The sequence below is a fragment of the Martes martes genome (genome assembly GCF_963455335.1).
Source record: "Martes martes genome assembly, chromosome: 4".
Lineage (NCBI taxonomy): Eukaryota > Metazoa > Chordata > Mammalia > Carnivora > Mustelidae > Martes > Martes martes.
Genome location: NC_137891.1, coordinates 115212564 through 115356742, shown reverse-complemented (window position 1 = coordinate 115356742; position 144179 = coordinate 115212564). Strand labels below are relative to the sequence as shown.

General features: G+C 35.8%; 1 protein-coding gene across 2 annotated transcripts; it reads right to left on the bottom strand.

The window, feature by feature from the left end:
• Positions 1-30859: 30859 nt before the first annotated feature.
• On the bottom strand, positions 30860-129306 carry ZNF644 (zinc finger protein 644). Of its 2 annotated transcripts, XM_080800544.1 has the most exons (7): positions 129006-129306; positions 95898-95958; positions 50935-53972; positions 50150-50755; positions 48103-48225; positions 33355-33457; positions 30860-32558 (listed from the first exon to the last, which is right to left on the bottom strand). In XM_080800544.1, exons 2-7 carry the CDS (start codon positions 95939-95941, stop codon positions 32366-32368), a joined length of 4107 nt encoding a protein of 1368 aa, XP_080656670.1. In that variant the 5' UTR covers positions 95942-95958; positions 129006-129306; the 3' UTR covers positions 30860-32365. The 2 variants fall into 2 exon arrangements, with proteins under 2 accessions (XP_080656670.1, XP_080656669.1); XM_080800543.1 differs by lacking the exons at positions 48103-48225; positions 95898-95958 and having other exon boundaries at positions 129006-129146.
• Between the last annotated feature and the right edge of the window lie 14873 nt (positions 129307-144179).

The window sequence follows — 144179 nt, the reverse complement described above, 5'->3', positions numbered from 1 at the left end:
TTCATTAGGAGTGTGTTAGAGGCATCACTGCATTTACAGTTCAACAAATTGAGTTAGCATGACTTCTTGAGCCCCAAACAGATGCTGAGCAGACTTAATGAACATTTCCTTCATGAAGGAAAAGAACAATTAAACAATTATTTTCACATTATTTACTATTTATTTTGTAAAGTATCTCCACAAATCACCAAATTGCCAAAATGTTCTTAAACCTGGAGGGAAGGGCTTGGAATTTTAAATAAGGTGGACAAGAAAGCCTTATAGAAAAGGTGACATTTGAGTAAAGACTTGAAGGAAGTGAGAAAGAGAGCCATGTAGGAATGCTGGGGGAAAGCACCCAAAGCAAAAGGAACAGTAATGTACAGGTCTGAGGTAGGAAGTGCCTGGGGGGTTCAAAAGGCAACAAAGTGGCCAGAATGCTGGAGTGGAAAAGGAGGCAGACAGATGTTGGGGATGGACCATAGAGGCAGATCACATAAAGGGTTATTGTAAATTAGTTTCCCCCTGACATTTGCTTAAAGTAAGACTGGAAGCCACTGCAGGATTTTAAACAGAAAAATGGTGTCACATGACTTGTGTTTTTGAGAATAGGCTGAAAGAGGGCAAGAGTAAAGTTAGAAGCCTGTTGTGATAAACTAGGTGAAAAATGATAGGGGTTTTGATCAGGATAGAAACAGTTAAGAGAAGGTTAGATTTTGGATGAACCTTTTGCCTAACTTTTTTGAGTTAATTTATATGAATGTAATTTATCCATTTCTATATATTTTGACCAATTCGTGTACCACTACCACAATCAAGATACAGAAATTTCATCACCCAAAAAGAATGTCCCTTTGAAGTCAAAGTGTCCCACCTCCCTTTTGTTTGAGAGAGCAACAGAGGGCATTTGTGTCCCTTTGCAGTCAAAGTGTCCCATCTCCACCCCAAGCAGCCTCCAACCTGCCTTCTGTAACTATAGGTTAGGTTTGTCTTTTCTATAGTTTCATGTAAATTGGAACAATACCTTATTTTCGTTTTTGTGTCAGGCTTCTTTCACTCAGCTTGTTTTTGAAGTTTACTTGTGTTTATGCCTGTATCAGTAGTTCATTCTTTTTCATTGCTGAGTAGTATTCCATTGTTTGGATAAACCCCAGTTTATTCAATACTGTTATTTCCAGCTTTGGTTTATAATGCATAAATCTGCTATGCATACTTGTGTAGAAGACTTTGTGTGGATATATTTTTATTTCTCTTGAATAAATACCCAGGGATGTGATTGTCATGTTAAGTATGTCATGGATCATGGTAAGCATATATTTAATTTTATTTAAAAAACTGCCAAAATGTTTTCCAAAGTGGTTGTATCATTTTATATTCTCACCAACAATGTATGAGAGTTTTGGTTGCTCTTGGCCAACATTTATTGCCAGTCTTCAATATTAGCCATTCAGATGAATGTATATAGTATGTGTGGTTTGGAAAAATTTGCTCAACAAATTCTTTGACATTCCTCCCATCAGAAGGTGGAGTCTTATTCCTGTCTCCTTGAATGTGGGCTGGATTTAGTGACTCCCTTTCCATTTTCATCTATTTTGTAATTTATTTATTGAAATATAGTTCATATTCATAAAACTCATCAGTTTCAAGTTTACAATTTAGTGGATTTTAGTATATTCACAGTAATTCCAGAAATTTCTATCACACTAAAAGGACCTCCACATCTGTTAGCAGTCATTCCCATTTCCCCTTCTTCCTTCTGCACATCCCCTCCCCTCAATTCCCTGGCAGCCACCAATCTACTTTCTGTCTCTTTGCCTATTCTGGAGATTTCATACATGCAATCATACAATATTTGAACTTTTACTGCTGGCTTCTTTCATTAGGATAATATTTTCAAGATACATCCACCTTTTAGTATGTGTTAGTATTTCCTTTGTTCTTATGGGCATTATTTTGCTGTACAGATATACCATATTTTGTTTATCCATTCATCAGTTGGTGGATACTTGGGCTGCTTCTACTTTTTGGCTATATGAATAGTGCTACTATGAAAATTAACGCACAAATTTTTGTGTGAACATGTTTTCAATTCTTCATTTTTGGGGAACTGCCAAACTGTTTTCCAAAGTGGCCATCCAATTTTACAATCCCACCAGTGATATAAAGGTTCCACTTTCTCCACATCCTTACCAACACATTTTGTCATCTTTTATTATAGCCATCTTAGTGGGTGTAAAGTGGTATCTCACTGTGGTTTTGGTCTGCATTTCTTTGATGACTGATGTTGAGCATCTTTTTATGTGCTTACTCGCCATTTAAAAATCTTTGGAGAATTGTCTACTCAAATTCTTTGCCTGTTTCTAAATTGGGTTATTACTTAAGTGTAAGGGATCTTTATATATTTTGGATATCAGATCCTTATGAGACACATGATTTGCAAACATTTTCTCCCACTCTGTATGTTGTCTTTTCGCTTTCTTAGTAGTGTCCTTTGACGCAAAAGCTTTTAATTCATTGAAGTTCAATTTGTTTTTTTTTTTTCTTTTGTTCCTTATGTTTTGTTATGTCTAAGAAACTGTTGCCTAATCCAATGTCATGGAGATTTATAGATTTATAGATCTTTTTCTAAGATTTTTTGTTATAGCTCTGATAACATTTAGGTTGTTGATCCATTTTGAGTTAATTTTTGCATATGGTGTGAGGCAGTAGCCCAAATTCATTCTTTTGCATGAAGATACCTAATTGTCCTACCACCATTTGTTGAAAAGACTATTTTTTCCCAATGGTCTCAGCATGCATGTCAAGGGTATAAGGTTTTCCAAATGTGTAACATCATGCCATCTGCAGAGATCATTTTACTTCTTTTTCCCCCCAATATGAATATCTTTATTTTTCTTCACTAATTACTCTGGCTAAAACCTCCAGTACAATGTTGAATAGAAGTTCTGAGAGCAAGTAAACATCCTTGTCTTGCTTCTGATCTTAAGAACAAAACTTTCAGTCTTTTCGGCATATATTCTGTATGATGCTAGCTGTGGATTTTTCATAGACATCTTTTATCAGATTGAGGAATTTTTTTATATTCCATTTGTTGAAATTTCCTTTTATCATGAAAGGATGTGGTTGGTTTTTTTTTTTTTTTTAGCTTTACTGAGGTATAATCATTACATAAAAATTGCATATAGTCTAAGTGTATAACTTGATGTTTTGATGTAGGTACATGCTGTTAAATGATTACCACAATCAAACTAATTAGCATATTCATCACCCCATCTAGTTGCCATTTGTGTGTGTGTGTGGTATATCTAAGATTTACTACATTAACAGATTTCAAGTATACAATATACATGTTGGCTTTAGTCACCATGCTGAACATTAGAACTTTAGAACTTATTCATCTTACATAACTGAAACTTTGTAACCAAGATCCCATTTCCCCCCCTTCCCCACTATTCTACCTTCTGGCAACCATGTTCTATTCTGTTTCTATGAGTTCAACAGTTTTAGATTTCACATATGAGAGTGAGATCATGCTGTATTTTCTTTCTGTGTCGGGCTCATTTGACACAATGTCCTCCAGGTTCATCTATGTTGTTGCAAAAGGCAGGATTTCCTCTTTTTATTTTGAGGCTGAATAATATTCTAGTGTGTGTGTGTGTGTGAGAGAGACAGACAGACGTGTGAGAGACACTTAGTTTCTATATCATAACTATTGTGAATAATGCTGCAATGAACATGGAATTCCAGATGCCTTTGTGATACTGATTTCATTTCCTTTGGATATAAATAGCCAGGGGATGAGTTGCTGAATCATATGGTAGCTCTATTTATAATTTTTAAAGGAACCTCCATACTGTTTTCCATATGGCTATACCAATTTACAATTTCTACCAACAGTATACAAAGATTCCCTTTTCTCCACATCTTCACCAACATTTGGTATCTCTTCTTTTTGATAACAGCCATTCTAATCTCAGTGTAGTTTTGCTTTGCCCTTCCTGCCAATTAGGGATATCGAGCATCTTTTCATGTACCTTTGGGCTATTTATATGTTCATATGTCTTCTTTTGAGACATGTCTATTCGGGTCCTTTGCCCATTAAGAAAATATTTTTGTTTTTATTTTCCATGAAATTACAGGAGTTCCTCACTGAACCCTTATTAAACCCTTCTCACATACATGGTTTGCATATACTTTCTCCCATTCTACAGGATACTTTTTCAGTCTGTTGTTTCCTTGGCTCTGTAGCATTTTAGATGCAATCCCACTTACCTATTTTTGCTTTTGTTGCCAATGTTTTTGGTGTTTTGTAGCCAAGACCAATGGCAAGAAGCATTTTACCTATGTTATCTTGCAACAGTTTTATAGTCTCAGGCCTTCCATTTAAGACTTTAATCCACTGAGTTCATTTCTGAATATGGTGTGAGATGTCCAGTTCCATTCTTATGCATGTGGATATTGTTTTTTTCAACACCACTTATTGAAGAGACCTTCCTTTCCCTATCGTTCGTACTTGGCACTCTTGTTGAAGACTAGTTGACCATAAATGTGTGGACTTATTTCTGGGCTCTCCATTCTCTTCAAGTGGCCTCTATGTCTGTCTTTATGCCCATACCAAACTGTTCTGATAACTATAGCTTTGCAATATATTATGAAATCAGGGGGTATGATACCTTCAACTTGTTTTTGCTTTTCCTGCATCTACTGAGATGATTTGGGCTTTATCTTTCATTCTGTTTACGTGTTCTATCACATTTATTGATTTGTTAAGTTGAACCATCCTCATATCCCAGGGATAAATCCCCCTTAATCATGGTGAGACTTCTGATGTGCTATTGAATTCAGTTGGCTAGATTTTGTTATTTTTGCATCTGTATTCATTAGAGATATTGACCTATAGTTTTCTCCTCTTGTGGTGCTTTTGTCTGGCTTTGATACCACTGTGATGCTGGCTTCATAAAACAAGCTTGAAGGTGTTCTCTCTTCTATTTTTTGGAAGAGTTTAAGAAGAATTGGTATTAATTCTTTGAATGTTTGTTAGAATTCGCCTGTAAAGCCATCTCTCTGCTCCTGGGGTTTTCTTCTATGGTAGGTTTTTGATTACTGATTCAATCTCCGTATTTGTTATTGGTCATTCAGGCTATTTTTTTCTCAACCCACACTTGATAGGTTGCATATTTCTATGAATTTATCCATTGCTTCTAGGATATCAAACTTACTGACATATAATTGTTTATAAGTCTCTTTTTACTTCTGAGACATCCAATGTGATGTCTCCTCCTTTCAATTCTGATTTTACTTGAGTCTTTTTTCTTACTCTAGTTAAGCTTTCTTTTTTCATCTCTTCACTTTAAGCTTATGTGTGTCCTAAAGTGAGTTTCTTGTAAACAACATATAGTCGCATCTAGCTTTTTTTTTTTTTTAATATCCTTTCAGTCACTCTGTCTTTTGGCTCTAAATTTAATCCATAATTATTGATACAGTAAGACTTACTTTTGCCATTTTGTGAACTGTTCTGTCTTGTAGTTCTTTTAGCCTTTTCTCTCTTGCTGTGGTGGTTTTTTTTGGTTGTTGTTGTTTTTTTTTTTTTTTTGAATTGATACTTTTTCTTTTGTGTAACTTCTATAGGTATCTTCTTCAGAGTTACCCTGGGATTTACATAAAATATATTTACAAGTCTATTTTAAGCTTACCACTTCACTTTCATATAAAAACTTTTACCTCTCCCCTCCCACACTATATATTCTTATTGTCACAATTTGTATGTATTTATATTATATAGAAGGATGCTGTATTTTGTCAAATGCTCTTTTCTGCATCTGTTGAAATGATGATGGGTCTTCGCACTTTATCCTAGTAATATGGTGTAATACACAGATCTTCAAATTTTGAAACAACTTTCCATTCCTGGGATAAATTCCAATTGGTCATGGAATAGAATACTTTTGTGCTGCTGGATTAGTTTTGCAAGTATTTTGTTGATTATTGCATCTCTATTCATAAGATATTTGGTCTATAATTTTCCTTTCCTATTACGTCTTTGGTCCTAGTTTCAGGGTTTCACTGGGCTCATATAATGAGTTATGACACATTCTCTCCTATTTTATTTTTTGGAAAGAGTTTTGAGGATTGATGCTAGTTGTTCTTTAAATGTTTGGAAGGATTCACAAGTGAAGCTATCTATCCTGGGCTTTTCTGTTCATTTGTTTTTTAAATAACTAACTCCATCTCTTTTCTTAGATAGTTCTATTCAAGTGTTCTATTTCTTTTGAATCTGTTTTGTGTTTCTAGGCTTATCTATTTCATCTAGTTATCTAATTTATCTATTTCATCTAGCTATCTAATTGGTTGGCATATAATTGCCCATAGTATCTCCCCTATATTTCTTTTTTATTTCTGTAAGGTCAGTAGTAATGTCTCTCTTTCATTTCTGACTTTAGTAATTTGAGGCTTTTTTCTTGATCTATGTAGACTTTTGTCAAGTTTGCTGACTTATCAAGGATCTTTTAGTTATGTTGATTTTCTCTATTGTATTTAATCTATTATCTTCATTATTTCCTTCTTTATGCCTTCTTAAAATTTTTATTTTTTAAATATTTTATTTATTTATTTGAGAGAGAGAGCATGAAATGGAGGAGGGTCAGAGGGAGAAGCAGACTCCCTGCCAAGCAGGGAGCCTGCTGTGGGACTCGATCCCAGGACTCCCGGATCACGACCTAAGCCGAAGGCAGTCACTTAACCAACTAAGCAACCCAGGGGCCCTGGCTTGTAATATTTTGACATCATCTTATTTTATCAGGGATATATGGTAAGTACAAAGTACAAAGGAGCCTGAAAATATCCAATATTGACATTTCTATTCTACAACTCAATAATTGGATTTCTCGGGGCGCCTGGGTGGCTCAGTGGGTTAAAGCCTCTGCCTTCGACTCAGGTCATGATCTTAGGGTCCTGGGATCGAGCCCCACATCGGGCTCTCTGCTCAGCAGGGAGCCTGCTTCTCCCTCTCTCTCTCTCTGCCTACTTGTGATCTCTGTCAAATAAATAAAATCTTTAAAAAAAAATTGGATTTCTCACATTGTTTACATTTACACTTTCAATTGTCTCTGTTAAAGACCTCCAGAACTTGGTTAGGAGGAGGGGGCAGTCCTTTTTTCCCCATTTAGTAATCAAGGTTTGGTACCATTGGTAAGGACAGAATAAAGACACATCATCTAAGAGAAGCTCATAGGATTTGGGGATCTCTAACCTGAAACCAAAAGGAAAAACAAAACAAAATCCTTATGCCTGTTTTGAGTTTAGTTTTCTTTTTCTAGTTTCTTAATTTTTAAGATTTTATTTACTTGACAGTGAGTACGCCAAGTGGTGTGGGTAGCAGAGGCATAAACAGACTCCCCACTGAGCAGGGAACCCACAGCAGAACTGGATCCCAGGACCCCAAGATCATGACCTGAGCTGAAGGCAGATGCTTAACTGAGTCACCCAGGTCCCCCTCCTTTGAACATACTTAAAGTAGTTGATTTGAGATTTTTTCCTACGAAGTCCAATACCTGGGCTTTTTCTGGACACTTTCTATTGGATTAAAAACATTTTTTTTGAGGAGTCATACTTTTGTTTCATAGCATGCCTCATTGTTTTTAGAAAACTGGATATATTGATTATTATAATGTGGCAAGTCTGGAAATTAGTTTTGTTCTCTCTCCTTAGGGTTTGCAGTTTAGTGACATTTCTGAACTAATCCTGTAAAACTACATCCCTTCCTGCAGTTTCTTCTTGGTTGGCTTAGTGGTCAGCTAATAATCGCACAGAGATTTCCTTAAAGGCCTGGAACCCACAGAATATTGGCTTTTGCCACGGGATTTTGAATGTGTGTTGAGGCATACCACAGCACACCATCAGGCTTACAACTGTGTTAGCTTTCTGATTGTGCAGAGCCTCAAGGTCAGCCAGAGGTGATAGCTTAGGGCCTTCTTGAGTATGCACCCAATGCTATACATGTGTGTGGCCTTCTAGATTTCCATGTAGAGAGCTTTTTCTAAGCCCTTAATGACACTGCATTCCCCAGTCTTTTCTCCCAAGCTTTTTCATTAAGATATTGTTTGCCCCGGGGTGCCTGGGTGGCTCAGTGGGTTAAGCCTCTCCCTTTGGCCCAGGTCACGATCCCAGGGTCCTGGGATCGAGCCCCGCGTCTGGCTCTCTGCTCGGCGGGGAGCCTGCTTCCTCCTCTCTCTCTGCCTGCCTCTCTGCCTACTTGTGATCTCTGTCTGTCAAATAAATAAGATATTGTTTGCCCCAACTGTTATTCCTCCTTGCAGCATCAACTAAAATGTCTTCCTGTAAATATATTTTTTTAAGATTTTATTTATTTATTTGAGAAAGAGAGAGTGAGAGAGCATGAGAGGGGAGAGGGTCAGAGGGAGAAGCAGACTCTTCATGGAGCAGGGAGCCCAAAGCAGGACTCGATCCCAACACTCTGGGATCATGACCTGAGCCGAAGGCAGTCGCTTAACCAACTGAGCCACCCCAGGCGCCCTCCTGTAAATATTTCAACAAACACCATCAAAACTGAGTTTTGAGTTAGGTAATATAGATAAAACCACTAGACAGTTCAAAGTATGACAATTCTTTGTGAACAGAGTCCACTCTGCTCCCCAAGGTACCTAGAATGTGGGCTGTTATTTTCAGGCTGCAGCTAAACTGCAGTTAGAAAAGGTGATACTATTTCCACCCAGCTTTTTCTTGAGACACTTATTCTTGGAATGAGTGATAGTGGGGACAGTCACCATTCTGGGAGAATGCCCAGAACATACAGAAGGGCTACATGATTATGTTTAAGACAAAAGCCCAGCTAAAGTCCAAGCTGACAGCTAGTAGTAACCACCAGTCATATGAATGAATGAGTTTTTGGCACATTTGCCATTGAGCAGTCCTAGTGAACAGTAACTAGGAGAGGGCTGAGTATTCCCATACTGAGCCCTGCTCAAACTGCAGTTTCAAGGCTAAAAACAATGTTACTGTTTTATCATTTATTCAATAAAAATTATACATATTTAAGGTGTACAACTTGGTGTTTTGACATACATATACATAGTGACATGATTATTAGAGTCAAGTGAATTAACATATCCATGTCTACATATAGTTACCTTTTTCTGTGGTCAGAGCACCTGAAATCTACATTCTGAGCAAATTTCCAGTATTCACTACAGTATTAAGGGCTATAATCATCACCTTGTACATTAGCTTCCCAGACTTACTGATCCTATGGGACTGCAATTTCATACCCTTTGACCAACATCTCCCCATTTTCCCCACTTGGTAAAAACCATTCTACTTTCTCCTTCTATGTATCCAACCTTTTTTAGGATCCACATATAATAAGGTTATGCAGTTTTCTTTCTGTGTCTGGCTTATTTCACTTGGCATAATGTCCTCCAGGTTCATCCATGTTGTTGCAGATGGCAGGATCTCCTTTTTAAGGTTAGATGATATTCCATTATATATACATATATACACAGTATTTTATAAACATATATAAATGTATATATTAATATATACACATACATATTAAGATCTGTTAAAAAACCAGAAAGCTGGTCTCAAATGACCCAGAAACAATGGATGAGAAGTGGCAAGATTAACACGCTGGTGGTTCTCTTCAGAGTCCACATCCTGCTTGTGGCCAGGGGTGGGCCAGGGCAAAGCTGGCACAACCAGGCCCGAATGCTTGCTTGAAGACCCTCATTCAGTCTCCTGCTACAGGATGGTGGAGGACCTGTGAACAGCAACACAGGTCAAAGTTACATTGTGGGTGGGAGACTCCAAAGCTGAGGAAGTTTTGCATGGTCACTGCAGAAAGACTGGCTAATACTCACCAGCATGTGACAGTTGTTGATCTTTTCTAAAGTTACTGTCCTCCAGATTCTTAAAAATGAAAAACACTGTTTGGTGTTACATTCCTTTGGAGCTAATAGAAAATGTCTGCTTAACTAGCTTGCAATCCTTGCAAACGTGTAGTTTTCTCAAATCTTTCCCCAAGTAAATGGAGAGTATTTTGGATTAAAAGTCCATATATTTGAGGCTAGAGTTGACTACAGCATTTAAAAACTTTTTTCTGGATTGTTTTTCTAGTTCCCTACTATTAGAAGCCATGGGATAGTTCAATGTGCTTTTTTATGTATTTTACAAATTTACCTTGTTTCCAATAGTTTATAGTTAATTATTAAGTTGAACCACACCCATGACCATTTCTGTAGGTCAAAAATGGCCGAATATCAGCAATTTCACATGGTTCCACCTAATTATACTGTGAATTAGATAAATGGATCAGCACTTGGTAGAAACACCCAATTTACTTCTGTATTTCTACTTACCTTCTGATGCTTTCATCCTGGTCCACCCCAACTTAATATTTAATTTATTAAGATTTCCCTCATCTTTTCTTTATCCCATGAAACTTATTTCAGTTTCTCCCAAAATACAACTTATAAATGATAGTTTCAGAAATGTCATGCTACTACTAATTTTTTTCTTAATATCAGAGGAGAATAAAAATGTAATGTTAAGGCAAATGATCAGGAGGACCTCTGTATGTTTTTTCATCTCTTCCTTGGGCAGATTGTGATGTTGTGTTAGTGTGTCTTCATATATTGACTAGAGTTTGCTTTCCTCTTCATCCTTCTTCCCATCCTCTTCTACTCTATCAGTGACATGTTATGTCAGCCCTTTCAGAACCAGCCAATGAATTGGATTCATTAGCCAACAGCAATGCAGAATAGCTCTGCTAACCCACAGTAATTAAGTAATTAATTGTTACTGTCGGGCAAGAATTCAGTGAAAAAGTAAATCTGGAGAATGACCTTAGGTGTGTGGTATATAAAACTCACTGACTTATTGAGGTATTCATCAACTATTCTTATTATTTACATTAAACAATTAGCCCAAAAAAGAAACAACCAAACAATCTAACAACAAAAAATTTATTAGGACCATGGTGATGACCTATTTGAGTTTAAATTCTCTTCCAGTGATAAGAGAAAATAAAAATTTCATGTAATATAAATATGTGTGAGCATTTCTACACCCTGCCCAGCTTAAGTCAAATACTAATGGACTGGTCGTAATTCAATTTGACAGATTCCACAATGGCTCACCACAGAAAGCACCTATCACCTACTTATTGAATAAATACATATTAATTATTGGCAGGGGCTCTGAAACTGGACAGTTGACATTTCATGTTACCAGTGTTATTCAGTATTGTGTAATGGGGAGGATATCCATGTGAAAGTTCACTGTAAATAGCAATATAAGTGTTATCCTGAACATTACCAGTTCAGAATGAATATTAACCATGCCATGATTGGAATGACTGTGTTCTAAGAATCCATTTGCTTTCTCTCTGAAGGTTCAGGAGGGTTTTTGCTAAATCGTTTTGTCTTTTAAATACAAAGAGCAGGAATTCTTAAGTAAATGTTAAAGCAACTAGATACTCCAATTCCTACCCAAGATTTGTTTTATGGTCAGGAACCCGAGGCATTTGGGAATTCTGGCACTGGGGAAGTTAATGCCATTCTGTCTTACAAAAAGTCTTTTACAGAGAGACTTAAAATATGAGATAAAATTTATGCTGGGGTTATAAAGATATATGAAGGTCTGGAAATGAAGGAAGGAGGTAGTGGCCACAAACTGTTATGTTAATGTAATGGCTCTACTGTTTCCAAAAATAAGCAAATTGAGAAATTCTTGAACTGCTATGAAGTATGTTTCCAGCCAGGCTTTTAATGAATGGTAAACACTGTTTCTCAGTGCATTAACAGTCTTTTTAACACCAAAAATACTAAAATCCACCAAAAATACTATCAACATGCCTCCAAATGATTTTTCTATTCTGAAGGTTGTGCTTACTGCTTCTAAGAACCAGTTCTGTTGACCTATAAGCATTTCGTTTGCTGTTTATAGCAGTGAGAACAGAATACAGGACTGGGTGATACTACTACAAAGACCAGTATCGTGGGGCAATCTTCTGTTACATAATATAGTCTTCAGTAGGATTTAAAAATCACAGCTCTCAGATGGAGAAGCCAGGTGTTTGTTAGGCATGCCTTTTATATTTCATTTGCCACAAGGTGGGAGTGAGAAGTTCTACTTCATAGTGACAATGGTGGCTGTCATTGAATGACACAAAGTGAGGTTTCTGAACTTTGGTGTTATATTGTATACCTGACGTAGGACCACTCATGCGCAAGAGGCAACTGTGCACCTCTTCCCAACTTTGCTTCAGTGATATCATTTTGGTAGCTTGCAACTGCATGGTGGGGGTATTGACATCATAGAAATTGGCAAATGCTACAAATCAGACACCTGCTTACCAACTCCACTTCCACTCCTCCACCCCCAAAACCACAAACTCCTTGCCTGGAAACCAGATAGTAAAACATTTACCAGCACACCACTGCACAGAACTAAATCTTTTTGAACATATTCTTACACAGACTCTATAATTTTACAGATACAAGAGAATGTGGCTTTTTTTTTGTGAAGATTTTATTTATTTATTTGACAGGCAGAGATCACAGGTAGGCAGAGAGGTAGCCAGAGAGAGAGAGGAAGGGAAGCAGGCTCCCTGCTGAGCAGAGAGCCCGATGCGGGGCTCGATCCCAGGACCCTGGGATCATGACCTGAGCCGAAGGCAGACGCTTTAACCCACTGAGCCACTCAGGCGCCCCGAGAATGTGGCTTTAACAGGCTGTTTGAATGAGGTTGAAAATTTTCAATCTAAAATGCTATCGATATCTTCCTGGGTCTATACCAGCAAAAACAGACAGTTCAGTCTTGGTCAGGCATCCTAGTTCTCAGAATTCCAGTTCCCCAGGTCCAAGCCCTCATTGTAATGTACCTGGCATTCATCTAATACCCTAGGGTTCTCAGAGCCTCTAGGAACAGCATGAATCTTCTGGAAGTCAAATGCCATTTGATGAAAAACACTGACAGTGTGATAAAAATATTCCATTGATGCCAAATGTTTGTTTGAAAATTTTATCCAGGAAACGGCTGTTCCATTTTATGTCTAACTATATACATAAATCATAGATGCCAATGAGAATCGGACTCAATTCAAAACTATGTCAACTGACAACGCTAAAAATGAAGACTTCTTTGCTTTCCAAAAGCAGTTAGAACATTTCCAAAGAGTTTAATAAGCTCAGTGCTGTCAATATGTTGATCTGTACATGTCTTTTTTTTAATTAAAAAAACTTTTAAAAAAGATTTTGACAGAGAGAGAGAGAGAGCAAGTGAGCGCATGAGCATGCACGCACAAGCAGGGGGAACAACAGACAGAGGGAGAGGGAGAAGCAGGCTCCCTGCTGAGCAGAGAGCCCAGATGTGGGACTTGATCCCAGAACCCTGGGATCATGACCTGAGCTGAAGGCAGTTGCTTAAACCAACTGAGTCACCCAGGCACTACCCCCCCTCATTTTTGTGGGTATGTATTTCCATGTTTCTCTCATGTTATTTTTAAAGATTTTATTTATTTATTTGACAGAGATCACAAGAAGGCAGAGAGGCAGGCAGAGAGACAGGGGGAAGCAGACTCCCTGCTGAGCAGGGAGCCCGATGCGATACGGGGCTTGATCCCAGGACCCTGGGACCATGATCAGAGCTGAAGGCAGAGGCTTTAACCCACTGAGCCCGAGAGACACCCCTCTCTTTTGTGTTATTAGGTGTTTGGGCTAATTACTCCCCAACTCAAAGACATTCTAATTCTTGTGTAATTATTCACATCTCTTATTGCAGTGCTACCTATGTCACAGACAGACTAAAGTATCTTGAGTGATAGTAATGACTTTTAAAAAGACTTCCATAGAATAAAATTCACTCAGGAATGCCCTTCAATTCACAATATTCTTTCTCATTCTTTGCCCAAATCCTTTACACTAAAGAGTATGCCCATTTCTTACTGTTTGAACTCAGGGGAGAAAGAATAGCTGGTCCACATCTTCCGTATAATGGCCTTTAATAATCAGATAGAGCATACATTCAAGACAGAAGCTTAGGATCTGGTATTAGACTGGCTGAATAGGTTCGATTCTTAAAAAATATTAAAACTCCTATTATCCAGCCTACTGCTTTTATTTTTTTTAAGCTTTTTTTTTTTTTTAAGATTTTATTTATTTGACAGAGATCACAAGTAGGCAGAGAGGCAGGCAGAGAGAGAGGAGGAGGAGGAAGCAGGCTCCCTGCTGAGCAGAGAGCCCGATGCGGGGCTCGATCCCAGGACTCTGGGATCATGACCTGAGCTGAAGGCAGAGGCTTTAACCCACTGAGCCACCCAGGTGCCCTACTGCTTTTATTATTTAAATGAGTTTATAAATTAAGATTTCTTCTCCCTATACTAATCTCAGCAGTTTTACAGGTTAGTTAGCAGGTCTACTTGACTGGACATCTGACAATCTCAACATTATGATGCTCTCTTGCAGTCTTCATTCACTTCACTACCCTTCATGATAGTAACTCCACTATCATTTGTCTCCATAATAATTTAGGTCAATTCTTGAAACTTGAGAAAATGTTATTGTGACCTGAGCCAAAGGCAGATGCTTAACCAACTGAACCAACCAGGTGCCCCAATTAACTGGAATTTAAAACAAAACAAAACAAAACACTTTTTAAAAAGTTTAAACTGATAAGAGATAGAAGAAGTATTCATAAATGCTAATGCTAATTTTCATATAAAGTGTTGATTAGAAAGTAGAGTGAAGGGTACCTGGGGGGGTGCAGTTAAACTACTGACTCTTGGTTTCAGCTCAGGTCATGATCTCAGGGTCATGGGTTCAGGCCCACATCAGACTCCACATGTACCAAAGATGTACTAAAAGGAAAAAATACTTTTCATTTAGACAAATCATACTGTTCCTTCTGAACTGTAAGATACTTCTAAAGTAATACAGAGTAAAAGAAGCCCAGCAGACCCTGTCTTAGAGACAGGAAATACTGGATATGATTGCTTTTACTCTGAAACATGCCTGAAATCACAGTTTAAGGTATAAACTAAAACATCAGCACTCCAGAGACATTTCTCTTGAGTAAAGCTCATCTGGCACACCTCCCTGAAGGATGTGATAGAGAACAGGAACTAATTTTTGGAACTCTGCTCACACTCTTGTTTGGAAAGTCAGACTGTCCAGTCACAGTTTAGTTCTTTGTCACTTCTGTATTTTAATCACATAAAGAATGAACTTTTAAATTTAAAGCACATCTATTTTGCTTCTCAACCAAAGCTAAACTTTATAATATTTCTTGAAATTGTGACTGTGACAATGAAAACAAGACCAGTAAATGTTTACAGGCCTTCCCAGAAGACTGTTATAATAATATCCACAACACAATTTACAGAATATAAAATTAGGGTCATAGTCAGCCTTTGTTATGAGAAGAGGATGTGCTCATGTTTAAGCAAATTTGGTGCATCCCACTGGGTTATGTCATTCAGTGAGATGTGCTCCCTGAGTCAGGGGCCAGATGGCGGATGCAGAAGTCTTTTGCTAGAATACATCTCTATAGAGGATGATGTCGCATTGGACTTGGTGACCAGGCTGACACTGAATGCAACTCAGTCACGGTATTTAAATCACATTAAGACTCTCTTTTATTTATGGCTCTCCTTGTGATTTTGTCTGGCTTTATGTCTAATTGTTAGCCTCCATGTGGCAATATGACAGGCTTATCAGTTCTGCCTTTTCTTTGCCAAAATGAACTGTGCAACTCTTTCTGAGGTACAGAGGTTCTGGAAAAAAATTTTTGTTATACAAACTTATTTTAATTAAGCATAAATTTAATTATAAAAGAAAAGGATACTTATTCAATGTGTTTTTTGCTAGTTCTACTCTCTGATTTCTACTTGCAGAAATTAGACTCTGACTTGCTCAGCCTTGTCAAACCTCTCATGTTCTCTACAGCTCCTGCTCAATACATAATCCCTCTGGAGTATGGCATACTATAAATATGATTTTGTCCTCATGGCACACTATTGGCATTAACCTGAAGGACTTGCTGTAAGGATTAGTGTTTACAGTGAACACACATAAAAGGCCTTTTCCAGCAGCAGGAAGTGGCAACATCCAACACAGGTACAACTGGATACATCACAGCAAAACCCTGGGTTTTTAGATTGTTAAACTTATATTCATCTTCACAAACCTTGATAATATTGCTTTTCTTTAAACCATCTATACGAATATAGTTTATTCACTAAAAGTAATTAGATCAAAGTCCTAAGGCAGATAGATGTCTAATAAAAGGGATCAACTCATCCAAAAGCATATAGGATTTCAAACTCTTAAGCCAAATCTCTATCAAATTAAATATATTTTTTTGAACTGAAGAGATAACTGGCTCAGATATCAGTCTTAAAGGGCCAATGGAGTTTGTTCATCAAGTTTAGGCTGGTTTGGCAAAATTATTCAGCTTTATGTTTTCTGAGAAATAAAACCTCCACAGTGAAAAGTAATCACTTGGGTAATGTTTAGAACTTCATTTTGCCATGGTTGTTTATAGGTCAACTCTTTTATATTCTCTTTCAGTGGTTTCATATTAGCAAAAAGATTAGACCATTCACTGTGAGTAAAATTTTAACATTTTTGCAAGCTGAATATAATTAAAACATGTGGCTACGGGAAGGCAGAATTATATACTATTCTATACACTACAATGGGGTAGACAGGGTGGGTGTGAGGGACAACAACATAGCTAGGAAAAGCATGCTTGCTCTTTACAGTGAGAGATTTAAACTATTATGAGGATAACTTCCAAAAAGGAACCAAAAAAACCAACCACTCTTCTTCAGGATGGCGGTTGACTCTACAACCTCTTTCAACCAGAAAACAAAAAAAGCCAATCATAGAAATCCCTTCTCTTTGCTAGCAATTGTTTAGGAAAAGGCACATGACCCCTGCCAATGAGAATGAGGTTAGTCAGCTAGAATGATGTTAGGCAGTTAGTCAGCTGATATTTTCTTGTTCTTAAAACTTAAAAACTGATTTTGAGGATTTACTACCTGAAATTTTCTATATCAGTAGTTACTTTAAAAATGTATTAAATGTTTAACTGAATTACTCTCTTCCTAAAGATGATATAAATAAAGAAGTGACAAATTAATAATGGATTGAGTAAGAAGTTCTCTAGGAATGTTAGATTAGGGTTTAAAGATAACTCTCCAATTGATGAGTTTAAAATCATGTTATTAGTTTTTTTCCCTACTCTTTGATAAATAGTGCAAAGTCCCTGATTTTTTTTTTTTTTTAATGCCATCTATTGACACCACAGATTCCAAAGCAGCAACTGCAGAGGGGCAATTCAGACAAAAAAACCTGTTTATTATTAATCTGATTCAGCTCAGGGATTTTTTTTCTTAACTAGAGATCAGGATTAGAAATGTCTTTCCTATAACTTCTTTTCCCTGGACCCCAATCTGGCCCCTGTTTGGCACACTATGAAATGAGCTTCTACCAAAAAGAGAGGCAGCCTTGAACCCCTAACCAATGAAGTGACAGGAGAAGTAAGAAGGAAATGCAAAGCACAAGGAAACCAAAAAGACTAAAAGTGAAACGGTTACATGGGAGAAAAAGAGTCCTTCGCTTAGAAGAAATTATTATTTTTTTTAAGATTTTATTTATTTATTTGACAGACAGAAATCACAAGTAGGCAGAGAGGCAGGCAGAGAGGGAGGAAGGGAAGCAGGCTCCCTGCCGAGCAGGGAGCCCGACGTGGGGCTTGATCCCAAGACCCTGGGATCATGACCCGAGCCGAAGGCAGAGGCTTTAACCCACTGAGCCACCCAGGCGCCCCAAGAAATCACTTTTTTTAATTAAAGATTTTTATTTGTTTGACAGAGAGAGTGAGAGAGCACAAGTAGGCAGAGTGGCAAAGGGAAAGAAGCAGACTCCCCACTGAGCAGAGAGCTGGATGTGGAAGTTCAATCCCAAGGATCCTGAGATCATGACCTGAGTTGTAGGCAGATGCTTAACTAACTGAGCCACCTGGGCGCCCCAGAAGAAATCACTTTTAACCTTCCGGTTACATGAAAAGCTCCACCTTACAACACCATGGCTTTGCAAACAGAACCTATTATACTACTGCTCCTGAGGAATGAGGCTTGGGGTAGGGTATACTCACTCTTGGAAACTGGAGTATGCTGCTAATGTGTCTGAGAAATGAGATTTAGAACACTTCGCTTTGGGCTAGTATAGGCTCTGATGACAGACTGCCTGGATTTTAATTCCAGCTTCACTATTTGCCAGTGAGTAGCCATGTCTTTTTCTCATTGTAAAAATTGGTATTTTTTTACTTCATTGGATTGTTATGAGAATAAAATAAGATTATTATATGTAAAGTATTTGGAACAATGCCTGGCAGGTCGCAAATGCTTAATAAATGTTATTTACTGTTATCATGATCATTATATACAAAGCTCTGACAAAAGTTTTGCTTTAAGAAGGAAAAATAGCAATGGATGGTAGTTGGAGAGGATAGTGGAGGCCAAAAGTCTTTACTAAAAACAATTTTTTTAATATGGGAGAAAAGCTAAGTGTGGAGAGCTGGGTTACCTGGGGTTGAGATTTTCTCAACAGAGTACACAAAGTGACAGAGGGACAAGGGATAAGTGATTACATCTTGATGAAAGACTAATGGATATAATTTCCATAAGGGAGCAAGGGAGAGTAAGGAGGCTTGAAGAGGCTAGGTCAATAAAAAATGATATTAAGGTCACCGGACTGTAGGCCCTGGTGGGGTTCAAGAATTACTGAAATCAGGGTATAAAATAGAGTAAAATTGGGATGCAAGAAATGGTAATTCAGAGTAGGAATACTAGAACTGAGAAAAAAGATGGTGCTGTAATTATAAATACACATAAGGTTCAGTCCATCATTATCAGAGAACTGAAACAGAGTGAAGGATAAATTTGCTAGAAAAATCTTATCATCGTGTATGCCTTACAATGGCATAGAGGCCCTATATGACCCAGCTCTGTTATTTCTCTGACTTTACCTCCTCCCTTGTCCCTGGCTTTTTGCTCCAGCCATTATGAAGGTCTTGCTGTTCCTTCAGCACACCAAACATGCTCTGCTTGCAGAATTTGCACTTGTTCCCTCAGCCCATTATACTTCTCCCCAAGATAATTATGTAACTAGTTCCCTCACCTTCTTTGACAACTTTCTCTAATGTTACTTTCTCATAGACACTGAAATCTTTAGAACATGGGTAGTGTTGCAGAGACAGACCAGGAGCTAAAAATCTTTGAGGCTGTGGTGTCCGGGGGAACCATTGGATGGCTACAATGGGCCTGAGGAGTGAGCGGTCTGATAGGACAAGCTTCAAAACTGATTGTTTTAGGGAGAACAGAGGGAGGAGTCTAGAAGAAGCAATGAAGAACAAACAGGATCAGACCTTTCTTTCCTTTGAAAAGTTAGCCCTAACTGAATCCATTTACCATTAACTGCACACACTACATTTTGCATGTGTTTTTAGGCAATTCAGAGGATCATCCAGAAAATGGGTCATGAAAATAAAGTAAAATTTACTGTTGTGCCCGTATTACTATTTAGAACCCTGTGATTATAGCAGTAATTATGTGAGGAATTAACTTCCTTTTAAACTGTGTGGGTCCCAAACCACACAGCAGACTACCTACTCCACTAGAGTTCCCAAAATCATCAATTCAAACAGCCACGTTAGCTTCAGATTTAAGGACATTTGCCTCCTATGTCAAAATAGGAAATAGAGCAGTAGCAGATATCTAATAGTGAAAATAAACCTTTAAAGTTATATATAAGAGAACATAAGTTTCTCCATCTTCTCAGTGAATGGCCTTAAGTCCTTATTGTATTGGCCTTCTGGGTGAGGTCTCATAAGCTATATCTATAATATTTGGAACTCAAAAGGCTTAAATATACTATGTAAAATGATAGCAGGGGTCTTGGTAAACCACATTCACACATTTTTCACTCTTGGTAAATGTTTTGGTTCTGAAATCACATCAAAATACATGTTTCAAATGAGTACCTTGGTTACTCTGAAGAGAGAAAAATGGGCAACAATAAATGTCACCTGAAAACAAAAAAACTGAAAAGCAGAATATAATATTTAAATCACAGGGTAAATAATTTACTCATTTTAATCATCTGTTGAGGCGACTGGCTGGTTTTAAATGGTAGAGCATGCAACTCTTGATCTTGGGGGGGCTTCTGGGTTCATGCTGTATGCTGGGTATAGAGATTACTTAAAAAAATAAAATCTTAAAAAAGAAATCTGTATTTTAGACTAATTTCTAAAAAAATAAAATACTTTCATTTCTTATCTTGTTCTATGCATCTTTATAAAATATGTATCTAGTGACTGCTGTGAGTAGGAAGCACTCTTCTGATACACTGAAAGGACTGACTTTTATGTAGAAAAAAAAGATTTGAGGCACCTAAAAAGAACACTGTTTTGAACATAAATACCATGTGCTGTAACATGATTTCATAATGGTTTAAGAAAATAATATACTACTCCAATTATATGAACTTTTCTCCTATTAATCAAAAAAGGGCTTTCATGTAAATTACATGTCGTATAGACTGTGCAACATACTGAAGTTTACCAGTGACTACAAAATCACTGGAGAAGTGATCTGGGTGAACTGGGAAAGTTATACATTCACAATAATTTATGGATTCGTTTCTGAAGTTTGGGTCAAGATCCCTAAAAACTGACACAAAGAAAAAATGTGAAAGTCTTTAACAGTGCTGGGAAAGAAGAGAGTGTATTTTGATTAATCAGAAACTATGAGTAACCCTGCAAAAAACAGATGATAAATGGAATCTGCCTCAAAAAGGAAATCCAAACCCACCCACTGTACTTCAATACACAGGGCTTTATGTATTCTTCACATAGACTGTAAAAAGATGTGTACGAAAGGACAGAGATTTGGGGCACCTTAGTGTCTCAGTCACTTGATCATCTGACTCTTGGTTTCGGCTAAAGTCAAGATCTCAAGGTCGTGGGCTCTGTGCTTAGCATGAAGTCTGCTTGGAATTCTCTCTCCCTCTCCCTATATCCCTCCCCTACCACTCATACCATCTCTCTAAATAAATAATTTAATAAATATGGAAGGCAAACTTGAGGATCGAAAAATACACATTGCTGAATAGGAAGGAAGTAAAGCATGCTAAGGTTCTTGTGGTGGTGGAGGAAGAGACACAGATACTGATTATAGTAGATGCTAATTAAAAATTAATAACTGTTAAAAGTTTTAAGGGTGAGGAAATTATGGGATAGGTGTGATTTTTTTTTAAATCTTTTTTTTTTTTAAGATTTTATTTATTTATTTGACAGGCAGAGATCACAAGTAGGCAGAGAGGCAGGCGGAGAGAGAGGAAGGGAAGCAGGCTCCCTGCTGAGCAGAGAGCCCGATGCGGGGCTCGATCCCAGGACCCTGGGATCATGACCTGAGCCGAAAGCAGACGCTTTAACCCACTGAGCCACCCAGGCGCCCCAGGATAGGTGTGATTTTAACAATTTCCTTTTCCTCTACTCTCAACACTATTAAACTTTAAGTTTTTTTCTAAGCCAAATGACTGTTGAGACTTAGAGGTAAACTGGTGTAAATGTGAGACATGGGGCTCTCTTGTGGTCCTATCTGTGAGAAAAGGGAACTGATACAGAACTTTCTTCTCCATGTGTTGAAGCTCAAGGGCTAGGACTAGAAGATGGTGAGTCCTAGAAAGAGCTTGATAATCAGAGCTATCTGGCCCCTATGTAAGCACATTATATCCTTTTCAAGCCCAAAAGGAACTGAATGGGTAGACTGAATCCTCCCTGCTCCAGAGATGGAGAGATTATAGAGTGCAGAGAGACATCGGGGATATCCTTCAGGTACCTCAGCAAGGGACTGCCACTTCACTTTTCATTACTTGGAAGTCTATTAATATAAAGGATATCCCCAATTCCCAACAAACAGATCTGAACCCACTGAGCTGAAAAAGAAAAATAACCCACTTAAGGCAGCCCAGCAACCAGAGAGGAAATCAGCAAAATAATCAAAACATATACTCAGTAAAACAGAAATACCAGAGAACATGAAAACATAAATGAAAAGAAATCACAGCACATAAGGAGATTCAAGTGCAGTGCGCACACACATACGTGTGCATGCATACACACATACGTTTCTGAAAGCTTAGTAACGTGATTTTTGAAACAAAATTTTATTTTATTTTGAAACAAAATTTAAATGAATTTAAGAGGAGCTCATTCACTGTAAGTGCAAAAAATATTTCAAGGTACAAGGCAAACATACATAAATGAAAATCATTAGAGTGTAGATTTGAAAAATAGATCAAGGAAATACAAAATGCAGATAATAGAAATTCTGGAAGGAGAAAAAAAAAAGCAAATGGAAAAGATAAAACTATTCAAAAGATAATAGCAGAAAATTTTACCTGAGTTACAGAAAGCTTGGATTCTGCTAAGTTCCAGGTTGCACTGGTGAGAAAAGCACACATTTAGGAATGCTTGGCAAAGTTCTAGAATTCTAAGGATAAAAAGACAATCTTATAAATATCCAAGTAGAAAAAGCAAGTTACTTAAAGGAAAAAACTCAGATTGGCAATGAAATAGCACATCTACGCACCCTGAGACAAATAGCATCTTCCTATCCTGAGAGAAGAGGACTGCCTCTGAAGAGCCTTTAGTCAGTGAACTTATTCACCGTTCAGAGCAAAAGTAAAAAACAAGCTAAAAAGAGACCTCAAGATGGAATAAAAGAAATGGAAACACTGGTTAGCCACATGAAATTAAACAGAAATGAATAAGGCCAGACATCTCACTGTTATGAAAATAGGGAATTAAAACTTTTGAAGCACAATAGAAAGGCAGTAATATCACTCTAAATATCTCACTCTGAGAGAACAGTAAAGTACATTCTAAAGAGGGACAGGGAATTTTGCTCTGCCAATTATCAGAATATAGCCTAAAAAACCCCCTATAATCAAACAAATACAAAATACAATGTTTGTTTAGTATAGACTTAGAAAAAAGACAAAAACAAAACAACACACACAAAAAACAGTTGAACAGAACAGGGATTCCAGATGCAGATCCCAGCTTACCTGAGATTTAATATGTGACAAAAGTAGTAGTTCAATTCTGTTGGACAAAGAACAGTATAAAAAATTGGTGTTGTACAGCTATCTTTCCATTATGGAAGGAGAGAGAAACAGACTCCTACACTACACCATAAGCAAAAACAAATTTCAAATGGATTAAAGACTTGGTTTGTTTTGTTTTGTTTAAAGATTTCATTTATTTATTTCACAGACAGAGACCACAAGTACGCAGAGTGGCAGGCAGAGAGGGAGGGGAGGAAGCAGGCTCCCCACCGAGCAGAGAGGCAGACGCAGGGCTCAACCCAAGGACCCTGGGATCATGACCCGAGCCACAGGCATGTGGGCTTTAACCCACCGAGCCACCCAGGTGTCCCAAAGACTTAGTTTATTTTTATTTATTTTTATTTTTTTTAAAGATTTTATTTATTTATTTGACAGAGATCACAAGTAGGCAGAGAGGCAGGCAGAGAGAGAAGGGGGAAGCAGGCTCCCCACCGAGCGGAGAGCCTGATGCGGGGCTCGATCCCAGAACCCCAGGATCATGACCTGAACCAAAGGCAGAGGCTTCACCCACTGAGCCACCCAGGTGCCCCCCAAAGACTCAGTTTAAATTAAAGTGTTAGTTCAGTCTGATTGCTATTAAAAAAAGAAAACACCGCAAACTGGGTAGCTTATAAACAAAAAAGAAACATTTATTGCTCATAGGTCTGGAGGCTAGAAGTCCAAGATCAGGATGCTAGCATGGTCAGACTGTAGTGAGCCCTCTTAAAAGTCACAAATATCTCCTGTGGTGGAAAGGGCTAGAAATCTTTTTATAAAAGTACTAATCTTATTCATGAGGGCTCTACTCTCATGACCTTATCAGACCCAAAGGCCCCATCTATTCTTACCATCACCATTGGTGGTTAGCATTTCAACATAAGAATTTGGCGGTGGGGATGGGTGGGGTGGGGAAAACAACACAAAATAGAGATCACAGTAAAGACTTAATTTGAAAAAATATATATATTCCAAGAGAATCTAGAAACTGTATTAAACGAAAGAGATATTTTTCTTTGTCCTATAAGATCTCAATACAAATATATATATATAATATACATACATATTATATATATATGTATTTAACAAAGAATACTCAAATTCAATAAAAGATAGGAAAAGAAACATTAAGAAAACACAATACATAGAAAGTACAAGATAATATGGATAGAATAAGCATAAACATACATAAGCACAAAAATATGAGTGGTTATATTAACCTACTCATCTCAAACTGGGCTATATGTCATTGACAAAAGGCAAACCTAAAATAAAATGACATTAGGAAGGAGATGCAAAAAAGCATATCAGGTAAATAATAAAAATTAAAAATAGGGCTTTTTGGGGGTGTTTCTATTGCATCCAAGGAGATTCAATAGTCATCATGAACCTTTATATATTCAAGAACAGTGACTAGAAATACAGAAAAAGCAAAATCTGAGGATGAAGAGAAATAGACATAGTAGCAATCATACTGGGATCCTAACATACCTTTCACAGAACCTGGCAGGTGAAGTACATGACAGAGGAGTATGATATAATTTAAATGGCATTTTTAAAATCCTGAATGTACACACATATATATACACATATACATACACACACACATCCTGTGTACCTATATATACACACACATAACATTTATGTACTTGGCATGTTTTTAATATATGACCTGTATCACAAATATATCTATATATATATAATTCTGTACCCCAAAACTCAGAGATTATACATTGTTTTCTTACATGAGATATTGCCAACAAGTAATTATATATCTTAGGCTACACAGAAAATTTTAACAAATTCCCCAAAGGTAAAAACTGGCTAAAAAAGAAATTGAAATGGAAACATATGGTGATAAATAATGATGATAGCTCTATATATCTAAATCCATGAGATATGATCAATTTTGATATGCTTCTGAAAACATACAGCCTTATGTATGGTTTTTAGAAACCAAAAGGTTGAACGAAAATGAGGCTTAAGTTGTGGAAGGTATAAAAATAGAGGTGATGAAAAAAATACCAAGGAGAAGTTCTTGAAAAGACTAACAAAAATAGATAAAAACTTCAGTAAGTTTAATTAAGGAAAAAAGCTAAGCTTGAAGTAAACACTAGTAATGTGAGGAAACAATGACAGATGTGGAGATTAAACAACTTGTAGGAGAATACTATGTATAAGTTATTCCAAAATTTTAGAAAATCTAGAAAAAACAGGTACTCTTCTAGGAAAATATAACTAAACTTGCTTCAGAGAGGGGAAAAAATTAACCAATGATTATAAAAGAAATAGTAAAAGTAATCAAAAGATTTCTCTTTCAAAGGTATTAGGCTCATGAGTTTATGGATGCGTACTATCAAATCTTTAAGAAAGCAAAACTGCCTATGTTAAGAGAATTCTTTCAGAGCAAAGGAACATACATTTAAACTTCCCAACTCATTTTATGAGGTCAGCATAACTTGGGTACCAAATCCAGACAAATACAGCAGAAGAAAAAAGTAAAGTCCAATATCAATAACAGACATCAAAAAATACTTTAATGAAATAGAAGCAAATTAAGTTCACAGTATGAAGCAAAGCAAAGATAAGGAGACATTTAAGGATGGTTCAATGTGGAAAAGTCTGTTAATTTTTTTTTGCTAACACCAACAGATTAAATAAGAAAAATCATATGCAAATCTCAATAGAGGCTGAAGAAACGTGTTAACACTGAGAGTCCATTTTTTTATTTAAAAGAAAGTAAAAAACTCTTATCCAGTAAGTATAAACCCTTTTTAACTCAATAAACTGTGTCTACAAGTAACTTCCAGCGAATTATATTTAATGATGAAACAAAAGTATCTCCATTACAATCAGAAGCAAGACAGGAATGTAATCTATCACCACTAATATTCAATATTGTACTGGAGATCCTTGATAATATAAGAACACAAGAAAAAGACTAAGGATAAATATTGGGAAGGAAGAGAAAATATCACAATTTGCAGATGATATGATTGTCTATAGAAATGTCAAAAGATAAAGTGAAAAAATATTAGAATAAAATTATGAGTTCAGCAATGTGAGAGTATATAAATGACTGCTACACAGAGAATCAGTACTTTCCCTTTACATCAGCAATATTCAACTAAAAATTCTGAGAAGAATCCACTCACAATAGCAGCAAAAGCTAAAATATATGGAAACAAATTTTAAATGTGCAATTCTTTATAAAGAAAACTGTAAGACTTTCCTGTAAGATATGAAGATAAATGAAAAGATTGGCCATATTCCTAAAAATACCAAATTCTTCAGAAAGACCCATATTTTCCTATTCTCCACAAATTACTTCATAAATTCAGTACAGTTCTAAGCAAAATCTCAGAGTTCAAATGGAATTTGACAAACTAATTCTTTTTTCAACAAACTAATTTTAAAAATACAGATCTGGAAGAGCAAAACAGTTAATACTATATGATTTCACTCCTATGTGGAATTTAAGAAACAGAACAAACAAGGAAAGGGGAAAAAACCCAGAGATATAAGTAAACCAAGAAATAGACTTGTAACTATAGAGAACTGATGGTTACCAGATGAGAGGGGAGTGGGTGGATGGATTACATAGGTGATAGGGATTAAGGAGAGCACTTGTCAAGAGTACTGAATCCTTATATTGTACACCTATAACTAATATAACACTGTATGTTAACTAACCAGAACTTAAATAAAAACTTTTTCAAAAAGCCAAAATTTATTTTTAAGAAGAAAAACAAGGGGAACGTATCCCATAAAGTATTAACATTTGCTTTGAAATAACAGCTTATTCACTTAATCATTAAGTGAATACTGACTGGATGTACACTATCAGAATTATTTTTTAAAAAGATTTTAGTTATTTATTTGAGAGAGAGGGAGAGAGAAAGAGTGCTCGCAAGCATGGGGAGAAGCAGAGGGAGAGGGACAATCAGACCCCATGCTGAGTACAGAGTACAGAGCCCAAGGCAGGGCTCCATCCCACCACCCTAAAATCATGACCTGAAACTGAAACTGAGCTGAAACTGAGAGTTGGACACTTTAACCCACTGAACCACCCAGGTGCCCCTAGAACTCTTATAGGAAAACAGAACTGAAAAACACACACAAAATCCCCTCTCCCAGAAATTTATATAAGGACTTCTGATTCTGATAATAGTAGACTACCTAATTTCAATAACTTCTCTCACTGAGGTCAACTAAAAAGGCTGGATTAATAAAAACAAAAACATCATATAAGTAACAAAAATATAACACAAGAGTAAAAAATTCACCAGTCACACTCTAAGGGAAGACAAGAAACCCTGTGGGACCACCTAATAGAGCCTTTTATTTTTGCCCAGGGGGCATATACTATCTGGAAGAAATAGCTATGAAACTAAGTTGCAATTTCAGTGGCTGCATGGAGCTCGTAGAACGAACTATATTCACAGCTTAAAAGGTGAACCAGAGGTATATGAACTTTCCCATGATCTAGCTCTTACAGAGCCTGATTTTGCGTCATCTAGTAGACTAGGAAAATACAAATCTGGAATTTGGTTTTAACATGTTCTAAACTGGTAGAACCCTTACTCATCTGTCAGAAGTAAATGAAAATCCTATGGGAAAAGATACTATCCTAGGCTTCAAAATAGTTCTATAATAGTTTTCAAATATAATGTCGAAAAATAATGTACTATTAAACATCTAGGCAAATAAAACAAGATACCATAAACAAGAAGTAGGAAAAGCAACTATCAATAAGCCCAGACCCACAATTATTTGGAATTATCAGAAGGAGGATATATAAATAACTATGTAGACCATATTTAAGGAAGTAACAGTCAAACAGGCTACGAGAAACAATAAAAAGCGTATCTGAAAAAGAACCAACAGAAATTCTAGATCTGAAAAATATAACAACCAAAATTAAGACTTCAGTAAATGGGGTTAGTAACTGAGAAAATGAGTAAATCAGAAGTTGGCTCAAAAGAAATTAACTGAAATGTAGCATCAACAGACAGAAAACTGAGAAGAAATGGTAAAAAAAAAAAAAAAAAAAAACCTAGAGGACACAGTGAGAAGGATTTAACATACATTTAGTTCCAAAAGAAAGAGAATGAGGCAGAAGAAATAGCTGTGAGACAACGGCTAAGAAACTTCCAACGCCCAGCAGAGATTCCAAACTTGACAATAGTAAAAAATAATTTCCCACCCATATAGCAAAACTTTAGAAAACTAGAGATAAAATTAAGTAAATATATTAAAAGTAATCAGGAAATACAGAACAGCTTATTTTAAAATGATCAACAGCTGAACTTACAAGAATAATGAGACAACTGGTGGCTGGGGGCCCTTAAATAGGTTCAGGATGGGAGCTGATCACCAGAAAAACCAACCATGATTAGAGGACTGCAACTTTTAGCATCACTCCCCACCATCCCTACTTTGGCCCCACTAAGACCACAGGGAGGGGGAAAAGAGCTTGAGTTAACCACCAATGTCCAGTGATTTAATCAATCATGCCTATGTAATAAAACTTCCATAATAACGTCTAAGCAATGGGGGTTCAAAGAGCTTCCAGGTTGGTAAACACATCAAGATGCTGGGAGGGTGGTGAACTCTGAGAGGGCAGGGAAGCTCCATGCCACCTTCTTCCCTGCACACCTTGCATCTCTTTCCATTTGTCTGTTCCTGAGTTATGTCCTTCATTTATTTTAAAGATTTTATTTATTTATCCATTTGAGAAAGGGAGGGGGAGCAAAAGGAGAGAGGGACAAGCAGACTCTGTGCTTAGCACAGAGCCTGGTGTGGGGCTTGATCATAGGACCCTGAGATTATGACCTGAGCCAAAATCAAGACTTGGACACTCAACTGACTAAGCCACCCAGGTTCCTTCTGAGTTATGTCCTTTATGATGAACTGTGAAAGTGAAATTTGTTTTCCCTGAGTTCTGTAGGCTTTCCTAAGAAATTATTGAGTTTGAAGAGGGTGTTGTAGGAAACCTCGATTTATAGCCAGTTGGTCAGAAGTACAAGTGACTCAATACTTGTAACTGGCATCTGAAGTGTGGGGACTGAGCTCTTTAGCCTAAGGAGTCTGCTACTAACTCTGGATAGTTAATGTTAGAATTGAATCCAATTCCTGGATACCCAGATGGCACCCGGAGAATGAGAAAATTTGCTATTGGTATTGGAAAAAGCTCCAGATCTAGTATTCAAAGGTTAGTCTATACATTGCACCACTCAAATTTAAACCTGGGAAAGCAGAATACATTATATTACATACAATCACAGGTACACTGAAACAATAAGACAAGAGAAAGAAATATGACAAGATAATACAAGTAAATGTCCTTGAGTGATTATACCAAGGTAATGTCGCCATTTTTTACTTTTTCGTTTTCATAATATTTCCAAAATGAGCATATATTAAACTTTCTTAGAAAAAAAAAATCAAAGCCATCTTTAAGACTAATAGGTTTTAACTATACAGTTCTTGAGAGTTTATATGCATGTCCATAAGAAAAATCTATTAAATTACTACTGAAAATCACTTCCTTAACCCATAATTAAATGTGAACTCCAAAACAGAGATATTTGCTACACCAACATTCTAATATAATCTAAAGAAGCATAGTAGAAAATATTACTTTTAGAGAAGTTAACCTTTTGTTTTGCTGCTTTAAATAAATCAATACTTTTAATCAGATTTTTTTAAAAAAAGAAAAAACTCTAATACAGTAAAAGCTCAAATATTTTAGATAACGATTAAAAAAATTAAAAGAAAATTAGGCAATAGTCAATATTGAATCATGCCATATTCTGATACCATGTAACTTGAGACAATATTTATTATTTCATTTCTAGTGCAAGCCAAACGAAAATAAGTCTTAATTCTCTAGTTGTCAACTAAAAGATAAACTTGGCTTCCAAAAGAATTTTTAAAATTTTGAAACCCAAATATCTTTACCATGAAAAGTGTTTTTTACTTTACTTTACTTTCCAGGAATCCCTCTAGTTTACTGTCTTTAATCTGAATTATTCCATTTAATTCTTTTCACATGTAGAAAAAGAAATTCTTGTTTTAAATAGCTTAACATAAAAAATTTAATACAGATTTGCTTTTAAAATCTCTGGTCAAACTACCTATTCTACCTGTATTCTTACATCTTGATCGTTTGCTTAATAAAAATCACAGAATTATAAAGATCAGAACTGAAAGGGGTTATAGTGATTGCTAGTCTTTCCCTCCCAAAACTGTAATTTTTAAAAAATTTCTGAACTCTACTTGCTATGTAAGTATTTCTTCCAATTTAAAAAATATATTCATTTATAACTATGAATGAAACATGCTCCGTAGGAGACAACTAGTATATACAGACTTTGTATAATTTTAGTTGGAAGTAAAGAAATTTTAAATTTTAATTAGTTTCATATTTATAGAGAAATACAGTTTGCATTAGGCATTTCAAAATATAAAAGTAACTTAGAAGTACTTTTCCCTTATCTAGTACCCCAGAGATCCGGAGACCCTTGGTTAATAAGAATGATCCATCTAATCCAACTTCCTAATTTCCTATATAAGGTATACAAATAAAGTAACCTGCTAAGTATAAACAATTTAAATAAAATAAAACACAACCTCAAGTGGACTATTTCCACCAGTGATAAAAATAAGAAATGCTTCACAATATAGACATTATAATTTTCTTTAAGTCTTTTTTATTTAGAGATTTTTCTGGTAAGGAGATATACCATAGGAAAGCAATTTCACTGGCAGTGAGGTATGTATATACTCTACCAAAATACTCCTTATTTTAACTGCTTTTAACTTTATTTACATATGAAGAAAATTATCAATGCATATCCTTATTTCAACTATAGTATTAGCCATACTACATGAAATAAAATGAAATGGTGCTTGCATACAAAAACTGTTATTTGTAAAGGAATCTGACTGCAGATTAAAAGAAATATTTTGTTTTTGGAAAGAGTTTAAAAGAATCACAATTTATCATGACCAAGACATCTGCACCATATTTTCCATTCCTCACAGCACATTTATTTCAGTAATTCCGTTATGTCGATTCTTAGCATGAGCATAGTGTTACACGATTTTCGTACATATAATCACATCCAAAACAAGTTCTAAAATTTAAATTGTAAACATTCTCATCATATGTAGAAATATTTCAATTGGTGTATTAAGTTTTGCTAACTGATCAAATTTGGAATATAAATGAGAAAGCCTACTCTAAGTTGTGTAGTGAGCATTGTTTATTAATTACATTTCTACAATGTTAAATAAAGTAAGAGGCAAACCTGTCCTGTAAGCATGTCAAAGTTTAGGTAAAACATTAAAAAGAAACAAATCTGTTAACAAAAGGATGTCTTGCAATAAAGAACATTAGATTTTTTAAATCTATTATGATACAAAAATGTAAAGGGTAAATAGCATCTTTGTTGACAAAGTAGGAGGTAGCATGGATGCACCACTTTATTGTCTGAGAAATGCAACTGGAGTAAAGAATATTTCCTTACCACAAATAATTTCCAGGACTATGTACATATTTCTTTTAGAAATACTTGTTTAAACAAATCTCCCTCCACTTTTTAGTATAAAAAAAACCGTTCCATGTGATTTTAAAAAAACACTTACACATCTAGATAGAATAGTACTCTGCCCTATTTGAGTGAACAGTCTCAAACTATGAAGTACATGATATTTAATGCCCTAAGTTGAGTAAATTTAGTTTAGCGGTTCCTGGTATTATACAAAACACTAAATACATACAAACAAAATATAATATCTTATTTTTCAATGCAAGTCTTGTGGGGAATAAACAAAAACCTTGATTCCGGTAACACTGAAGAAAATGTAATTTTCCAATTAAGTCTGTCTTTAAGTTATCCATGTGTAACAGTTTACTAATGACTGCTTACATGTACTGATCTTTCATTGAGTGAACACAGTTAACTGACAAAACTTAGTAAACCTTAAAAACACATCTTCCATCCTATATAAAATATATAGACTACTTACTGTTTGAAGTACTCAGTTTGCTCTGATGTCACTGTAATTCACTTTTCCCCATTTTCCTGCTTTAGTATTTATAAACGGATAATTTAACGTGGCTTTAAAAAAAAAGACAAAGAATTTCAAATTTACATCCAATTTAAATTTGCTATTTAAAAGGTTTCCTTGTTCTATGAAGCTGCTTCTGCCATTAGTAGAGAAAATGAAGTTTCTGTAATGGAGGCAGGCTTTTTAAGTAGTGACGTGACTTCCACCATGCCAGCTCCAGTCCGTGGAAGATTAGCGTTTACAATGTGTCGTTGTAAGTGCTTAATCCAGTCTTCCTGAACAGACAATGGTCCACGAAAGACTAGGCCACAAAACCTATAGAAGAAGTTGATAACAGTTCTCTTAACATAACCAATTCCCTTTATTTAAAACCAATTCACATAAAATCCATATACATAAGAAGTAGGCTTCACTTTATCTTGGAGATACTATCACAAACTGGACTACTTAACAAAAGTTCTTAAATACATATAAAGTCAAAATTATTTAATACAATATAAAACTGCCAATTCATATGCTTAACAGCTATATTACGTATAGTAATATTTGTAGCGGTAGAAACATTATTATTAAATTAAAATTAATTAAAAGGTCTTAATACCTATACAACTCAATACATTTAAAACAACTATAATACCAAAACGTACCATTCTTTTCAAAAGACCCTTCCCCAACTCAGAATTCCTTAAACTGCATGAGGATGAGTACAGAAGAAGGTGGGAATAAGTTTGTATAGCTATACTTAGAAGTATGAGTGGAGAGAAAGTATTCCCACGAAGTAGAAACGCAAGACAAATTAAAAAGAAAAAATTCAAACCAAATCAAAGTACATAAATACAAAAGCAAAAGCAAATAAATAAAACACCACAACAAAAAAAGCTCCTTTCATAAATCACAGTATCATCAAAGTTCTGATATAATATAAAAAATTTATTCATCCATTGTGAAATACAGTGTATTATGAGCTAAGTAAGATTTTAAGCCTGTCTTCAAAACTTCATTTATAACTTGACAGCTGAGAATGCACCTTCTGTCACAAATTAAAAATCCCTAATATGTCTCAAAGCAAAATCTAAAGAAACCGAGCAGATACGGCAACATAAGCACATACCTGCATCGGAGAATGTAAACCTCGTCAGCACCATGAGGTAATGACAGCATCTTCTTCTTGCTTCCAGATCTTGACCTTGATTTCTTTTGCTTACAATCTAAGGCTAAAAAAGGGAAGAGAAAGACTTAGCATTTCATATATATTCTAAAATAGAAATACATACTTCTAGTGAGGTCATACCATCTAAACCAAGTTAGAAAAAGTCTATATTCATTTGTATTCCCTGAAGCATGCACTAAACTTGCAGCTGGGTCTTTATCAACAGTAATATTATCTGTATGCATTCTTCCTGCACTACTTTTCAAATAATGCTTTATCATATACTGAACTAGAACTGAGAGAATGTAACTAAACTCGAAATTACTAAATTGGCCAATTATCACAATAATAATCTTTCCTCTTATGATCGTAAGTATGTTATTTTCATATCTAATTACTCTTCCTTATTTCCAGGAAAATTACAACCTTTTATTTAAGATCATTAAATTAAGTTTCCATCTGATTACTATTCCATTAAGTAGGTCTCACATGCTTTGAAAACTTAGTAAAGAATCCTCAACATAATAAAAATTCAATGAGAAATCAATTTTATAGCAAATACGTATCAAATAGCTCTTAAAATTATATGCTGGCCCAACATTTGGAAGGGCAAAAAAAGCTCAACTCTCATTTTTTTAAAACTCAACCTGTATTGCATGTACAGTAATGTTTTGTTTTATTAATAAATGTAAATCCAGATTATCTCACATAAATTTACAAATGGACCAGAAACGTAATGCTAATTATTCTTTACATTTTAAAAATAATTTTACATTTTCTCCTACAACTTATTTTTAAAATGTGATTAAAGGGGGAAAAAAGATTTTTAAATTAAAAGTGGATCAAAATTTTGTGCTGTTCTTGAAATTTTTGTATTACTTGACTTCTCCTTCAATCATGTATTTTAAAAAATCTAATTTAATAAAGGGAAAAACGTATTTTTTTATAAGTAGGAATAATAGGACATAACATTTTATTGGTCTTTGAATATAACTACACCATTCCTTCGGACAAAGGGATGACAATATTCCAGGGTGCTGCTGGTCAATTAGCAGGAAGAGAAGGTAAGAGTTTATCTATAGGGATCCAAGGGGGAGGGAAACAAATGTAACAGAAGAGTTACACAAATGGCTTTTCTTCTGTTAACCTGTCACATGAAATACCCTGGAAACTTCTAGGTAAGAGAGAATACGAACTGGCTGTTCAAGGATTCTATGAAATGAGTTGTTCCAAGTCCAGATTCCAAAAGAATAGATGCTACTATTACAAAACCAGTAAACACAGTTCCTTACAGTAGTCAAGTGGCAATGCTAACAGAAATGTCATATAGAAAATTAAAAACCATGAGAAGCCTAGATAAATCTCATTCAAGCCGCTGGTTTCTGCTTCTTGTCACCTGCCTCTTTAAAAGTAAAATCCTGCTTGGGCCCAGAGTATTCCCTTGCTTATGCTCAGAAGAAGAATCTAGTAAGTAAAGAACTGCAGGAAATCAAGTTAAGAATGGCTAATTCAAAGCTAAACAACCAAAATCTGGAATAGAAAAATCTTACAAATTATTAATTATCTCAATCAAGAGCCTGGCACATAGTAGAAACTCAACAAATACTTCTGGTATAAAAAACAAAGGAAAACCCAAATTTTTAACCTTTGACATTTAGACAGCATATGAATGGAAATTTGTTCTACCATGATGCAATACAGGTAGCATTCCTGCAAAACACCTGTGGGTCATTTGTTTAAATGAGTATGTTGCTAACAGTCACATGGAAATTCTTCATTGATCAGTCTACAGATGTGGAAACTAAGTTCTTCACAACCAGTAGGAAGAGTGAGGTATCAAGTACTTTGTAATTAGTACCTTCTGTTTCCTAGTTGCACTGGTAAGCAATCTGAATTTAAGTGGATTTTAAAGCATACAGCAATTCATACACTAGAAGTAAAGAGTTTAGGGAACTCAAAGGGTTAAGTGCTACTAGATGTCAGCTATTCTTTCCCTATCTAAAAGGTAAACCACACACAATCCCTGTCTTTGTTATGTGGAACAGAGTAAGCATTTGGTTTATCATGAGATTATAGGGAGAATCTTACTTTGATGAGCTTGCTGGTTGTCAAAATTGCCACAGTGTATTCATATTCCTTTTAAAATGTAAATAAATTACTGTAGGATACAAACAGAATGCATTATAACAATCCTTTAAAAATCTGTTCACAGAATGCTAATGTTAAGTGTGTAAAGCAAATTGAGGGAAAAGGGCAGAGGGTGATGGGCAAGTAGGCAGTAGAATGTTTTGTCAGTTATATTTAGATGCTATAATTTTTTAAAAATGGAAATGGACATGTTTGAGATATAGAAATGTTTTTGACTTTAATAATAAATTTTCTGACTTTTGATGTTGTATGAACTCTAGAAACTGAGCTTTTATGAATGATCAGATCTAAATTTTAAATGACAATGTCATAGGCTTTCATAGTAATTTAATATTTGAAAGTATCATGACTTTGGAAAGTAGGAGAACTCTGCCAGCATATAATTGGAATCTCCATTACCCAGGATTCCAAGTAAGTTTAGAGAACCACATGCATTGGGCATCCTTGGAAGTTTGTCCATAAAGTAAGGATATGAAAAACTTGGGACCTCTGGTAGTTACACCTAAATACCTTGGTGTCTTAATATCTCCATGATCATTTTTAAATTTCTTATCCCCTGAAACATCACTTATTTATTTTAGATGGTAAAACATGAATACATTTCACAAGAATAGTTTTTTCTAATACCAACATCCAAACTTCACCCCTGCATTATTGCCCAAACATTTTAGAAAAATCTGCAAAGAAATTAGTATTTAATATGTTAATATGCACACAAAGGGGACATCCATATGGTATTTTCTACATGAAAAAGATGATTTACACAAAATGTTCCACTAAATGAAAAAGATGATGCACAAACATATTATATAAATGTTCTCATTCAACAATTTTTATTGTATCTAAAGGGAAAAGCAGTTTTATTCTGGCCTACTCCAGGAGTCACTAGAACATTAAAAACAGAACACTAACACATCCAGTTTTAGTATAATGGGGCTTATGAATATTTGTGATAAATAGCCAAAGGTTTAACAAAGTTGTTTATATTAATAATCTGTCAAATACATAACTTTATATAAAGTCTTTCTTTGTAACAGGATTTTGTTAGTGTCAAAAAGTAAAAACACGCACACTTTATCTCTTCCAAAATATTTTAAATCTATCAATGTTTCTATACTTAAAATTTACACAAAATGCTAGACTGCTTTTAGAATCTTGATTTTCTTCTCCTTGAGTTTAACTGCATTTTAGAAAGGAACAAACTCAATCATTCAAATCATCCTAAGGCACCTATTGGGGGTGGGGGGCAGAAAAGTGATCAGTTTTAACTAGAAGACTGTTGAAAACATCTTTGCAGTTATCTGATTTATAAAGGATCTGATTTGCTGAGAGTATTTTCCTTGTAAGGAGAATAAATTATCCTGTAAGGCTATATACAAAGTTTTAGAGTATACCTTTCCTTTCAGTAAAACAGCTGTTTGATCAAATAGGAATGAAAGAGAAATACAGTAGACTTATGAACCCTCAAAAAGAACACCATACTGCTATGCTACAAAATACAACAACAGCAAAAGCAACAACAATAACAACAACAACAACAACAAATGTGTCTAAAGCACTAAACCAAATCAGTTAAAAGCAAATCAATGAGTAACACAAGAGATACAAATTCGAGTTTGTTTTCTGAGCCTTATTTAGTTTTATACCTAGAAGAAAAAGAATTTACTTTAGGCTCCAACAATAAGTCCTTTTGACCTTTCCACCTTTCTTCCATTACATACACCTGTTTGAATTTCATTTCTTTTTAGTTCACTACACAAATGACCTCCAAATATAAGAATTTATTTCTTATAAACATCTGAAGCTTCAGTGTGGTAAAGAAGCACATCATAACTAAGTTGACATTTACCTCCAAAATATTTTTATTTGCAGTCATCCTCCCCTACAATTGAAAGTCCCATCTCATTTGTTTTGTTCCTAACTGGTTTTTGGCATCTCTGGAGTAAAGTGAAAATTAATACAATGGCCAGGTTATATACATCCAAAATAAGAGGTATGGTATAGCTCTACTAGAGGGTAGAAAAGGTCTTCTTCATCTAGTTGGCCTGTATAAGACGGTAGGCAGCAACAACAGCTAAGAACTCATTCAGGAAGACAGTAGGAATAAAAAGATGGAAGCATGTAAGACATCATTCCACCACCATTAACACACTGATAGTGGGGTAAGTAACAGCAATGCAAGAGTTGGGAGGAGAATGCATATGTCCCAAGGGGCATACAAATTTGAGATGATAAATAAACTCAGTTCTAGTTGCTATCTTTAATCCTTCAAAGTTCGTAAGTCCCAATCATAACTGTGCAAAGAGCATTTTCTTGCCCTCAGCCCCAACCGAAAAGGGAACATTGCTTTTGGGGGGATGGGAGAAGAAACATGTTACCTTGTATAAAATAGGGATGGGGGAGAGAGGAAGCCAAATTCTTATTTCTTCAGTGTACATTCTTCTCTTTGCAAAAAGTGCCTATAAGACTTCATGGGTATATGACTTCTGCAGTCACATAGGATCCCATACTTGGTAAACACTGTTGTCGTATGCGGTCTTCAAATTCTTAATAGTTTTTTAACACGAGACGTTACATCTTCATTTTGCACTGGATCCTGCATATTACGTAGCCAGATCTGGTTCCTGAATACCTACCACTCTAAATGAGAAAGGCAGCCCCTCAGCTCCACCTCTTAATCTCTTGGCTCATAAAAAAAAAATAGCTATTAAGAGAAAAATCATTAAATCCCACTCTCTATAGCCCATTAAAATGGAAAGGACTTTCCTACTCCCAATACCAATTTTTTGTTTCTAGGTATACTGCCATAATCAAACCAGTCATTATTCCCAAGATACATATAAAGCAGTTTAAGGGGTTTATTGTCATGAAAAGCAATGTTCCCCTTCCAATCAGAATTAAGCATTTAGATAGATATACAATTAGCAACCTCAGAAGTATATTTCCACCATTATTTTCTCTTGATAGTTTCACTCCAAAATTGGGTATTTTTGCCAGGATCCTATATGTCACTTTCATCAATTTTTAGAGTTTCCATTCTCAGTAACTAAAAGTATAACTAACCTAGAATCACAGAGCAATCATGGCAAAGTTAATTAGATCCTGCATGATTTAACATTCTACCTAGAAGAGGACGGAATGCAAAATATGTGAAAAGCAGATTTCCTTTGCTTTAAGTATGAGGTTTATTACTTAAAGTATTAATCTAGAAGAGGCAGGTAGCTTGAGTTTGCCCTACATATTAAGGATTATATTAAGGGTAGGAACAGCCTTCTATCCTTGGTTCAGAGAATGTGTTCAAGCAAGCAATGAAGGTAGCCTTTATTTAAGCTTAGGTCTATCTGGGAGAAAAAAGGTACATTCAATTTGTAGAAGTCTCGCTATTTCAAAGTAGGGGGGATATTTGTAAAAGAATATTCTGAGCAACAGTCCCTTAGGTGAAGGAAAAAGCTAAAGGTAAGTATACTTCAACACAGATTTTTATAAACAAAGAAACTGCAAGCAGACTAGTTTTTCCAGCTTGTCAAAAGCTAAAAGCTAACAATACCCTGGCTACAAGTTGTCTACTGGTCAGTCAAGAGTTAATAAAGATAGCAAATTCATTATTTCTCTGTGGTAACAGGTTAGGAAAAAAACATTTAAAATTCCTTAAGTGAGTTGGACTTGCATGCTGTTTTACTAAAGCAAAATATGCACTTACCAATATCAACCACTCTTCCAAAACTAAGACACATCTAAAATTGGAATAAACATTAAAATATATAACTAATCTGTTATAAAACTTTTGTTTAGAATTATTTGTATATAATCACACTCCCTTGACCCCTAAAAGCCTTTTTTCAAAATATCATTTTATTTTCAAAATATTTTCAAAATATCATTTTATATTTAGTAGGAATAATTAAATACATGTTTCTGATTATAAAATTAGGTAATGAAACCACATTACTTCAAATATTGCCATAAATTATCTTTAATATAAACATGTCCAAGTTATATAGGGTGTACAATAATTATAACGGTATATCTAAAGGTCACAAAAGCACAAATCCCAATAGATCTGGGTTTTTTTAAAAAATAATTTTGAAGTGTTTACACATTCCAGCCAAAATCCAAACATTATATAATCAAATATGGTGCTGACAAGGTACCTTCTGCTTTGAGTTAACTTCCAGCTAAGGCCACAATTAAATATATATTCTAAACATTGCACAGCAAAAATTAAACTTATTCCTCAAATTCCAGACACAACAAAGAAAGAGTGAATACCATTTTTCCACTTCTTAGATACATGAGGGAACAATAGTCTCCATCAAGTCATCCTCTTGCCCTAACCTCCAAAAGAGAAAGTCTGTGTATTGTTTTATTATTTCCATAAAGTCATTTAATGGCTAGAACATGCCTTGTTACTTGTAAGGTATAATTATATCTTAATACAGATTATAAACAGCATTAAAAAATTCATGTTAGAATAGAAATCATAGCAAACACAAAACATTACAACAAAGGATATAAAGGTATTAGACATGTTAAAAAATCCAAATATATAAAAATCTAGGTCAATACAATTGTTAAAAAAAATCAAACAAGATACAAAAAGTAAAACTCAGAAATTGTAACAGAATGAACAAGAATGGTAGGGGACTAGTTAAGATTTTTATGAAAAACAAGTGGTTAGTAAAAAAAGATTATCACCCAAATAGAGTTCCCGAATTTTATAACTAATGACATCAAAAGCAGGTATCATAAAATGTAAATATTTGGGGCTACAATGGTACAAAACTCTTCAGGGTTCCACTCTCCTAAACACAAACTTACTGACTGAATAAGTGTGGTTATTTGCTTTGTTACAGTGAATAGCTAGATGATAACATATTGTTGGATAAGTAATGAAGTCTACCCTTTGCTTAGAAACACCATGGTAGCAGATTCATTAACTATACTGACTGGTATAACCATCCTCCTGGTAACATGATTTAAAATCCGAGTCATCTCTATCTCTGTTCTCTTATTCTTCCATCTCTAACTAATCTGCCAAATTCTTATCTTACTTCCATAATATTACCTTTCCTTTATATTCATAGTCATTGTCCTGGTTCAGGATTCCTAAAATGACCTCACCTACAATTTCTCCACCTCCACAGCAAATCCTTTAACTTTTCTCAAAGTCTTAAAAACAAAAACAAACAAAAAAATCCCCCAAACCCCCACAAAACTTAACTTTTTCCTTACTACAAATTTAATTCCATCACCAGAGATTAGCATTCCATATCCTCTATCCGTCCATCTCTACCTCCTACTTCCTCATATTCAATAAACTTCCCACAGTCCCAAGTTGCTCCCTCCAGTAGGTAAGCTTCTTCCCTACCCCTGATCCCTATTTCCATTTCAATTAGCTATCCTCAGGGTCCAAATCAAATGTTACTTCCAAAAGCCTTGCTGGGTCCTGGTCCCGCTGAAAGTACCTTCCCTCCTCCTCTGAACTTCCACAGTATATCATGAGGAGAGATGTACCTCTCCAATGGCACTTAAAATTTGTATTTTAAGTATTTATACATAACTGTATTTATATATAACTGTATAAACAGTATTTATACATAACTGTATTACAGTTATGTATAATGTGCTTTTACTATAAGATCCAATTTATCTCTGCAGTACTTACTAGCACAATGCATAAACCAAGCAGGAACTGAAAAAATTGCTTGTTGAATTAGTGAATAAATCAGACAATCAATTTTTAGTATTGTGGGCAAACAGCCCATTTCTTGCTGGCATTATAAAACATAAGGGTGACTCTTACTTATCAAATGATTAAATTATAGTCAGTCTACAGTTTCACAAGGCAGAAATAATAACATTTTAGAAACATCATCAAAATGGTTAGGATACAATTAAGTGTGACACTAGTCTTTGAATACCTGGAAAATTTATTCTACTTGAACAATTTAATGTGCTAATGTTGAATGATGGTACGTTATTGTGCAAATATATAGAGACATGCACTTTTAATGAGGAACAGTACTACAGAGATAAGTTAGAGCCAAGAAAATACAGAAACCTATCTTCCACTTTATCAGGGATAACTTTAAAATACAAGTTTGACCACATTATTCCCCTATTTTAAAAAAATCCTTCCATGATTTCCTAAAATGTTTAGCAAGGATTCAAAGCATCAACCCCACCTTTCTTTCATTACTATGTTCCCAAATACCTGTAATTCAATCTTCCAGTACCTCCTGAACTCAAAATTTCATCCCTTTGTGCCTAAACTATGTCCTTCGCTCTACCTAAAATGTTCTATTTCATCTCTTCCTCCTAAAACTACTCATCCATCAAGTCTAGGGTCTAGTTGAAACCTTATCAACTTTTCCATGTTAGTGCAGTTGTACTTACCCCCAGGGTCATGAGTATGTTTATGCAGCTCAAGTACAGGGTCTTTACAGCCTCAGAGCTAGCACTGTCCTGGTATACGATATAGTAACTAAAAATTTTGTTTAAAGAATGAGAATTTTCTGACTACCAGTTTTAATCTCTCACTTTAAACATAATGACAAGAAACATAGCAACATGAACTACTCTTACTTTTCTTTTTTCCTTCTTTTTGAGGCTGTAATTAAAAATGAGACAAATTGTGAGAGCAGCAGGAAAAAAGAACCCAACTTAATTCCCAGCTCCCCTCAAAAAGCCTAAAGTAAAATAAACACCTTTATCTCCTACAGCACATATACTTTACTTCCATTCACTTGTATATTATCTTGCATAGCTCTAATTTTGATAGTTTTATATGTATTGCCAATAATGCTCTCCTAAGTTCTCTGATAACAGGGACATGTTTTCATACTTCTCCTGTATCCTCCATATAGGTATCTGCTTTAGCTAAAAGCTAGTTTGCTCCTTTAAACTTTAATCATCATAAGATAAAAAATGTTCTGTTTCTACTACTCTTTCAGGCAGAATGAATCACTACAAAAACATGCAATTTCCTCAAGATGCAATATAATAATTTTAAAAAAGACACTGCAGAGACACTCACAAAAAGACAAATACTTTAATGCCATCTTGAGCTTTCACAATACTATTTTTTTCTTTCCACCACAGGAGAAAAGTGTTCCTATAGCACTTTCCACAATAGAAGAATTACTTTCTGGTGGCTTATCCATGCGCTCAGCACCTGGCACTGTGTTACACATTCATTAGCACTTGTTGTAGGCCTCTATGGCCAATTATATCATTAAAGCTGAAAACAGTCAAAAGACCCTATTAAGTAACACACAATCTACTAATCCACTTAAAAGTGGATGGTATGAAAAATAAAACACTGACTTTACTAAAAAAAGAATGTAGATATATTGCACTGGTGGTATTGACTGAAAGACTTTCTAGTATCAATTTTTAAGTTCTCTTTTTCTCATTAGAAGTTGTTTATTAATTATGATGGTGGTGAGTATTGGTGTAGAAAGCAATAATCCTGCATTACTTCTAAAATGTCATGGAAATATTCTGAAGGTAATGAAATGAAGCCCTTCCCCCAAATATATTTGCATATAAAAATGTTTTCCGGGGCACCTGGGTGGCTGAGTCAGTTAAGTGTCCAACTCTTGGTTTTGGCTCGGGTCATGATCTCAGGGCTGTGGGATCAATCCCTGTGTTGGGCTCTGCACTGGACATGTGCAGCCTACTTGGCCTTCTCTCTTTCCCGTTCCCTCTGCCCCACCCCTTCTTAAAAAGAAAAAAAAAAGTTTTTCTTGCATTAATTTTAAGTAATTAGAAATTTCCAATTTACTTTAAATATTGGAGGCCAGCATTTTATTTTAAAAATATGATCTGCAGATAAACATTTGAATACAAAGAGTAAAGAAAAATTACTGTTAAAAATTCTGTTACCACAGAAGTAGTACTGTGATTTCTTAAATGTTACTATTGTTGATTCTGGTCAGTACTAGTCCCTAAGAGAAAAAGTTACTTAAGAGGAGTGTTTTCAACCTGTGGGTAGTAACTTTCTTAGTAGGTAGTAAATCAATTTACTAGGTCATGACTAGCATTATTTTTAATGAAAAAGAATAAAATAGAAATATCAGGGTACATCACATTCAATTCACGTGAATAATGAGTGAACAAATGAGTATGTGTATTAATATGGGTTTGTATACAGGGTCAAGATGTAAAATGGAGCTCCAATAAAAGTGCTGAACACCACTGTAACTCTTTCTTCTTTCCAAGAGATAACATGGCTCTGTACCACAGGAAAGCATAGTGCAAACATGCATTTACCTTACTGATACATTTCCTTTCACAACAACCTACTCAGACTTTAATTATTTCCTTTTCTTTACCTGTTAGAATTCACTCTTACTTTAATCTCAAAATATTTTTCTTTTTTGGTTTGTCATTGCAGATCAAGTTGATAGAATATATTCTGCCTTAAATAATTTTAAATATTTTGGAAACTTTAATAACCAAGGTGACCATATAATTTATTGTCCAATCCCGGACACTTATGAAAAGAGGTACTTTTCTATTGGTTGGGACAACAGAGCTAACCCAGTGTGTACAGTCACTCTATTAATAACTTAGTAATGCTGTGTTTTTAATACTGCCAGTATAAAAAGGATATCATTTAATTTAAATATTAGACACAAAAAAGTCAATAGTAAAATTAAAAGTCTAAAAGTATTTAATATGAACTACGTAAGATTTCTGATTAATGAAAATTTTGTAATGTTCTTATTACATTGTAGAAAGAATTAACCAGAAAAAATTTACATGAGCAGTTAATCTAAAGAGAACAAAACCTGAAAAAGAATTTTACTAAGAGTGCAGTCTATCTTAACTGTAATGAATTCCTATTTAGAAGTTTGCCTTGAATTTACAATAAAGTAAACCCTTTGGCACTATTCTCTTTAGACAAAAATCCATTTTAAAAAAAGTAAAAAAAAAAAACCGCTTCATAAATGATTATCCACAATTGCACGGAAATTATTAGATAAATTATTCGAACCTGCTCTATGGATTATAAATTGGATCAGTTCTGGGCAAAATGAAGTCTATTCTTTTTTGACAGTTTAACTCTGTCCCAAGTATGGCTACCCTTCCATGTCTTCAATTCTAAGCTTTCTTACTTTATTACTCATCATGTCCTTTTACTAAAATTATGAAGCATATTATATTTTAATTTATATTTGTGACCATATAAATTAGTTTTGATGTTACACAGTTCCGGTATTTTAAGTATTTTCTAACTCATATTAAAAATATATATATATTTCTTAGGGTTCCTGATACCTAGTTCTGTGTCCTTTCTACTTCATTCTACTTCATTTTTCTTTTGTCATCTCCTCTTTCTCAGCTTTCCACCAGAGGAAGAAGGGTCTATAGATGATAACCTTCAAGAGATACAAAACCTGTATACAGAAAACTTTTTATCTGTGACTGAATAAGTGCATGTTTCTGGGAAGGGGCCCACAGCTTTCAAAATTCTCAAAGAGGTCAATGACCCAAAAAAGATTGAGAACTATCACAACAGAATTATGTGAGTCCTCAAGTAAACAGCTATTTGGGGAAGCAGAGGAGCATCCTTTTTGGTCTATTCAGGCTAGCTAGAATATTTACCTCCCCCAACAGACTGCTAGTTCCCATAGAAGAGGCGGCTTGGGGATTTGTTCCATCCTAGGTAACCACTCGGACCAGACTGAAGACCAAAGACCGCAGACTGCAGACTGTTAGCATTTATTCTAGGGATACCTAACCTAAGCTTTTTCTTCAAGAGGAGGCCACATCCACATGAATGAAGACTACTTGAATTAAGTACCAGACATTCTTATGGAGGCTTTAGTCCTACAAATTTTCTTACATTGTTTCAGCTTTATAATCTACTTGGATTAAGGTAAGGTTTTTTAAACACAATTTTGTATTTCTTTCATCAAAACCACATCTACATATTCTTGAAAAATAATGATTGCTATTCATATGAATTGATGAATCCCTGAATCCCTTATAACAATCCAGTGGAACCCCCCCCCCCCCCAGAAACTAAAGGTTGGGACCACTGTCTTACACCATGAAACTGATATCGGGAAAGAAAATAGGCATGTGGAGTTTATAAATATAAAATACAATGTTCCCATTTGGAAAATGAAAAATGTCACTAAAGCTGATAAAAAAACCTTCTTAGTAGGCATAAGTAAGTAGCAAATACATATTCCATGTAGCTCTACTGGTCAAGAAGCTTTCAAAAATCAGGGGGAAAGTATCAGAATTTCTTTAAAAAAAAAAAAAGGGTGCATGCATTTTAAAATTTTTCTTAAAAGTAGGTGTGGGCTGTGGAAAATACCATCCTAGACTTTCTTCAGGTTTTCATTTCCTTTCTCTTTGCCTTAGGACTGCCAAACACACAATTTATATTTTCTAACACTTCTAACATTTTGGTTAGTATTTAAGTTTTTTAAAAAGTAATATCCTCGGGGCGCCTGGGTGGCTCAGTGGGTTAAAGCCTCTGCCTTCGGCTCAGGTCATGATTTCAGGGTCCTGGGGTTGAGCCCTGTATCGGGCTCTCTGCTCAGCAGGGAGCCTGCTTCTCCCTCTCTCTCTGACTGCCTCTCTGCCCACTTGTGATCTCTGTCAAATAAATAAATAAAATCTTAAAAAAAAAAAGTAATATCCTTTTTTCTTGATGCCCAAAGAAATATATCCCCATTCATCCTATATTATTTTTTTTAATAATGACATTTTTAAGATAATAAAGTATTTTTGAGAATGCACCCTTGGTCAGTGGAGGGTTATGCTCAGTTATTTATAAATAATTAATCCTATGTTTCGAAAGATTTTCAGAGGAGGTAAAGCCATTTTTTTAATGGCCTACAAAATTTGTACTGGAGAGATGTACCTCATTGAGTATTTGCAATTATCTGTCTGAATAGTCAGACTGAAACATTTCTCTAAAGTCCTCTAAAATCTACTCCAGGCCTGTTTCTTGGGTCCCTGTTCTTTCTAAGACTCTTATTGATTCAGTCTTCAGCAGAATGCTCCCTACCTTAAAGTGAACTTCATTTTAGGACTTCCAGTTGCTTATGTTCTATATGTGGCAGACAACAGTGATTACAAACAGAGGTCTAGGATAAGACAGCCTTGATTTCTCAACTTTGCTATTAATAACTACTTAAGTTTGGGTAACTTGCTTAAGTTCTCTAAGCCCCAGTGTCCTGTAAAATTATTGTACCTACAACTCATACGGTGGGTGTGAAGCTATATATTACGCATAAAAATTGCACAGCACAGTGCCTGACACATAGTAAATGTTTGATAAAAGTTAGTGATTATGATAACAATGATGAATTTCTGTTTCCACAGTCTTTTATTTTTACTGTCTCCCTGCTTCTAGTGTCAGCAATCACCTTCCAAGCCTGATGAAGGTAGGAGTAATCTCACAAAAACTAAAATTTCACAGTAAGGGGTTATAATCCAGTAAAGTAAAACTCACTCTATTCTTTTTAATACAGTCAATGGTCATCCCCGGTCATTTGTATATCAAGTCAAAGGATAAAGCAAAGAAGCAGAAGAAAGAAAGACATTAGTATGAATACAAGTGTTTCTTTGGTAGCAAGAACATATTGGATATAAGCCATAGGAAGACATGAGGAAGAACGAAAAAGTTGGGAAAACAACTAGAAGAAAGCAGAAGGCAGTGATCTCAAAGAGCAAGAGAAATAAAGAGATTGGAGGAGAATAATTTTAGTTAAAAGGATTTATGTGGATATATTTAGGAAAGAGGGTATATTTTAAGACGTGAGCAAAATGGGATTTGCTAAAGCAGGGTAGCTTGAAAGGCTACAAATGAAAAGAGCAAGGCATTTTGTAGGGTAAGAAGCAGTATTACATGTGAGTAAGTTAATAAAATTCTTCACAGGCTACCAATATGAAGAGGTTATCTGCAAGGTTGGGCTAACCAACCAAAAATAACACAGAAATGTGCATGCTAACATTTATGTGCTTGGCTATATTTATTAATCCTAAACATAGTTTAGGAGCACTAAAAGAAAAATCTATTCAGTTGTCAACATGGGCCATTATTAAGGCTTGTCTCTTTAAAGACCTGATCTATAAACTAATGAAAATTCCTTAAGTTTTGCTTAGTTTTCTAATCAACCTACATATTTGAAATTTCACAATAATTTCCTTTCCTAATAAAGCATTTCCTCAAGCTAGAACTACAATCTATTTTACCAAAGAGAGGTGCCTTACTGGAATCCACTAACAAAAATAAATTTTAAAAATCAAAAATTGTATAATTTAAAAATCAATGGGAGTTCTGTAGACTCAAAAGTTCCACACCTCTGTTGGTTTTCTTTTCCCCCAAATCAAGTCGATAAGAGCCAAATGAAAAAGAATAACTTCCTTAAAATTATATCTAACAGTTTACAAGTTGCTGAAATTTAATGTATATTCAGTCTCAACTGTGCTTACCAAAGAAAGCTATAAATATCATCTGAACTAGCACCAGTCTGGTGAGAAAAAAAGTGTACTGTACCAAGCAGACTTGCTGTGTTATCTGTTCAAACATACCTGTACCAGTCAAAAGTCCAGCACTCTTCTTTCGTGCATAAGCGCGTAAGTGGTTGGACAGGCTAACAGCACTTGTAAACGTCGTATTGCAATGCACACATGTTCTAAGCTTCACAGGCATACCTATCATTCAAAAGAAAACTATAATCCAGTTCTCACTTCAAAAAGTGAAATTTTCTTAGCTAAAAGCGTGAAGAAAAGTACCACAGTAAGGATGGTTTAAAAAACGTTCATTGAATTAGCTTAACTTAAAATAAGGAGGGGGAATTAAGTTAACTATGATTAGTTTGTTGTTAGTATTTAGAGCCAACCCATGCTCTTTGGAAATGTGGAAGAGGAGTGCCATGAACCTCTGAGCTCCTCTGGATTTAACACCTATTATCACTTTCTTGCAGATTTCTGTGTTACGCAGATCATTTCCTAAACCTAAAATACAATCCTGTGATTTGAAGAGCACAGTTCAGTTGAGAAGTTTCAAAGCTTACAACATTACCAATAAAAAGAATTAAAAAGTCTAGTTGACAAAGTGGTAATTAAAGTGTTTTACCCACAAAACCGTAAAAGGCTCAATACTAAATTAGGCTTTCTGATGAAGGCTGGGAGAAAAGGTGGTAAAACACACCATTGAGCAGCTGTTAGACACAACATTTTATTCAGGGCATTTTATGTTCATTACTCTGAATGCGCAATCAATAATGAAAGTTAATGATTTGAAGTTTTTTGCTAAAATCTTTGTGCTAAATAAATGATCAACAAGCTAACATCTTAGTCATCACAGGAAAGAAAACATGTTGAAACAATAAGAAACTCCTAACTTCAAAGACAATCCTCACTCCCCCAACACCTTTCAGTTGGTTTCTTCAACAGTAACTATGATAATCAGCCACAAATACACTTTCCATCTCTCAAGTGTACCACACCTTAGTCAACACAGCTAACACACCTTTCTTACATTTTCTCCTTCTCAAAAAGGTTGAAGATTTGACTTTGAAAGACTCACTTCATACAACAGAAAGAACCCTATTAACCACAAACCCATACAAGATAGTTTTGCAGACCACTTATAACACAAGGTAATTTTTCCTTAAATCAAAACTGCATACAAATATCTGGGCTATCCCAATGTCTGCCAAAGCAAGCAAATCAACATTACCATAATTATATTCATTATTAATCCATTGACCAGTTACTTTTACCTTAGACACATTCAACTCAGGACTAAGTTATAAGACCATCTAAGTTCGTTTTCAACATTTTTAACCTCCAAAAGAAACCTATAAAGACACTTAAAATTTTTCTAGTCTAAAAGTATAAGCCAGACTTAGCAAGAACACATACAGTTTTCTGTTTTACCTGCTACATCACTTTCTGGCACACACAAACTACTCTTTTGAAAAGGAAAAACTATTGGTGCACAAGCACTAACCTAAACCATCTGTTCTGTTCCTTTAGACCACCACTGTAAAATCTAAAACCCCAAACAAATGCTTCATACTCACAACAGTTCTCCAAAACCAAACTATCCCACAATATAATGAGGAATTGGAGAGGGAGACGTTTCTTCGGGTTAATCACAACACACAACAGACACCAATCCATTCAGTTTAAAGAGTCTATTTTTTGTTTGTTTGTTTATTTGTTTGAGCAGAAAGAAAACCAATAGCTTTTACAACACATTATCACCTTGGAGCACTGGCATATATAGGACAGGTATGCCATTTCAGTAATGCTACGCTTTTTGAACAACGTCGACCTCCCATCCATATGACCTCCCATCCATAGCAAATTTTATTTTTACAGATCAGCTTTTTATTTGTTTTTGTTCTCACCTTACATTCTGACCAAGAACTGAGGCACAGAGAATTCAGTGCTGATGAGCATCAACTGATGACTTATATAGAAATGACAGTATAACCAATCTCTGCTCTGCAAAAAAAGCAGCTTAAGTAAAAGGATTCTAAGAAAGTATTTTCTACAAACATTCCATACAAGTAAGCATAATAAATTGTGTTTAAATTCTATACAACAGTCATAGGCATCCTCTTACCTGAGTGCATAGTCAAATCCATCCTTTGTGGCTGATACATCAACGGACTGTCTTCACTTAATGGAAGAACACACTTCTGAACAAATCTCTTCCTTGCAGTTTGATTATGAATTTTTTGAGGAGAAATAGCAGAATTCCTTTCTTCTCCCATCCTTTTATTTTTAAGCAGTTCTATCAGTGTAAGAGACTGATTCTTTTTTCCACTGGGCAGTTCTGGTTTTGTTTCATCGTATTCATTTAAGAAACTCAGCCCTTCTTCTTCTGATGCAGACACTGATAAAGCTTCAGTCTTTAGGCCATTACGGTATGCTTCAAGAGGTATAACATTTTGAGATAGAAAGTCATCACTTGATGCAAGTTTTTGAGCTACAAATGGTCTGGGAATAATACGACGACTGTTCAATGCTTTCAAGATCTTTTCATATTTTTCTTCATTTTGCATCATCTCATTCAAAACACAGATTGGAGATTTGTGAGCATCCCATTTGGTCTTTCCAAGTCTTTTCAGATGGCCTCTAACATGATTCGATAATCCAATTTTAGTATCAAACCAACCACCACAGAGCTGACAAGTGTGTTCAGAAGTGGTTTCAGACTTCTCTATAGCTAAAAAAAAATTTTTAAGAGTAACATCAGAATCTTTTATTAAGTGATCATCCTAAAGTCAATTAACTCTGAAATACAAAATTAGGTGATTCTAAAAAGACCAAATTTGAGCAAAACCCTCGAATCCTTTGAACTTGAATACAGATATATTAACCCATATTATCTGCATGGAAACTTACCTTTTCTAACTCGCTTAACAGGTGTCCCTGTGCCAGTTCTTTTGAAATGCTGCATTTTGTCACTTGTGGCTATTTGTTCTGGTGATACAACATGTCGGGCTTCATAGCTTAGTCCAGCTCTGTGAAGATGTCCTCGGACATGATTTGACAATCCAACACCTGTTTCAAATGTTGCTGGGCAGTAAGGACATGATTTCTTCTCAAGAGACAAATCAGTCCAGTGAAAAACAGAACTATGCTTTGACAATGAAGTTTCCGCATTTTCTAAATGCTGAGGATCATGTATGTCATGCAAAAAGTTATTAGTTCCAGCATCTTCATAATATTCAAAATAAAAGCCATCATTCTGATCATAACTAAGGGTAGCATTTTCTCCGGGCTCTTGACCTTCCACCTTGCTTTTAAACAGCGGGAATAAGTTTACATGTTCTTGATTAATATCATTATAGGTTTCATCTTCTATAGCCTGTGTAGTGTAGTCACCTAGCTCAACATTATCCCAGGAACTTTCATCTTCTGTTTCATAGCTATCTTTCTTTTCAGCGGAATTAAGTTTTTGCAGAACAACAACAGTCATTTTATGCAAGAAATCTGGATAGCTATCCAAGTCTTCTCCTCCAACAGAACTTTCCTTCTTAGACTCCTTAACTACTCTCTTTACAGCTACACGCCTGTGTTCTTTGAAGCTTTCTGGCCTTTTGGTGTCAGAGTTTTGAGGATCTGAAATGAAACTATTGTTGTGAGAATTACCTGATGACGAGAACAGATGTAAAGAATTTAATGAACTGGGCTCTTCTTTTTTGAAATGTAGAGGATATGATTCACCTGATTTTTTGATCATCCTGTAGTTTTCATATTTGTGTCTATATAAATAGTTGCTGTTTGCCTTGGCATTAGATTTTTCTTTTGCTGCTTGATGGAAATACTTCGGTTTTTGGTCAGTGCTGCTTTTAATCATAACAGTCTTGTGAGAATTGTTTTGATTGCACACGTTTACACCTGACTGGGCAATGCTTTTCCGAGCTTTTTGTATTCTGTGTGGTCTCTTATGGAATTTGGAAAAATTACTTGATTGTGAGGATGATCCAAATGTTCGCTTTACATCTTGTTTTAAAGCAGAGTTCTTTGGAAATGTGGTTGACTGCTGTTTAATTAATGGTTTAGTGCTATCAATATCGATAGGTTCTTCGAGAATGTCACCTTTTCTTTTATCAAGTCCAAGAGGACTACCAAATGAATCAATGCATGATGATGAATGCAAGTACTCCACGTGTTTTTTTAAAATACTTCTGGCTGAAGTAGTAAAAGGACACATCTTACATATGTAGGTGGCTGATTTTTTGGATGATCCTATAATAGAATCTTTCATGAAAGTCTTTTTTTGCGTTTTTCTCTGGGCTACATCAGAACTGACGATAGGGCATTTTACCACTGCTCCATGGGCAATGCCTCGATGGCATTCTAATTCATTTTCTGTCACTGCCATGAAGTTACACTCTTCACAACAGTAGTACCTTTTATCTTTTTCATGTGTTTTAGCATGCTGCACAAATGTCTTAGGGCAATTGGTACCAAACACACACTGTGGGCACTGTAATCGTGCACTTCTTCCTTCATCCTGTAGTTCTTTCAATTCACGAATTTCCTCCATCAACTTCTGTCTCCTTTCTTGGTGAATAATCATATGCTTTAGAAGTGAGTTACGATCTCGAAATGTCCGTCCACATTCTCTACAAGCATATGGCCTTGGGACATTAAGATGGCGAAAGTGGCTATTCCCATCTAAATGATACATCATATGCCTGTGGAGGTGCTTTTTCTCCCTAAAATTCACATTGCACTTTGTACAGGGGTAGAACGATGGCTCTTCAGTGCTGAAAGTAGCAGGTGACTCGGAATCACTTTCTTCACATTTCTTTTTTAAGGTATTTGAAAGAAAAGTGCTACTATGAACAGGTGAACTGTCTTCTCCACACTTATCTGGGTTATAAATTAGATGCTGAAAAGCATCCACAGATTCCAAGTCTTCATCAGTTGATTCAGGCTTCACTTTTGATAATGCATATTTCTGTGAGTCTATTGCTTGTAGTTCTTCATTCTGTTCCAGAAAGTCTACCTCTAGCATTTTTGACTTATTGGGTATACAATTAGAATCACTAAAGCAATCCTCAGTATAACGAGTAATCTTGCTTACATCCATTTTTCGCTTTCTCTTTTTCTCTAGACCTACTTTAGAGTGAACTGGAGCTTTATCCACTGTGTCTTCATTAGTCATAAGAAACTGAATGAACTCTTTTTGGGGATCCCAGTTTGTATCATTTTCTGACCTAAATTCATCTGTACCTGAGGAAATTCCTGTCAATGTATCGACACAATCATCTTTTACCAATAAATCATCACTATCCTCACCCACCTCTACTTGACTTATTAAAGTGCTCTCTGACTTTATACTACTCCCTACTGAATTCTGAATGTCACAACCAACGGAAGCAGAGGTAGGTAGTTTTTTAATGGAATGGGTTGGATTTTTAGCATGTGCTACATCTGATAACAAAAATAAAACTTGGTGTTGACTTGCTTTCTGTGGTGTAGATAGTTGAAGATCAGGTGCCACCTTCAAAGTTGAACAAGATTCTGTTGTTGGCTGATCCACAGGTTGTCCAGTGGTTAATGAAACACTGCCTTTATTCATATTGGAAGTCTTAGCTAAGGAGGAGTGTAAAACTGGTCCATTAACAGCAGCTCCTTTAGGTAAGATAAAGTTTTCACTAGAAACAGCAGGAGCACCAGCATGTATAAACAGAGTAGACTGGCCTCCACTTAAGGCTTTTTCAGATTTGTCCTTTGACAGTTCTTCAGGCAGAGTGAGCGTATTATTTTTCTGAAATGACGTTTGACAATCTTTTGGTTTATGAACTCCACTCTCTTTGTCTGAGATAAAACTGTTGTTATCTAGGAGTTCTTCTTTAGCACCAGTAATATCGGTGTTTATCTTCACATCATCCATATTGTTGGCAAGCCCATTTAACACATTTAGTCTAGAAAATGGAAGAAAAAAAATTTAGATTTGCATGAAAGAAAAAATTCTATCAGAATGTATGGAGAGTTCAAAGCACACATTTTTATTAGTGTAACTCCACTGTTTATAACAAGATCCTAATAATTTTCTAAGAATGAAGAAATACTTTAAAAAATGTGAAAGACTTTAAAAGTATCTCAAAGGTTAATTTTTTTCTTGTGCTAAGCAACAACAACCCCATATTGCATATCTACAAAATGTCTAGGAAACAGCAACAGTAGAATTGGCCGCATTATACTGGAATTGCCTGTCTCCTTGGAAGAATGTAAGCTCTTCGAGGGCAGGTACTGTACATAGTCACTCTCATATCTCTAGAATCTAGCGCGGTGCTTGGCACAGGTGCTTAGGCAGTATTTGGTGAATAAAGTACTACCATGTTGAATGAATAAAAACACAACTGCAAAATCAAAGCCAAAGTATGCAAGAGGAAAAACAGTTTTCTTCCTACGAAATGTAGACACCCCATTCAAATAATGCAAATTCCATCATGGTTCTGACTTCTTGACCCAACAATGACAGCAAGGCCTTCAAAATGTCCAATAATCCTCAAGTACATTTTAAAGAACCTGCTATTTGGCAACCCTAGGTATGAACTATCTGAAGTCCTGGGGAAAACCCTGTACTTTTGTACTTTTTTTTTGTACTTTTCCTTTTGTACAGGTAGCAAGTATAGTTCATTCATTCTCCAAGTATTTACTGAGCCCTTACGACATGCCAGGCAGTGCTTTATTACTGGGAGTACCAGCAGTAAACAAGACAGATGAGGTTCCTGCTCTCTGATAAAGAACAGTCTCCCACTTTTCCCCCCACAGTATTTTTAATTTGTATAACAAATAATACTATTTTAAGACAGGAGGAACTTAATTGATATTTAGAAATTAAAACATTTTCAATATAGTTGATTATTTCTAATATCTTTCATGGTACTAAATACATGCTCTGTAAAACAGTAAGTCTAGTTAAAGAATAAAAGAATTATTTCTAATTACTTTCTTATTTCACAATTTAGAATAAGCGCTTCTAAGTACGAGCTTACTCTTTCCACAGGATGTGTTCTTTAATACAACAAATATTACAAACAAATACAACAAATATCTGTCTTTGGCATTATTATTTATACCAACAATTTTTCTGCCCCCATAGGCCTCAGAATTGTTTTGAGATTGGCAAACTTCCACAGTAATAAAAATAGACGTCCAATAAGATCATATTCAATGATATCACCCCAAAATGGTGCTAATGCAGCACCCAGCAGGAGTCTCTACATCACATACACAGAAGTTAAAAATGGGCAGCACATAAACATGTGTTAGGGAAGAGTGTGCAAATGTCAATGAAAAGAAAAGCAAACCTTGATGCTATAACTATTACTCATTCCTGACATTTCTCATGAAATTACATAGAAAAAGTAAAACGTTCAAATAGGAACGATCTCACAAATCCGAAGTGGACAAGAGAATTTTTAAAAAACTAGCCTGCAAGACACTTACTTTGTATTCCTATTTATTATAATCACAGAGGCAGACAAATATATGCTCAGTCAATTTGAAAGCCTATATTAGTATTTCTCAACAGGAAGCAATGCTGCTAACGAAGTGGTAAATTCAGTGTTAATGAGTGGCTTCACTGTTACCACCTCAGAGGTAAAACCTTCTATGTTCCATGTTCCACCCATCTGTTCTGGTGTTAGAGGTTCAGAGATGGAACAGACGCTTCCCATTTAAAGCAACTTCATTGGTACCCCCTGAACAGCAGGGTGACAAACTATGAGAATATCATGTCTGCTTGGAGACTGCATTCTCATTACCAGAATGGCTTTACAGGAGCCTTCCAAAAGTTCACATTCTAAAGATACCAAACTGTTTTGCTCAGAAACATAGGAAGAATACATGTATATGACATCTTCTGTCTATAAAATACATCTAGCAGAAGGAAAAACAAAAGATCAAATTAAACATTGTTAAAATATAAAATGAAGTCTTTAACAAAGTTTTCCTTCACACCTAAAGAAATATACCTTATCTGTCCCCAAATTAATGATTACCTCTACTCAAAAATAGACGTTATTCTTTTTCAGACTATTTATTAGCACATTAATATTAAAAATGTACCCCATCAGTTAAAAAGGTATGCTATAAGAAATGGCTCCTAGCTAGTATCTTAGCAACAATAAAAATTTTTTCCTAGTTTAATTTTCAGAGTATATCTTAACTAAAAAATGTTAAAAATACATTTTTTCTTAAGAGTATTCGAAACTTACAGCTGTTGCATTGAGATATAATGCAGAACACTGAACCATCAAACTACTTTGCAGTGAATAATGGATCTAGAACTTTGACATCAAAAATTATTTCCATACATTCATGGACGGTTATGTAGCATATAGGCAAGAAAGCATTTAACCTACAAGTTAATTTCACACTTAACAAATACTTTTTCCAACTATCTTTATGTAGTTAAATATATGTAACAGAGCCATCAACACCAGTTTACGTTAACAGAACGTAAACTGTTAACAGAACGTAAACTGTGGGGGACATATGTGAGGGTAGACATTATTCACTAAGTTCAAAAAAGGGAAACTAATAAATTAAAATAATCAAACCAATGTTATATTGCTTGGACTCCTTAAATTTCAGTGACTCTGCTATATCAATTAGGATATTTTAATAAAATGCTTAGATACTTTACTTTATCCTCCTCCATGTAATCATATAACCGTAGAATTTTTCTTTTAAATGAATTTTAAAATATTACTTAAAAAATTCACACACTTTATAAAAAGCTGTAAATGGAACTTTAAATCTACATAAAACATATTTCAGTTTCTTGAAAATCATAATGAGTTCTACAGCTATAACTGCCTGTAGTTATATACTATGAGCATTAAAAAAAAAAAAAAACAGTACAAAGGTCAGATCTGTCTTCAAGATGACAGATCATCACTTTTATGCCTCAAGCTAGACTTATTGTCTTAGAAATTTCAAACATCAGTATTTTTGCAAACTATCAGCACTTGCTATAACACCCTCACTACACTACATCTTGAGGTTACTATAGAAGAAATGAGGTGATAATTGCATATTAACATAATTATTCTGTAATCCCCCTGAGCAAGCTTCCTAGGTCACTCAGTAATTCAGATTAGATACAACCTTCCTGTCATCAAATCTATGCTGTCCACTTTCTGTTCATGAATAATTTTTTATAGAAAATTAGCTTAATTTCATTCTTTTATGTACATTATTAATTGTATTTATTGCTAGTAGGTTAATATTTTGTGGGCACTTATTACATAATACCAACCTTTGTCATGTAGTATAATTTCATACAAAAATATAATAAAATTTGCCCTCATTCCACATTAGCTCATTAATAGCTATATTACAAACCTATAAATAAATTATAATGTTGCCTACTAGCTGAGTTACAGTTAAGATCTGTCAAATTTTCACAAACCCCATGTTCATTTAAATTATCCTTGAGAACACATGACAACTTCAGTTAGTCATATATAAGATTGGGTCAAGAAGAGAAAAACATTTACAACTGTCATTCTAATTGCAAAACAAATCTTAATTAACTGAAATACTATATCTATAATTACTGTGATATTTAAGTCTATATATATGTACACAGTGTACAAATATATATATGCAAGCCTCACCTAATATATAATTCATGAAGACAGAGTATACTATGTAACCAAATCATCTAGGCAGTATCCTACTCTGGATATCATTGAGAGAAAATACTAAAAAAAATACAGAAATTCATAAGGGTATCCAGCATGCCACATGATGAAATAAAGAGAAAACTTGGTATGCTTAGCCCAGCAATTAGCCAATACAATTAACAATCTTCAAATGTTCGAAGGTGTGGCATATAAAAGATATGATCAATGTGTCTGAATCACAAAGATGGATTTCATCTCAAGATTAAATAAACTAAAAACAGGAAACAGTCAACCTACTGCAAAGGGTTGTCTTACACAATAGTGAACTGAATGGCTCAGCAGATTGTATTACTGTCAGGAACACTGTAGAAGGTAATATGGTACCAGTGATTGGATAAGATGATTTCTAACATCCTCTCTAATATGTACTATATATGTTAAATTTTTGGTTATTACATTATTAACACTTAACATTACTTGAAATAACGAGCTAAAAATGAAGTGAAAATTATACTATTGGACTTTAAAAAGATCCTCTAAATTCAGAATTACTTGAAATAATCCTTTAGGTAAATTTTAATATGTTGATAAGCTGATTCTTGAACAATGATATGGTACTAAATGACTCACACACCGAGGCCACAGAACTATCTGCAATCATGAAAACTACATAAAGAGGTTTTTTCCTATTGGTAAAAAAAAAAAAAAAAAAGTCAATGAGCTCAAATAAATAGAAAGTACATAAATAATGAAAAGGAAAAATAAAGCAAGAATACATTGGGCACATAATGCTTTCTTCCCAAGCAGCATGCAATACTACCATTACAAACTAATGATCTTTATGTAATTTTACCACCTACCATCAAATTACACTGAACTTGTTGAATAGTTTCATTCCTGATGCCATGAATTATCCTCATTATTTAGTAGGAAAATGTTACAAATAGTAAGGTACTAGGTCATAAACACCTAATAACACAAAGTTATCCTTACTGCCGAGTATACTAAATACTTAACATAATCTGACACATCTCAAGAAGCAGGTAACTACAAGAAGGACAAAAGGTGGTGGGGAGCTGCAAAGGCCTAACTTTAGCAACCTGACAAAATTATACAATAATGTGAAGTAAGAGTATTTAAAAAAAACCCAAATGGATAGTCACTAATTGAAGGCTAATTTCCTAATGAAGAGCTTTGTATTTTTAAGAGGTAAGGCAATAAATTACAGTTGCAACCAAAGGACAATGCTAAATCATATTCAGCATGGAATGACTGCTTATTGCATTGTTTATGCTTTCATACAGTCAGAACAAGATAAGTGATCACTGGAACACCTGGATGACTCAGTCGGTTAAGCACCTAACTTCAGTTCAGGTCACAATCTCAGGGTCCTGGAATTGAGCCTCGTGTAGGCGCCCCAACTCAGTAGGGGGCCTGCTTCTCCCTCTGTGCTCCCCCTCACTCCTGCTCATGCTCTCTCCCTCCCTCTCTCAAATAAATAAAAAACTTAGAGAAAAATGTTAAGTGATAATCAGAGCTTTGTTAGGGTAAATAATGTACATATGCACTACTTAAACAATAACAATTCATGTAGGTTTTTTTTAATAAAATGAGTGATAACCTCTTTATACATTTTTCAAACAGAGCAAACGTTTGAAAACAATTATATAATTAACATAAATCATAAATGTGCCACTCCAAAGGTAGTGTGTCAACTCTACCCTCTGCCAACAGATTATGAACTACGATTAATTGTTACTTTACTTTGGGTCTTCTAGTGTCATTTGATCAGTTTGCTCTTTGTGCTTAGAGTTTTGAGATACTTTATAAACATAAACCCATTGTGTCCAATAAATGCAAAAGAAGTGTAAGTGTTAAAAGTCCTTGGAAGACTAAACATAATTATATTAGAAGTGAAAATAGAGATAATAGTAACACCTAAAGTGGTAATATAAATATTATATATGCATATGGAATGAACTGCTTGAAAGCTGAAATAATTGGGAAGGACAAAGAGATTTCACCATTGAGAAATTACTGTGCCTACACATCTGACAATAATCGGCAAGAGATAAGGAAATATGACAAAAGAAGTTCTTAAGAACAAAATCAGCATCAGTGTTAGATGTCTGTTTGCCAATGGTTTTCAGGAAAGACTAGGAATTTGCTCAACAACTTAAAGATAATAATGTTTAAAGTGTTGCAGATGAAACTTCTGCCCCAACCATGTATGATTCCACAGGACAAAGGTCCATTAGAATATGCACATCAAAGTTAGTGACATTACTGCAAACGCAAACAATTGGGCTTTGAAGAAATTTCCCACAAAAGTAGAAGAGATAATCTGGCATCAAAAGACTGCCTGAAACATAACAGATGTCTCCTTCTAATACTCAATAATTTTGCTCTTTCAAATTCAAAACCTCACATATTCAACTGTTTGTACATTTCTGAAAAACTTTTGTAGATTTTATAGTTAAACTCTTATTACTAAAGTTCCATTAATTCATATAGTAATCACATATTAGTCATATTTATAAAGTACAAAGCTATTTATGGTCAGAGAAGTAAGCTTGAACATTATGAGGTCGAGAGAATAAATTCTGTAACTGAATTATAATTTAATTTTATTGAAAGGGGCTAAGATTGTAAAAAGAAAACTTCTGCAATTCTGTAATAATCTGTAATGACTACTTAGCCTTTTACCTGTATTATGTACATTTAAACTCTAGTAGGTAAATTCAAACTTATATATAGATGGGAAAGTTTGACACTCTCACTAAGAACTAGAAAAATGAAACACAACCAGAAGTTTTACTTTCTATACAGTATTTTCATTAAATCTGAACTCTTACTGATACCATTTACTCAACTTAACCTTTTTTTTCCTCTAAAATCAGCCCCCCAAATACAATTATCTTGTAAGAAAAATATGCCAAAGTAACCAATATTCTACAATAATCTTCACTTAGGATGGTAAAAATTCAAATACAAGAAATCTGCTTTCCTTAAAACAAAATATGCAGGAAGATGCACCTCTCTTGCACCAATGTCTTTAAAAAAAAAGAACATATTTTGGTGATGGCAAATCACAAACTGGCCATGACATTTTTCTGATTTAACAAGTTTTCCTTACTACATGGTTCAATTCTGAAGTTTCATGTATAAAACCAAAGATATTTATTTATTGTGAACATAAATAATAACAAAATTTCTCCAAAATGTTAAAGAAAACACTAATATTTAGAAAATGCAATTACTTATTACTAATAATCAAACGTAAATGGCTCTATTCAAACAAGTGTGAGTTAAAGGAATTTCCTTCTAGTTTACTCCTACGAAGAGAGAAAGATGGCAAGGTCAAAAGTAGCAATTGTGAACCAGAAGAAACTTACAGACCCCATGATTTCCAATTTATTCAATATCCATAATGCCAAAATGTTATGAATAGTATATTATTGTTTTACAAAAGGTGACTAAAGCATATTTAAAATTGAGATTAGGGGCGCCTGGGTGGCTCAGTCGGTTAAGCCTCTGCCTTTGGCTCCTGGGATTGAGACCCGCATTGGGCTCTCTGCTCAGCAGGGAGCCTGCTTCCCCCTCTCTCTCTGCCTGCCTCTCTGCCTATTGTGATCTCGCTCTGTTAAAAAAAAAAAAAAAAAAAGTCAAAAAAAATTGAGATTTCAGGGAAAATTTTAATCATTAAGATTAATCAAATGTTATTGCTGGCAATTTTTTTCTTACTGTATTGCTATCTAACTAAGGAAGACTATATATAGGACACTTATGTATAGTGTATAGTATAATATACATAGTATAAAAAACTACTATCAGTAAAAGGCAATAAATTATGTCCCCAGTGAGTAACATGGATTATACTTTTTATGGTTCAGAGGAAATAGAAGGTTCTATAAAATACCATGGATAAGAAAAGCCTCAGAAAAATGAGAGTGTTAACTAAATTTTATAGTGTACTGAGCCAGGAGAATCACTCTTTGGTGTCAGACATGCCGGAGTTTGAAAAATGGCTCCACAACTTCCACCTTGCAGTAAAGTTACTTCCACTTTTCTTAAATTTCAGTTGCTTCACCAATAAAGTAAATATGAAACCTACTAAGAGGGCTGTGAGAATTAAATAAGACAATATAAAACATGAAGCATAGGGCCTGGTATTTAGTAATTACTCACTAATTACTCACTAATATGGGGAATGTTAATTCCCTATAACCCTGCCATAAACTTGTTTCATTTATGGAACGATGACAGTGAATTTGTACATTGTTCCTACTGATGAAGGAGGCCCTTACAAGCAGAAATTTATTCTGGGAAGAGATACCTGGTACCTTAAAACCACTGCTAAGATAAATGGGCAGAAGCTAAACCATCAGAAGAAACACATCTTAGGAGTTGCTGGGCCTGTAAGAATAACACTCTTGTAGGGATAAAGCAGGGCTTCAGTAATTCAATAAGCAATAAAGAGGGGAATTACAGTGGTTGACTGAGTGCTCCAAGGAAAAAGGACATGAAGTGGCCACTCAGGATTTAGGAGTTTCTGATTCCTTAGGGTCCATTAGGACATGAATTTAATTTTCATCTCTCATAAAATGTCAATGAAATGAAAGCAGATGAACTAGAACAGAGAGACATACCAACGTGGTTAAAACCATAAACTAGAACCGTCACAGATGAGGACTGCTGGAAAGAATGGAGAGGGTGATCCCAAATAAAACAAAGAGAAACAGGGGCACCTGGGTTGCTCAGTGGGTTAAGCCTCTGTCTTCAGCTCTGGTCATGATCTCAGGGTCCTGAGATGGAGCCCCACATTGGGCTCTCTGCTCAGTGGGAAGCCTGCTCCCCCTCTCTTTCTGTCTGCCCCTCTGCTACTTGTGATCTTTCTGTCGAATAAATAAATAAAATCTTCTAAAAAAATTAAAAACAGATTTTATACCAAAAAATATGAATCAGAAATGCAACAGATTTTTCACTGCCAAGAGTTAAGTATTATGTCAAGGGTACAATAAGAGTTTGGGGTTAAAATTATTTTGAGTATAGAATCTTATACAGAGACAGAGTACATAATATTCAAGTGTAATGGCACAGGGTCTCTAAGTTCACCACTCACCTACCATCTCAGAAGTTTTTCCAAAAGGCTGAATGTGGGGGAGAGGTGTGTCTTGAAAATGGCTAAAATTATTATGTTAAGTGTATGAAATAATGTATAAACTTAAGTGTTCATCAGAATTATAAGGTTAATCACTAGAAGAACAAAAAGTAAATATACTTGAGATCCTCAAATTCTATAAACTATTGTGTTTTAAGGAAAGAAGTATAATATGCTCTGAGCAAGAGGGTGCCAAAGAACTTTGAAATAAAAAATGACTACACAGCAACAACAATAACAACAAAAGAACTCTCAGTGGGTAAGCTGAAAAGCAGAGTGAATATGGCTGATGAAATGGGGTATTCTTACAAAGACTTCTTAAAAAAGGAGTAAAAAAACCCATGAAATTCAGATCCCCAGATTATACCAAGTAGGAATTATAGGAAAAAGCAAAACAAAACCAAACCCAGGGGACTAAAGAAGAGGACACAATAGAAAATATTTCAGAGCTCAAAAAATACAGAAGTCTTTAAATTAATAGGGACCAAACAGTGCTCAGTGGATGAAGAAAAAAATATGCTTCTTGACAAGCCCTGGGAAATTTTCAGAACTCTAAGAATAAAAGGTAGAATTCTACTCACTTCCAGAAAACAAGATAAAAACAAAAACTAGACTACCTAAAAAACAGTAACACACAATTCTTCATTAGCAGTGTCATCAGATTTTGGGGATCGAATCCCACATCGGGCTCCCTGCTCTGGGAGGCCTGTTCTTCCCCTCTCCCACCGTGTCTCTCTCTGTCAAAGGAGTACAGTCTTATAAATAAATAGCCAACATTTAATAAATAAATAAATAAATAAATCTGTCTGAATAAATTATCTCATCTATGTTTTCCACTCTCTCCTACTTCAGTTACCAATGTAGTAATAATCCGGTGTATCCTTCTATTCCTTTTTCTTATTCATACAAACATATGACATGTCTGTTTTCTGATTTTCTTTATAGAAGTGGGATTATATAATATACATGCTACCATAAATAAACCTGTATAGATAGCCTTATAGTAGTGTTTTTATTTCAGTGATACAGATTTTTCAAAGTTCCATGTGTATTTTTGTTCACTACACATTTCCAAATCATTCCCCAAATTTCTATCAATATGTCAATCTACCTCCAATGTGTAAGAATGCCTATTTTCCCACAGTCTTAAAATTTTTTGCCAGCATCATGGTGAAAGATGTGAAAATACTTTTTAACCCAGAATTCAATAACTAGCTAAAGTACCACTCAAGCATAACAACAGAATATAGACATTTTGGACAAGCAAGGATTCCAAAAGTTTATCATCCACTCATAGAGTAATTCTCCAGCACAGAAACAAGAATACATAAAAAGAAAGACACAAGAATCAATAAACAGGGGTGCCTGGTGGCTCAGTTAGTTAAGCATCTGCCTTCGGCTCAGGTCATGACCCCAGGGTCCTGGGATCAAGCCCCACATCAGGCTCCCAGCTCTATAAAGAGCCTGCTTCTCCCCCTGCTTGTGCTCTCTCTGTCAAATAAATAAAACCTTGGAAAAAAGTCAATAAACATTAGTAAGCAATTAAACCACTGAAAAAGGCAACTAAACGTAGTAACTATTAATAATTGTTCAAAATGATTACTATGAAAAGAGAGTTATATTGTATATAATAATACAGAAACTAAGAAGTCCAAAAGATTTCACCATGGAAGGTTAGACTAGTGGACACTGATTCAAAGAAAATCTTTTAAAAAATGTATTAAAATGCTAAGGGTGCCCAAATAAGAAAGTGAAACAAGATATATAAATTTCAAATCTGTAGAATTAAAAAGTAAAGAAAATTTGATTGATTAAATTAAAATTAAAATAACAACAGAAGACATCAAAGAGAAAATAAAAAGCAGAGAAGTCCAAACACATCAGTCTTCTCAATAAATATTAAAAGTTTATAAATTAAGAAAAAGGCATTCATACTTGTTTTATTTTGATATATGCTATACGCTGTTTATAAAGGAAAAAGAAATGCTGAGGATAAAAGATGATAAAAAGATTAAGCAAATGTTAATGATAACTATCTACTATCAGAACAATCTAATAGAATTTAAGGCAAAAGGCACTACACCTGCTAAAGATGAGTATTATATATAATAAGATACAATTCACCAAGAAGATATAGTATTCATGAGCTCCTTTGCACACAACAAAATGGCTACAAAATACATAAATAATAAACATCTACAAGTGTTAAGCAAAACTGACAGTCACAGAGGGAGGCTTTAAAATTTCTCCCCAAAAGTCAACAGATCAAGGACAATATTCCAGTTTTATCTAACTCTTCCTTCCAGATCACCCTTCTCGCACTTGAAAAAGGTTCCCAACAAATCTGCAACCTTCCCTGTCTCTGTTAGTTATAACCTTGGAGCAATCTTCTTTATTCATTTATTCACACTTCATACCAAAACTATCAAGAAATCTTATTGCCACCATCTTTAAATTATATCCAGAATCCAATCACTTCTCAATACTGCTACATCCAGATCCACTATTATCTCTCCCCTGTACTATTTCAATAGCTTCTTAAATTGGTTCTTAGTGCATTTACCTTTACAAACGTACTGTTTATTCTTAATACCACAACCACAGGAATCATTTTAAAACCTAAGACAGATAATGTTCCTCAAAAATCCTTCAATAGCTCTTGATCTTATCCTCTTAGAGAAAAAAACCCAACATCTTTATAATAACCTGTAATGCCCTACGAAGAACTTATCCAGCAACATTTTGATCTCACTTCTTACTCCTCCCCCCAACTCACTTACCCAGTTCAAGTCACACTGGCTTTCTTACTAGTCCTTGAACACATTCTCTCCCATATTAAGGTCTTAGTATTATTGATTATTCCCCAGCTGGAACGCTCTTGCTCCCAGATACTCATGGCAAATTCCCTCATTTAATTCAAGCCTTTGATCAAACATTTTCTTTTGAATAATGCCTACTTGGACCATTTTATTAAAATTATATCCCAAACTCCCTTACCTTCTCTTGTCTGTGGGCAATCTCAAATAAACCTACACCCCCCCCCCCCCCGCTTTTCTTTAACCTCAAAATGCTTATCAGTTTCTAATATACTGTGTAATATTTATTATGGTTATTGTCTGTGTATCCTTCCTACAGAACTAAGGGCATAGATCTTTCTATTGGTTAACGGAATCTCTCAAAGGTCTAGAAGAATGCCATCATTCAGAACCTTGGTATTGTGCATTGCTTTGATAATGCTCTATGTAAAAACCTTTGGGTACTAAGTAAAAGGAGGTTTGGGAAATAGGTACTTCCTTGCCACGGCAGCAAAGCAAACAATATGGAAAGGCTATATAGTCTTAGTTCACTGAAAAACTCAAGGCAAGAGTCCAGTGCCTTGTCCCTTTCACTTTGCCTTCTATCTCACCATATCCACTTTCCCTTTTTTCATACCCCCCCAATCCATTTCCCAGTTTTAGAATTAAAATTCAGAAATGAAAAGGCTGTCAACAGTTAAAAGTATGATACCTGAATTTAAAAAGTAAAGCCACATTTTTACTGACAAAGGGTTACTCTGATTTAGCTGGGAAGACTGGCTGAATGAATTACATCTACAGTGCAAAGATTTTTAAGAAATTAGATTTACAGCACCTACACAATACATAAACACTGATAATTATTTTCAATTGTGACAATCCAAATGCCAACTTAAAGACACCAGTTTTTCAAAATTCTATTAGGAAATAACAAGGAAAAAAGTCTAAAAACTATGATCAAATATATAGATAGCACTATACAACAAGAAACCAACATTCTTATTTTAAACATAAATACATTTTCTTACTTCAAAACATAAGTAGAACATTTATAAAACCTGACTATATATTGTAATAACCATGGAGAAATTCCCAATAGAGACAGAAATCTTGTAGACTATATTCTCTGGCCACCATGCAACGAAACTAAAAGTTAGGTACAATTAAATAGTTAATTAACATGTCAATTTATCTCAATAAAACTGGGGGGAAAGAATATCTACTAAAACAAAGCAAACAAAAAGAGTTAGTGAGCTAGAAAAAGGTCAGAAAATAAAGTAAGAATGAAGAAAGGAAACACAAGAAGATAGAAAACCAAGAAAGGAACAGAGCCAAAGGTTGATACAATAAAAAGATCCAGCATATATTTAATGGGAATCCCAGAAGTTAAGGAAAGAGAAAATAGGACAGACACAATCCTTGAAAAGATAATGGTCAAGAATTTTCTAAAACCTGACAAAAGACAAGGAGCCATGGTTTATGGAAGCACCAGGAACTCTAAGATGAATATATAAAAAGAAAAATATACCTAGATACATCACAGTAAAAGTGATGACAATGCAAAACAGTAAGAAAATCTTAATAGTTGCTGTAGAAAAAGGAATAGATATAAAGAGATAGTTATTTCCCCAACGGGAGAAGAAAAGCAGCTAGCTCCTGAAGTCCAAGCACTTAATCTGATGCCTTTAGCTAAATCATATTGTTCTCCTGTTGAACATAAAATATCTCACAGAATAATCACTTCAGAGAAGGTCACTGCATAACACAAAGTACTGAACATGCCTTTCTCTCACTGAGCTGACTGCAATCTTCTTTATCAATTATAAGCTGGGATACCAGTTTCAGTCTACCTTCCCTACTAATTAGTTAAAATTAATTTATTAAGATGGTAAACCTAAGATGAATGAAAACAAAACAGAATATACCAAGACATGGAATGTAGCAAAAGCAGTACTCAGAAGTAAATTTATAGCTATAAATGCCTACATTAAAGAAGATAACAAGGGGTGGCTGGGTGGCTCAGATGGTTAAGCATCTGACTCTTGATTTCAGCTCAGGTTATGATCTCAGGGTTTTGAGATCAAGCCCTGTGCTGGGCTCCACACACAGCACGGAGCCTGTTTAGGATTCTCTCTCTCCCTCTGTCCCTCACCCCATGCTAGTGCACTCTCTCTCCAAAAAAACAAAAGAGGGGTGCCTGGGTGGCTCAGTGGGTTAAAGCCTCTGCCTTCGGCTCAGGTCATGATCTCAGGGTCCTGAGATCAACCCGCGCATAAGGCTCTCTGCTCAGCAGGGAGCCTGCTTCCTCCCCTCTCTCTCTCTGCCTGCCTCTCTGCCTACTTGTGATCTGTCAAATAAATAAATAAAACCTTTAAAAAAATTTTAAAAAAAGAGATATCAAAACAATAACCTAATTTTACACCTCAAGGAACAAGAAAAAGAATAAACTAAACCCCAAATCAGCAGAAGGAAGGAATTAAAAAATATTAGGGGACAGATAAAATATAAAAATAGAGTAAAACAAATCAAAAGTTGGTTCTTTTAAAAGGTCAACAAAACTGACAAAGAAATTAAGAAAAAAAAGAAGATGCAAGTAATTAAAATTGGAAACAAAGGGAGGGACTACTACAGACCTTAGAGAAATTAAAAGGATTATAACAGAATACCATGAACAATAAGACACCAACAATTAGATAAGTTATATGAAAAGGACAAATTCCTAGAAACACAAATCTGACTTAAGAATACATAGAAAATCTGAACAGATCTATAAGGTAAAGAGACTGAAACAATAATCAAAAATCTCCCCCAAAGTTAGAGTCCAGGGTCAGATTGTTTCACTAATAAATTCTACCATTTAGAGAATTAACATCAATCCTTCACAAACTTCCAAAAATGGAAGAGGAAACACTTCTTAACGCGTTTTATGAAATGAAATATTGTTAAGATAACAAAACTTCCCAAAGTGATCTATAGATTTACTGTAATTCCAATAAAAATTCTAAGGTCCTTTGTTTGCGGAAATGGATAAGCTGACCCTCAAATTCATGTGGAACTGCAAAGGGCTCTGAAGAACAAAAGCAATATTAAAAAGAAATGAAGTAGGAATACTCACTCTGATTTAAAAACTTATTAGAAAGCTATAGTAATCAGGTGTTGTACTGGCATAATGGTAGACCTAGAGACCATTGGAAAAGATTTGAGAATCCAGAAACAAACCCAAACACCTGTGGCAAAATGATTTTTAACAAAGGTGCCAAGACCATTCAACGGGGGAAAGAACAGTCTTTTCAACAAACAGTGCTAAGACAAATGGACAATCACATACAAAATAATGAAGATGGACCCCTGCCTCATATCACATACAGAAACTAAATCAAAATGGATCAACACCGTGTGTGTGTGTGTGTGTGTGTGTGTGTGTGTGTCTCCACTACATATTTATAGTAGCCGAAACAGTAAAGCTCTTTGAAGAAGGCGTAGGGATGAATCTTCATGATGTTGTATTTGGCAATAAATTCTTAGATTTGATACCAAAAGCATGATGAACAAAAGAAGAAATAGACAATTTGGACTCATCAAAATAAAAATGTTTCTTCATCAAAGAGCATTATTGAGATATATTTGATAAGAGTTTAATATCCAGAATATATTAACAATTGAACAAAAAAAAGACAACCCAATTTAAAAAATGGACAAAGGCTCAGCTGAGAACTAATGTGGAAGATGACAAAGGAGGACCTTAAGCTCCCCTGATCCCATGGATACAACCAGATAATACCCACATCAGTGTAAATAACCCAGAAAATGACATGAAGACCAGCAGAGCATACTGTCCAGAGTTAAATGTAGAGAAGAGGGTAGGAAGGGTAGAGACGTGGTAGGGAGCCAAACTGACCAATGGGACTATCCAGGAGGGAGGGATGCCGCAGGCACAAGGAAGAGAGATGGACAGACTCCATATCAGGCAAAGATGAATTCCCGTTAACATTTGGCTTTGAGAACCAGGGGACTGGAACTTTAAAAATCATCAGGCAAGGTGAGAAGAAACTGAGTCCCTGTCCTTCAAGAGACAGCACTACAAACAGGCCTGATGAGATACAACATAGAATCAACAGTCTGAAAAACGCCAGGGGTATATACAGGAGGGAGATTGGTTTACTAATCTCAGAGCATGTGCTGGAGGGTGCAGGATCTTTGGAAGACTTTTCCAACAACAAAATGAGCTAGCAAGTGCCACTTCCCTCCTGTGCGTTCCAGACTAGATACAGGGATACCTGTGGGAACCAATGCAGCACAAATACTCTCTACCTAGCTTTCTAACAGGGTTCCCCACCCCCCACACTCTTCTGCAGACTTGGTCCCTCCATCCTGGGCAGCTACAAGTCCCCTCTTGCAGAAGACTGGCAGAGACTTTGCTGGTACTCTGTACCCTGTCACCATGCTCTCCTGCAGGTCCAGAGGAGTCCTTCCAAAGCAGTGTGCAAGCAGCCCTGCCAGGGACAAGCACAACTCCAAAATGACTCATACCCTAGGGAGAGAGAAAGATAACCAAACACACACATCAGTCCAACTGTGCCCCTAACAGTGGGATAGGGGCACACATCTGGTCTGAATGCAGGCCCTGCCCACCAACAAAAGCTTCTCAGGGGCAACAAAGAGAAAGTATCCTGCAGATCAGTGCTAGCACAGCTCTGGCAAACACCTGGTCAGACATAATTCAAGCCCAAGGAGGTCCAGACTTGCCCACTACCACCACAGGGACCAAATGCCACCCATTGCAAATGGCAAAGAACCATTGCAGATGACTGGACTGATGGCAAATGTAGTTCATCCACAACAGTAGGACGAAACCAACACAAGTTGGACAAGACAACAAGTAGAACAAGACACTCCTGAAATGGCTGGTTCTGGTGAACTGGGGATATTGCACTGCAGGGCACTACAGGGCCTCTTCTTCGTAACTCCACTACATTTAAGAGCAGGAGAAACAGATGATTTTCCTAATACAGAGAAACAGACAGAAGGTTACCCAAAATGAGGAGAAAGAGGACTATGTTCCAAATGAAGGAACAGGGTAAAATCACAATAAGAGAGCTAAATGAAATGGAGATAAGTAATATGTGTGATAGAGAATTCAAAGTAATTGTCATAAAGATACTCACTGGACTTGAGAAATGGGTGGAGGGCCTCAGTGAGACCCTCAACAAAGAGAGAAAACATAAAACTAATCAGAGACAAAGAACTCAAAAACTGAAATTAAAAACACAGTATAGGGACTAAGTAGTAGACTAAAAGAAGCAGAAGAATGGATCAGCAATATGAAGGACAGAGTAATGTAACATAATCAAGCTGAAAAGGAGAGAAAAATAATAATAAATTAAAATTTAAAAAATAAATAAAAAATGAAAATAGATTGAGGGAACTCAGTAACACCACGTGTAATAATGGTCACATTATAGGGATCCCAGAAGGAGAAAGAGATAAAAGGGGGCTGAAAATATATTTGAAGAAGGAAAAAAATTTCCCCAAATTTGGGGAAGGAAAAGGAAAACCAGATCCAGGAGGCACAGAGAGCCTCCAATAAAATCAACCCAAGGAGGTTCACACTAAGGGAATTAAAATGACAAAAGTGATCAAGAGAATTTAAAAAACAGCAAGAGAAAGGAAAACAGTTACATACAAGGGAAACTACATAAGGCTATCAGTGGACTTTTCAGCAGAAACTTTGCAGTCCAGAAGGGAGTGTGGTATCTCAAATAAATAAAATCTTTTCCAGAAAATTAAAAAAAGAAAATGAAAATGAAAACCACGATAAAATACCATTTCACACCCATTAGAATAGTTTTAATTAAAAAAAAAGGGGAAAATATGAAAAATAACAAGTGTTGATGAGAATATGGAGAAACGAGATTCTAGGTCATTGCTGGTGAGAATGTAAAATGGTGCATCCACTACGGAAGACCAGTTTGGTGTTTCCTAAAAACGTGTAACAGAAACTTACCATTCGATCTGGCTATTCAACTCCTAGATGTATACAGAGGAGAAATGAAAGCTTATATACACACAGATAATGGTACATGAATATTTACAGCATCATTATTCATAATAGCCAAAAAAAAGAAACAAAGTACATGCTACAACTTGGATGAACCTTGAAAACATTATGCTAACTGAGAGAAGTCAGACATGAAGGTCACATATTAACATCCAGAACAGGCAAATCCAAAGAGACAGAAAGTAAAGCGTATCAGGTGATAGTGGAAAGAGGAAATAGGAAATAATTACATAGCTGTTAGGGTGTCAAAACAGTTTTGAAACAAGAGAGCTGATGATTCCATAATATTATGAATTTACTAAATAACAATGACCTGTACATTTAAAATGTACATTTAATTGTATGCTTCATGAATTTCACCTCAATCAAACAAAAGATGACAGTATTAAAATGTTCCCATGTTCTGACAACATCCAATTTGCAGCAAACTTCTGCTGCCTTAGATTCTCTCTAAAATTACTCAACCAAAATCCAAATCCTTAATAGGTTTTTTCTAATACCATCTTAAGAAAACACCTAAAGGTTCCCTATAAATACATGAAGAATCCCTCACTGTAAGAAGTATTAAAAAAAAAACAAACTGTAAGTGTTCTCGCTGGTCTTTTTGGCTGGAAGGCATTGACAAGACTAACAACTAGTCTCTCAACGGAAATAACAGAAGCTAGGGCACCTGGGTGACTCAGTTGGCTAAGCATCTGCTGGCAGCTAAGGTCATGATCCCAGGGTCCAGGATAGAGCCCCAGGAGGGAGTCTGCTGGCTCCCTGCTCAGAAGGGAGTCTGCTTCTCTCTCTCTCCAGTGCCCATATGCGTCTCTGTCTCGCTCTCTCTCAAATAAATAAAACCTTATAAAAAAAAAAAAAGAAAGAAAGAAATAACAGAAGCCAGAACATAAAGGAATAATATCATATTTAGAAGAAAACGATGGCCTACCCAGAATTTCAACCAGTAAAAATGAAGGTAAAATACAGAACATGATGAGACCTCAAATATGGACAATTTTTCAGCATATACTCTTCAAAAAAAGGGGAAGTGATCACAGATGGAGAATTGGATATGCAGGAAAGAGTAAAAAGTGATAAGAATGAAGAAAGAACTGTATGGGGTGCTAGGTGCCTCAGTCAATGAAGCATCCAACTCTTGATTTTGGCGTAGGTCATGATCTCGGGGTCCTAGGATCAAGGTCCATATTGGGCTCCCTGCTCAGTGGGGAGTCTGCTTGTCTCCCTCTCTGCCCCTCCCTACACTCATACTCTCTAAAATAAATAAATCTTTTAAAAAAGAGATAACCATGTGGGTAAATCTAAAATAATGAGATAAAACAGTGATGATATCTTATGGGGTTTAAAATACACAGAGTTAAAAATACATGAGCATTGCCAAAAATAAAAATTGAGTGAAGAGGAAAGAATTGATGGAATTAAAGTGTTTTAATTGTCTGGAAAATATAAAATAACTTAATTAGACTCTTACAGGTCAAAGATATATACTGTAATCTCTGGGGCAGCAGTTCCCAAAAGTGCAATCTGCAGACCTCTGGGGGATCCCTGAGACCTTATTAGGGGATCTTTAAAATCATAACTATTTTCATAATAACACAAAGACCTGATTTGCTTTTTCACTCCCATTCTCTCCAAACTACAATGGTGTTGTTCACAGTCTACTTGACTCATGATATTCCAAGGGATTAAAGCAGAAGCAGGTGTAAGAATGCAGATGTTTTCTACTAAGCTACATATTGAAAGAGATTTGCAAAAATGTACAAGAATGTTACTCTTACCACTAAGAGTAAGAGGTTTTTTTTGTTTTGGAAAGTATATTCTTCACAAAATTATGTTATTTATGTTAACATTTAATGGGAAACTTTTCCCATAAACAATTAAATTATCTGACCCAAAATGTCATCTATGCCAAGGATGAGAAACATTGATATAACAAAATAAACAAAGTTCTTTTTAAGAATTTAAATGGGTCTTGAGAACACAGAATTTGAAATTCCTTATATATAAATAAAAGGATAATATTACATTCATGGATTGGAAGACAATACCATAAAGATGTCAACTCTATCTCAAATTAATGAATAAATTCAATTTTTGTAAAACTGACAATGTGACAATAAAAATTTACATGGAAGTGCAAAGAATCAAGAGGAACAAGGTAGAAAGATTTGCCTTATTGAATATAAAGACTTGCTATAACGCCATGTAAATTAAAACAGCATGGTTTTGGTGTAAGGGTAGATAAAGTAAACCAATGGGAAAAAAAAAAAAAAAAAACAGTCCAAAAGCAGACCCGTGTATATGTCACTTGATTTATGCAAAGGTGATCCTGTCGAGCAGTGGGGAAACAATCTTTTCAGTAAATGGTGCTTCATACAATACATATCCCTAAGGAAATAAAGAAAAAAGAAAAAGAAAAAATGACCTCTACACTATACATTAATACAGCTGACCCTTGAACAACATGGGTTTGAACTACTCAGGTCCACTTACACATGGATTTTTTTCAGTAAAACAGTACAGTACTATAAATGTATTTTTCTTATGATTTTTTTAAATTTTATTTATTTGACAGAGAGAGACACAGCAAGAGAGGTAACACAAGCAAGGGGAGTGGGAGAGGAAGAAGCAGGCCTCCCACGGAGCAGGGAGCCCAATGTGGGGGCTCAATCCCAGGACCCTGGGATCACGACCTGAGCCGAAGGCAGATGCTTAATAAATGAGCCATCCAGGTACCCCTTATGATCTTCTTATTAACATTTTTTCTCTAGCTTACTTTATTGTAAGAATACAGTATATAATACATGTAAGGACATATAATGTATGTGTATATTAATGTATGTGTATATTAATACATACATTACAATACAGTATATAATACAATACAATACAGTATATAATACATGTAAGGACATATAATGTATGTGTATATTAATGTATGTGTATATTAACACATACAAAGTATGTGTTAATTGACTGTTCAGGCTATCAGTAAGGCTTCCAATCAACAGTAGGCTATTAGTAGCTAAGTTTTTTGGGAGTCAAAAGTTATATATTGATTTTTGACTATGGATGGTTCAGTGCCCCAACCCCCATGTTGTTCAAGGGTCAAGTGTATACACAATCAGTTCTAGGTAGAAAGTAAATCTAAACAAATAAACAATATATAAAATAATATACAATAGTCAGTTCTACGAAGAAAGTAAAAAGCAGAATAATAAAGTTTCTAGGACAGTTTCTTACAACCTCAGCACTAATGACACTCTGGGCTAGGTAACTGTTTTGTGCATTATAGGATGTTTAGCATTCTGTGCACTGTAGGATGTTTAGCAAGCATCCCTAGCCAACTCACTAGAAGACAGGAGTACTCCACTCGCCTAGCTGTGAAAACTAAAAATGTCTCTGAACATTACCAAATTTTCTGTACAGGGATGGAAAGTGTGGGGTGAGTGAAGGGAGAATTGCCTCTAGTTAAGAACCATTGTTCTAGAAGACAACATAAGAGATATTCCTCTCTCTGGAGCAAGGAAAGATTTCTTAAACAGGACATAAGAAGCACTGACTATAAAGAAAAATAATGATAAACTGAACTATATTAAAATTATGACCTTCCTTTCATCAAAAATAATAATAGTTGGGGCGCCTGGGTGGCTCAGTTGGTTAAGTGACTGCCTCCGGCTCAGGTCATGATCCCGGAATCCTGGGATCGAGTCCCGCATCGAGCTCCCAGCTCCATGAAGAGTCTGCTTCTCCCTCTGACCTTCTCCCCTGTCATTCTCTCTCTCACTCTCGATCAAATAAATAAATAAAATCTTAAAAAAAAAAAATTTAAAAAAATAATAATAGTGTAAAAATCAAGCCATTTTTCTAACAAATGTAACTCAACAAAGGTCTTTTATCTAGCACATATAAAAACTCCGAAAAACAAAATGACATAAGCACCAATAGGAAAAAAGGGGCTCATATCCATAAAGTATATAACTCCTATAAATTAGGACTACAGAAAATTCAATAATAATAATTAATAAAAGGTGGGGGGGGGAAGAGACTTCTTTGCAAAAGAGGATATTATAAACAGCCGGAATATTTATGAAAAAGTACAATCTTATTTCGAATCAGGGAAATACATCTTCCAGAAGGGCTACAATTAAAGAGGCTATTAATACCAAGCACTGGTGAAAATAGAGTAACATGAACCCTTATATTCTATTGACGGGATAGGTACAACCATACTGAAAACAATTCTTGCATTATCTTCTAAATTTGAACCCAAATACACCAACGACCCAGCTATTCCACTCCTGGTATCTAATCAACATAAATATTGTACATGTACCCCAACACGTACACAAATGTTATGACAGTATTATTCAATCCAAATGTAAAAAGACAGTGATAAAATACAAGTGAGCTACAACTACTTCTGTAAATATCTATGAGCCTCCCAAACATAATGTTAAACAAAATAAGCAGAGACAAAATACTACTACTATGTAATTCTATTTATATAAAAGTACAAAAGCAGATCTTAAAAAATATATTCTTTGAAGTCAGGCCAGTGGTTGCTCCAAGGAAATAAGAAAGAGAGAGTGATTGGGAAAGGAAACACAGGGAGTTTCTCGGTTGCTGATAATATTCTATTTCTTGATCTGTGGTAGTCATGGGGTGTTTACTTTGTGGTGATTCACTGAGCCGTACACTTACACATTGTGCACTTTCTGGTATGTATTACATTTGAATCTTAAAAAGACACAGATCACAATCTTTTATATGCTGTATATGTAACCTAGAATACCTTAATTACAACTGCTTTAGCTATTATGATATTAGGCATCAACTATTTAGGAGTAAAAGTCATGTCTGAGGCATATTAACTTTCTACATTTCTGGATCCTTTCTCTATTTAAATAAAACAAATAAAATAGCTTAAAAAGGACTGTCAGAGTTTTCAGTATGCTGCAGAAAGACATAATTAAACACACTTATATATTCTATTTTCCTACATGTTTAATTTGGTTTGATCACCTAAAAAGAAAAACCTAATTTCTTAGCTTTATATAAAATACACATCTTGAAAAATTGTAACATAAAAGTTGAAGATGTTTGTTTCTAATATTAAAAATATTTTTCTTACACTTAGAGACAAAGAAGATTAAGGCAGAATATAAATGACGCCTAACTAAAAAGATATTTCTCTCAAAAATTGGAATGCTTCCCTCCCTACTAAACTAAGCCTTGGTTTTATTTTTATATTCCATATGACATTTAACATAACTCAAGTTTACAACACCAATTATTATTTTGTTTGAAAAATAAGAGTCAAATATTTATAATATTAAGTTGCTTAATATCAAATTGATCCCCTCTGAATTTAATCATTTATGTAGAACAGCAGTTAACAGCAGACAATTTGATTCATTTTTAAGCCAAGTAGTGCCACCAAGTGGTGGCAAATTTTTTTCTTAACATAACCGCTCTGAAGCAACAGAAAAAGTTACACTGAAAAATAGTATCAGAATGGAATAAAAAAAAAAATCAATCTGACAATAAATTTTAAGTAGATAAGTTTGCAAAATATTTGGTACAGAAGTTTAAAAAACAAAAAAAGGTCAATCTTTTTGGAAAACATTTGTATCACCCTAAAGAACCTATAGTTTCAAATTTAAATTTTTCTTAGGAAGCAAACAACTATGAATATAATGCTGGAGCATTTACTTTTTGTTGCTTGTCTTTTAATTCCAGATTTTCTTAAAAGACTTAAATTGCTTTAGAACTTAGTAAAACACACACAGTAAGAGTCCTGAAGGGTGTTTTAAAAATTTTATTTATTTGAGGTGGGGGGGGGGGACAGAGGGAGAGAATTCCAAGCAGACTCTCCACTGAGCATAGACTCTGACCTAAGGATCAATCCCATGACCCCAAGACCTGGCCTGAGCTGAAACTAAGACTCAAAGGCTTAACCAGCTGAGCCACCCAGGCACCTCTTGACCTGAGGTTTTATAACACTATTACCCTCATTAAATTTAAAGAGTTGTAAAGGATCTGTTCCAGGGCTCTCCTTGGCTTATTGATCATCTTCCCATGTCTCTTCAAACTGTCTTCCCTCCATGTGCATGTCTCTGTATCCAAACATCCTTTTTTTCATAAGGACATCAGTTAGTTGTAAGTGGGTTTGCCCCATTCTCCTTAATGACCTACCTTTAACTTGATGACCTCTGTAAATCTCTATCTCCAAATAAGGTTTACTCTAAGGTACTCTGTAAATACCCTATCTCCAAATAAGGTTTACTCTAAGGTACCTACTTCAGGTCCTACCTGAGGCAGTGGAGGTGAATTCATGGTTGGGGGAGGTGGTACAATTTGAAGCAGTAACACTAATCATTTGTATTTTTTTTTTAAAACATTGTTTTTTGTTTTTTTTTTAAGATTTTATTTATTTATTTGACAGACAGAGATCACAAGTAGACAGAGAGGCAGGCAGAGAGAGGCGGGAAGCAGGCTCCCTGCTGAGCAGAGAGACTGATGCGCGGCTTGATCTCAGGACCCTGAGATCATGACCTGAGCTGAAGGCAGAGGCTTAACCCACTGAGCCACCCACGTGCCCCCATTTGTATTTTTGATGACTGTATTTCTTACTTAAAAAGACTTAATAGGGGCACCTGAGTGGTTCAATCAGTTAAGCATCTGCCTTCAGCTCAGGTCATGATTCCAGGGTCCTGGGATTGAACCCCACATCACTGGGTTCTCTGCTCAATGGGGAGGCCTGCTTCTCCCTCTCCCTCTGCCTGCCATTCCCTCTGCTTGTGCACACACATGCTCTTTTGCTGTCAAATAAATGAATAAATTCTTTAAAAAAATATATGGGGTACCTAAAAATATGTGTGTGTGTGTGTGTGTGTATATGGGGTGCCTGAGTGGCTCAGTCAGTTGGACATCTGCCTTTATTTTAGCTCAGGTCATGATCTCAAGGTCCCAGGATGAAACCCCCTGGCTGGCTCCCTGTCAGGTGGGGAGTCTGCCTCTCCCTTTGCCCCCCCCCCCACCTTGTGCTCTCTCCCTCTCACTCTAAGTCCTTAAAATAAATAAATAAATAAATAAATAAATAAATAAATAAATAAATAAAAGACAAAATAGCTCTTAGAAATTATTAAATGAGGGGCACCCAGGTGGTCATAGCTGGTTGAGCATCCAACTCTTGGTTTCAGCTCAGGTGATGATCTCAGTGTCATGGGCTCCAAGCTCAGCATGGAGTCTGCTTGAGACTCTCTCCTTCTAAAATAAATAAATCTTTTATAAAAATTATTAAATGATGAATACTTGTGATATTGTGATTTATAAGAGACAGATATGGTCTTTCTCCCTGTTTCTGGCACAGTGCTCATATAACCCTTAGGAATTTCCCAAGAGTAGAGAGTTATAAAGATGTCTTTTGTTATATTAGTGAGATGGTTTTTGGAAATCACCTAAGATTGGGGACTGCTAGCCAGAGGGCACCATGCTAATATGTGGCTTACCCACCGGAACTCTGGAGGGGAGATGGGCTAGAGGCTGGGTCAACTGACTTCTGCTAGTGATTTAATCAATCCTGCAAATATAATGAAGCCACCGTACAAGCCCTAAAGGATGGGACTTGGAGAGTTTCTGGGTTGGTAAACAGGGATGTGCTGAGAAAGTGGTGAGCCTAGAGAAGACAATATAGAAAAGACAAAGGAGGATCCACACTTCTTCCCACATATCTTGGCCTATGACTCTCTTCTGTCTGTCTGTTCCTGAGTTATATCCTTTTATAATAAACTGGAAATCTAGTAAGTAAACTGGTTCCCTGAGTTCTGTGAGCTGCTGTAGCAAATTAATCAACCCACGGAGGGAATCATGGAAACCCCTGATTTACAGCCAATGGGTTTGAGATAGAGGTAACAAGGTAACAACCTGGACTTGCAACTGGCATCATAGGTCTTCCTCCACGTATATGCATAGATCAGTTCCTTTAGTTCCAATGATCTCAGTTCTTAGATCATCCTAAATAAAACAGCACCCTTAGTCACTCTTCATCCCCCTCTCTGGTTTTCTTTTTCTTCAAAGTACTTACTAATAACAGCAGATTATACAGTTATTTGTTTACTTGTTTTTTCTCCCCCACTACAAAGTAAGCATGAGGGCAAAGACTAATGATTTGTTCATTGATGTACCCCTGACATCTAAAACAGTACCTAGTGTGACTACTGTATTTGTGTAGTGTCACAAGCATAAAGAATTTTTAAAAAATTAATGCTTCCCGGCATGCTTGGGTGGCCCAGTTGGTTAAGCAGCTGCCTTCAGCTCAGGTCATGATCTCAGGATCCTGGGATCAAGCCCCACGTCAGGCTCCTTGCTCAGCAGAGAGCCTGCTTCTCCCTCTCCCTCTGCCTGCCACTCTGCCTACTTGTGCTATCTCTCTGTCAAATAAATAAATAAAATCTTTAAACAAAATAATGCATCTGTTTTCTAACTGGATCTATTGGTTCCTTTCTAATCAGTTCTTCACATCTAGAGGCAGAGTGACCTTTTCAAACTCACTACTTCTCTATGGAACCCAACATTTTTCTCTCTCACAGGACACAGTCCCAAGTCTTTATCACAGCTGAAAAGGCTTTGCTGGGTCCTGTCTACCTTTCCATCTGGTCTCACAGTTTTCAGGGATTCAGCCACTCTGGCCCTCTCTCACATTCCCCAGTGTGTCCCTTCTCATCACAAGGCCTCTGCACATGTAGTTCCTCTGATCTGGAATCCTCTGCTCTCCTCTCTCCAGCCCTCCATCACATAAACATAGTTAACTCCTAAGCTTCCTTCAGATCACGGTTCTAAATGTCACTTACTCTGGGAACCCTTCCTCAAGCACTTTGTCAAGTTCCTTTGTCATAGGCTTTTGAAGAAAAGAAGTGTTCCTTTCAGAGCTCTAATGTCTTTAAAATATTTAATTTATAACATTTTTGATTAACATATTTCTCCCAATGAACCTAAGTTCTAAAAGAATAGGAACCACGTTTTTGTTGTGTATACTGTGTTTTCAGCAACTAGAAGGTGTTTGAATACACAGACAAAGCAGGCTAACTATAAGTGAATAATAAAGCCTGTAACCAATTATGAGAATCAACAAAGCAAACTTTCTTTTTTATTAACTTTGTTTTATCCAGACACGTTGCCTGTTTCTGGATAACTGCCTCCCTCTAGCCATCTGTGTGTGCACAAGAGAAAAACTTACTTAATATTTCTACTAATTAGAATATAAGAGTAATATAAATCTTTACAACATTTGTCATTTTATCATTTTTTTTTTATGAGGAAACCTTGACACTTATAACAACCTAGATGGACCTTAAAGGCATTATGCTAAGTGAGGGGTGCCTGGGTGGCTCAGTCATTAAGCTAAGTGTTTGTCTTTGGCTCACATGAGCCCAGCGTTGTGGGATGGAGTCCTGCGTTGGGCTTCCTGCTCGGCGGGAAGCCTGCTTTCCCTTTCCTAGTCCCCTGCTTGTGTTCCCTCTCTTGCTGTGTCTCTGTCAAATATATAAAAAAATAAATAAAATCTTAAAAGAAAAAAAAAGGCATTATGCTAAGTGAAATAAATCAGAGAAAGACAAATAATGTATGACTTAAACAATATGTGGAATCTAAAAGGAAAAAAAAAATTCACAAAGAGATCAGATTTATGGTTACCAGAGGTGGGGGGGTACTGGGAGGGGGAAATTGGAGAAAGGTGACCAAAAAATACAACCTCCAGTTACAAGACAAGTAAGTACTATATATGCACTGTACAACATGATGACTACGGTTAACACTGCCATAGGATATACAGGAAAGTTGTTAAGAGTGTAAATCCTAAGAGCTCTCATCACACACAAAAAATTCTTTTTCTCTTTTTTTGCTTTTTCTATTTTATCTATGTGATGATGGATGCTAACTAAACTCATGGCAGTAATCATTTCACAATGCAGCTAAACCCCTGAACAACACAGGTTTGGACTGTGTAGGTCCAGTTTTAAGCAGTATTTCAGAGTACAGTACTATAAGTGTATTTTCTCTTCCTTACAAATTTCCTAATAACATTTTTTCTCTAGCTTATTTTATTTTAAGAACAGTATCTAACACACAAAGTATGTGTTAATTGACTCTTCATGTTATTGGTTAAGTCTTCTGATCAACAGTTGCCTGTTAGTATTTAAGTTGCTGGAGAGTCAAAAGTTATACACATGGATTTTCTACTGCAGGGCGTCAGCACCCCTAACCCCCATACCATTCAAGGGTCAACTGGATGTGACAGTCAATCTATTATGTTGTACACCTTAAACTTATATAGTGATATATGTGAAATTATATCTCAATAAAACTAAAAAAAAATAAAAAAATAACAATAGAGGGGAAAAAATCAACATGCAAAGGTCAACATAAAAAGACAATGGCCATCCTGAAAAAAACATTAAGAAAATCATACCATTTCCAAAAGCATAAAAAAATATATAGTATCGGGGTTTCTCAGTGGCACAGTTAAGTGTCCAACTCTTGATTAACTCGGGTCTCAATCTCAGGGTCATGAGTCCGAGCCCTGCCTTGGGCTCCACACTGGGTGGGGAGTCTATTTAAAAATTAATTAATTAAAAAAAATTTAGGAATAAACTCAACCTAAGAGGCTAAAGACTTGTATACTGAAAACATTTCAAAAAATTTTTTTCTTAATAAAGAAATTAAAGATGACAAAAATAAATGAAAAGACATCCAGTGTTCATGAATTAGGAGACTTAGTAACATTAAAATGTTAATAGTATTCAAAGTAGATTTAATGCAAACCTTATGACTATACCAGTAGCATTTCTTCAGACATAGGAAATTTCATTCTAAAACTTACATGGAATTTCAAGGGACCCTAAATAGCCAAAACAATCTTGAAAATGTAGAACAAAGTTACAGGTCTCATGTTTTCTGATTTTAAAAATTACCACAAAGCTACAGTAATCAAAACAGTGTGGTAGTGGCATAAAGACAGACATACTGATGAATGGACTATAATAGATAGCCCAGAAATATCCTCTCATATATAAGGTCAAACGATTCTTGACAAGGATGCCAACAACATTTAAAAGGCACAGATAGTCTTCTCAACAAATGATGCTGAGAAGCCCAAATAAACATGCAAAAGAATGAAATTGGACTCTTACTTTCAAATGTTGAATCTATTCACATACCTGGGATAAATCCTACTTATTTATAGTATATAATTGTTTTTATAAATTGTTTTGCTCAATTTGCCAATATTTTGTTGAGAATTTTTTGCATCTAGGTTCATCAGAGACATTAATCTGTAGTTTTCTTGTTTTTGTACTGTCTCTACTAGTTTTGATATCAGTGTAATATTAGCTTCATAAAATGAAATGGAAAGTGTTCTCTCTTCCACTTTCTGGAAAGGATAAGATAGAATTGGTGTTAATTCTTCTTAAAATTGTTTACAGCTTGGAATTTTCCACTGAAACTTGAATACTGGAAAAGTTACCCTTGAACCTTATCGTCTTGGTCTACAGATTTCTTTTTTTGGGAGTTTCACAATTCTAAATTCAATGTTCTTAACAGTAACTAGGTTATTAAATATAAATTTCGTATTGAATGAGTTGTGGTTGGTTGTGTTTTAAGATACTGGGCCATTTCATCCAAATTGTTAAATTTTGCCTGTAAGTTGTTCACAGTAAGCTCTTATTATCCTTTACTGTCTATAATGGTCTACAGTGATACCCTATTACATTATTAAGTTGATAATTTTTATCCACTTTCTTTTTGTCAGTCCTGCTAGAAGTTCATCAATTGTATTGATTTTTCATATAGCAGCTTTTTGTTTCAGTGATTTTTCTTTTAATTTCATTTATTTCTACTCTTAAATGTATTATTTTCTTTTTCTACTTGCTTTGGGTTTATTTTGCTTTTCATTTTCTACCATATGAACATTTTCTCTTTCCAAATGTAACATTTAATACTATAAATTCTCAGCACTGCTTTAGCTGTATTCCACATATTTTGATATGTTGTATTTTCATTTTTTTAATTTTGAGAATCTTTAAGCAATGGATTATTTAGAAGTGTGTTAATTTTCAGTCAAGAGAGATATTTCTGTTATTGATCTCTAATTTAATCCCATTATGGTCAGAGAATATACTGTGTATAAAACAATTCTTCTAAATTTGTTCAGGTTTGTTTTATTGTTGAAGATGTTGTCTAACTTCATGAGTATTTCATGGGCACTTCAATAAAATATGTATCCCATGTTGCTAGGTGGGATGTTCTATATAGGTCATTTAGATCCTGTTGCTTTACTGTGTTCAGATTTTTTATATTCTTGATGATTTTATGCCTAATAGTTGTATCAGTTGTTGAGAGGAGAATATTGAAGTCTTCAATTACAATTGTGGATTCATCTCTTCCTTTTTCAGCTTTATCAGTTTTTTTGGGGGTGTGTGTGTGTGTGTGTGTGTGTGTGTTTAGTGTAGATTATGGCTCTATTATTTGGTACATACACATTCAGGGTCATTATGTCTTCCTGGTAGACTGATGCTTTTATTATTACTTAATCTCCTCTTGGTCCCTGGTAATTTTCTTTGTTCTGAAGTCTACTTTATCATAATTTAATGTAACCATCCTTGCTTCTTTTTTAGGTTAATGGCTGCATGGTATAGTCTTTTGTATCTTTTTCAGCCAATTTATGTCACTGAATTTGAAGTAAATTTCTTGTAAGCTACATATAGTATGGCTGTACATCTTTTATCCACTCTGTCATTTTCTTTATTTTGATGGATGTATTTATACCATTTACATTTAAAGTAACTTCCAACCTACAGATTAAATGTTCCTATTAACCTGTGGCAGGTATGACTGTGTTAGAAAAGCCCACTTGAAAACGACACGAATACTGTCTCAGTATAGAGAATGTCAATAAAGAGATAAAAATGCACAGAGCCCAAGAGACCTGTAGACACCATCAAGTTTACCAACCTATTTATAATGAGACACAAAGGAGAAAGAGGTGAAAGAATATTTCAAAAAATAATGACGATAAATATCCAAAACTTGATAAAAGACATGAAACTAAACAGCCAACAAACTCAACAAACTCCAAGTAGGAAAACTCAAAATAGATCCAGACTAAATCATATTAACATAAAATGGTCAAAACACAAACACAAAGGATGAATAATAAAAGCAGCAGGAGAGAAGCAATTAGTCACATACATTGGGTCCTAGGAAGACAAAAAGCTAATTTCTCATCAAATACCAGGGAGGCTACAAAGCATCAACATAATGAAGTGCTAAAAGAAAAAACTTTTTAACCAAAAATTCAATACCCACCAAAATTATCCTTCAAAAAAAGGGGGAAATTAAGATAGGCTCAGCAAAAGAGAAGCTGAAGAGAGTTAACCACTAGAAGACCTGCCCCACAAGAAATGTTAAAGTGAATCCTTCAGGCTACAGAACACACTATACGGTAACTCAAAGCTATAAAAAGAAGTAAAAACAACAGTAAAGACAACTACATAGGCAAACCTAAAAGCCAATACTACTGTGTAAAGTAACTTGGGACAGTAACACCAAAACAGAAAAGGGATGGAGCTGTATAGATAAGTCTTTACACTACGGACACAAAGCTGGTATTAATTTAAACTAGATTACTGTAATCTTAAAATGTTAACTGTAATTACCAAGGTAAACACAATAACTAAAAAATATACATAAAAGGAAATAAGAAGAAAGTAAAAATGATGCATAACACAAAGATCAATTAACAAACCCCCAAAACCAGTAAGGGATAGAACAGCCACACAGATTTTGAATAAGGAAATAGAGAACTTGATTAACACTACAGACCAATTGAACCTAACAGACATATACAGAATAATCTACCCAAAAAGAGCAGAATATACTTTCTTTTCAAAGTATGCACAGAACATTTTTTAGGACAGACCACGTTAGGCCACAAAACAAGTCATAAAAATTCAAGATTGAAATGATACAAATACCTTTTCTGACCACAAAGGAATGAAATTAGAAATCAGCACAAAGAAAACCGGAAATCCACAAATCGGTGAAAATTTAACATTCTTAAACAGCCAAAGGGTCAAAACAAAGAAAAAAAGGGAAATTAGAAAATACCTTGAGACATGGGGCACCTGAGTGACTCAGTGGGTTAAAGCCTCTGCCTTCATCTCAGGTCATGATCCCAGGGTCCTGGGATGGAGCCCCGCATTGGGCTCTCTGCTCAGCAGGAAGCCTGCTTTCCGCCCTCCCCTCCGTACCCCCCTTGCCCCCCCCCCGCCTGCCTCTCTGCCTCCTAGTGATCTTTGTCAAATAAATAAATAAAATCTTTAATAAAAAGAAAGAAAATACCTTGATACAAATGAAAATGAAAACACAACAAACCAAAACTTGAGGGACACAATGAAAGCAATGCTAACAGATAATTAAACAGTTGTAAATACTTAGATTAAAAAAGAAAAAAGATCTTAAATCAATAACCTAATTTTACAATTCTAGAAATTAGAAAAGGAAAACATTAACCCAAGGCTAGAAGAAGCAAATAATAAAGATTAGAGCAATGATAAATGGCATAGAGAACACAAAAACGATAGGAAAAAAACCCAGTGAAACAAAGGTTGGCTTTATGAAAAGATCAACAAAATCAACAAGCCCTCTGTTAGGAATTAATTAAGAAAAAAAAAGATTCAATTAAATTAGAAATAAAAGGGGATGTTATAAACAATGTCACAGAAGTAAAGAGGATTACAAAAAAAAATACTAGGAACAACTGTACACCAAAAAACTGGATAACCAACAAGAAATGGATAAATTTCTAGGAACATGCAACCTACAAAGACTGAATCATGAAACAATAAAAAAAAAAAATGAACAGATCTATAACTAGTAAGGAAACTGAAGCACTAATCAAATCCCATTCTTCCAAAAAGGAAAGTCCAAGACTAAATTGCTTCACTGGAGAGTTCTACCAATTATCTAAAGAATTAACACCAATTCTCTTGAAACTCTCCCCAAAAAATTGAAAAGGAGGAAACATTTCCAAGCTCATTCAATGGGGCCAGCATTACCCTGGTCTAACCAAAGTCAGACAAAGACAAAAAAACTATAGACCAGTATCTTTGATGAATATTGATACCAAAAAATTCTGAACAACCTAAAAGCAAACTGATTTCAAAAGCACACCAAAAGGATTATTACACCATGAGTAAGTGGGATTTTTCACTGGAATGCAAAGATGACTGAACATATGAAAGTCAATCAGTATAATATACCACACACTAACAGAATGAACAAACACAACATAAATCATCTCAATTGATGCAGAAAAAACATTTAACAAAATGCGACACCATTTCTTGATAAACAAAACTCAATAAACTAGAATAGAAGAAATCTACCTCAACATAATGAAGTCCATTTATAAAAAAACACAAGAGCTAAAATCATACTCAGTGGTGAAATACTGAAAACTTTTCCTCTAACACAAAGAATAAGACAAGACCATCTGCTCTTGCTACTCCTATCAAACATAGTACAGGAAGTCCTAGCGAGAGCAGTCAGGCAAGAAAAAAAAATTCAAATTAGAAAAAAAAAATTATCTCTTTTCATAGACAACATGACCTAGTGCAGAAAACAAACAAAAAAAAAAACCCACCAAAAAAACTGTTGTAACTAATAAACAAATTCACCAATATAAAATTAACACACGAAAATCAGTTGTGTCTATACATTAACAATAAGCAGCCTAAAAAAATTAACAATCTCATTTACAAAACCATCAACAAGAATAAAAAACTTAGGAATAAACTTAACCAAGGAGTTGAAAGATTTGTGCACTGAAAACCACAGAAAAAATGCTGAAAAAAGTTAAAAAAAAAAAAACCCACAAATGGAAAAATATTCAGTGTTCAAGTATTGGGAGACTTAATATTAAGATGTCCGTATTATCCAAAGCAATCAACAGATTCAACATAATCACTATCAAATTCCCAGTGGCTTTTTTTCTTTTTTAGCAGAAGTAGATAAATTCACCCTAAAATTCAAATATTAAGAGCTCCCGGGGCACTCTGCCTTCAGTTCAGGTCATGATCCCTGGGTCCTGGGGTCGAGCCCCGCATAGGCTGCCCTGCTCAGTGGGGAGCCTGCTACTCCCTCTCCCATTCCGGTTCCCCCTGCTTATGTTCCCTCTCTCGCTGGCCCTCCCCCTGTCAAATAAATAAATAAACTCTTAAAAAAAAAAAATCAAGAGATCTCAAGGGAAAGCAATTTTGAAAAAGAACAACAAAGTTGCATGTCTCACATTTATTAATTTAAAAATAAATTTACAATGCTACAGTAATCAAAACACTCTGGTAATGGCATAGAGACAAACAGATCAAAGGAACAGAAGACAGACCCTGGAAATACACTCACAAAACAGTCAAATCTCTGCCAAGAATGTCGAGACCATTCAATGAAAAATGGACAGACTCTTCAACAAATGGTGCTGGGAAAACTGGATAAACACATACAAAAGGCTGAAGTTTACACCATAAATAAAACTTAACTCACTATGAATCAAAGAGCTAAATATAAGACCTAAAACTATAAAACTCCCAGGAGAAAACATAGAGGAAAAAGTTTTGTGACATCATCAAACTTGACAATAAGTTCTTGGATACAGAAAGCAGAGACAACAAAACAGAAATAGACAAATGGAAGTACACCAAACTTAAAAACTTCTGTGTATCAAAGCACACAATCAACTGAGTCAATAGGCAGGTGATCTACAGCATGGGAGAAAATATTACCAAACTATAGATATAAGTATTTAATGTCTAGAAAATATTAAAAAATTCTTACAAAACAAAACCCCCCCAAATAACCCAATTAAAATTTGAGTTGAATAGATGTTTCTCTAAATATGCTCTAAAAATGGCCAAGAAACATGAAAAAATGCCCATGATTAATCATCAGAGAAATGCAAATCGAAACCATAAGGTATCACTGCACATCCATTAGGATGGTTGTGATAACAGAAAATGACAAATGTTGGTTAAGGTGTGTGCACTGTTGGTGGGACTGTAAAGTGGTGAAAAAACAGTATGGACATTCCTGGAAAACTTAGAAATGGAACTATCATATGATCCAGCAATAATACGTTGAGGTATATATTCGAAAAAATTTAAAGAGTCTTGAAGAATATTTGCACACCCATGTTCATAACAGCACTATTCACAATAGCCAAGAAATGAAGCAATCCAATGTCTACTGATGGATGAATCAATAAAGGAAATGTGGTATACGATATGGATGAACCTTAAGAACATTACACAGAATGAAACAAGTCAGTCCCCAAAAGACTAATACTGTATGATTCCACCTATATGAGTTATCTAAAGTAGTCAAATTCATGAAAACAGAAAGTAGAATGTGATCACCAATGGCTGGGGAAAGGGGTAAAAAGGGAATTTGCTGTTTAATGGGTACACAGTCTCAGATTTGCAAGATGAAGTTCTGGATATCTGTTTCATAACAGTGTGAATATACTTAATACTACTGAACCATACACTTATAAAATGATTAAGATGCACATAGCAGCACTATTCAAAATAGACTAAAGGTGTAAGCAACCCAAATGTCCATCCAAAGATGAACAGGTAGAGAATCTATAGCATACTCATACAATAAAATATTATTCAGGCATAAAAAGAAATATGAGGGTGCTTGAGTGGCTCAGTCGGTTAAGTGTCCGACTCTTGGTATTGGCTCAGGTCATGATCTCATGGGTCCTGAGATGGAGCCCTGGGAAGGGCTCCCAGCTCGGCAAGCAGTCTGAAGATTCTCTCCTTCTGCCTCTCCTCCCACCACTCATGCATGCACTCTCTCTAAAACAAATAAATAAATCTTTAAAAAAAGAAAAAAGGGAAAGAATGAAGCACCTACATACTACAACATGGATGAACCTCGAAAATGTTATGCTGCATCTGGCTGGCTCAGTAGACAGAGTGTGCGGCTCTTGATCTCAGGGTTGTGAGTCCGAGCCCCATGATGGAGTAGAGCTTACTTAAAAAATTAAAATTAGGGGCACCTGGGTGGCTCAGTGGGTTTAGCCTCTGCCTTCGGCTCAGGTCATGATCTCGGGGTCCTGAGATCAAGCCCCGCATGGGGCTCTCTGCTAGGCGGGGAGCTTGCTTCTCCCTCCCTCTCTGCCTGCCTCTCCGACTACTTGTGATCTCTCTCTCTCTCTCTCTCTCTGTCAGATAAGTAAATAAAATCTTTAAAAAAATTAAAATTAAAAAAATTTATTATTGAGGCTCCTCGGTGGCTCAGTTGGTTAAGTAAGCATCTAACTTCCACTTAGGTCATGATCTCAGGGTCCTGGGTTCGAGCCCCACATCAGGCTCTCCACTCATCAAGGAATAATCTTCTCCCTCTCCCTCTGCCCCTTAGCCTGCTCATGCTTGCTCACGTGCTCTCTAATAAATAAATAAAATATTTAAAAACAAACAAAACACTCCAAAAAGAACCAATATTATGGCTAAGTGAAAGAAGCTAGATATTAAGTGTTACATGCTGTATAATTCCTTTTATATGAAATATCCAGGACCGGTAAAGTCATAGAGATAAAAAGCAGATTAGTGGTTTCCAGGGACTAGAGGGGAGGAAGGAATGAGGACTGATTGCTTAATGGGTTTCCCTGGGTATGATGAAATATAATGGAACTAGTTAGAGGTGATAATTGCACAATACTGCAAATCTAAAAAGTCACTCAATTTTTTACTTTAAAATTAATAATATATTTTAGGTGAGTTCTATCTTGGAAAAAAATCAACTGTATTTCCATATACTAACAATGAACATACAGAATCTGAAATTAAAATCACAGTGCTACCTCCAAAAAAACCAAAATATGTAATAAACTGAGCCTCATGAAAATTTAGAACTTTAAAGATGCTGTTAAGAAGATAAAAACACAAATTATAGACTGGAATGGGAGAAAGTACTTAGAAAAACCCTATCTAACAAAGGAAGAGTAGAATACATAATTCTCAAAGCAACAGTAAAAAATAATAAACAATCCAACTAGACAATGAGCAAAAGACATGAATAGGCATTTCACCTAAGAGAAGATAAAAATGCACATAATCACTTGAAAAGATGTTGAGCATCATTAGTCATTAGGGAAATGTAAATTTAAAACACAATGAGAGCTCTCTCAAGTTTGCAACCATATAGTGAAATGCACCAAGAAGGTCAGAATCATAGGTAAATACGGGACCCATTATGGTCCCTCACTCAGGAAAATGGTGAGGAGTGAAATAGGTCAGTGTGCCAAATACACCTGCTCCCTCTGTGGCAAAACCAAGAGGAAAAGACAAGCAGTCAGGATCTGGTATTGTGGTTCCTACATGAAAAGAGCAGCCAGTGGTGCCTGGACCTACCATTACAACACCACTCCTGCTGTCACAGTGAAGTGCGCCATCAGTAGACTGAAGGAGTTGAAAGACAAGTAGAAGCTCCACCATTTGTAACACTGCTAGCCCATAATAAATGGGTTAATTCTATTAACAAAACTACTTTGGCTTGTTGTTATATTTATTAATTGGATGTTCTGACTTGCATTGCATTAATTTTGCTTTCTCAAAAGACTTGGAAATGTAAAATCCTTCTTAAAAAATGCACCAATAAATACCACTTTTCACTGATTAGACTGGCATGGATTAAAACATGAGTTAATAATACTTGGTGGGGTGTGGAGAAAGATATTCTCAAACACTGCTAACAAAAATATTAAGTGATACAATTTCATTGCAATTTTGCAGTATCAGAGATTAAAGTGCACATATACACTCACCCAGCAATCCATTGCTACAAATTATCTTACATTCTCACACAATTCCAATAATGTAGTGAAGACTATTTATTGCAGCACTGCATATACAAGCAAAAAGCCTTTAGATTTACCGAAGTGTCTCTATCAACAAGGAAACAATTATATTAAATGTAATCCATATATGGAAAAAAGTCCAAGATATACTGGCAAATGGAAAGAGAAAGATGCAGAATACATATCAACTATTTCTGATAATTTACAGGGAACACAGTGCTGGGTGAGAGAGTTTACTCATTCTAAACATCTATATACTATTTGCTCATACATAAATAAGTGTATGTGACTTCCATTAAAAAAAAATAAAATTTCAGGGGCGCCTGGGTGGCTCAGTGGGTTAAAGCCTCTGCCTTTGGCTCGGGTCATTATCTCAGGGTCCTGAGATGGAGCCCCGAGTTGGGCTCTCTGCTCAGCAGGGAGCCTGCTTCCCTTCCTCTCTCTCTGCCTGCCTCTCTGCCTAGTTGTGGTCTCTGTCTGTCAAACGAATAAATAAAAACCTTAAAAAAAAAAACAAAATTTCAAAAATACTAAATGCTACTTGGTAATATATTTGAAAAAGGTCAAAAGTGCACTGTGCAATCTCATCTAGAATGAAGAACAAATTTTTTTAAATTTAAGTCTTATTCACATTGCAACAAAGGTCATCACATAACTACATTGCTACTAAAGAGAGTGAAGCACAGAGAGCTTAATTTGAAAATGAAGGAAATGAGCTAATATAAGGTAAGTATATATAAAGAACTTCAAATCCTTGGATTCAGGGACTCTGTAAAATGGAAAAAGCAGTGGCTGACCATATAAAATATTGAAGCACAGAATGAAGACGAAGAGTCTGAAACTGAGGTATATCTATCTGTGAAGAGAAACTAGCCTAAAATCTTTCAAATACACGTAAGTCAAACAACCTGAAGGTTATATTTCTCTGAATACTCAAATTTTATCAACAAGAAAACTAAACATACTTCACATCAATGATGAAATAAAACAAATAACTGAAGTTCTAACATTTGATAAGAATCTATGTCTAAGAAAATCCTTGTAGGGATCTGAAGAAACAGCATGAGATGGGGTCAATGTCCAACTCTGTATTCAACCTTTATGGCAGAAGTTGTAGAAAGGAAAAGCAACAAATTGATCCCAGTGGGGAAGAACCTCTCCTTGCTTTGGACTTGCTAGCAGGCATAAAAATCCCCTAGGTGACTACAATGGCCAACCCAACAAGCCTAATTTCAAGAAAAAAACTAGTGTAAAGTACTTTATAATATTTTAAAAGTTTAAGAAAGCATATTATTTATATATTACAGACCTACAATGATAAAAACAAATTTTTAAAATTTCATCAAACAGCAAGCTTCCTAAGCTATAAAAATAAAAAATGTTATCACAATTCCAGACTATGATTCAATTTCCTTCTCTACTCCCAATTTCTTTTTTACCTTTAGGAAAATGAGTTTTCTTTATAGATGTGACCAGTCTTCCTAGCCTTCTACTTGTATTAATCTAATACATCCTTTAAAATCTTTAAAGAAATAACTAGCACAAACTCACAAAAAGAATACTGTTAGTAGCAAGCACTCCAATTTCTATGACATGGGATAATGCCTTCATTTGAAAAGAGTAATCAAAACCAACACAGTTTTCCTTAAGGTCTCAACTAAGAACATTACTCGCCATTTTTTTTAACTGGATTGAAAGAAGACTTGGGCGATATTTTAGGGCTACAATGCTGCTTCCGTATTGTCCCCATTGGCTCCTTCCTACAGCCCAACAGCAACTGTGCCAATGTCCTCATCCCATTCCAGCCAGTATTCTGAATCCCCAGATGACTGAGAGAGAATTAGCTCATTGTTCCATGTTTTACAAAATTCACTAAGTACACAGTACTCTGGCATTGTGCTACTAAGATAAGTTCAACATTGATGGTGTCTACCTTCAAGGGGCTCACAGTCCAGTAAAGAAAACACTCTACTGCAGTAATGGCCAGGTCTGGCCCAAAGGATAAGATTTCAGGAGATATTTCAAGAGATAAGCTGATGAGCAGGAGGAAGGACAATGATGGTTGGCGGAGGTGAGAGGCTGGGGAAGAGTGACAACATATAATCAGGACTAAAACTAAGCATAAGAAACATCAGACTTAGTTTATTCAGATAATTCTAGGCATTCTGGAATAGCTGCAGTGAGACCATTGTATGCCAAGTCATGGAGCTTACATTTTATTGTGCAGGTGATAGGGAAACAGTAAAGAGGACAACTAGAGGAAGGAAAATAGTATAGAATGCTGGAAAGTGAGGTCAGAGAATAGAAGAATCTAATAAACAAAATTACAGAGAGAATACATAAAAAATCTGTAACACGGTCATACAATGGAATAGTACTCAGTAATAAAAAATAATGAACTACTGATACTCATACAATAAGATGTATGTTGATTGAAAAAAGCCACATATTAACTAATGCATATTATATAATTCTATACACATAAAATTCAAGAACAGGCAAAACTAAGCTATGCTGATAAAATTCAGAAATTTTACCTCAGGAGGAGAAGGCTATTGGACTGGAAAGGGAAGGGAATGAGGAACTTTCTGAGCAATGAAAATGTTCTACATCTTCATCTCTATGGTAGTTACATGTGTGAACATATATGTAAAAACCTCATTCAGCTCTATACTTTAAATTTTACCATACACAAATTACAACTTAATTTATATAAAAATGCAAGTTATACATTTGCATTAAGTTCTATGCAAAAAATGCATAATTGTGGTAGAACAGGGTCAGAATATGTTAAACCAGTGTCATCCCTTAAGCGATATCTGACATAAGAAATCAGAATAAAGGTTCTAACACACTGTATATTCAATTAACAAATAAAATCCCTATAAGACCTTAAGTACAAGTTCTTTTTCCCTACAGAAGATATATAGGCAAGTGTTCCTTATAATAGATGTTGTGGAGATAATTCACTCTTCCTAAAGAAAAGAAATAGCTCATTATAAACCAAAAAAGTAAAAATTTTCTACACAGGAGTACCTACCTTACAAAAGTACTATAAAGATTAACAAGGCATGAGAAACAGTTAACACAACATACGGCACAATCACTACAATTACTATTATATAATAGCAATAAAACGGAAACTCTCCTTCAAATTATGCCTAAACCACTTACTAAGAACACACTGTTTAACTGCTATCACTCAACTACAGCACTTCTCATTCTAGATTTTTAATTTTCCTTTTTTTAACTTTGAGATCAGCAAGTTTCCAACAGCTTAAACATCTGGTTAGATTAGAGAAAGACCAAGTTAACTACAATTTAAGTATTCTTTTTAATCTGTTTATATCCTGAAACCATGTTCATTTGCCAAAAGACAGTAAGTCTTTTTAACATCTGAACAGTTTATATTATTAAAATGCATTCTTTCAGAGTGCCTGGGTGGCTCAGTTGGTTAAGTAACTGCCTTCGGCTCAGGTCATGAACCTAGAGTCCCAGGATCAGGTCCTACATCAGGCTCCCTGCTTGGTGGGGAGTTTGCTTCTCCCACTGACCTCTCCCCTCTCACACTCTGTCTCATTCTCTCTCTCTCTCAAATAAATAAATAAAACCTAACACACACACACACACACACACACCCCCAAAAAACATTCTTTCACATATCAGACCAAAAAAGTACATGATCACAATTCAATTTCCTGAAAGTCAACAGTCTTGAAAAAAAGAATGCAAATCAGATTGCTAAATTAGAAAAGTCATTCAATGGCTTTGACCAATTCAATGACCAATAGAGATACTCTTTGAAACAATCATTTATATTCAGAACATTATATTAATATAAAGAAGTCACAATTTGGCAAATTTAATCAATTTATGGAAGTACTCCATTAATCAAAATAAGTAACATTCACAAAAGCAAAAACTACTCGAGCACTATAATCCACTGAGAACATTGAAGCATGCAGCAAATCTCTTACTGAACTGTTTTCTGAATAGCTAAACCAAACACCAACTCAATTTTCTCACATATTTAATAGTCACATACTTAAGTTAAATTCAACATAAAGGAAGGAAAACTAAGAGCACAATTTGATGACTCTATTGTTACTCCCACCAAATCAACTGGAGCAAGTACCTCAAAGTCAATTCTTTGTATTTTCAAAATTTTATTGAAAAACTCATTAAATCTGAACTTGAAGGCAGAGTTTTAAAACATAACTTTTGCTATTATTCCTACTTTGATATATAACATTTAACAAAGTAGTCTTCTACTTACCTAAATTTTGTCTTATTAACATCTCGTTGCAAAAACAATCTCATTCGAAATTAACTCAAACCTGAAAGAATACATGTAAAGACCATCATTTAATTTTTGTGTCAGGTATGAATAAGTACATCTATGATACACTTACTCTTTGAAATTAAAAATCACAAATCAAGTTATTTTGACATAATGTGTCCAAAAAAGTGGTTCAACTAAAACATGATTATATTATACTTTTAGGAAACTTGCTAAATACCACTTTTTAAATGAACAATAATCTATTCAAATGACAAACTTTCTAGTTTTCTTTAAAAAAATTTGTGATAACTTATTTTCATTAATTTTAATAGTATAGCAATTAAAATCAGTATTTGTTAATAAAACACACACTTCTATCTAGATGCTTATCTACTACTATTACATATACACCAAAAAGTACGCCAAAAAGCTGAAGAACAAAAAAGTATGAGATGGCATAAAAGTATATACTAACAATAAATACAATAATGGCTAACAGTGATTAAATACTAAATGCCAAGGACCATTATTCTAGAGGATAGTACATATTGATACTCTCCTGCTTCTTCAATTTAATTCACAATCTAGTGTAATAGCTATCCCAACATTCCACTGAAAATTGACTTGAAAAATCTACCCCTAATTTTATCACATTCCATAAATTCTGAAAACTCAGTATGTCTCATCCTGTACTCTACACATCTTCCCCAACCTGAAACTAACTTATTCTTTTGCATTCTTATTCACAAAAAATGGCACCACCATACCTACTGCCATTCTCGCCTAGATATTCCTATAACTATTCTATTTCCAGACTATCATCTCAAATTTATTCTTCTCAGAATCATGTAAGGTATAATTTTGCAATGGCTATCCTGAGAATATCACATCTATGATTCAAGTCCTTCAACAGTACTCACCAACGATCTCATCCTTATCAATTATCCCCAATCTTTACTCTCCCATTCACTGCAGGTTTCTAATACTAAACTCCTTCAAATTCCAGAACAGCCCCCTTGCCTTCTCAGCTTTCTCGCTGCTTCGCATAGTGAACTATCCTACCTTCTATCTCTTTAATTTTGCTAAAACCATTTTTACTAGTTTTGCAATAATTAGTTTAGTCACCTTGAAAGATCCTTTTTAAATTTCTTCACAGTTACGGTGTTTCTCAATTGGTATAGAAACTGGTGATAACTCTATCAGCTGTTCACTTACATGTTTTCTGAACTATAGTATGGACACATGGAGGATAAGAATTCATTCATCTTATTTCAGCATTTTCACTGGGTGGCACATAGTAAAAGTACAACAGTGTAGGCCGACTTAAAGATTAGAAAAAAAATTCACATCACTTCTGAATCCAGTAATATTACTTTATGAAATAACTATATCTAAATAAAAACACAACTGATAAAAAATCAGCCTGGTGCAAACTTTTATTGAGTGAATTAATTTCACTGATCATCAATACCAAGATTTTAGTACTAAATGTTTGCATCCCTACAGAAACAAAGTTTGTGGACTATAAATCCTAGACTCATTGAAGTATTAGACTGAAGCAGAAAAGAGCTAGAGGAGGTGAATATGGTCTTTTTTTTTTTGTTTGTTTGTTTATTTGACAGACAGAAATCACAAGTAGGCAGAGGCAGACAAGAGAGAGGAGGAAGCAGGCTCCCTGCTGAGCAGAGAGCCCGATGCGGGGCTCGATCCCTGGACCCTGAGATCATGACCTGAGCCGAAGGCAGAGGCTTTAACCCCCTGAGCCACCCAGGCGCCCCGAATATGGTCTTAACACTAATAATGTCAACAGTCTAACAAACTGTTTCTCAAACTTTAGCACATATCAGCATCACCCGGAGGGCCTGTTATACAGACTGCTAGCCTCCACCCTCAAAGTTCCTGATTCAGTAATTCTAAATTGGAGCCCAGTGATCTGCATTTCTAGTAAATTCCTAAGGTGATGCTATTTCCAGGACCACACACTTAGAACCACAGACCTGGAGTTTTCTTCGTAATGTCTAGAAGAGGTGAGAATATTCTCTCGGCCACCCACTGCCCCCAATCTTTACCTACCCAGAACTGGATACTGTGACCTATTACAAGCTAAGCTATAAATCACAGTAAGAACATTAAAAGTCTACTATGAATTGATAAGTGTAATGGGATGAAAAAAAAATGGCCCTGCAAGAGAATCCACATTTGAATTCCCAGAACCTGTGGATATTACCTTATATGACCCTCCCCCCCTCAAAAGAATAGTTTTTACAGATGAGATTAAGTTAAAAATTTTGATGGAGAGATTATCCTGGATCATCTGGGTGGGCCCTAACTACAATCACATGTATTCTTATAAAGAGGGAGATGAGGAAATTTCACTATACACAGAGAATGCAAGGACAGAGAAGAGACAGATTTGAAAATATTGGCCTTGAAGATTGAACTCATAGTCAGGAATATGAGTAGCCACCGGAAATTGAGAGAGGCAAGGGATAGAGCCTCCCCTAGAATTTCTGGAGAGAATAACACCGCTGACACCTTGATTTCTGCCCAGTGATACTGATTTCAGACTTCTGGCTTTTAGAATTGCCAGACAGTAAGTTTGTTGTTTAAAGCCACCTAGGTTGTGATAATTTGTTAGACCAACAGTAAGAAATGACTACACTGATGATGGTAGGTTCTCTAGGAAATAAACCAGAAGCACTGGTTAAAAGGTGTTATGAACTGATTATTCATATGTTGAAACCCTAGTTCCCAATGTGACTGCATTTGCAGAAAGGGCCTTCAAAAAGGTTAACTGAGGCTAAATAAGGACATAAGGATGGGGCCCTAATCCAATAGGATTGGTGTCCTTATAGGAAGAAAAAGACACATGCACAGAGAAAATGCCATGTAAGGACACAGAAAGAAAACAGCCGTCTTAAGAGAAGCCTCAAATAAACCTAACACCTTAATCTTGGACTTGTAGCCTCCAGAACTGTGAGAAAATAAATTTGTTGCTCAAGCCACCAAGTCGGTGTATTTTGTTATTGTAGCCCCAGCAGACTAATACAAGGATAAACACGTTTGCACAACAGTTTGAATGCACTTAATGCCACTTACCTATACTTTAAAATGCTTTAAATGTTAAACACCACACAAAGACAGTAACCTTTGACTTTAGTTCTTTTTTATTTTGCTCTGTAATATTTCAAAGTCTGAGGAAAAAAAACCTTGCAATTGCATTTGTTCCCCAGAGAGCCAAACCAAGTCAATGTAAACACTATATTTTTAAATGGGGAATTTATAATGAAGTTTGATAGGAAGTACTTTTTAAATCTAAAAAGTATAATTAGGATATTGTTTAGGTGAGTGTGGGACACAATGAGAAAATTACAGATCAATATACCTGGATGAATACCGAGCAAAAATCCTCAACAAAATACTAAAAACCAAAGTTAACACATTAAAAGAATTCTACACATTGACCAAGGTGGATTTATTCCTGGAATGCAAGAATGGTTCAACAAATGAAAATCAATGGAATATACCATATTAACAGAATGAGGGACAGAAACCACATGATCATCTCAATTGGTGCAGAAAAAGCATCTGTCAAAACCCAACACCTTTTCATGACAGAAACACTCAACAAACTAGGAATAGAAGAAAACTACCCTCAACATAATAAATGCCATAAGTGAAAGGCTCACAGCTAGCATCACACTCAATAGTGAAAGATGTAAAGATTTTATTTTCCTCTAAGATTAAGAAGGAAGGGTGCCTATTCTTTAAAAAAAAAAAAAAAAAAAAAAAAAGGATTTTTTTATGGGGCGCCTGGATTGCTGGTTTAAGCCTCTGCCTTAGGCTCAGGTCATGGTCCCAGGGTCCTGGGATCGAGCCCTGCACTGCATCCGGCTCCCTGCTCAGCAGGGAGCCTTCTTCCCCCACCTCCTCTGTCTGCCTCTCTGCCTGCTTGTGATCTGTCTGTCAAATAAATAAATAAAATCTTAAAAAAAAAAAAAAAAGATTTTGTTTTTACATAATCTCTACACCCAATGTGGGGCTCTAACTCACAACCCTGAGATCAAAAGTACATACTCTTGCTACTTCTATTCAACATGGTACTGAAGTACTAGTCAAGGCAAACAGATAGGAAAAAAGAAGCAAATGATCTCCAGATTGGAAAGGAAAAAGTAAAATTATCTGCTGACAACATGACCTTTTAGGTAGAAGATATTAAAGAGTCTTAAAAAATTTACTCAATAAATGATTTCAGCAAAATTTCAGAATATCAGCAAGTGAAGATCAGTTGCACTTCTATATACTAATAATGACCAAACTAGACAACAAAATTATGAAAATCTCATTTACAGGGGTGTCTGGGTGGCTCGTCTGGTTATGTCCAACTCTTGGTTTCCGCTTAAGTCACGATCTCAGGGTGGTGTCTGCTTCCCCTCTTCCTTTCCCTTTGCTGGCGTGCATGCACTCTCTCTCTCAAAAGAATAAATACATCTTCAAAAAAATTAAAAAATAGAATTGCCCTATGATCGAGCAATCCCAATTCTGGGTATATATCCAAAAGAATTCTAAGTAGGATCTCAAAGACAGATTTACATACCCATGCTCACTGTAGCATTATTCACAATAGTCAAGTGGAAGAAGCAAGCTGAAAGTTCACAGACAGAGGAATAGGTAAGGGAAATGTGGTATATACATGAAGCACTGGAATGGAATGCTGTGCAGCCTTTAAAAATAAAGTAATCCGATCACAAGTCACATTAAGGATGGACCTTGAGAACATGACACTAAGTAAAATAAGCCAACCACAAAGGACAAACATGGTATGATTCCACTCATCGAGTATTTATAGTAGTCAAAATCACAGAAAAAAGTAAAAAGGTTGCTAACCAAGGGTTGGAAGTGAGGGGGTGATAAAATTAGAGTTTAATGGGTACAGAGTTTCAGTTTTGCAAAATAGGAAGTTCTACAGATCTGCTGCACAACATGTGAATACCCTTAACACTACTGAACTGTACACTAAAATGGTTAAGATGGTAAACAATCTTTTTTTAATACCATTTAAAAAATAAGTACCAAGAAAAAAAAATACATATAAGGGCCAACAGGGATTAACAGGGACTGAGTTTGTCCTCCATCTGAAAACCCTAAAAAACCAGACCTATATATGAAATGACAGTTTTCAGATATTAGATAGGCAAATACAGAGGGTGAACCCCAAGAGAAGGGAAATAGATAAGGTAAATAAACCCTCCAACGACCCCGACTTACTACAGACCCTCACCTGGGGACAGGATACCCAGGCAGAATCTGGTGGTTTCTGAGTTGAGGAGACTTAACTGGAAGTCCAAAGCTAAGACAGCTAGGGACTATAGGGCAGAGTACTAGAGAAGACAACTGCACAGAGCGAGAACACCTGTTATTATTAAAACAAGCCCAGGCCAAGGAAAGAGCCACTCAAAAGGATGACAAGGATTATTGCCCTAGTCTCACACAAAGCCAAAAATAAGACCTGTTTCCTTCAGAAAAGAGTGGGAAAACCTCTTAATTCAGGTAGCACTGACTAGAGTAACCCTAGACTAAATGCTTTTGAAAGACAGACCCAAAAGGGGAATGTGGCTCAGAAAGGAAGAATCACAAAAAGGCATGAGGAAACTTTCAGGTGTGATAAATGTATTCAGTATCTTGTTTGTGTGGTGATAGCTTCCCAAGTGTATACTATACATACCTCAAAACTTATACTGTCCACTTTGTACTTCACTACATGTCAATTATTTCTCAATAAATCCATTTTTAAAGCCTCAATTAAAACAAAACAACCCAATCAAAAAATGGACAGAAGATTTGAAGCCACAAATCTTTTGGTGAAATCTTTCACCAAAGATACACGAGTGTTAAGTACATGAAAATACACTCACTATCGCTTTTCATTAGAAAAGTACAAACTTAAGCCACGAATTATCACTACACAACTATAACAATGGCTCAAATTAATAAGACCAACCATACCACATGCTGGTAAATGTGTGAAGGAACTGAAACTCATACATTCATACAGGAAGACAAATGGTACAGCTACTTTGTAAAAAGTAGTTTTGACATTTTTTTAAAATGTCAAATATATACTTACTACATGTATGATCAATCATTCCACTCTCCTACATATTCACCCAAAGAAATGAAAGCATATGTTCATATAAAAACTTACATACAAAATGTTCTTTATTTGTAATAGCCAAAAGCTGAAGGGAAAAAATCCATGAACATGTGAACCCTTACATTATAGCTTTATAATGGAAAGAGAGTGAACTAATGATACATGCAATGTGGATGAACCTGAAAATAACTATGATGAGTAAAAAAAAGTAGACAAAAAGATTATATATCGCATAAGGGAGAAGCAATAAGTATAAAAGAACTAAAAAAGGGCACAAGGAAAGTTCTGAGGGTAAAGGATACATTTATTATCTTGATTGTGGTGATGGTTTCATGGGTGTATATAGATACCAAATCTATTCATATTATACATATAAAACTTAAGATTTATTATATGTCAAATACACTTCAACAAATCCACTTAAGATCACAATATGCAAATATTAATAAACTTGGGGAAACAATGAAATCTCAAATTAAAGAAGTTAGAGTAATAATAATGAGCACAAAAAGAATACCGTCATTTATAACCCAAAGAGAACAGATGCAAAAATCACTCATCTTTCAACACCTATCACTGGTACTACAATTACTCTACAACTGGTAATTCAATGCATGAGCAATGCTTCCAAAATATCATCAGATATATCCTACAAAACAAGTATAACTAGAGTCATATGGACCTCCAAACAAATTGATGTATTTAATTTATACCTGCCTCAACTTCTATACTCAAACACAATTCCTACTGAAATATAATAATGCTCAACCTAGAACATAGAAATGAGCTTTACAGCATGAATCAAAAAATCTGTCTGCAAAAAGAGCCCCAATTCTACACTACTCCATTATCCATGCATTTGGCAATGAGGCTTTGCAGTTTCGCCCATCAAGAGGCAGAGTGGTTCCCCCCTACCCTTTAACTCTAGGCTTCCTTTTAAAGAAGACCCATAGAATTCAATGCATGTCAGTTTGCCAATTCTGAGTTAGACCTCAAGAGACCTTGCAGGCTTCTGCTCTTAGAATCCTGCTATCACCTTAAGAACAAGCCCTGTCTGAGGTGCTGCAGGAAACAAGACAGCCCAAATGTCCCACCACAGGCCATCCTAGAGAACCCAGCCAAGAGCAGCAAAGCCACCTTCCTGAACTGCTGCTAACTGCAGACCCATAAACGAGCCCAGCCAAGACCAGAAATACTTCCCAGCTGACTCCCAGACTTGTTTTAATAATAAACACGTTGTTTTAAACCACCAAGTTTTAAAGTAGTTTCTTACACAGTAATAGCTAACTGATACAACTTTATCCTAAAGATAGCATATTAAATTATCCTATCCCTAGAAGAATAAGTTTAGATTAACAATAGGTCTAGATCTTAATTTTTGAAAGCAAGGGAAAAAAGACATAAAAGTCTATTTTACTGTTTTATTAGCAGTGACTCTACAAACATTTTGTCAGTTTGTTAATCTCAAGAGACATATAAACTGAGCAAAATCATTTTTTACAAGTAATGTTACCAGTCAACTACTATTTTTTTATGAAATTCTGTTCTTAGACAGCTTTACCAGATTCAACCATATAATGAAAATTTTCAGAATACTCTAAAAATCTATGAAAACTATTATAGAGCAATATGTTATCTCACCTAACACATTCCTTTTCCTATTTATGTTAATAGCACCCTGACTACCCATTAATAAAACACTCTTACTCAACTGTTCAAATGGTACCCACCACACAGCTCTGAACTGAGGAATGAACAAGTGACACCCACGCTGATGAGAATTCCTCAGGTAGCCACAGTAATTTGTTCAAGGATGAGAATGTAGGCCAGAGTAGGAAATTAAAAATCCTTCTCAGGATATCTGCAAGTACTAGGAAAGGTATACTTTTCAGTGGAAATAACAGCTAGAATTATGTACATCAGAGCAGCCAGTAGCTATCTCTGCCACCTCCTAACATAATTAGGAATGAAGCCACCGCAGAAAAAACCCAAGCCATGAGATATAAGCATTATCACAATGATATGCACCTATCAATCCAAACATGTCTGAAATAATCACAGTTAATAGCAGAATATTCAAATACTTATCAATCCTTCTACTGAAACCTACTAGAGAAACTGAACAAAACATTAAAAACAGTCACCAAAAAGACACCGAAAAGCTGACACAACAGTAAAGAATGACCATGCCAGGATCGAAGATGGAAACCTATAGATAAAAACTCAGCACCCTGGCGTGCCTGGGTGGCTCAGTTGGTTAAGTGGCTGCCTTCAGCTCAGGTCACAATCCTAGGGTCCTGTGAATGAGACTGCCTTTGGGCTCCCTGCTCAATAGGGAGTCAGCTTCTCCCTCTCCCTCTGCCCGCTCCCACCCCCCACCTCCCCCATGCTCACTCACTCTCTAATAAATAAAATCTTAAAAAACAACAACAACCCAGCACCCAAGGATACTTTTGCCTTGAAAGTTTGTTTTGCCAATCCAGATGAGGCAGCTGAGAAACTGATGGTTATTTCTAACATTGTTACAGAGTTAAGGGAACCAAAAGGGGAATGCAAGGTTCAGAAATGGTGGGAACCATGTTAACTGCTGCCCACTATTTGAGCTGAGACCCCAAAGGACTAAACTCTAGTGAGCCAGAAATAAATAAGTCCTTGCATGTACTGCAGCCCTACCTAAAGATATTTAGGTGAAAAAATAAATTCAATCTCTAAAATTTAATTAAAGTAATCCCAGACTGCTGGAGATCCCATACAATACAAGTAATGGTTGACATTACTTTGTACGGTGCAAACAAAAATCATCTCTGGAAAAAGATATTACCATAGGGCTCAGAACTTAAGCCTAGAAAGGCAGTTGAAAATTTAAATGGAAATTTAAATGAAAGAATATGGCAGTAAGAACCAGAGAAGCAAACAAAAATTCTCAGTATAAATTTTGCCCAAATGACTGGATGACTGATAAATTATGTATGCCCAAAGAACTGAAGGGGTCAAGGGGAAAAAGTTAGCAGAGGTCAGTATATTTACACGTGAAAAACAGAGCTGTACTATTGATGCTTTTTCGACAGCATGAATTTCTCAAGTGTGCATAGTTTGGGCAACAGGAAGCTGAAGCCGTATAAGGCTGAAGTGCCAGAGAACAGAACTCAAGACCAAGAGAACACATGGAAATTAGTGGCATCTCTAGGAGCAAGAAAATCACAGGGCAAGCGTCAAAACCAGACTATAAATTTCACCCCCAAATTCCCAGAAGAACATTAAAAGAAAGCAGAGTCACTAAAACATATTCATAATGTCCAGTTTTCAAGCAAAATTATATCATACACAAAGAAACAGTAAACTATGATCCATACTCAGGAAGAAAGGGGGAGTCAATAGATACTGATCCTGAGTATCCTGAATGTTAAGGTTAACATATAAAGAATTCAAAGCGGCTTTTCTAACTATATTATAAATATTAAAAGAAAATAAATTCAGGGACGCCTGAGGGGCTCAGTCAGTTAAGCAACTGCCTTCAGCTCAGGTTGTAATCCCAGGGTCCAGGGATTGAGTCCTGCATTGGGTTCCCTGCTCAGTGGGGAGCCAGCTACTCCCTCCACCTGTTCTGCCTGCTGCTCCCCCTACTTGCGCGCGCTCTCTCTGAAAAATGAATAAGGTCTTTTAAAAAAAAAAAAAAGAAAGAAAATAAATTCAAAGATTGATAGAAACCATAAAGAAAAAGTTGAAAGGTAAAATAACTGAAATTAAAAAATCAACAGAAGGAGGTGATCAGAGGCAGAAAAATAATCAGTGAGCTTGAAATATGGCAATAAATTACTGTCCAGAGAACAGAATAAAATAAATGAAGAAAAAATTACCAGTCTCAGAGACCAGTAGGACAGTATCAGGCAGTCCAACATTAATATAACCCAACTCAACACTGATGTACAAGATGCAACAGAAGAGAATAAAAAAGGTTCAAAATAATGTTTGTTGAAGAAATAATAACCAAAAACATCTCAGATGATAGAAAACATTAATTTATAGATCCAAGAATCTCAACAAATCCAAGTAGGATAACTATCAAGAACCATTTCTACACACATATCACAGTCAGACTGTTCAAGGCTGGAGAGAAAACCTTGAGAGCAGCCAGGGAAAAATGGCTACATATAGGAAATGACAATAACAACACAAGTAATGGTTGACATCATCAGAAAAAAATGGTACATACTAGAGCAACACCTTCTATATCCTGTAACAATTTCCTTCAAAATTAAGGTGAATTAAAAAAAGATTATTTTCAGATAAAAATACCTTTGTGAGATTTGTGGCTACAAACAAAATAGTTAAAAAAAAGATGGGGGGAGGAAAGAATAAAAAGACACCAAGAAAGGTAAGAAAAAGAACATAACAGAATAGAAACCACATTAGATTGCACATTTATGCCCCAGTACATCAATAATCACAAGAAATCTAAATAAATTTTATACTGTAAATAAAAGATGAAGTGTTAGATCAGATTGAAAGAAAAACTGATATGGTGGATACATGTAACAATTCTGAAACAAAAAGGCACAGAAAAACTTAAAAGTTGGGGGGGAAAAATGAACAACTCAAACACTAACTATAAGGTCCGTGCAGCTATATTGTTATTAATTAAGGCAGACTGCAAAGCAAAGAGAATTACTAAAGACAATGAGAAATAATGATGATATAATGTTCAACTCATCAGAAACATTTCAGAAACAATTCTAAATTTGCAAAAATGGGCAGTAACACAAGAAAGATAAATCCATAATAACAGTAGAAAATTTTAACACATCTCTAACTGAGCTAACATGCTGCAATTAAATTGGTGGGAATGTAGAAGTTTTAAACAACATGCTTAACAAAACTGACTTGACATGTATATAAATACCGTACCCATTTTGTACTGCAAAACACATTATTCTCAAATATACACAAAATATTTATAAAATCTGGCCAATAAATATATAAAAAGGTACAATCACATTTGGAATCAGGGAAATGGGAAATAAAAACACTACACATACACTAAAATTGCTAAAATTAAAGATTAACAATACAAAATGTTGGTGAAGGTGTTGGTGAAGAATAAGTGCAAAAGTGTTGATGAGATTATAAATTGTTACAAAACACTTTGGGAAGGAAGATTTTAATATCTTCTGAAATTAAACATAAATACACTATAAAACTAGGCTGTTTAACTCCAAAAAATTTACTAAACATAAATGTGTGCATATGTGCACTAGAGACATGTACAAGGAAATACACAGCAGGATTATTCATAAAAGACTAAACAGTAGAAACAATCCAAATTTCCATCACTAACAGAATGAATAAATATTGTGGGCTATTCATATAATGTCCCCTATGATACAGGCACACCTCAGAGACAGCGTGGGTTCAGTTCCACACTGCCACACTACAGCAAAATTGTAATAAAAGCAAGTCAAATGAATTTTTTGGTTTCCTAGTACATATAAAAGTGTGTTTACACTATACTATAGTCCATTAAGTGTGCAAAAGCAACATGTCTTCTAAAAAGCATATACCTTAATTTTAAAATATTTTATTGCTAAAAAATGCTAACCATTTTCTGGATTATCAGCAAGTCAATCTTTTTGCTGGTCTTGCCTCAATGTTGATGGCAGCTGACTAATTAGGGTGGTGATTCCTGAAGATTAGAGTGGTTGTGGCAATTTCTTAAAAATAAGAAAACAATGAAGTTGGCCACAACTACTGACTCTTCCTTTCATGAACTACTTCGCTATAGCATGTGATGCTGTTTGGTAACATTTTACCCAGAGTAGAACTTCTTTCAAAATTAGAGCCAAATCCTCTCAAACCCTGATGCTGCTTTATCAACTAAGTGTGTATGTAATATGTATTTCCTTTGTTATCATTTCAACAGTCTTCACAGTATCATCACCAGGAGCAGATTCCATCTGAAGAAAGCATTTTCTTCTTCACTCATCCTATGAAGCTACTCTTCATCAGTTCAAGCTTTATCATGAGATTGCAGCCATTCAGTCACGTTTTCAAGCTCCACTTCTAGTTCTCTCATTGTTTCCACCACATCTGCAGCTACTGCCTCCACTGAAATCCTAAACCTTCCAAGTCATCCATAAGGGTTGAATTCAACTTCTTCCAAATTCCTGTTCATGTCTTTATTTTGATCACTTCTCACGAATTAAGAATATTTTTAATGGTATCTAGAACGGTGAATCCAGGTTTTCTTTTTTCAAGATTTTATTTATTTGAGAGAGTGTGTGAAAGAGAGAGAGCATGAGCAGAGGGGAGAAGAGAGGGAGAAGCAGCCTCCCTGCTGAGCAGGGAGCCTGATGTGGGACTCAATCCCAGGACTCTGGGATCTTTACCTGAGCTGAAGGGAGTTGCTTAACTGACTGAGCCACCCAGGTATCCCTGAATTTATTTTCTTTTAATATTTGTAATATAGTTAGAAAAGCTGCTTTGAATTCTTTATATGCTAACCTTAGCATTCAGGGTACTCAGGATCAATATCCACTGACTAAAGGCAGCCACTTAACTGAGTCACCCAGGTGCCCTGAATCCAGGTTTTCAATTTACTTGGTCCACATCTATCAGGAGTCACCATCTATGGCAGCTACAGTCTTACAAAATGTACTTCTAAAACAACAAGGCTTGAAAGTTGAATTTACTTCCTGATCCATGGGCTGCAGAACAGATGTTGGGTTAGCAGGCATGAAAACATTCACCTCACTGTACACCTTTGTCAGAGCTCTTAATGAAGTGCACTGTCAGTGAGAGGTAATATTTACAAGGGAATCTTTTTATCCAAGCAGTAGGTCTGAAGAGTAGACTTAAAATAGTCAGTGAAACAGTTATAAAAAGATACACTATCAATCAGGCTTTGTTATTCTATTACACAGCACAGGCAGGGCAGATTTAGCACAATTCTTAAGGGCCCTGCGGTTTTTGTAATGGTAAATGAGCACTGGCTTCAACTTAAAGTCACCAGCTGCATTAGGCCCCCAACAAGAGTCAGCCAGCCCTTTGAAACTTTGAAGCTAGGCACTGGCTTTTCCTCTCTAACTATGATAGTCTCATATGGCATCTTCTTCCAATATAGTGCTGCTTTGTCTACTTTGAAAATCTGTCATTTAGTGTAGCCATCTTTGTTAATTATCTGAGCTAGATATCTTCTGAAGAACTTGCTGCAAATTCTACATCATCACTTGCTGCTTCATCTTGCCCTCTTATGTTCTAAAGGTTCTAAAGGTTTCTTTCCTTGAAATAACCTTGTAAACCAAACTGCTAGCTTCAAACGGTTCTTCTGCAGCCTTCGCACCTCTCTTAGCCTTCACAGAACTGAAGAGAGTTAGGGCCTATTGCTCTAGATTAAGCTATGGCTTAAGGGAATGTTGTGCCTTGTTTGATCTATCCAGACCACTGACATGTTCTCCACATCAGCAATTAGGCTGTTTCACTTTCTCATCATTGATGTGTTCACTAATGTAGCACTTATAATTTCCTACAAGAACTTTTCCTTTGCACTCATACCTCCACTAACTGTGCAAGAGGCTTACCCTCTGGCCTTATCTCAGCCTTTGACATGCCTTCCTTACCAAGCTTAATCATTTCTAGCTTCTGATTTAAAGTGAGAGATGCACAACTCTTCCTTTCACTTAAAAACTTAGAAGCCATTATAGGGTTATTAATTGGCTTAATTTCAACACTGTCTCTCAGGGAATAGGGAGGCCCAAGTTAAAGGAGAGAGACAGGGAAACAGCCAGTCAATGGAGGAGTCAGAACACACAAAACATTTACTAAGTTTGTCATCTCATACAGCTGTGGTTTGTGGCACACCAAAACAATTACAATAGTAGCATCAACAATCACTGATCACAGATCACCATCAGAAATAAAAAGTTTGAAATGTTGCAAGAATTACCAAAATGTGACAAAAAGACATGAAGTGAGCAAATGCTGTTGGAAAAATGGCACCAATAGACTTGCTAGATACAGGGTTGCCACAAACTTTAAATTTGTAAAACAAAACAAAAAACACCATTTGCAAAGCTCAACAAAGTGAAGTGCAATAAAATGAGGTATGCCTGCATAGCCACAAAATTGAATGAACTATACACGCAAAAATAGACATGAATCTCACAAACAATGCTGGAAAAGCCAAGATCCATTTATATAAATTTCATTAATAGGAAAAAATATATAGGTCAAAAAGCAGCAAAAATATAAAACAAAAAGGTGGCTACCAAAAAAGGTTTAATGGTTGTCTCCCAAGGACAGAGGCGGAGGTCTGATTAGAAGGGAAAAGAATGGAGGAACTGCCAATGTTTTAATTCTAGGGTTGGTTAAGCAGGTACACACTTTTGAGCTCTGAAGTTTTATATTTCTTACCATGCATTATTCTGAGTATTTTTTCCACATTAAAAACATTTCAAAAAAAATTTTTTTTCAAAATTAAAAATACAGACATTAAAGGTTTTAAATTTTCCCCTAAGCACTGGCATTACCTTATAGTATTTTGTTTTTATTTTAATTAAAATTACACAAATGCATATTTTAAGAATCAAACAAAGCTTGTATGAAAACTAGCACTACCTACCACCTCTTCTCTAACCATCCCTCCCCGACCTGATTTCTAAACAATTTGTTTATATTGGGTTTTCATTTTGGATCTAACTGCCTCTATATAAGAGAATGAATTAACTCTCTAGAATTCATCTATATTTTCTATAATCTCCTCAAACCCCTACAAGAGGATGGCTAGCTGACTTTATCACAGAAGTGTAAAAGCAATTCAATGGGGGAAAAAAAGTCTTTTCAACAGCTGGTGCTGGAGCAACTGAATATACGGAGAGAAAAAAAAAGAATACCAATTTAAATCTCACACTCTATACCAATATTAATTTAAAATGGATTATAGATTTAAGTGTTAAATGTAAAACTACTAATCCTGTAGAAGATAGAAATCATCAGTATTTAGACCTAGAAAAGGAATTCTTAGAAATAACACCAAAAGTATCATCCATAAAAAAAATAAACTGGACTTCATCAAAGCAAAAATCTTTTATTTACTCTGTGAAAGATCCTGTTAAGAGGATTAAAAAACAAGTGACAGAGCTGGAGAAAATGTTTGTAAACTACATAACAAGACTCTAAAATAGAACTCTTGAAACTCAAGAGTAAGACTAGCAAAAATGTCAAAATAAGGACATTTGAAAATCATCACCTCCATTAAATCAACAAGAACAATGGCAAAAAAAAGAGTCAACATTTTCCAAGTGAGAAATTAACCAAAGTCTTGCCGCAATCTGGTGAGAACTTATTCAAGAAAGATGGTTAAATCTAAGACCAGCAAATTTTGTAGCATTTTATTTTGTCCTATTCCCATCTTCCCACTGCAGCTCTATAGCAGCTTTGAAACTCAACAGTCCACAAATCTGGTGAAAACTAATAGCCTGGCAGCTATATGGGGGAAAGGGGAAGGCAGATGATGAGATCACCTCTATTACATTCCCAGAGAACTGTCATTATTTGACATGTTTGGTGGTTTCTTGGAAGACCCCACTCCTAAAGTTATCTTAATTTGACCTCAGAGCTCACCCAATGCAAAAATAAAACAAAGCAAAACTTTTCCCCAAGGGTGTTTGTCAAAAAACTATCAGATGCAATTGTTTCATACTATAGGTGACTGAGGCAGTAGATAAGAGCTGAGACAAATAACAGGCTAACCAAAGAGCTTAAAAAGAAAAACCAGGCACTAAGAAAAGCTGCAATACATTCCTGAGCATCTAGATGGCCTTAAGCACTCACATCTGGCTATCCAGAGGCTTTGTACAAGCAGTAAGTGAAGAGGAAGGCAAAGTTATAAAATTCCGTTCTGAATGTTGAGACTGGGAGATTTCAAGCATTTAAGGACATCTCTGTCAAATTATTAGACCACTAAGCTAACTGAATAGAAACTTCAGTGGCCACCCATGATAAAGAATTGACAGAATTCATTTAAAAAAATCTGTTTATCAGTTCAATAAACAAACAACAAACAGTAACAACAACAAACACTAAGAAGGGGAAAATTTGATTATCAAAGGTGCCACATTATTTAAAATGTAGTTTTCAACAAAAAAATGGTAAGACATAAATATGAGCAAGAATGGCTCATACACATGGGAAAAGAAACAAAAAGCAGTCAACAGAAAGTGTCTGAGGAAACACAGACATTAGACTTACTAGCCAATATTCACAAATCACTTATTTTAAACATGTTGAAAGAACTAAAGGAAATCTGTCTAACGAACTGAAGAATGAGATGGATGTCCCACAAACAGTAAACAGAGAGAAAGAAATCATGAAAAAGAATGAAACAGAACTAGAGTTGGAAAGCAAAAAAATGTAAATAAACTATAAGTTTTCAGCAGCAGATATGCGCAGGCAGAAGAAAGATTCAGTGCATCTGAAGATCAAGATTATCTACTCTGAAAACAAAAAGAAAAACAAATGAAGAAGAAAAAAAAAGGAGTCTAAGATACCTTAGGGACACCGTTAAACATGCCAACATACATATAATAAGAGTCTCAGAAACAGAGGGAAAAGGGCAGAAAAAAAGCTGAATAAATGATCACTGAAAATTTCCCTAAATTCAATGACAAATATTACTCTAACATCCAAAAAGCTTGAGGAACTAATAAAAACTCAAAAACCAGAGAATCAAGAATCCTGAAGGAAATCAATAGATAAGTGACTTGTCACATATAGAGATCCTCCATAAAATCAATAGTTAATTTCTCATCAGAAACCATGGAAGCCAAAAGGCAATAGGAAGACAGATTCAAAGTACTGAAAAAATAATACTGTCAACCAAGAATTCTTTACTAAAATGAAAGTGAACTAAGACATTCACAGATAAGCAAAAATTGACAGAACTGGTTGCCACGAGACCTGCTACACAAGAAATACTAAAGGGTGAAATGAAAGGACACTAGACAGTAACTTGAATCTACCTGAAAAATAAAGAGCACAGGGAAGGTAACTGAGTAGGTAAATATGTAAGACAGTGTAATTTTTAATTTTGTAACTTTTTTCTTCTGACCTAAAAAACATATAGAGACGTCATTTGCATGACAAAATAGCACAAAGGAAAGAGAAGGAATGGAGTTATACAAGAGCAAAATTATTGTATATTATTGAAATTGATATTAATCTGAACTAGACTGAAGTAAGTTATTAACTGCAATTCCCAGGACAACCAAAATGAAAAAAATATATAGTGAAAAAAGGGGATTTAAATGGTACTAGAAAACAATCTATTTAGTACAAAGGAAGGCAATGGTAAAGGAATAAAAACGACAAAAAAAAATCTTAAGACACAGAAAACAACAAAATAGCAGACATAAATTCTCCCTTATCAGTAACTACATTAAATGCAAATTAATTGGGCATTCCAATCCAAAACCAGTGGCTGACAGAATGGGTTAAAAAAACACAATCCAATTAGATGTTATCTAAGAGAGATACACACACATACAAAAAATAATAAAAGAGACACACTGTAGGTCAAAGACACTTTAGATTCAAATAAGCTGAAACTAAAAGGACAGAAAAAGATATACCAAGAAATCTGTAACCAAAAGAAAGCTGGAGTAACTATACTCTCATCAGACACAATAGATATTAAGGGAAAAAAGTGTTACTGGAGACAAGAGAAGGATATTTTATAAAATAAAAGGATCAATTCATCAAAAATTATGTATCAACTATAAACATATATGCTCCTAACAATAAAGACTCAAAACACATGAAACTGAAACATATAAAATTGAAAGTAAAAATAGACAACAGATAAAAACAAGTAACAAGAGGGGCGCCTGGGTGGCTCAGTGGGTTAAAGCCTCTGCCTTCGGCTCAGGTCATGATCCCAGGGTCCTGGGATTGAGCCCCACATCAGGCTCCCTACTTAGAAGAGAGCCTGCTTCTCTCTCTCCCTCTGCCTGCCGCTCTGCTTAACTTGTGCTCTCTCTCTATCTCTCTGTCAAATAAATAAAATCTTTAAAAAACAAAAAACAAACCACAAAGAAAAAAGACTATCACTATAAACTAACTAAACTTGACATACATCTACAGAATACTCCACTCAAAACAACAGAACACTTTCTTCTCAAGTGTACATGAAACATTCTCCAATACGGACCCTAAATTAGGCTACAAGTTTCAAAAATTTTAAGGGAATAAAATCATACAAATTATGTGCTCCAAACACAATGGAATCAAATTGGAAGGCAGTTACAGTAGAAATATGGGAAACTAATATGTAGAAATTAAACAACAAACTCCTAAATAACCAATAGATCAAAGAAAACACACAGGAAAATTATAAAATCTGTTAAGGTCAAACAAAAGCACAACATGTCAAAATTTAAATGAAGAGAAAGCAGTGTTTTGTTTTTTTTTTAAACATTTGGGTTTTTTTTTTTTTTAAGATTTTATTTATTTATTTGTCAGAGAGAGTGAGCACAGGCAGACAGAGAGGCAGGCAGAGGCAGAGGGAGAAGCAGGCTCCCTGCTGAGCAAGGAGCCCGATGTGGGACTTGATCCCAGGACGCTGGGATCATGACCTGAGCCGAAGGCAGCCGCTTAACCAACTGAGCCACCCAGGCGTCCCCAGAAAGCAGTGTTTAAAGGGAAATTTATAACTATATATGCCTACATTAAAAAAGATCTCAATTCAATAACCTAACCTTTGACCTCAAAAAAACAGAAGAGAAAACTAAACCCAAAACAGGCAGATGAAGAAAATAATAGATTACAGCTTAAATGAATGAAACTGAGAACAGAAAATACAGATCAATAAAAGTTGGTTCCTTTAAAGTGTCAATGAAATTTACAAACCTTCATCTAGGCTGGCCAAAAAAAAAAAAAAAGACAAATTATTATAATCAAGAATGATAAAAGGATCAATACTACTGGTGTTATAATAAGAAATGAAAAGGATTATATGGGAACACTAGGAACAACTGTATAGTAACAAATTAAATAACCCAGAAAAAAGGGACAAATTTCTAGAAAAAACTACTGAAACTGAATCAAGAAGAGGCAGAAAATCTAAACAGACCTATGCCAAATTAAAGAGATTAACTAATGAAAAAACTTACCAAAAATAAAACAGGATTAGATGGATTCTCTGGTGCAGTCTACCTTTAAGCCAGAGTTTAGAGAATTGACACCAATCCTTCTCAAATCTTCCCCAAAATAGAACAGGAAGGAACATTTCCTAATTCATTTTATTAAGTCATTATTACCTTCATACCGAAATCAAGACATCACAGGAAAACTACAGATAAATGTTCCTTTTGAATAAAATCACAAAAATCCCCTCTATTACGTGTGTGCTCGCATACAAGTCTTTCTAAAGACCTACCATTTAAATCCTCTTTTCTTCTTTTCTTCCTCTCTTCTTCCAATCTGAACTCATCATTTTTCAGAACTGCTGCATAGCCTACCCGCCCTGGATCTCCCTTCACCATAATTTTAGGTATGTATTCTCTTTACCTCTCTCCTATGCTAAATTCTATTTCCTGAAGAATTCCTCTTTTTTACCTAACTCATCACTTGATAAAGTCCATGTCCTCTAGTAACTTCCTGAGATACAGCGCAGTTGGAGGAAATATCCAACGACCTCTTATGTTTCATAATTTTAGCCTACTCCCACACTTGACAGCTTGGCAAGGTACAGAGTTAGTAGTTTGGAAACACCTCTCCTTCAAGAGTTTTGAAGGCATTACTCCATTAACGATTCCTTTCCACTGTTACTGATTCCTAATCTCCTTTATATGCTCCATATGGGAAAGCTCTTGGGATCTTCCTTTTATTTTTGGTGTCTGAAATTTCATTATGATGTACTTTGATAAGTTGTTTTTCAATCACTATGCTGACCATTCTGTAAGACCTTTCAATGTGAAAACCCAAGTTTTTTGTTCAATTATTACTAATTTCCTCCACACATTTTCTTCCACCCTGTAATTCTTACCTTTCATATGTTGAATTGGCAAGTATGATCCTCTAATTTCCTTTTTACATCTCTTTTTGTCCTGCTTTCTGGAAGATTTCCTCAATTTTATCTTCCAACCTTCTATAAGAATTTAATATTCTAAACTTCTAACTCTTCTATTAAGTATCTCATATTCTTTATTTCCAATCCTATTATTTCATATTCTAAATGTCTAAGAGCTTTTGTTTTCTGAGGGTTGCCTTATAGCAAGCTTCCTTTCTTGTTTCAAAGATACAATTACCTTACCTCCAAACATATTTCAGTAACTTTTTTTTTTTTGAACTGCTGTTTCTATCTCCTCATCTTTCATACGGGGTTATCCTCAAATGTTTAATGATCAATAATGTCACATCTTAAAATGAAACATATAAAAGCTGTCTGGAAATTCTGTGTTAATGGGTAGATGTCATTGCAGGATGATCAATCTGGGCCATTTCCCTGGGTGGATCCACAACTGTTACTATCTGGTGGTCTTTTCCCCTGAGTTTGCTGTAACAGGATTAATCTTCCAATCTCACATCTGGGGTTATGAGCCTGACACCCAGTATTCTCAGAACTAATAAAGGAAAAGAGGCTGGGGATGATTCCTGATTCAACATGTAGATTTCTAAGTAATTCTGTTTTTTTTTTTTTTTCAGTATGATACCCTTAACCCAAGCTGTGTGTAGAGTTCTCAAATACAGAAATTCTCATTTGATTATCAGAGAAGAAACCTGAAGGTAAGAAACCCTTTCCTAGTGCCACAAGTATTGTTTACTTGTTATTATATGTCTTGGGGCAATTCTTTCAAAGTACCTGAAGCCACCAATTTCTGAAGCCACCAAATTTCAATCCCAGAGTCTACAGTACCAATTCTAGGCGCCCCCACCCTGACTAATGGCAGAAAATTCAGTTTTCTCAGATATACAAAATTAGTTACCACCTGCTGCTTTCAAGCTTCCAAAATTTTACTTCTGTAACTAGCTTTCCCGTCTTCTTTGTCCTTGACACCCAATGCCTTTTTAAGAAAACTATTATAATTCTATTACGAATTTGATAGCAAAGTAAAGTGTTTTAATGCATCATGTTTAAATGAATATTTTTTTTAATTTTATTTATTTATTTGAGAGAGAGACAGAGAGAGAGCATGAGAGGGGAGAAGGTCAGAGGGAGAAGCAGACTCCCCGTGGAGCTGGAGACTGATGTGGGACTCGATCCTGGGATTCCGGGATCATGACCTGAGCCAAAGGCAGTGGCTTAACCAACTGAGCCACCCAGGTGCCCCTGTTTAAATGAATATTAATCTCATCTGTTTTTTTCATGTCAAGTACTCATTGTTGTTAACCTCTAATCAGTATTAAATTTAAGGCTATGAAGATTTGAGTAGCAGCATGTTTTATTTACTAGATGTATGTCAAACTTTATTCCAAATAGAGAAAAAACGTTCTTTTCAAATTCCTGTGAATTTTAAAAATACTAACTCTAAAAAGCACAGAAAACAATTTTTAACTGTACTACTTGTATAAATTTTTCATATTTTTCTAGTTCTTCTGTTTTAAGGGGTAACCAGGTGCAGTCTGTTAAGCATCCAACTCTTGGTTTTGGATCACATCGTGATCTCAGGGTCGTGGGAACAAGCCCCCCCCATCAGGCTCTGAGCTCATCGCAGTCTGCTTGAGACACTCCTTCTCTGCCCCTTCCCATAGCGCGCGTGCGCGCGCGCGCTCTCTCTCTCTCTCTCAAATAAATAACTCTTTTAAAAAATTGTCTTGGGCTTCAAAGAGAATCTAAGGTTTTAAAAATAATCTTACTCACTCTAAGACATGGTACACATTCAAGAACTCTAAAAACTCTAGTAAAGACAACTTAGATCTTAAATATCAAAAAATACTATTGCTCCAAAGGAACTATAGGGAACTTCCCCCCAATAAAATAAAAAATAACTCTAAAAACTCTAGTAAAGACAAACAACTTAGATCTTAAATATCAAAAAATACTATTGCTCCAAAGGAACTATAGGGAACTTCCCCCCAATAAAATAAAAAATAGTGTGTTCTCAACTATCCTAAATTTTAAAATAAGCATTTTTAAAGACAAATTTAACACTGAAAGTCCAGACTACTAATTTTTATTATCTGTTTCCCCAACTCCCATACCAATTAAAATGTTTCTTAAACCATGGCTAAAATGTACCATTATAACTCAAAATTACAATTACAAGCTCTTACTATTCATCTCAAGTATTTTTTTAGTTCAAAGTACTAGCAATTCAGAAAATACCACTATAGTATAACCTTTTTACTTAGTTTTCAAATCAAACTTAAAAGCTCATCAGTTTTTTTTAATAGAACAAGGCAGATGTACCCTAATTAGTGTTAATAATTTATTTGTAAATTGTGTCCACGTAAATTTATTTTCAGTATCTGGAGATAATAAAACTGTTCCATTCTAATTTTAACTTTGTATGCAAACGTAAGAGCCACACATTTCACCTGCCTGATTTTAAAACTACCCATCCTTACTCTTAAAATATCCTCTCTTCCACCCACCAAGATAATAACCTCTCACTGGACTTCTTCACTTCCATCTTTTCTCTCAATCATATTATATCTGGCTGCTAATCTGTTTTTTCTTCATTTATTTCTGTTTAGTGGACTTAGTTGAATCCCTTATTTCTAATTTCTAATCCAAATTTCTTTAGATTCCTCCAGCTCAGGCCACAATCTTATCAAACTTTTTCTTCATTACATTCATTTAAAATAGATTCTACTTTGAGTAAGGAAAATGCTTGCATTCCACAATTCCCATCTCTGTGCTTTTTAACATGCTTTTCTCCCTAGTTGATACTCTCTTCCCTTTCCACGAATCTATTGATTCATACTACTTCTTCAAAACCTAGATTGTGAAAACATTTTTGCCAAGAAGCTTAATTAATCCAATCTTATCTGATACCACTCATTTTATTTTGTCAACTCAGTATTTCAAATGTTTCATTATTAAGTACTCCTCAAGTTATGTCTTAGTTCATGAGCTCTCTAGAGGAGGAACCATATCCTTTGCTCTATTATTACAGCATTCTTACCCCCAGCAAGATACTACATGAATTCTATATATAACTAACCCAATGAAAACAAGCAAAGGTCGAAGATACAACCATACAAATAAGGTTTTTCTGCATACAAAAAAATCCAATCTCCCAAAACAACATTCAAATACAACATCCATTTTTGTCAAAACAACACAAAAACCTAGAACACACCCTTAAATGTGTTTTTTCTTCCCATAGAAATGGGCTCTTAAGGTTACTAATTAGTAACATTCTAATTGTTTTGTTTGTGGTTTTCTAAATCTTACACAAAAGGTACTACATAAAGTCTTAATATTTTGTAGATAATAACCATATGTTTTCAAGGTCTAATCTAACCAATTTGTTTCTATACTTCGCAAATATAAAACCTACATAAGTTGATAGATGAGGTTTTATTTCTTTAAGACAACTATTAAAATTTGTAGAGCAAGAGTATAATTAAGCCAAGTTATACATTTTAAAAAACCAAAACTTTATAAATATTTTCATTCATAAATTCAAAAACATTCATAATTCAAACGTTAATGAGGAAGTATTTTCATGTCCATTTATGCACAATTTATAAAACATATCTATTCCTCAAAACTAGGCATACTAGAATGTAAAGATACATATTTTCATTATTATGTACTTTTTACAACTTTATTATAATACATATTTCAGAAATAAAAATCCTTCTCCCAAAAGCACCAATTGTTACACTAGTAAACAATCCTTCCCCTGCTCAATATTTATGAAACACAATGTTGTAACCATTAATTCATTTGAAAAATAAAACTGATTCAAGTGCTAGAAGTAAAAATCATGATCAGTAATTCCATTTCAGTTCTCATTTTATAAAGTGTACCTCATCGATTTTAACCATTCAAATTTTTGTGCAGCTGTCCTTAAGGTAATATTTTAGTTCTTTACACATAAATGTCAAAAATCTTTCAAGTTGAGAATGGATACTAACTGAGCTGTAAACAGAAGTATACCAATTTATTCTTACCCTACAATCACAATCAGAAATACTGAAATACCTTATTAAGTAACCTGCAGTGCTTGAAAGCTAACTCACATAATGCTTAGAAGCTACTATTAAAGAGGTTCCAAAAGGCCTCTATATAAGGAGGCAAACCAAGACCTCCTCTACCTATTTCTTGGCTATATGCCTAGAGGACACTGTAATGAAAATAAGCCAGATAACTAAGTTATTTGAAGAAGCAATTCAAATCTCTGCATTCTAAACAAATCTTCTCATCATAAAACTTCTAAAGGGTCAATATTAATGAAAACTAAGAAATACCTCTCTGATTTTGGCATACTCCATACTGGGGGGAAAAAACCCCAAACACTAGAAGAGCCATGGAACCAATTACTTACCAGCTCATTACCTCCAAATTCACTTAATGCCAAACAAGGATAGAAAAGAAAGAGATTCAAGCCATCAATTCTCACTACCTTTGAAAAGGAGGACAAATATGCCATAAACAAGTTCAAAAATAAGCCAAACTTATTCATGGTGATAAAGACTAAAATAGTGGTTACTTCTGGAGGGGGGATTAATAGGAGGGGGCACAAGGCACCTTTCTCAGTGTACTGTATATGGATCTGAGTAGAAGTTATGTGTACTTATATGTAAAATTTCACTGAGCTGTATTCTTAAGATTTGTGCACTTCACTGTATTTAAACTATATCTAAATAAAATATATAGGCGTGCCTGGGTGGCTTAGTTGGTTAAGCATCTGACTCTTGATTTCAGCTCAAGTCGTGATCTTGGAGTCGTGAGACGGAGACCCATTTTGGGCTCTGCACTCAGCAGGGAGTCTGCTTGAGATTCTCAACCTCTCCCTCTGTTCCTCCCCCTCTGCTCTCTCTCAAATAACTTAATACATCTTTAAAAATAAATAAAACATTTAAAAATAACTTACCAATAATGGGCAAATCTAAAAACCTTTTCTCAAATCTCATCCATGTTGATCATTCTCCATCATATTGCTAATCACAGATCACTAATACACCCTAAGCACAACTCTTTCCCCTTAGGAGACCTATGAGGCTTTGTTAGTATTCTTCCAGCATTTTTCTTGCTCTGCCTCGTATTCATTCACTTAAATATTAATTCAATATTCATTAAATGCTCATGTGTACAAGACATGATTAAGCACATTCTAACATATATTTCACATATACATCCTCCATATAAAACAAATTCCCTAGATTCAAGCCACTCTATTACCTGATTTCAAATTATATCTCCTATTTTAATTCCCATCACTACAGATCTGTTCTCCAGCATACTCTTTTCTTAGCTATTCTTTAAGGCTCAGTTCAATTTCTACTTTATCCTTTCTCCGTATTTGTACAGAACTTACTATCATTTCCCCATCCTTGTACAGAACTTACTACCTATATCTGCAATGTTCAGTATGAAAGCCATGTCACTACTAAGTACCTGAGGTTTAGTTAATCTGAATTGAGATGTGCTTTAAGTGTAGAACACACACTTTTGATTTTGAAGACTTGGCATGGGAAAAAAAAAAAGAATGCAAAATAACTCAATTGTATTTATATATTTAAAAAATGTTTTAAATATACTGGGTTAAATAAACACATTAATAAAATTAATTTTACCTATTTCTTCTTATTTTTTAACAAAGCTATGGAAGATTTTAAATCACATTTGTGGCTCAACATATTTCAACATATCAGGGGGTGCTGCCCTATACAATCTATTTATAAAAGGCTCACAACTTTTTTTTAATACATGCCATCCACCCAATGAGAGTATAAGAATTCAATATTTTTTCCCTTTCATAGTTTTTTTTTTTAAGATTTTTTAATTTATTTGACACAGAGAGGGACATGAGAAAGGTTACACAAGCAGGGGAAAGGGAGAGGGAGAAGCAGGATCCCTGCTGAACAAGGAGCCCGATGCAGGGCTCTAGCCCAAGACCCTGGGATCATAACCTGAGCTGAAGACAGACGTTTAATGACTGAGCCACCCAGGTGCCCTATAGTGATTATTACATTAGGAATTACAGATAGTAACTAAATAGAATTAAGTGCCTGTTTAATTTTAATATCACTTTTAAAATATAAAAAGGAAGATTATAGCATTTCAAAATATAAAATTATTTAAAAAGTTGTTCTCTGACAGCTATAAATTGAAAATTCATCTACATTTTATGTATCTCCAATTTTGAGTTAAATGTCTCATCAGATAGTATTACTAAACCTGTAGCTTTTCTAATACCAGAAAGTATTAGTTCTGATTAACCTACATTATTTTTCTTCTTGGTCACTCAGTAAAGAAAAAGGCAGCTTCTACTTTGACCAATATCACTGTACCAATATCCAGTAGCCAAGACAAAGAGCCTTTATATGGTAGTATGAATAAACAATGTGGGCAATAAGATACTGCTTGAAATAGGCAGAAAAATGCTTTTATAACGTTTTATAAGTAGGAAATAAAACTTACAAATTGTAATAAAAGTATTGTTAAAGTATAGATAGAAAGGAGAGGAAGGCAGAATAGAATTTATCTATAGAAGCAAGCTATGCCTATGTTCAAAGTTGGCTGCTGGACTATTTACTATCTATGTGACATGAGTCTGAATTTGTTTCCTTGCATATAAAATGGGAATATATGTATGTATCAAGCATCATTATAAGGAATACATAGATGTTTAATTAATGTCAGTCTCATATCCCTTTCCTTTAATACTAGTAACTATATAATGGTGAAAAGATTATGGGTGACATTTCCCCCCCTTTATTTTCCAAACTGCTGAAAGTATTTTTAAGCATATATGAAACTTCTAATTTTTCAGACTCACACCCCTCTGCATGTGAATTTACAATTAATTTTACTAGCTTCCTTTCACAATTTTTTTTAAAAAGCTTAAGATTTGTCTGGCAGTGAGAGAAGTACATGGTAGAAGAAAAATTAAGACAAGTAAGTTTAAGATTCTATCAGCAGAAACAAATACAAAACAAAGTATAGAGAAGAAAACAGCAAAAGGAAATGCTGTTTGAGGAAATTCCCCTGACTCAGACTAAGCACTGAAAAGATTAACATGCCTCTCCTCTCCTCAATCTAGCTGCTGTTGAAGCTTCTCTTCTCTCCTATCTGGAGTTTATATGTTATTACATACAAATACACAAAACCACTCACCTTCTCCTACTAATGATCACCACCATTCTCATGGTCAAAATTTTAAAGGAGAGTGAAGAAATTTAGGATGTTTTAACAAAGATAAACCAACACATTGGTTGGGAAATAACTTTACTAAAATGTACTCATTCTCAAGTGCCTTTATTCATCAGTTGACAGTAACAAAAGCGAACGTGTTCCTGAAATACTGAACCTGTTTAATAGATTTTGCTGCTAGAACTGAAGAAGGCAAACTTTGGTGCCTGCCTCTGACTTCCCTACAACCTTACCTTTATAGACATGGGTCTAAAAAAGGAAAAGCAGCAAAAGTATACAATTCCAAATCACGTGCAGATGAAAATATCAAGTTACTATAAAACAATTAAACAATGGTAATAGTAATAACTATTATAAAAGGTTAACATTTGTGTATTCATTGTGTACCAGAAAGCTAAGGACTTTACAATAATTATGCAATGTAAACCTTAAGCTTCTATGAAGATGATATTACTGTTAAATCCTCTTGCTTAGTGCTCACACAGCTAGATTTTTTTTTTTAAGTCCTCTCTATGCCCAATGTAGGGAGTGGGGCCTGAACTCACAACCTGACTCAAGACTCACATGCTCCACCGACTGAGCCAGCCAGACACCCCCACACAGCTAGATTTACTTCAAGGCTTACACTTTCAAACCTTATCTCATCCTGCCTCTTTATTCATATACAATTATAAATGCAACTATGATTTCCTGTGTGTGTGTGTGTATGTGTACATATACACATTTATATGTGTGTGTATGTATTATTCAGTAAATCAATAGTAAGCAGCAGGAAATTAATTCCCACTTTGGCAAGGTTTTTTTTTTTTTAAGGTTATTTATTTATTTATTTATTTGACAGAGGGAGAGAGAGATCACAAGTAGGCAGAGAAGCAGGCAGAGAGAGAGGGGGAAGCAGGCTCCCTGCTGAGCAGAGAGCCAGATGCGGGGCTCGATCCCAGGACTCTGGGATCATGACCCGAGCGGAAGACAGAGGCTTAACCCACTGAGCCACCCAGGTACCCCCACTTTGACAAGGTTTTATCCACCTTCACAAACCATTCAACAATTGGCAATCATTCCCTCCCCAATAAATGCTGTTTTGAAAATAAAAGTTACACTTAACATCTTTCTCAAGAAACTGATGAAGATTTGCATTAAACTTTCCAGTAAAAGGATAAATGCCTTGAAAGAAAAGGATAAAAATGTTAATCTCTTATAAAAGGTAGATTAAAAAAACTGATATAATACAGATATCTATGCTTTGTATTTTAATCCTAATACTTTATTAGGATTTTCTTTTAAATTACCCATTTGGTTCCTAACATTTCTGGACTTTTTACAAAGTCTTTTAAAAACTTTTAAAGGCTATATATTCAACTTCAATGAATGATACACATACTAAAAGGCTTATTACCTAAAAATCGTATTTATCACTCTAACCAACTTCAACTGTACCACAATCTAGACTAATAGAATTAAACTGCAAGGAACAAATGATTCATCTATACTTTTTACAAAGTTACTCACAAGATCACAGTTCGAAGAATCCCAAATGAAATGGGAAGGCTATAGCTTGCAAACAGAAGAGGTAAAGCAAACATTAGTAGAGGAGGAGTATAAAGGTAGTATCTTAGAAACACTAATCTTAATCCAGCCTCACTTTCCTCCATTTGGAAGTGTGCGCTGCTGCTTCTGTCCTGGCATGCTTCTTTTCTTCTCCCTGAAATCCTCTGCTTTTCTCCTCCTGGAAAGTTATCTCACAGGACTTTCTGTTTTCCATGCTAACATCTCTCAATTGTCAAAGGATGTCCTATCTTGAATTTAAAAGAACAAAAACATAGTAACTCCTCATAATCATGTAAGAGTTCCTAGTAAATTCAAAGAGGATAGTAACTCCACAATTCAAATTTGGCAGATTTTAGAAAAAACTTAATAGTAGAGCAACTAAGACCCTAAAGATGAGAAAATACCTTTTTCATGGAGACCCCCATCTTCCTGAAGAAAGACTATGAATTGAATTTGCTGTTCTACCTTTTAAGTCTCCAATGATCTTTGTATTTGTTTTTAAGAGAAGACAGAAATACTTCAGGCAACCAGCAGGGTGAGCTAGTGGTAGAATCAGATTGATTATTGTCAATTTTCTGAAAATTCAAAGATGTAAATGGTTTATAATATTAAAAGCAATGATATCCCTCTAATAAACCTGAATTAAAAGACAATACTTCTAAAACTGCTTTAGTCATTGCTACATCTCATAACTTTGTAAATATTTACAAATTCCATCTACAAAATAGTCTCTATAGGGATTAATGTAAAAAGTTAGAACTCATTTGAATACCTATCCAAAATATCATAGCAGCCATCCTTTATTCTCATGTTTTACTGTATAGGGTTATCAATTAAAAAGTTAAAAACACTATTTTAAAAAGAATGTTCTAAATATTAGGAATTGTTAATTCATCATACCTATTTCTGAATTCAGAGCAAATCTCTGCCTTAAGATTGCCTGAAAAGCAATCATGAGAAAAGTATTCCTACAAGAATAAGATCCACTCTTTTCCTTTGGAATCATACCCGGAGAAGAATCTAAGTAAGTAACCCTAACACCAACTGTGTATCTCCGACATACCTGATCTTTTCTATCAATTTCTCTAAATTGCAGGTATCCCCACCTCTTCAGTAACTGTCCTTGACTCTCTTTTCTAGTCCTGCTACCCAATAGTCTCAATTCAACCACACCAAAACTCTCCCTCTTATAACTTGAGTAACAAACTAAAACTGCAAAATGTTTAAGGTTTGCAGGTAACAGAACAGACTCACTCTGTAATTACAAATCATCTGAGAGTAATCCTAATTATCGTAAGACTAAAATGCAAGTAAATCCACTCACACGGTGTTGAAAATAAAGCAATAGCTTACCAACTTTCTTCAAAAATCAGTAATTTAAACGCACTTTAAATAACCCACAAAAGCTTTAAAACCTCAATACAATTTAACAAGTTTTTGTTATATTTGATAAAGAAATTAAAGAATGGTGAGATCCTACCATAAATGATTTTGCTACTTGTTGAATTTCCTAATAGATCTTACAGATCTATTCGGTGGTCGTAGTAATCTTAACAAGTTGTTTTTAACAAGAGCCAATCTAAGTGGCACGTCCATCTACCCCCAAAAAAATCTATTACAAAATGAAGGCACTACATCACTATTTTTGGCATCTCATTTCTTATGTAATAACTGGTAGTAATGGCAGTTATTTCAAACTTTCCAAGAAGTTCATCAAGATGTTTGTTTCTTTAAATTTTTTGGGTCAAGACTGCTTTTTGAAAAACTCGAAATTCAAAAGCAACACTGCTCCAAAATTAACCTGAAATGTCTGTATTTGGTATCTGGAATTATTTCACTGGAAGTCACTTTAAAAACTACATCACCATATCATGTTAAATATCAGTTTTTAACTTATTGTCACAGAAGTTCTCATTAAAATAATAGTATATAACAGATACTTTCAAACATACTCTCGTTTCATTTTTCAACCATTAGTTACAGAGAGTCACCTTCTCATCCCAGCAATGTGACCAACGAAAAGAGCAATGGGGTAGAAATTGAAAAGACAATTTTCCGTTATGCACTAACATAATCATTATCTGGCCCTCAACATATCATAAAACAGTGAGTATAACTAGCTGTTCCCTGAGATTCCTTTCACTCTAACACTGTATGACTCAATAATACATTTTGCCAATGTTAATGTATCTTCTATTCATTAATACAATAAGATTGTTCTCTATTAGAAGAAAAGCTTTAAAAGGGGGAAAATATATATCTGAAAGAAGCAAGGAAAATGAAAGTTTTAAGTTACATTAAAAAATTCAAATTTTAATTTGAACAGATCTAAAGTTAACGATCTCAATGTGTTTCTCCCTCCGATCACATTATTTACTGTTAATGTGACCCAGACAAAACAATACATAAGTTGTCTCCAAGTTTTGTATTTAAAATCCCAGTTAACACAATATACAAAGTATGATGCAGCCATAAGTGCAGCATAAGGTTATGTTAGAATTCTAAAATTTACACTGCCATGATTTTAAAAGCAATATACTTATCACTGCACCAACAGTGGTCAAGCCTTCATGTTTCACCAATTAAAATGTCTAAACTAAATTATAACTTCCTCATAAAAACTAATTTTTTCTCACCAAAAGAGAAAAATCCTACCAAGGTAGGATTACTGCCATCAAGTTCCCTGGATACTTACACACAACACTGAAGGCAAAGAGCAGGTTTCCTTTGAGTAACTTGAGTTGTCTATTTTTTGAAATGCTGTCCTTCTTCTTGGACCAAAGAAATGGAACTAAACTACAGCAGAGAAGCAATATACTATTAAGGCAAATCTAATCTATCATCCAGATGCAACAAGACTGGCATTAGTCGGAAATGGCCAGAAGAGATGATGGTGTTTTGGTATTTCTGTTGTAATTATTGACTTGTATTCAAAACAGGACCATCATTTAGGCCCTCATTGTGTTTACCCCTTGTTGAGTACTTCTTAATGACCACACAAAATCTGAAGTCTAGACATGAAAGTTTTATAAAAACTAAATTTATGTCAGTATTACTCAGTTCAAGAAAAGTTTTCCACTAATGTTGCTAAACCATGGATGGATCCCAACACGAGAGTCGTCTGTGGAAGTCTCGTAACAAGAAACCTTTAGCTCCACCACCTAAGTTTCCAATCACTGAGAAGGGTCTGGGACAACTCATCTTCTGGTTCACGGGAGAAGTGGAGCACACCTGCTTTCCTCTGGCAGAGATTAAGCTCCCAGGGACACAAAGGCCAGGGAATCAGACCTGGAGAAGCAAAAAGCTTTAGCTGGACACCCACCAAGCCCCTGGCAACCCAAACACTTTGGGCGATTTACCTCTTGCTGTTACTTCCCAGGCACCTAGCGGCATAAGATCTTGCAGAACAGGGGGAGGGGACGGCTATGCGGTCCTGGTCCCACGTTAGGGGAGGGGTGTGTACAGTTAATGCCAGAACTGGCGCTTCTGGCCAAAACCGAGCAGCCCCGGAGAGGGGTTGGTGACTGCTCTCGGACCGCCCCGTTACTCAGTGCTTTGCAATGGCGACCGCCAGGCTCCCCAAGCCGCCTGATCTCGGCCCCTTCCCCCTACTGCTCACTGGCTGCTCGGCTTCATGTGACTAAACAAAACCCCCAAGTCTAGTGCCCAGCTCAGCCCCTTTGTGTCCGCTACCGGATTCTCCGACGCCGCCGTGGAAAGGTCCCCCACCCCCACCCCCTCTCCGCCGAGTCCCGCCCCGCGGCGGCGGCCGCCGCTCACCTCAGGCTCCGCCGCCCCCCGCGGCCGCCGCGGCCGCCGCCTCCCCGAACCCGGGGCCCGGGCTCCTTGTGTAGCACCAACTCCGCCTCCTCGGCCGCCGCCGCCATCTTAGCCTGTGCGGCAAAACGCGTCCTTTTGGATGGTTGGGACCCAGCCTAGGGCGTAGCTGCCCGGGCCCGAGCGCCGAAGGTCGGGTCCCCCAAGTTCTTCCGCCCCCCTCAATCCCGTCGCCGCCACAGCCCGGAGGCCCGAAACCCACTCAAGTCCCGGAGAATCCGACCAAATAACCCCTGAAACTCACAGTTTGGTGCCGTGTGCGTCAAACCGGGGCGACGTTGGGAGCGCGCGGCGTCCCCGCGTCACACGCCGCTCTGTACGCTACTCGGCTCCAACGGCCCCCCTCCGCTCCCCGCTTTTCGCCTCCGGCCCCGGTTCCCACGGCGCAGGCGCGCTGCTTTCCCGCCTCTACCGAGCTGCGGGACGCGGGGGCGGTCAGCGAGGAGCTCTTGGGCGGCTTTGCTCTGATGGAGCGCCTGGGCCAATTAGGTAAACGGGGGCAGCAGAAACAGTGCACCACTGTTCTCGGGTGCCAGAAACCAAACAAGGTCACCTCCCCCAGCGCTGACCTAATCACTCTCAAGGAGGTTCCCGCCCCAAAGTAGGCACGCTCCAAATATGGTGGTGCCCAAACTCTGCAAGACCCAAGCACTTAGGCAAGCCTAGGCCCTTTAAGGTGGAACAGGCCCATATTTGATTTCCATAATCTCTAGCGTGCCAGAATTCCTTTTCTTTTCCTACTTTTGATGAAAACAGCTAAGGAACTCAAGATCGCCAGTCAAAACTGTAGAGAAAGGTTTGGATCCTAAGGGAACCAATTGTTGGGAGATGCTTGATGGCCAGGCAAAGCATCAAATGCGGCAACTCAATTAGCAGAGCAGCCTACCCTAAAAGGTGCCCAGGGTTTGGCCCTATTTGATTCTTTCAGATTTCAAGTGCAGGGAGGATATTTTCTCCCCGAGTTACTCAGTATGCCAGGAGTCTCCAAATTAAGGTTATATAAGAAGCAATTGAGATACCGGTTAACCCTTCAATGAATCAGTAGGTTCCAAGAGAGTTCTGGAAAGCTTCCTTTTTAACAAGCATCCACCCCAAGAGACTGAGAGCAGAGTTTCACACACTATACTTTGAGAAACACTGACTTGGGCTGTTCTCTTTACTTTTGAACTGAGCAAACCAGAAGTTGCTAATATGTTTGACATGAACCAAAAGTTCCCAAGGAATCTAGAAGTCCTGTCTTAATAAATTCTTCAGCTTTTCTGAATCTCTGTTTTCAATTTAAAAGGAAAAAAAGTTTCATTAGTTTAGCAATTATCATAAACTGCGCTCCTCCAAACCCTCAAGATGTTACTGATACTCAGAGAAACACAGTACAATTGCACTTATTTGACAAGAATGAGGAACATTCTCTTTCCTGTACTATAGTGACTATCAACAGCAGCAAACACAGATCCCCGAAAACAGATATTTATACTTGCTGCATTAGTTAATAATAATAGACAACACTTTTTTAAAATAGTTAACACTTGAGCTCTTACTAGGTTCCAAATATTGTTCTAACTCAATGAATTTAATTACAACCTAATAAGGCAAAGGGAGGTCAGGTAATTTTCTCAAAATCACACAGCTCTTTAAACTCTTTAAAATGTGAATTTTCCTTCCTTATTTACATAAATGGTTAAATAATAAAATATAAATGTGTATATTTTTTAAGCAAATTGAGGGGGGATCCCTTTGGGTCATCTCATCTGCAGAATCATTAAAATTAGAACTTCTCCATTCACTACTGGACTACAATTGATACTATGAAAATTCTCCCAACATTGGGTCACTACAAAAGCAACTACCAAAACAAAACAAAACAAAAAAAACACATGAACAAAAAAATCCAACCTCTGTTGTAAATGTACACTACTGACTGACCAAGATGTGTAGACAGATCCTATTATAAGCAAATAGAACCACTTAGAACTCAACCATGATCCAGAACTTGTCTTACTAATGAAGCTGTTTGTACTAGAATCCACCAACTAAAATGTGGTACTATAGATATAGTAGTACAAGTAATAGTAGTAATTACAAAGTAAAAGTAGTAATAGTTAATGAAACTATAAACAAAATAGATATCAAAAAACTTGATAAGGGTAGAAAGCTTGAAAAAGGTAATACAAAAAGAAAAAAAAAGTAGGCAACTGGAAAAATCCAAGGCCCAGTTATGTGGTACAATGCCAAATATTTAAAGACATTAAAAGGAAATGGCAGTTGAGAATAAACATCAAGATGTGGAAAACAGTTTGACCCTACCAGAAAATTCACAAAACATATCTACTCACTGTAATAAAATAATGCTCTGATAAATACATCTGATTAAGAATCTTTTAAAAGAAAGAAAGAGAGGGGTACCTGGGTGGCTCAGTTGTTAAACGTCTGCCTTCGGCTCAGGTCATGATCCCAAGGTCCTGGATTCCAGCCCCACATAAGGCTCCCCGCCCAGCAGAAGCCTGCTTCTCCCTCTCCCACTCCCCCTGCTTGTGTTCTCTCTCTTGCTCTCTCTCTCTCTTTTTCTGTCAAATAATTAAATAATCAAAAAAAGAAGAAGAAGAAGAAAGAAGGAGAGAAGAAAGTTATTCCAGTGATTGGAATTACCCAGTAAAAGATACAAAGTAAACTGTGGTCTCAAATGACTTAATCAAAAAGAAAATGCAGTTTGATTTTGGATAAAGCAGATACCTCTTCACATTCTAATACTTTTGAATTCCAAGCAATAAGAAAAAATGAAACCTGATTAATCCACTATCCTAGTAATAAAGTCAAGTTTTAGTTTTATCTTAGGGCCTGACTTGTTCTAGACCCACCTCTGAATACCAAGATTATGAGGCAGTCCCATTTGTGGAATTGCAAATATTATGTTTGTCAGTTGGGGTGGGAGGTAAGAGGATGTTTGGCATGGGAAAAGATGAAGCAAATAGAAATCAAGTCATATTTATCTGTGTCTCACGTAAACTCCAGCACAGAGCCTTATATATAGCAGGTATGCAATAAACAATTTTGTTCAATTCAACCAATATTCACTGATTGCTTACTCTATGCAAAGTGCTGTACTAGGTACCACAGCAAAAAGAAGAATAAGACAGTTTGTTGTACATATTTAATAAATCGTAGTTGAATGCATGAGGAGCTTTTACAGTCCAATAAAAGAACTAGCAAAAACTATCATCAACTCTCAATTTACCACGGAATAGGGAAGATGAGGAAATAGATAATAAAAATTTCAAAATCATGGTTAACACAAAACCTCATAAGGGGTGCCCGGGTGGCTCAGTCAATTAAGTTTCTGACTCTCGATCTCGGGATCCTGAGTTCAAGCCCTGCTTTGAGCTCTGCTTGATGTGGAGCCCACTTAAAAAAAAAAAAAGTTTTTAAAAACAGAACCTTATAAAACACAGTACAAAATAGGTTAAATACATATATATTAATATTTAGTAAGAATTATATTTAATATTTAGGAACACATTCCTTACTTAACTCAACAGCGTATCAGAAATAGACCATGAGAGTCCTCGAGAGTATATAAGTTTGTTCACAGAACACATGTAGAGAAAGAAAATAGTGAGCTATGGAAACGTAAATAAATATTTAAGGAATAAATGGAGAAGTCTACAAAAACAAGAAATGGAGGGACAGAGGTAAAAAAGGAGATTCAGGCATGAAAGTAACCCCACAGAAGCCAAGGAAGTATTGGTAACAGCTGACTACCATAACAAATAACCTCAATGGCTTCACACATTCAAGTTTCATTCTTCCTCAGGTCACCCTCCACTGCAGTCAATGGGATGGAAAGAGGAGGCCCCAAAGCACCGAAGGTCCTTCCACCATTTGACTATGCCATCTCCTATGATCTTTAGTCTTCTATGAGAAGACTCTTCTGCAAAGAAACGGAGAGTACACATGGAGAAACGAGTGCAGTAAGTTGAAGTGGCCAAGCCCAGAAGTGGCACAAATCACTTCTCACTTTCCACTAGTCAGCAATTTAGTCACATGGTCCCACTTAACGGCAGGCAGAGCCTAGGAAATGTAGTTAGGCAGTGTGCCCTGGAGGAAAAGGAAATGGGACTCGTGAACACAAAGCAGGGGCTCTGCACATCCTGAGTAAATGTAGCAAAGAGGTTATGAAAGATAAGTGGTGTCCACTGGGTATACAAGATCGTTGGTGACCTTGGTAAGAGCAAGGTCAGTGGAGTGACTCAGCCCACAGCAGTGGGTTCAGGAGTGAATGAAAAGGAAAGAAGGGGAAAGAGCAACTGAGCCACTGGACACACGAGGCTGAGAGACTAATATCAGGCTCTAAGTAAATGCCACTGCTCAAGGTTTCTTGGCAACTAACCATCCAGCCTTCTCTTGGTTAGAAGAAAGCCCTCACTAGACCTTCATCAAATTTCCACACACATTAAATTTGAGAAATGCCTTTATTGTTTATTTTTTTCCACAGTGAAAGATTCCAGATGTTCTGGGATATTTGGTTGAGATCCATCCAAGGGAAAAGGGCATCTGCAATTTCAGCCATCCCATGTGCTTTACTATAGAAAATGAACATAAAATAGTAAGCCAATATTTTCCAGTATATGTATTGATTTCCTCTGTAATCAATAATTAGGAGTTATAACTGTACGAATATGTTCCTTTTACTACATTCTAATAATTAGAAATTAGACTTTGATATCTCTAGTTTAATTGTAAATAAATATCTTCAAAATGAAACTTAAAATTTTCTCTAGCATCTACTTAAATTTTCTAAATATTTTCTAAATACATTGAAGAAGGAAAAGAACAGTAGTTATAACCTTTAAAAATAGATTTAGGAAACATTTAGTATGAAATAAAAATAGAGTCCTCAAAATATGATACAATAATGTCACCATTATTTTTCTTATCCATTTCTCTTTTTGTTCCAGGACATTAAATTTTTTCTTACAAACTCTGTCAGATTCATTCCTAATTGTCATACTTCACCCTTAACATAGAATGGCTTTGGTCTCCAGGTAGCTGATGAATTTAATTCTTTTCTACCTAGGCCTGAATGGTACACTGAAAACATGGAGTCATTCTCTTCTTTAACATTCACATGGTGCCTACAATATTTCAGACATTGTACTGGGCCTCTTGGAGGATGCGAAGGTAAGTAGAACACTCTTGACTCTCAAATGTCTTATGGTCAAATAGATCAAAACTCACATGCTCAAAGTGCTGTTTGCATTTTAAAGTGGACAAAGAAAGAGGTCAGCTCATTGTTCAACTAGTGCCTCATGTGGTAATGATAATGCCAATAAGTCATTTTCTTCTAGGGTTTGGCTCTTAGCTTTGCAGTTTGAGAATCAATTAGGCCAGAATTGATCAAGCTCAGAAGCATGAAATATGTAAGAGACAACTGTATGAATCACATGTTAATATATTAATTTACAGGAAAAGTTTTGACTGCCAACCTTAATAGAATACTCGGATTGATCAACACATTCCCTCCCCTGTATACAGAGAAGGGTGCCAGGAACGCCAAATTACTTGCTCAATGAGCATGGAATGATATGAAAATGATCTTAACAGATGGTGTCATGAAACTTTGATAGCAAACTGCACCTGCCATGAAGATGTACCTGTCAAGGGAACTTAAACTCTTAGTCTGTTCTCACCAGGAAAATAACTCTTATTTCCCTTAAAGATATGACAATATATTAAAACAAAAGAAAAAAGAGATGGAGGGGTGCTTGGCTGGCTCAGTCAGTGGAACACACAACTCTTGATCTTGGGGTTGTGAGTTCAAGCCCCACGTTGAGTGTAGAGATTACTTAAAAATAAAAACTTCAGAAAAGAAAAAGATGAGGTATTTTGTGATTGAAATTTCATCAGTTCTATAATGCTTTCTCTTAAATATTGTAACATCTCTGAAATCAAGACGTGTTTTACAAATCTTGTTTGTAATTGGCTTTTTTTTTTTTCTTTCTTAGGGGTTCATAAAATAATGGCATGATCTTTCATTTAACAACGCCTTAGAATAATGGACATTTTTAGAAACTCCTCCAATTCTGTTTTATTAAGTTGACTTTCATCAACTTAGTTGCCCTAATATATCATTACTCATTGCCTAAGTTCAAAAACTATGTCAAGCTTTTGTCTTCTCAATTCATATTTGATCAGATGGTTATAAATGAGCTTTATTCCCAAAAAATATAGAATATTGGAGAATAGTTCATACATAAGTGCTTTCTTTGCTACTAAAGTAAACCAGAAATAACCTTCAGGGGTTTTGTTACCACAGTTTACTGCAGGACTCTTATGACCCCTGGAAAATTCCTTAAGGCATTCTCATATACTCAAGAACAGGTCTGACCAACTATCCCATTATTTCCCTGATATCACAAGCTATCTTCAGTGGCTACAGCGAGTCTTCCACTGGAAATGACTGCCTCTCACATGGCACCACCATTTTCCTGACTATCCTGATAGCTGACTATCAAGAATACATGTGTTACTAAGATAGCGCTGGGATCCTTAGTCTAAGGTTCCATTTCTATGGACTATTTTTAAAATATTTCTTTAGTATGTCAGTCCCTTTACTAGTCAGTCACTGCAGAGACTGTAGTGAAAAATCCCCAGGCTCATTCTGTACAGCTCTGGAGTTCGTGTGCTTCACAGAGACACTCAGCTGTACAGTGAATCCAGCCTGTTTTCCACTCACCAAATCATGCCCTTAGCTCAGGGCTGAATCTTTCCTCAGGAGAGGATGCCATTTTTCTTCCCACAAAAGCGCCTTCCCTTGTGAAGCCACCCTTGCGCCTTTGGGCCTGCATTGCCTGTTTTAATTCTTCCGCACAGAGCATCACCTTTTTAATTCCTCTGCCCAGAGAGTCCTTGTTCCTACTTCACACAAAGGGAACTGATAGGCTACTTGATCCTGAATACTCAGTCCCAGCTCTCAAGGAGCTTCCAGTCTAATGGAGGGAGATAAACAAAGAAAAAAATACCATTGTGGTATGTGCAATAAATAGAGGAGACAGGACTAAGCAGCCAGCAGAGGCTTGAAACACCAAGGAGGAGGCCTACACTAGTCTGGGGGATCAGAGAAGGCTCTGCTGCCCAGAACATCTTACCACTCTCTCACCTGGTCTAACTCCTACTCACCCTTCAAGTTTCAGTTGAATATCCCAGTCTCAGAAAGGCTCTGCTCCATCCCCCTCACCCCGCCCACATAACAATCTTTGTTTTCCCTTTGTTACACTTGTCTTCTCCCTACAGTAAACCCCACCATGACAGACAAATAGGGCCCCCAAATTCAATTTCATTAATTAGAAGGTCATATTATTGTGAGACTTATGAAATGACTGGAGTGAGACTACATGGTTTGCGGGCTAGAGTTCCAGAGGTCTGGCTGTATGATTAAAATCCAATCTGCTGGTACTTGACTTCTCTAGCTTAAATATACTAGGAATGATTCTAGGTCCTATGACTAGCTAGGAATTCCAGAATCACAGCGCTGATTCCAGGAATCTCTCAGTTACCTGGCACCCATTTCACTTGCCTAATCCAGGAAGACTGGGTTGGGAGAATATTGGGAATGCAGAATCCTACTTCCTCCATTTCACCTTGCCTCTCTCCATCCCAATTTAAGAAATTTAACCCACCTCATTTGAAATTGGGAACTGGGCAGAGGACAGGACTAGCAGCCAGATGTGTTGTACTTGGTTTCCCATTATCAGGGAACATGTTTTTAACTCATGGTAGTTGCTAAATAAATATGTGCTGGGGGGCACCTGGGTGGCTCAGTTGGTTGGGTGTTTGTCTTCAGCTGGGGTCGTGATCTCGAGGTCCTGGGATTGAGTCCCACGTCGGGCTCCCTGCTTGGCGGGGAGTCTGCTTCTCCCTCTGCCACTCCCTTTTCCCTTCTCCCCACTGCTCATGCTCTGTCTCTCAAATAAATAAATAAAGTCTTTAAAAAATAAATAAATATTTGCTGAACTGAACTGCCATTATATCTAACATGATATCTACGAGAATTTTGAAAGCTAGCTTGGGGAAAAGAGTTGGAGGGAAAATATTCTATGCAGAAGCAGCATGTAAAAAAAAAAGCCCAAGAAGAGCAAGAGTGTGATATGTTGGGGAATGGCAAGTAATTCAAATGGCCAAAATATAGCATGTAAGTGGAGAATGGAGAATGCTAAGAATTGAAACTGGAAGGGAAAGCAGAAGTTGACTCTCAAAGGTCAAGAAACTTGGACTTTACCCTAAAGGCAATTAGGAAACCATTGATGAAAGTTTGAAAGGAAATTATATGATCAGATTTGTATTTTAGAAAGGTCTACAGTGTAAAAAATTTATTGAAGGGAGTGTAAAACTTGAGGCAGAGAAAGAGTGGGATATTTTCAGGATAGAATCTGGTGCCTACATATAACCATAGCACATGTTAAAGGAAACTGCCCTGCCCTCAGCCTACATGAATAGTTCTCTGCAACTCTCCTTCATACTTTGCAAGCCAGCTCCCTCTAACACTTGGCTGCAGTGACTGGTCCATGGACGGGAACCTGATCCAAAGAAAACCAATTCATAGGCTGGCAAGGGGCCTATAACATAACTGGCATGGAAGACAGATCAATGGAAAGAATAGAGCATCCAGATATAGATCCACAAATACATGGTCAATTAATTTTCAGCAAAGGAGAAAAAGCAATTCAGTGGAGAAAGAATAGTCTTTTCAATAAATGATACTAGAAAAAAAATGAATATCCAATATGCAAAAAATTGAACTTTGATCCCTATATAAAAATTAACTCAAAACAAATCATAGACCTCATATAAAACCTAAACCAAAAAACTTCTAGGAAAAAAATCTTTGTGACCTCCAATTAGGCAAAGATTTCTAAAATACAACACCAAAAGCACTATTCATAGAAGAAAAGAATGATAAAATGAACTTCATCAAAATTAAGAATTTTTGCTCTTCAAAAGACTGCTAAGAGAATGAGAAGACAACCCACAGATGGGCAGAAATTTTTTGGAAGTTGCATAATCGATAAAGGACTTTTATTCATAGTATCTAAAGAATTCTCAAAACTCAGTAAGTAAATAAACAACCTGATAAAAAATGGACAAAAGAGTTAACAGTTTTGTTTTTTTTTTTACCAAAAATGATACACTCGTGCCAAATGAGCACAGGAAAAATGTTCATTAATCATTAGAGAAATGTAAATTAAAACCACAAATGAAATATCCTTATACACCTGTGAGTAGGCTAAAATGAACAAGACTGATTGTGCCAACTGTTGTCCAGGATGTATAGAAACTACAGTGCTACTACACTGCTTGTGGAAATGTAGAATGGTACAACAATCTTGGAAAAAAGCTTGGTAGTATCTTTAAGAAATGAAACATGGGGTGTCTGGGTGGTTCAGTCAGACCAAGAGTCTTCTTGGTTTCAGCTCAGGTCCTGAATTCATGGGTTGTGAGATAAAGCCCCTTGTAGGGCTCTGCACTCAGTGGGAAGTCTCCATAAGGATTCTCTCTTTTTCTTCCTCCCCCAACTTGTGCTCTCTCACAAATAAGTAAATAAATCTTAAAAAAAAAAAGAAGAAAAGAAAAAAGAAATGAAACATACATACCATCTAGTGAATATGATTCATCCCTTTCACCCCTGGTTATTTACCCAAGATAGAAGAAATATACATCCACAAAAGATTTGTACAAGAATGTTCATACCAGCTTTATTTGAAATAGCCTCAAAAATCCATCAGTGCGTGAATGCATAAAGCTAGCCCCCCCCCCAAAGAATACTTAATGTATGATCCTCTTTATGTAAAACTCTAGAAAATGTGAACAAATTTTATAGTGACCGAAAGTGGATCTGTGGCTGCCTTTTGTGGAGGAGGAAAATGAGACAAGAGTGGGGACGGATAAGGGATTATAGAGGGATACAAGGATATATTTGGAGATGATAGATATGTTCATTTTCTTGATTGTAATGATGGCTTCAGAGGTGTAGTCAGATGTCAAGGCTAACCAAACTGTACATTTTAAATATGAACAGTTTATTGCTTCCATAAAAGAGTTTCAATAAAGACCTTCAGTAAAGCTCTAAAAATTTTCTAAGACAGAGATAAAGAAAGGAGTGAGTTCTTTGAAGGAATGGAACAGAAGATTAAGATTAGACTTGGACAGGGAGAGATAACACTCCCATTTGACACATTTCTACATGAGGTGTCAGGCAGATGAGATTATTTCTTTGGTTAGATGTTGTCCAATTTCTCTGTAAAATTGGCAGCAAGTCTTTCTGTACTAAGTGACCTGAAGGAGGCAGGCAGAAGGCTTGAAGATAGTGGAACAAGTCTGAAACAGCTGCTGCCGAGAGTGGGAGAGCCCAGACCTTAGCATTTGGACAGCACTGTGGTTTCCACTGATATTAGAGAATAAGAATCGTAGTGACCTCACTCTTGTATCATTATGTAATTTTCTCTAGCACAATTCAGCTGTACACGTGAAGGAACAGTTCTCTCACTTCTCTGAACACATCTTTCAAAAACATCTTCAATCCTCTAAGCATTCAGATTTCTATGGCAGCTGTTCTACCATTTTGCCAGGCATATCAAGACATTTTTCATTCATTCATTTGTCCATCCAGTCAACATATATTGAGCCTTTTGACTCAGGTATGAGATGTCTAATAGCACTAAAGATACAATAGTCTAAATACATATGGTCCCTGTTCTCAGGCTTCCGTGCCTAAATGAGCAACTTGCTCTCCCAGGCTCTACTCTGACCCCATGAGACTGCTGGGAACCAGGGACTACCCAAGTATAGGTCACCATGGGACTCATAACAGTTACAGATCACTTGACCATCGTTAATCAGGGTGAACTCATTTCATATCCCCATTTTTGTTTAAGATTTTATTTATTGGACAGACAGAGATCACAAGTAGGCAGAGAGGCAGGCAGAGAGAGAGGAAGGGAAGCAGGCTCCCTGCTGAGCAGAGAGCCCAATTCGGGGCTCGATCTCAGGACCCTGAGATCATGACCTGAGCCGAAGGCAGAGGCTTTAACCCACTGAGCCACCCAGGTGCCCCCATATCCCCATTTTAAAACTGGACCCGATCGTGTTCCTTCTTTCTAGGGTAAGTATTGTGAGCTGGGAGAGGTATGTGACCAATATTGAATTCCTAGGATCTATAACCAGAGACCCAAGGGTAAAAGGAAATGTACACAATATCTAGTACACTGTCAGGAAGAGCTTTAGGTATTTTCTTCGCTTGAAATTCAGTAAACCTTCACAATGTCCTTCCATTAAAGATGAACGCTAACCTGTTCTCTCACTCACTTTGGGCAACAGATTATTATGAAATCTTTACATATTAAATAATGTGGCTCTAATGCATAAAATGAGAGTGACACATTAAATTTGTTCTTTGTCTTCTTAAAAGAGAAATATCAGATGCATAATAGCCAAATACAAGCAAGTGTGTCTTTATTTACTGTGTATTTGTACATATTGGACATTGAGTTAGGAATCACTTTACATTGCTTTGAGGGAAGATAGAGAAGTAAGAGTTTCCTTCTACTCTTGTAAATCTGTTTCAAGTAGAGCAAGAAATCTTATATGGGACTATGACTTGGGGCCAGAATCCAGTGTACAGTGGTCACCTAGCTGGCTGTCAGTACTCTGTCTATGAGGCACCAAGAAGAGACAGCTAAACAGTAATAAAAGGAAAAAAGGTATAAAAAGATATATGCATGTTATTTCCTCTACTGCTGTGAGCCAAAAAAATTAAAATTAAAACTACACACAGATGCATAAGGGATGTTTCTTTAGTGAAAGGGGGAAAATGAATCTCTAAGGGTTGGGGATAGAAATTGATGAATTTGGCAGTAGCCTTGGAAAAGAACAGTGATAGCCAACCTGACTAATAAGAAAAAAATGTTGCAAAGAAGCACTAGGACCAAAAAAGCAACATTTTTTTTTTAATTGTACAGGAAAACAAAATGGTCTTGTAATTATCCCTCAGGGAAGCTTTCTCGTGACAATGAAATTTTCCAAAGGAATGAAATGGAAAAAGGGGACTCTGCCTACAATAGCCCTAAAGAGATCAAGTTAATCTCTCTCTATCCCTATGTGTAATAATGAACTTTTTTTTTTATAGGGAAAGTAATCATGTGCCAGATATTTCCCTAAATCAGGTCAATACACAGATTCTCCATGCAGCCAACCACAATAAGGAATCCTGAGTAGATTCCAGGATGATCATTATTCATAATTAAGTATAAAAGTCACATCTAGCCAACTAGTAATATTTTGCCTGCAAATATGGTTGGCAGAAGAAATTGCTGAAATGGTAACAGAAAATAAGAGATGATCCATGAGTCTGTGATTTAATCATCCACCCCCCCACACACCCACACTGAATGAAGAAGACTGGTGCTGGATTCATAATTCCCCCATAGCTTTTGGGAACCTTAATCATTGAGATAGGGAATTCTTAGAAACTGATTGTTACAAGTATATTCTCAGTATTTTTGTGTAGATAAATAATCAGAGAATACTTACGTAAATAACTCTAAGTCATTCTTTTTTTTAAAAAGATTTTATTTTTATTTATTTGTTAGAGAGAGAGCAAGAGCACAAGCAGATAGGAGAGGGAGAAGTACGCTCCCTGCTGAGCTGGGAGCCCAGCACAGGGCTTAATCCCAGGAACCAGGAATCACCACCTGAGCCGAAGGCAGACGCTCAAAGGACTGAGCCACCCAGGCACCCACCTCTGAAACAGTTAAGACAGATTACTTTGTGAATTACTTATGGCAACTTGTGAAGAATTTCCCCTTCTCCCAAAGACAATTTGCTCTGTCCCTCCTCACTTCTTCATTGGCTTGTGTCTAGAAGGATTGACCCGCAGAGCTTTCAGGCAACCTTCATGAAAATGGTTTCACTTAGCTAAGCTTTTGATAGGCACTTGGCACCCATGAATTTATGATTTTATTCTGTCTCAAGTGCCAGATCACAGCATGTCTGTGCTGCTGTGATCGTCAGCCAAGTTTGGGGCTGCATCAGCATCAGATTGATTCAGTCAACTGTCACCTGTCATGTCACCTACCATGCTGAGAATCACCCTGTTCCTGATACTGGGCATAATTCTGTAAACAAGACCAACAAGGTCCCTGCTCTCATGAAGCTTTCATTCTAGTGTATTGACTAGCTCAACATTAGGAGTGGATCTGTAAGAAATCACTCTGGACACTTCAAGCAAAGAATTCACAAGTAATCCTGTGAATAAAGCAGGATAAGAACTGTTAGGAAAGGAGAAAAAATGAAATTAGGGTATTGATCCTTAGACAGCCCTCTGGCTGGGGAAGCCAAGGTTTGCTCAGGCACATGACTCTGAGGAGGGAATGAAGGAAAAACCTACTGTGTTGCAGGTATGGTGGGCAACTCAGCTGGGGCTCATTCAGATCCAAAATAAAGCATTCCTGAAGTGAGAGCAGGCTGTTGCTTATGAGCGATGATTTGAGATGAATTGGGAAAGCTGCCAGTTCAAAAATGTCTCTTCCACAGATGTCTGGAAAATGTGAATGTTTACTTCTCTTGGGAGAGGTGGTGGTTAAAAGCATGGACTTTGGAATCAGACAGATCCATTTGTGAATTGCAGCTGTGCAACTTACTATTTAACTTTGGAGCACTTAACTTTTCTCTTAGCCTCAGTTTCTTCATCCATAAGATGGGAATAATCATGCCCCATCACAGAGTTTTTATAGAGCTTAAAATAGTAATTATAAATCAAGCATTAGCATAGGTGCTTGGAAACAAGAAATATTCAATAAAATATAGATATTCTTAATATTGTTTATATTGATTGATTCACTCATTCATCAACTAACATTGGTCGAACTGCCACCATGTACCAGGTATTGTGCTGGTCATGATGTATGAGGAAAGATAGTCATAAAAGCAACAGACTATAGTAAAATGTGAAAGGTATCCTAAGAGACAGTAATACATTGAAACTTCTTTTCATTTTCCCAAAGCAGATAGAGGAGGAAAGACATTTCAGGGAGATGGAATGTTAAAAGGCTCAGTAAATGAACAATGTTTTAGATCATTTCTTCCTAGAAACAGAGGTAGATGGTAGGAATTGGACTGTCAATATAAGAGGATACTTGCCCCTAAAAACCAGTGTTCCCTTGGCTTCTGTGGTACTTCATTCTTCTGGGTTTTTTTTTGCGGATTTTTTTTTTTTTTCAGTCTCTCTGTGGGTCTGTGTCAGTCTCCTTTGTGGCATCTTTCTCCTTTACCATTATATTTTGGAGCTCCTTAAGGTCGTCTGAGATGCTTTTCTTACTCTATATACTCCCCTTAGGCATCTCATCCATTACCAATAATATCCCAGGGATATCAATTACCATCCAAATGATAACTCCCAAATTTTTATATCCACGCATATCTCTCTTATAAACTCCTCCTATTTCTAAATGACTCATATTTCCAGTTATTTAGTGAGTATTTTCACTTGGTTGTCTTGAGAATGTCTCAAAATTAGAATACTCAGAACTAACTTACCTCTTTCCCAAAGACCCTTCCAGTGTTCCCTATCTCAGTAAGTATACCACGATCTAATCAAGTCCTGTCAAATTTAAAATTTGGCAGTCATTCCTGACTCCACCCTCTCCTCCAGTCATCACATTTAATCAGTCATCAGGTCTATTCCTTCTACTATCTTCAATGTGGGTACCTCAAGTCTATTTCACTATGTTCATTACAACCACCATAGTCTACCTAGACCTTCAGATCATCTCTCCACATTTAGCCTCCTCCATCCTTACCCAATCCAGTCTCTATGTAGCAGCCAGAAAAAGCAAATATATCTGTCATTAAGCACTTCCTTAAACACTTCAAAATCTTCTCATTGCCCTTGGAAATAAATTCCAAACTCCTTACCAAGCTCCAGTCATTCTGCCACTTTCATTTCCTGGGACACACTATCCAAGCTATTGCTTTCCTTATAGGTTTTCCCACTTGTTCTCTCTGCCTGGAATGCTTTGCTGTCCTCCTCTTCACCTTACTGGTCTTAGTCATCTTCCATATCTCACCTAAAGGTCACTTCCTCCTTGAAACCTCACAACCCCTCAGTCTAGGTCTAACTCCCCTCTGACTCTGGTGCTTCAATATTACGGACACTCAGCAAGAACCTACTATGGGCCCGATACTGGATCTGGAACCCAGGATATACATTAGTGAGGAAAAAGAAACACAGTACCTTCCTCACAGAGCTCAGAGACTTATGGGAGAGACAGAAATGACCAGACAATCATACATGTAAATATAAAACTGTAACTATGAAAAGGGTTATGAAACAGAAGTACACAATGCTTTGAAAGGACTTGATGGGACAGGA

What these genes read in the sequence shown, in the direction of transcription:
- ZNF644 (XM_080800544.1), bottom strand. Translation starts at nt 95,941, where the DNA reads ATGAGATTGTTTTTGCAACGAGATGTTAATAAGACAAAATTTAG. An exon ending in GTTAATAAGACAAAATTTAG is followed by an intron (nt 53,973 to 95,897) that starts GTAAGTAGAAGA and finishes TCCATTTTCTAG; the next exon opens with ACTAAATGTGTTAAATGGGC. An exon ending in TGGACTTTTGACTGGTACAG is followed by an intron (nt 33,458 to 48,102) that starts GTATGTTTGAAC and finishes TCCCTTTTTTAG; the next exon opens with CCTTAGATTGTAAGCAAAAG.